At 42.6% G+C, this 144,179-nt stretch overlaps 1 pseudogene across 1 annotated transcript; it reads right to left on the bottom strand.

The window, feature by feature from the left end:
• Window positions 1–887: 887 nt before the first annotated feature.
• LOC308245382 (DNA (cytosine-5)-methyltransferase 3-like) lies at window positions 888–2,110 on the bottom strand (annotated as a pseudogene). Its single transcript has one exon. The product of its transcript is annotated as a DNA (cytosine-5)-methyltransferase 3-like (transcript).
• Window positions 2,111–144,179: the final 142,069 nt, after the last annotated feature.

Genomic DNA, 144,179 nt, shown 5'->3' with positions numbered 1-144,179 from the left:
TGGACAGGCAGAGGGACATTTAGCATATTAACCTTTCATATAGATAGATGTGCATTGAAGACCCAGTGGTTGGTTGTAGAGAGAAGGAGGAGGAGATTGGTGAGTAACACTCAAGGAGCACGGGTCATTTGTGTTGGTCAAGACAATTAATGTAACAAATGTGTGTCCTGTGCCTAGGTGGGTATTGATATGTAATTGGCTCTAGATGCTTTTCTCAGAAAATTCTACAATAATCCCATGAATAGAATTCTCAAAGGAATGGAATATTATTCTTTTTGAGGAAGGGGGCCTTTGTAACCCAACATTAAGAGTAGCTCCTCTGTTTTAGTGCACTGGGTAACTCCAGTCTGATTTTAAAACAGAATACCTGCCTCGTGCCCTAAGACCACGGACAGAGCTTTCTTTCAGAATGGGCTGGTTGTGATCACCTCAGGGAGGGAACAAGAGAAATGCTTTGGGTAAAATTGAAACTGGAGAACCAATGGGTCCAGGCTGCCTGTCACTACTTGAGCCAATTCAGCAGAGACAGGGTTTAATCATATATGAGCGTTTATTCTTTGTTTTTTCCGCGACATAAGTGTATTTTTAATTCCTCAAACAGCACACAGAAACACTTTCAGCAGCACACACGCACTTGAACATCAGGATGTTGTCCCTGGTGAGACACCGGGCACTTCGCCCCCTCCCTTGAGAGGACCTGGGGGGGTGGGGGTGGGGGAGCGCCGTGGCTCCAGACCCGAAGGGCAGAGGAGTGTGAGGCCACCATGGGAAATCCAAAGTCAAGCAAATAAAATAATCATTTGAAGAGGGAAATGGAGACAATATCAGGAAAGTTATCTTAGTTCTAAGGAAAGTCTTTTTTTTTTCTTCACGGTATAATGACTCGCTTATAAAGAGGAAGTGAGTTCAGTTGAAAATACTTGAAATATTCTCTCAGGGGGAGGAAACGCTTCTTCACCAGCGTGGCCGGCCCGCGGCGGCCCGTGCTCTCTGCCTGTCCTGGGCCGGCGGGATAACTCCTCGTGGGGAACCTGGGCGAATGCCCGCTCCTCGCGGCCGGGATGTTGCTCCACACGTGCACGGCGTTCCGGACGGCTCTGCCGCAGGCGTCCAGGATGGTCACGGGGTCTGTCTCCAGGAAGCGCGTGGCAATGGCGTGGTCGTCCTCAGTCAGCATCAGGTTGTCCACGAACATCCAGAAGAAGGGCTGTGAGCTGCTGGGCTGGGGCCGCGAGCACTGCAGGATGCGGTGGGACTGGGGCAGGTACACCGGGGGGCGGCCACAGGCCTGGCGGAGGGGAGCTGTGCAGCCGAACACGAGGAAGAACGGGCCCCACTCTTCCACGTCCTCCTCACTACGTTGGTAACATCGTCCGGGTATTTCAGTCTTCCTGAGCCAGAACCGTTTTCCAAAAAGCCCAAACTCGTCAGCTCTTCCCTGATGTCCCCCAAAGGGACAGCACGCGGACTGGCTCTCTCTTCCACACAGGCACCGTTTTATACATCTCCAGGGGACTCCCCGAATCTGGTCACAGAAGGCCTCCCGCCGCTCCCGCCACTTCCTCCTGCCCTGCAGCAGCCCGTTGCGGGGGGAGGGCAGGCACAGGAAGCACACCCAGTTACTCCTGGCCTGAACTTCCCCGAGGTCCCGGGCCCCACCAGGGTGTCCACGCACTCGAAGCAGTAGCACCGGGTACAGTCGGGGTTTTCGCAGATGAGCAGCGTCTGTCCTGGCAGCAGATGGAGCAGTAGGACTGGTACCCGTCGTCATTGTACAGGAAGAAGTAGTCCCGGAACTTGTCCTTGCAGGGGGAGCACATCCCGCCCTTGAACAGGGGGTGCTGCCTGTGCACCTGGAAGCTTCCACAGCAGATGCACAGCTCTTCTATGGCTCGCTGGTTAACCTTGACTTCAGAGGCAATCCGATCTCTGCGGGGCTCACTGGAGCCCACCAGGATGATGTCCATGCTGCACTCTGCCTCTGGGTCCATGGCTGGGGCAGGGATTTCACAGGGCGGCTGCCACAGCTCCTCTTACAGCTGCCTGGTGGGGTCAGGGTCTGGGCTGTCCAGGCGCTCCAGGCTCAGGATCCCGGGGACGAGAGGGCCATGGGACCAGGGGAAGGGGCCTCCCAGGAACCCGCAGGAAGCAGGTCAGGTGGGAGGCCTGGGGGTCACTGGGTGTGGGGCTGAGGAGCACTAGGGGAGGGGGCGCAGGGTCCCCCAGACGTGCGGGGGAGGGGTGAGCAACCTTCTGTGTGAAGGGGTGTTGGGTGATGAGCGTTTATTCTAATGCTGCTGGCAGTATGGGAGAGAAGCAGGTCAGCCACAAAAATCTGTTCTGCAACCCTTATAAGCCAGCTGCTTATATTGGGTGGGACAAATATTACATGGGGAAGTAGGGATTACAAATATTACATGGGGAAGTAGGCAATGCGGGCTGGGGTGGGGCTCCCAGCAAGGTTGTAAATCTTTCCATAAAAATAGGCAGTTCTTGAGTGAGAATGGGCCACATTCCAAGGTTGACTCCCAGGTCTAAGGTTGACTCTCAGGACCAAGGTTGACTCACCAGGTCCTGGGGTGTACAACTCCCAGCCAGGTTAGAATGTCCTATCTTTAACCAGAACAAGGTAATCACAGTTAACAGAGCTTGATTAATATTTCCCTTAACCATGGCTAGTCCCCAATATTCTATTTTTGCCCCTAACAGGATGAGGCTTTCTGAATGGATGAATGAAAACCAGGTCCCTCTGGTTAGGATAACTGCCAAGTAGCTAAGGAGATTGCTTGTCTATGTGCTGGAAAAAGGCAAGGTTAATGCTTTGTAACAGATAGGTAGAAAGGTCACAAGAGAGAGCTGAGAAAGATGGATGGTGAAATCCTGGGCAGTTTTCTCCCCCAATATTGATTTTTAAAAAGTAAGCTCCCCAGAGTAGGGCACGTGGTGAACCACCGGAAGTAAGTCACAACTTCCCATATCTGCGTGCAGTAAAACTCTGTGACTGCATCCACAGGCACAGTGTAGGGCACTCCAGGCCGCAGTGGGACGAGGCTGCTGAAAGGCAGGCGCTCTGGTGCTGTAACGGCCCAAGCTGGGTTCGGATCTTCCTGAGGGACATCTGATGGAACACGGGATTGGGGGACACAGACCTGGATTGGAATCCTAGCTCTTTAGCTGACTTCCAGCTCAAGCATTTTAATTGCCACTCTCTCACCTGTAAATGAGTAATAACACCTACTTCATAGAGTTGACATTAAGCATTAAGAAACCGGTTTGGCTCAGTGGATAGAGCATCGGCCTGCGGACTGAAGGGTCCCGGGTTCGATTCTGGTCAAGGGCATGTGCCTTGGTTGTGGGCACGTCCCCAGTGGGAGGTGTGCAGGAGGCAGCTGATCGATGTTTCTCTCTCATCTATGTTTCTAGCTCTCTGTCCCTCTCCCTTCCTCTCTGTAAAATATCAATAAAATATATATATATATATAAAAGAAAATTGAAGTATAGCTTTAAGCATTTTGGCACATAGACTGTAGCCCTTATTGTCATTAACTACAGTAGTTTAATGCAGCACTCAGAAATACAACTTCCCCTTATGTCTGTTTGGGAATTTGTTCTTGTTCTAACTGGAAGGCATGTGGACTCTGTTACTGACATCACCACATCTTCCTGCCTCATTTCAACTGATTATCAGAGTTGGGAAATTCCCACTGTTACAGGTTAACCAACGTGGGGCAGCCTGCCTGGGTCTGAATCCCAGATCTGCCTCTCACTGGCTATGGAACCTAAGGGAAGTCACCCAAACTCTGTGGGCCCAGCTTGCTTATCTGTAAAATGGGGATTATAATAGCACTAGAGGCCCGGTGCATAAAATTCGTGTATGGGAGGTTGTCCCTCAGCCTGGCCTGCACCCTCTCCAATCCGGGACCCCTCGGGGGATGTCCGACTGCTACTGGATCAGGCCTAAACTGGCAGTCGGACATCCCTCTCACAAGCCGGGACTGCTGGCTCCTAACCACTCTGCCTGCCTGCCTGATTGCCCCTAACCACCTCTGTCTAGGCCCCATGGCTTTGTCCAGAAGGATGTCTGGAAGATGTTTGGTCTATCTGGTCTAATTAGCATATTACCCTTTTATTAGTATAGATTTGCCTTACTGGGTTATAGTGAGGATTCTGATGTGCTCACCAAATAGCAGGCACTGTTCTAGGTATAAGCGATTCTTAATTGCCTCAAGTCAATCAAAATTCTACTTCCAAGTCTCTGTCCCAGAGAAACAGATGGGCTCCTTCACTGGAGTGGTCCTGTAGGTGGACTGGGCTTGTTTAGATCACAGAAACCCTTTGTCTTCAATCTCTCCTGCTCTCAGTCAATCCCTCTCTCCAGGATATGTAGATATATATGATAGACATATATTATTGGATATACTATTGGTTATAGGGGTTCAGTGACTCCAAGAATGATCAATTATGCCACAGACATTTTGGAGCATCTAATCTACACAAGGCCCTGGGGTTTCAGAGAGGAAAGTCCTTGTCCTCAGTGAGCTGTGTTTGGTTACTTATGTGAAGTGCCAATGAAACAGGAATTTTAGGGGTAAAATAGGACAGGTTTAGGAAATTTTAAAAATGTTAGAAATTAAGGGGACCATGGAGGAAACACAGGGCTTCAGAGCAGCAGAAGGTATATTTCCATAGACTAGGGAAGCTGAAAAGCAGAAACAGGTACATTTCCATAGAATGAGGGAGCTGGGAACAGCAAAGGGTCTATATTTACAAAATAAAGAGAAGGAAGCCCTTCATCCAAGAAGGAGAGGAAGAAAGCCCAAAGGAAATAGAAAAACAATAAGGAAGGAGCAGGGGAGAACCTCACAGGACCCATGTGAGGTTCGACCTTTGAGCCCAGGAGTTACTATAGTAACCAGTCTAAGGGAATAGTGGCCAATCAGAGGGGATATCAAGGCACCAGGATCTGCAGCCTTTATAAGCCTTGGGAAAAGGAACTCAGTGGGACCCTTTCCCCCTCCCCAGGTGCGAGTCCGTTCTGTGGGATTCTTTCCCTCTTCCCACGTGGGAGTCTGCACTTGTTCTTCAATAAGTCTCCACCTTTGCTGTACCACTTTCTGTCCATGGATTCATTCTTTGATTCAGGTGGACAAAGAATCCGGGTTCCAGTCCAAAAATTCTGTATCACCAAGATAGACGTCCCATCTGAATGTGCTCATCACATTCAGAATATTGCCACTGGCTTACAGTAGGCCAGGGGTCCTCAAACTTTTTAAACAGGGGGCCAGTTCACTGTCCCTCAGACCATTGGAGGGCCGGACTATAGTTTAAAAAAAAATTATGAACAAATTCCTATGCGCACTGCGGGCCCGGGACGAGTCAGCTGCTAAGCAGGACAGGCAGCAGCACCCGGCGGGCCGGATAAATGTCCTCAGCGGGCCGCATGTGGCCCGCGGGCCGTAGTTTGAGGAGGCCTGCACTAGGCATTCAAAAAATTGCAGGAGCAGGTATAGTTTGAGCTAAGTTCATGTATAAATCAACTCATTTGGTTTCAAATGACAGAAATCCAGCCCAAATAAGCCTAAGCAAAAAAGAGGAACTTCTTGGCTCATGTAACAGGGAAATTCAGCTGTCGACTTGAGGTGAGATCTAGGAGTCAAGTAATACAATCAAGATGCTCTCTTTAAATGTCAGTTTCTCAGTCCTTCCCCTCTCCGTGTCAGCCTTCCATGGCAGACAGACTTTCTCACTGTGGCCAGGCAGGAGAGCGGCATACAGTCCTCCTGGCTTGGCCTCCCTAGAGGGAGAAAGGAACTGGCTTTTGAAATGTCCACAGGCCAGTTCTGGGAAGGTTATGGTTATCACCTGCTAAACAAATAAGGTGTTTCCCATCGGAGTGAGTGCAGGGCTTCCTCTTTTGTTCAGTGCTGTATGAACTGTACCTGGAACAGTATGCCCTGGACCAGCACACATGTTCCAGAACAGCACACACAAAGTCCTCAATGAATATTTGTTACCTAACTGACCTCACCAGCTACATTTTGGCCATGTGCCCACTCCCTAGCTAGCGAAGTGGGGTTTGCTACCAAAGGGAGATTGGTAGAAAAATGTCATGGGCACCCCCCAAACCATGATGAGTTCTGTGGTCCCGACACATGAGCAAGACGTGGCTGGGAGCAGAAGAGTGGAAGCTTCCCAGGCATAGGGAACAGAATGTGTGAAGGGATGGAGGCAGGTGGATAAAATATTGGACCGCATGACGTAAGCGTGGGAAATGGGCTTAGGACAGGGGAGGGCAAACTTTTTGACTCGAGGGCCACAATGGGTTCTTAAACTGGACCGGAGGGCTGGAACAAAAGCATGGATGGAGTGTTTGTGTGAACTAATATAAATTCAAAGTAAAGGAGCGGAGGGGAGAGCAAGAGAACCCTCTGCTCTTTCGGCTCCACGGGCAGGATAGAACAGCTGAACGGGCTGGATCTGGCCCGCGGGCCATAGTTTGCCCACGGCTGGCTTAGGATCTTGTGCAGGGATCTCTGGTGTTGCTTTTTGTTCCTCCACCTCCTGCACCCTGCTCTCTGCCCTGGGAGGCTAACTGGCAAGTCTCTCTTGCTGCCTGGTTTCTGGCTGGGTTTGTTGGTAGAGGTGGGAGGGAGGGAAGAGAGTAAGGTTGGGGAGTTAATGCCTCTGATGCCCTCCCTGCAGGCTGCCTTGGCCTCATGATGAGATAAGAACAGAAACTGAGAGTAAACCTTTAGAGACGTTGATAGCAATTTGACAGGGAGATGTTTTATCTGTTGAATCTAATACTAAAAAAATTTTGGGGTTTATATTTTATGTTTTGTCATTTCATTTTTTTTCTAATAATTAATTTTAAATTCTATTTTATAAAAGTACTGGTTGAAAAAAGTTAGATTAAAAAAAATTCAAACACAATAAAAACAAAATCCCCAAACCTGATCCTTTAGCACAATTAGGAGGAGAAGCCCTGCTCTGCACAGCTCTCTCCTTTTGGGTTCTAATGCCTGCTCCCCACTCCCACCTTATGGGCCTAAGGGTGGGAACAGCTCAGCGACGGACCCCTAGTGACCACCCTGTGCCTGTGGTTCCCCTGGCCGGGCCACCTTGGTACCTCATCCCACCTTACACAATCCTAACTTGATCATGTTATCTGCTTCCCCTTGGGACCCTGCCTGGCACAAGGTAACCTAGAAGGGATGCAGAGCCATCAAAGGAGCTTACACAGGAACGGCAGGAGACCGGAGCAGTGCAGGTGAAAGGGCGGGGAGAGACCGACTCCATGTTCCCTTTGTTCCATGTCCGCCACCTCGTGGAGTCAGGTTCCCACCCTAGAACCTCTCCAAGAGCCCAACCCACACTTTTGAATTAGCCAATAGAAATGCAAGAGGAAAGTAAGCCGCACCCTGCCTCCATGTGCAACCTGACCCCGACCAATCAGCGGAGGCCACACTACCTCACCCCTCTTACCTCTCCCGGGCCCCCTATAAATCAGCGTGTTTGGGGCCTGGGGCTCTCTCTCTGCCTTCTGCCGCTGCATCGGCGAGTGTGGTGGACGGGGGTGGGGGGGGGGCTCGAGCTAGCTCGAATAAAGGCTCTTTGCTTTTGCATCGGACTCAGTGTTTATAAATAAAGTTTTATTGGAACACAGCCATGCTCCTCTGTTTATGTGTCATTTAGGGCTGCTTTTGCACTATAACGGCAGTTGAGCTGTGTGATAGAGACTGCATGTGGCCCTCGAAGCTGAAAATACTTACTGTCTTGTCCCATACAGAAAAAGTGTATCGCCTGGCCAGTGTGGCTCAGTGGTTCAGTGTCGACCTATGAACTAGGAGGTCACGGTTCGATTCTCAGTCAGGGCACATGCCTGGGTTGTGGGCTCTATCCCCAGTGGGGAGCATGCAGGAGGCAGCTGATTGATGATTCTCTGTCATCATTGATGTTTCTACCTCTCTCTCCCTCTTCTTTCCTCTCTGAAATCAATAAAAAAATACTTAAAAAAAGTGTACTGACTCCTGAAATATTGAGAAGTAGGCACATACAGAACTCCAGAGTTTCTGAAGTTTTCAGGAGATAGAAGGCTGTACAAAATGCAGGAATACTGGCCCCATTGATCTCCACTTCTGCCACATCAGAGCACGTGATTGCCTGCAAGCCGCAGGTCTATAGACATGTGCCTCCCCTGGCCCCTTCTCCCCACCTGCTGCCTGCAGATGAAATGCAACTGCTTGTCTTCTTGATACAAAAGTGAATGTAGAAGGGACACGGATACACAAGCCCAGGGCTTCGGGTTGACTAGTAAGGGGTGAGGGATATGGAGGCTGGGACAACTCCCAGGTATGGGTGACTGTGGTGGATGACAGAGCCACCCATGGAGACGAAGAGGAGCAGAAGAGAAGATTCTGTACAAGAAGAGGAGCGGTACCAGCAGGTTAGATTCCCAAACCCCTGCCACCTGTGGAGTCACAGCCATCTGCCTGAATAAGGTTTTGCTCTAACTCCTTCACGTCAGTGATATTCATGGAGTAAAACCATAAAGTACTTTATATACTATTATATATATATATATATAATTTATATATATTATATATATATATAATTTCAAAGAGAAAGGGAGTGGGAGAGAGAGAGAGAAACATCAGTGATGAGAGTCATCGAAGCCCCCGACTGAGGATCGAGCCTGCAATCTGGGCATGTGCCCTGACCAGAATCGAACCGTGACCTACTGGTTCATAGGTCCACACTCAACCACTGAGCCACGCCGGCTGGGCCAAAAAGTACTTTTGGTATAAAATTGGTGTTCTAAACCTGTGATTAAGAGATCTTTCCACAGATGACGAATGTCCAGCTTTCAGGCTAAGGCCATTACACATCTTCCTTTTGGTAGGTTTAAAGGAGACCTTCCAGGAATTGGAAAACATTGGCAATCTCTTTGGCCCAAGGACCCTGCTGGCACGTGCAGTCCTGTGAATGACTCACGGAGGCCTGAAGCAAAACAATGAAGTGAGATGAGCAGACTGGAGGGAGAGGTGATGAGAGGTGGAGGGGAAAGAAAGGGGGTGTACCTGGGATGGACCTCATTAAAAAGGTGAGAGGACACCTAATCTATGTAGGGGCAATGGGAACATGTGGGAAAAGGGCATTGGTCCAACTGCTGACCAGCTCGAGGCCTCTGCCCCATCTTGTTTATTATTCTGGTGGTCAGCCAGGGCCCAGAGTGGATGCTGTACTGTTGACTGGGGGCCATGCTTTGAAATTTAACAAGATTGTGTCAGAACATTCTTTCCTATAATACTTCTTCCTTATCTGAGCTAATGGAGGCCATGAGAATCAAGGACCTCAATTGTGTGCCTTTATACTCCAGCAAAACTGATTGTATTAGCTTACTTTCTCCAAATATGTAATAGTCCAGCTTGTAAATCCATCCTTAGATCCTACTAATCCACTTTATATAAGACTAATTAGTGGTTGTCTTCTAAATGAGGGATGCCTTCTAATTAATGGTTTTGATGTGCAAATACAATGCTGTAGGTGCTTAAACATCAATAACTGTTTAAAACAAAGGCTAGGGCCCACTAGCTTCAGTAAGTGGGGAAGCGGGCTTGAATTAAGACAGTGTCATTAGGGAAGGAGGGTTGGGGGAAAACAACATGGTAGTGTGAATTATTGTGGTTAAGAAAAAACTTTTCTAGAGTCCAATTCACAACTCTAGAAAAGGGTTGTCATTTGTGACTAGGAACTATATGTTCATTGTCATAAGGCTTGAATGATTTTCAAGGTCACCTAGTCCATGAAAGCAGAACTAAGATTTGGAACAGTGGCTTAGAAAAATTATTGATATCAGGATTATTTTGCAAGGGTTCTCGTAGTTCAGTGCTATTGTATTTCTGCTCAGGAGTGGAAGAAAAAGAAAGGAATTAGTCCAAATTCTCTCATTTTCCAAAGCAATTCATAGGCTTATGTTTCTAGAAGTCTGGGTAGGAAATCAGGTCTGGCTGGATCCAGGGGCTCAATTTCTTCCTCTCTTGTTCTTGCTCTGCCTTTCTGTGTGTTGGTTTTTTCCTGAGGTAAACCAGTTCACATATTGACAAAGTGGCCCCAGGCAGGGTCAAGCTTACCTGCTCCTTAGAGCCTACAGTCCCTCTTTTCTGATTGTTAAAATGTAAAAATCGGGGAAGAGATTTGATGGTCCAAGCTAGGTTTGTGACTTTTCTTGAACCAATCATGTGCCCAACCTTGGGGGAGAGGATTGGGTCAGCCTTGCATGAATGAGCCACATGGACTGAAAAGGGGGTGGTGGTGATTCTCCAATGTGATGCTGGGATTAAAAATATAAAAACTCAAAGATAAGCAGGAGGACACATCTAGTCTTCTCCATTATCACGGTCAATCCTCTTATCATTCATCCTACATATATGTATATAGCAGGCCTGCCAGGCTGCTGGGTTCCCGCCTCGGAGGAGCTCAGCGTCTAAAGGAGCCAGAGAGCTCAGGAAGGGCCCTCTTAGACACTTGCGAGCGTTCTCCTGACTCAGAAGGGGGACTGCAGCTCCTCCAGGACGCCTGCCGACACCAGGGGTTCCTGCCAGGACCTGCCAACGAGGGCCCTTCCAGCTTCACAGGCCCCTCGGTGGACTCTGATAGAACCAGTGATGTGGTGCCTGTGAAGGAGCCGGAGACAGCGTGCCTGGCTGGGTCCTGGAGCCCGGGCTGTGGGCGCCCCCTGCGGGAGCACTGGCGCTCCTGCGTGCCGCGGACACCCGCCGGGTCCTGCTGGGCTCCTCTTCTTCCCGATCTTTTACAAACCGGGCCTAGAAGCGTTTGATTTGAAGTAACGCTAAGCTGTGTATATCACCATCTGTGCCTTGTTAACCAACAGCTCAAGTAAGGGAGACCAAACCCCGCGTCATAGGAAGCCCCCGAGGGTCTCTCCAGCCCCTTCCCTACCAGCCCTCACGGCACAGGCACGGCTCCGCGTTCCCTTACTTCACCATTTCCAGCTGAGGTGAGACGGCTCAGCAAAATCATAATCAAAATAATATTAACTTGCTACAATTTTGAGTACTTTGAAGCAGACACCGGCTAGGCGCTTTGCACCCCATTTCTTATTTAAGCTTCAGGATCACCGCATGGGAGGGCGTTTTACTGTTTTACAGGAGAGAGGCTCAGAAGTAACTTGCCCGGCTAGTGACAAGGTCAGGTCAGAGCCACAAGAGGGCGCTCGTTCCTTTTTTTTCTACATTGTCCTATGGACCTCGCTTTTCCTGGGCGAAAACCCACAGTATATGATGACAAATGTAAAACTCCACATAAACGCCTATGCATGCATGTGTGTTTGTTTATTGGGGATATGGGCTGAAGGTAGGGCGAGCACATTTCTGGAACTGGAAATTACGCCACATCTGGTCTGACAGTAGGCAGAAGTTTTGAATTTAGGAGTCTCATACAATCTGGGATGTTGGTCATCAACACCATATGGGCCGAAACTGTAAAGCTGCCAGAGGCCTTCGTGATTTATGGCTGGCAAGCCACAAGGTAGGTGTATGCATGCAAGCCTGCACACTTACCTGGAGCTCCCTCTCAGGTTAGTCCCGGGTTCTCCCTTGCCTGGTGACACTTAGCACTAACGGTTAGAGCGGCTGCTTTCCTCTGCCTAAGATAAGCCAAAGGCTCCCGTCTCCCTCTTTCTCCATTTCCCTCTTCCAACTTCCCTTGTTCCCAATGGTTGCTCTGGCTGAGGGTTCTGGATGTCCAAAATCTCCTTATTCTTTGCAGAGGAGAGCATGGGTATTGGAAGAGACCATTTCTGAGTGCCGCATTTCAATAGCCCATTTCCGGTTGTAAGTAGCCTCTCTAGTTATCAATTGATTTAAAGTGGTAGTTTTTAAACCTTCATTAAGGAATTTTGTATTCACGGATTCCCCCCACCAGACTTCAGGCTCTAGAGGCCACGTTTCTACTGTACACACTGAAGCCTTACTATGTACCTGTGTTGGGTCTTGATGCTGGGTGCCTATCTGTGGTTCCCAAACCTGCTGGGACAAAAAAAAAAAAAAAAAAAAAAAAAAAAAAAAAAAAAAAAAAAAAAAAAAAAAAAATTATGTCTGAGGATTCTGTCTAGATCGCTTTGGGCCCAAGCCTGGCAATCTGAGTTACATGCACAAGTGGCCCATCCCTATGGCACATACCTCTGATGCTCTCCCCCCCAGCCCCCACCCCACCCCAGCTCATATCATGGCTTCATGGGGTGGGGGATCCCTGTGATACTGGGAACAGAGCGTGGGTCTGCGGTCAGGGATTGAAATGGACTCTGTCACACTACTGACCCACTTAGCAGTGGCCTTAAGGACTTTGGACAGGGCTGTGAGCAGTGCCCTCGTTACTTCATTCTGTGTGGAGGGAGAGGTGGTCTGAGGTAGTTTAGTGGTGAACAATTTGGTTAGGAGTCTGGGAGGAACATGATTGGAGCATTCAAGACTAGGAGTCTGTGGAAGAGACATATAACTGAACCAGGTAGACAAGATGACTCATCTGGTAGCTATCTATCATCCTCTGCCCTTGGTGGCCCCAGTGGGCCCATGATTGGAGGAGCTACAGAAGCAGGGACAGAGGCTCTGCATGAGCTCCCTCTGACCAAAGCTGGTCCAGTTACTGTCACTGCTGATTACCCAAAGGGTTGGTGGCAGAGACCAAAGATGAGCCCTTGATATGGTACCACTTCTCAAGGAGGTAGTCTGGACATTGGCTGGCAAGTTGGTTCCATTCGGCATTTTTCACCTAAAAGGAGACATTTGGAATTGATCCCACCAGATATTCATGTGCCTTTCCTGTGCCTCTGCTAGTATCAGCCAAGGGTTCCCAGAGTGCCTGCTTACTGACATGAGATCCCAGTAACAGCTTTTCAGACCATAAGCCTCATTCTTAATGAAGGAGATATGACTACGGGGATATGAGCACAGAGTCCTCTGGGCCTACCATATGTGACATCATCTGGGAGCCGATAGAAGGTTGGAATGGCTGATGGGGCCTTTTACCCCTCAACTGGAATCAGCTCTGGATGCTGATGTTTCCACAGAGGAGGCCAGGGGCCAGATAAATAGGAGCATGGGTCCGGGAGGGTGTGCTCAGTGGGGCACAGATGTCTAGGAGCAGGGCCAATGGGAGAGCTTAAGGGAAGTGGAAGGGGTGACAAACAAGCAAAAAACCCAGAAACAGCTCTCTAGATGCCCTCTCTGGTGGGTCTGACCAGTGAAACTGAGAGAGGTTTGGGGATCTGTATTTTTAAAAAGCTTTTGGGGGAATTTAGGTCCTCTCCCAGAATTGGGACTCACATGGGAGTGGAAAGAGGATGGAACATGGAGCAGAAAGAGGCAGGTGTGAGTCCTGGCTCCACTGTTTGCCCATGGGAACCTCCCTTCTTCACAGAGCTCCTGGCTTACTGTGTATACTCTTTTCTCATTTATAGAACTTTGATCATGCTATCACATGGGATCCTAGTGTGTGACCCATTATTAAATGGGTTATATACTTGAGACATATAAAACAATGCCTGATAAGCACAAAGGCGCTGTTAAAGCACCAGCTATTTTTTAAATGTAAATTATTGTTATTGTTAACAAAGGTGGGGGCACAGAAAAGGGACTGATAAGGGCCAAAGACATACTTGAATTTTTTCTGTCTGTTGGCTCTTTAAGAACCAAGCAGTAGGGGCCAGGACTGACATTTCTTTCATTTTCTTTCCCCAAATTTTAACTTGGAAGTAATTTAAAACTTACAAAAAGTTGCAAATATAAAATAGTGCAAGTAGCACTTTATAACTTTTACTTAGATTTACCTATTGAAACATTTTATTTATCATTCATGTTCTTTATCTTTCTTCCTCTCTCTCTAAATATATATGGAATATTTGTGTGTACATATTTATAGACACATACATACTTTTATATACATGTATTAATAGAAATATATTTATACATACTATATATGAGTGTATCTGTTTTTTATCTTAATAATTGAAGAGTAAGTTACATTTATCATGGCCTTTAACTCTAAATACTACATTATACTAAATACTAAAGTATATGCTACAATAGGGATAATCTCCTACATAACCATAGTACAGTTATCAACCTCACAAGTTTACACTGATACAATATTTTATCTAATCTACTGTCCATAGTCCAATTGTATCAGTTGAGCCAATGATGTCCTTTATAGCATTTTCTCCTCTAGTAGAGGATCCAGTTTAGGGTCAGGTATTGCATTTGGTTGTCATGTCTCTTTAGATTTCTTTAATCTGGAACATTTCCACAGTCTGCCTTTGTCTTTTGTAACATGGACACTATTTTTAACCTTTATTGAGATATAGTTGACATGTAACATTGTATAAGTTTAAGGTGAACATGTTGTTTTGATACACTTGTATATTGTAATATGATTGCTACCATAGCATTAGCTAACACCTCCATCATGTCACATAACTACCATCTCTTTTTTTGTGCGGTGAGAACATTTAGATCTACTCTCTTAGCAGCTTTCAAGTACACAGGTTAGTATCATTAGCTACAACCAGAATGCTGTGCGTTAGGCCCCCAGAACTTATTCATCTCCTAACAGGAAGGTTGCACTCTTTGGCCAACCTTTCCTCATTTCCCCAACCCCCAGGCTCTGGGAATCACCATTCTACTCTCTGTTTATACAAATTCAGCTTCTTTAGATTCTACATGTGAGATCATATCTGACTTAAATTTTCTTGATTCTTTATTTGTGCCACATTTGGTCACTGTAGATACATTCCTGCAACTTCCACTCAGGAACTAAAGGCCATGAGCAAGTGTGCTGTGTTAAGAATGGTCCACATACAGAGAGAGCATGAGCGAAGGTGCAGAGGCAGAAACCAGGGAGACGTGGAGCTATATATCCAGGGTCACAGATCCTGTTCTCAGGAACATTGAGCTCCATGCTGAGGCCCAGAACACAATCAGCATTTTCCTTTGGACCTTGAGGGATGTCTCTTGGGTCTAGCAAATATTGGGTTTGTGGTGTGTGTGTGTGTGTGTGTGTGTGTGTGTGTGTAATATGCGCGCATATTTGTAAGTTATGAGTACAATCTTGCTTCTCCCCTGGAAAGGTAAAATGTCATTTTTATTATTTACTTAGCCCTACTCTGAGGTCTCTGAACTGCCATTTCTGCATAATAATAACTGTAATAATAATATAAAGCACAGCAACAATAATGATAATTGCCTCTCTCCCTGGAGTACTGTGAGGATAAAATGAGATAATGAACTCAAAAGTGCTTTGTAATCCAAAAAGGTCTATACCGGCAGCATATTGCTAACTACCTGTTATCATCCCTACCCTCATCATGCGGGCCTCTCCCTGGTTCGTTGGAGTGAGAGTGTACATGATGTCAGTCTTTATTTTGGACAGAGTGTGTAGACACAGCCTTAACATTTCCTCCCTCTTTTTGGGGGGAGACAACTAGTTTTTTAAGAAGTTCGACCAGATATCAGAAGGTTTTACATATACCATCTTATGTTAATTAAAAATAAAAACCTTACTATTATATATAGTCATTATTGGTCTTTTTTTCTGAACTACTTAAGAGCAAGCTGGTGATGCCCCTCCACCTCTAAAGTCTCCTACGGGCCTTTCCCCAGAAAGGGCACTTTCCTAAATAACCAGGGCACATTCTTCAAAATAAAAAAATACAACACTGATACATTTCCATCCAGTCCACAGATCCTGTGTAACTGTCCCAACAATGCCGTTTTTTCCTTTCTGGTCTAGGATCCAGCCCGGGATCACATTGTATTTAATTGTCAGATCTCTCCAGCCTCCTTCAGTTGGGAATAGTTATAATTTCTCAGTATTTCCTTGTCTTGTATGACCTTGAAAGATTTTATGACCTCCAACCTGGGTCTGATGTGTCTGGCCATGCATTCTTGGCAAAAATGCCATAGAAATTTGAGATTGAATTAGAAGTGAGATTTCCCCCCTCCTCATGAAGTCTTCCTTGACTGCCCCAGGCCCATTGGTCCATTCCTTCTCTGAGCAAACAAAACTCAGCAGAAAACATGGATTTGTATACCAGATCACATTATGCTAAAGTGACAAAATTATGCTAGGCAGTATAAAGGGCACACGTTTTTGAGATTAAGAGCTAACCTCATCTTTATATTTATTTCCTCTTCTATCTTCTCTTCCCGAACCATATAGTAGATGCTTGATCAGTCTGAATTAAAACATAAAAGTACCCAGTGAAGATGGACGTGAGAGGGGCAATATGGTGGGTTTTCAGGAGTTAGAGAGTTGATTGCAGCAACCCTTCCCATAGTTCTCAATCGTGATCACACGCAATTCCACCTTCTGTAAGTTGGAGTACTCTAAGCAGCCCCTTCTACTAGGGTTTTATTTTATAAATTTCAGAGATGGCAGGTGATTGACTGTTTCACATTACATTTCAAAGTCAACTGCTCTTGACAGATATTTCTGATTGATTTTACCTTCTGGAGAATTCTTGCAACAGATCTTAGAAAAAAAAATCACTGTGTCAGAATTTAATGTTCTTAGCCCAGCGATTTTCAACCCTTTTCATCTCATGGCACACATAAACTAAATACTAAAATTCTGTGGCACATCAAAAAATATGCCATATTTTTTTGTTGATCCGACAAAAAATAGGTATAATTTTGACTCATTCACACCAGACAGCTATTGTTGTGTTGGTTGTTGTCACTTTTTTACTTGACAATTGAAGGCAAAAGAGGTCAGTGCCCCTGAAAATCTCTTTCTTAGCTTAAAGGAGGCAAGGAAGCAAGTAGATAAGCCTATAACCAATCACCCCAGCCTCCTTACTTTTCTGTTTCTTCCATCCCCAGATAAACGTGATACCTGCTAAGTTTAAAGTTTAGGTTAGCTACTTTGTGCCCCGTATAGGTACCAGAGTGATCTCCCAGGTTGTTTCTGCTGGTCCAAGGCTGCCTTTGAAGAGGGCTGTGATGACTTGCACCAATAGTGCTGTAGGTGGCGCTGTGTACTCAGTGCAGGCTGGTCAGCGTGTCTCCCAAGATTTGTGTTTGAGGACATGGCCTCTGGCATCTTTTTAGTTAAACTTGATCTATCTGCTCAGCTTCTTTTGAGCAAGTCTGAGAAACAGATTAGCCGGTTTCTGACCCTAAACGGAAGGTCAGCCATTCCGTGCTCAAACGGAGCGTTCACCATGGGCTCTATGTTGTCGCGGGCTGGGCTTTGGAATTATGCCCAGGGGCTGTGAAAACGACCCTAAGGTGTTTTGTCGGACCCTTTGCCTGGGGAGTCTTTTCTGGGTTTTGTACTTGGAAGCAGAGGCTACATTAGAGTCACACTCTAGGAATGTGAAGGTGGGGGAGTTGGGTTGAACATAACTCATCAGCTTCCTTATAAGCAGCACCTGCTTGGTGTTTTGAGCCGGTGGAGCTCAATGTCTCAACCCAGTATTGCACTTTAAAGTGGGCATCTATTTAAATGAGGCCTTTATTGCCTCCCCTGCGCCCCCCCCCCCCCACCCCCGCCCTGTCTCTGGAGCTCCTTTTTGTTAAAAATCTTCATGACCATTTAGGAAAACCAGGACATTATGGGGGCTCTGAGATTATGTACCTAAGAGTAGGGTGCTGAGTGTGTCACGTCAGCTGAGCTGCAGGATCGCAAACTCCTCAATTCAACTTGGAGGTTTCAGGTTTCATAAAATGAATCCCTGTCTTATTTTTACAGAGTTTGAACGTGCCGAACTGAGAGAATTGAAAAGCATCTTAGAACCGTGTGTAGGTGACCTTCTCGTATATCACAATTCTAATTCCCTAAATGCATGTACTGAAGGCGTGTCTGACTTCAGGTGTCTCTTATGTTTTCTTGCATTGAAGGGAATGAGATGACACTTCCCATCACGTTTCTATAATGAAGTTATTCAAGTCGAATTGGACTATTTTTATTTTTCCTGTTTATTGTCTTCAGATGACTTCTCTTTTTACTTGTGACCAGTAGATGGCTCTATGGTGTTCCTTGATTTGACATGTGTTAGTTTGGTGCTGCTTAATGTATAAGGTTAATTCACTTTTGCCCTGGCTGGTGGGGAATCTTGAGCTGTTTTATTCAGTCCCACAGGTGAGGAGAATGGAGGATGAAGGTTCTCCCCGCTCCCCCTAGTACCCCCTGACCCCCATCACTATCCCCATCCTCTGCATCTGGATCTTCGAGGATCTCAGGTTGTGTGTGAATATGTGTGGAGGGGGGATTGTCCACTGGAGCAATCAGATGATGAAGCAGATATTGAATAAGTCTGGGCACTAGGGCAGCAGTCCTTCTGGGTGATCAGTGGGCACTGTGCTGACTAAAAAATCCTCCCCAGATGGCAGAGGAAAGCATGGCTCCTCAGCTCTGGGGGGTAGAGTGCCTACTTGAATGGAATGGAGACTGGGCCATCTCTGAGCATAAGCTCAGCTTCCATTTGTCTTCCCAGTGCTGAGGGTTGCTGCTTGAATGCAGGCAGAGTATGGGGCACATCTTTGGCTGTGGTGTGTGCTCTGTCCACATGGTCTCTCCAATTCCCCCATCACTTCCTTTTTATCACCCTTCCCTCCTCCTTCCCCCATCACTTACTCTAGGGGTGGGGAAGACTATGTCCAGTTTCATATTTTCCAAATCTTCTTGGTTTACCCTTGTCAGGTAGAGATTTTCTATGCTCACTTATATCTTCAAGATGAGCCCCTCTTGTAGTTAGGTAGGGTCATGTGATTTGTTCTAGCTAATAAATTGTGAATGGAAGTGGCACTTACTGGTTCTAAACAGTAATGGACCAAATTGTGCACCCCTCCAAATTCACATGTTGGAACCCTAATCCACAATGTGTATTTGGAGAGAGGGCCTTTAAGGAGGTAATTAAATTTAGATGATGTTAAAAGTGTGGAGCACTAATCTAATATGATTGATGTCCTTATAAGAAGAGGAAGAGGTGCGGGATGTGTGCACAGAGGAAAGGCCATGTGAGGACATAGAAGGCAACTACCTATAAGACAAGGAGAGAGGCCTCAGGAGAAATTAAACCTGCTGACACCTGGATCTTGGACTTCTGGCTTTCCGAACCAAGAGAAATAAATTTCTGTTGGTTGAGCCACCCGCTCTGTGGTATTTTGTTATGGCAGCCTGAGAAGACTAATGCACAGGCTGAGGAATTTAAAATGAGTGTGAGCTCTCTGTTCTCTCTCTTCCTCTGCTGCACTTCCTTCAGCATTTCAATCGTTGTACTGTTGATATTTGGCTCTGTTGACTAATGTGTTCTAGATGATGTTGCTAAATGATGGAGGAGGAAGGCCCAACCCAAATAAGTGATCTTGTGCCAAGCCACTGGTATTTCTGGTTCAATTTTTGCTGTAGGATAACCTGACATTGATTAGGCAGGCTAATTCAATCTGGACCTTGCCTTGTGAAAACAAAATCCAAGCATCAGATCCTTTGGCTCTGTAGTTCCAGGGGATGAATCCTCCTTGAGGCCACAGATACCTCATATCTGGATACACAAATGGGGCTGGCTCACAGGGTGTCTGGGAATATGGAGGTGAAAAGAATGGGCTAATACATCAAAATATTATACTTCTGCAATTATGTAGAGCCCTAAAGGACCTAAGAGGCTTCCTCTAAGTGTTCAAGCTGTGCCCTCCAGCTCTCAGAGACCTGATAGGTGGTGGTCAAAGGCAAGGTGGGACTTTGGCTTTTCTCTCTTTAATTAGAGAAACTCTACTTTTAATCTGTTTAGGGTTCTGTGTGAGATTTAATTTAAGCGAAGAGTTCTGTTGCTGAAGAAAATTGTTTAAATCACTGTGACATTTCCACAGTCAAATACAGATTTGTTGAGTATAGTTTGATTCAGCCAGAGCTCTACATTGATAGCTTTAAAGTCATAGGCCTCAGTTTAGCCCAGTTCCTTGAACCTCTAGGTCAGTGGCCGGCAAACTGTGGCTCGCGAGCCACATGCGGCTCTTTGGCCCCTTGAGTGTGGCTCTTCCACAAAATACCACGTGTGGGCGCACATATACAGTGTGATTGAAACTTCGTGGTCCATGTGCAGAAGTCGGTTTTTGGCTCTCAAAAGAAATTTCAATCGTTGTACTGTTGATATTTGACTCTGTTGACTAATGAGTTTGCCCACCACTGCTCTAGGTGACTTGAAAAAAAAAAAATCTCTGACTCATGGGAATAGATATGTACAAAGTACAGGATTTACTTATTGTGGGTTTTTATGCATTAACTTAGGTTTAAAAGGTATTTATGGATGACACCAATGGCATACAGTGATGTAGCAGTGATACCTAAGCTATAGCCTGAAAAGGGATGTGTGTGTTTCACTTGCTGTTGCTCCCCATGCTGTGCTCATAGCAGACATTGCTAACTGCAACCAGAACTCATTTTCACAGAGCCCAGATTTAGCCCTATAATTCTTTTCAATATAGTACTCTAGCTAACGACTTCCAACTAATTGGGATTAGCACACAAAATGAGACCTCTTTTATCATCTTTATGCATAATCAGCAACAATGGGGGTTCATTTATCTGTATTTTTGAATGTTGGTTTCAGAGCTGTAGTAAAGGTGGTAACTCAGTGGTCAGTACTTCTGGAAGCCCACATGGCCATGCTATCGACAGGTGTGAAGCAATATCTCATTGTGGTTTAAATTTGCATTTCTCTGATTCAGAGAAAGACAAATCAGAGAAAGACAAATACCGTGTGATTTCACTTATATGTGGAATCTAATGAGTAAAATTAACTAATAAAATAGAAACAGACTCATAGAGACAGAGAACAGACTGGCAGCTATCAGAGGGGAGGGGTGGTGGTGGGCTGGGTGAAAAAGGTGAAGGGATTAAGCAACCCCCCTCCCTAAACTTGTAGACAGACAACAGTATGGTGATTATCAGAGGGAAAGGGGGGTGAGAGGAGATAGGTGAGCGTATAGTGGGGATAAATGGTGATGGAAGGAGACTTGATTTGGGGTGGTGAGTGCACAATACAATATTCAGATGATGTATATAGAATTGTACACCTGAAACCTATGTAATTTTATTAACCAATGTCACCCCAATATAAATTCAATAAATAGAAAATAAAAAAGTTCCTATTACAAGAAAAACAATTTCTAACTATGTAAGATGATGGATGTCAACTAAACTTATTGTGCTAATTATTTTGTAATATATACATTTATCAAATCATCATGTTGTTTACCAAAAACGAATACAATGTTAATTATATCTCAATAAAAAGAGAATTAAAAAAATAGTAGCTCTAGTCTGAAACAGGTCATCTTCTGAGAAATGGTGGGCCAAGGATGATTGGGAGTAAAAATGATTGGTCCAGCTGAGTTGGGGGGGCAGGCCTGCAGCTCAACATTTCACCCCGCATGGGGACCCAGCTATGGTTGAACAGCCTGGATTTTGTAATATCACCTGTTCATATTCCACTTCCATGCTGATTCTCTTACATGTGGGATCACCCAGGTGGGCAGTAGGCAGGTGGGTAGAAAGTCAAGAGCAGCCAAATCCTGGGGTATTAGTAGAAGCAGAGTTCAGTGTATGGGCTTGGAGACCAGCCAGGCCAGAGGGGACTAGTTGAGTAGAGAATGGGACTGAATGTAGACATGAGGGCAAAGAGCAGGCTCAGTGAGAGAGGGCACTGGGGTCCTGGGGGAGAGGGAGCAGTGAGATGGGACTTTCAGAACAATGGCACTTACTTTGATGTTTTGGAGGTAAGACAGGTCCATGCCCACACAGCGCATGAGGGTGCTTGAAGGAGAGGAGTAAGGCCACTGACTGTTTAGGGACCATGGATGATGTTTACATCTCTGATGATATTGGTTACAAGGGTGGTAACAAGGTCGGAAAGTCCCCGAGGAAGGCAGGGAATAGTTCTGAATGTCCGTTCACAGCAGTGATGGGAAAGGGGAGAAGGTGGAAGAATTGATTCAGGAGGATGTGAGTGGAGCTGGTGAAGTAACTAAGGAATATGTGGATCCCTCTTTCTGGATCCTAGACTTGGAGTGAGTAGGGGGAGCAGTGATTTCCCTTTGAGGCCCTGGAGAAGGAGAGTGTTTCAATTAAGACGAAGTGGAAGGGGAGAGACCGTGAAGGATGAGAAGCAGCAGAGGGACTCAAAGAATCTCTTCTGGTTTGAGCATGGTGGAAGAGATGAGAAGGCTTGATTCAGCCTGGGATGGGGGACGAGTAGAGTTGGACAGGGCTGAAAGGAGCCTGAAAGGAGAATGTGCACAGTTATTTGAAGCTAGGAGAGTAAAATGATTGGCTCTGCTAGTGCTGGGGAAGGGAGAGAAACGTGGGGAGTATTGAGAGGGGGTTGTTTCTTTGCCCTGGGATGAGTGAATGTAGTTGATCCCATTCCAAGGTTTTGATATGGATATGACAGATTCTACTTACACTGGTAACACAAGGGCAACTTTTATTTTTATTTTTGTATGGGGAGGTGTGCTACCTGTAGAGGCAGGGAGATGGGCCATTTGCTATTCACTCCCAAGTTTTGATAGATCAGAAATAAAATTACAATAAAAGATGAATAATTACATTTTAGGACGTCAGAGTAATTGGGAAGAATATTGGTTTGAGACTCGGGCACCAAAGAGGTTATTACAGATAGTTGGATTGCTAATACTGCTGTGAAATTACCTTTGATTCCTGGCATATTAGAGAATAGATATAAAATATTCCTGTGAGCTTGGAAAAATTTTCTGGGGCAATAGCTGCTGGCAAGTCGTCTGTAGGTAATTACAACACAAATTCTCACACATCTGCTTAGTGGATGGCCTATCAGTGATGCTTAACGATGATGATTTGTTTCTGGTTGGATGTGTTAAATTGTCAGCTATCAAAAATTTTATGCGTGAGACTGCTGGGAATGATGAGATTGCAAGAGCTTTTTCAACGTACACCCTCCACAGGGATGTTTCAGCGTCCTGTGCATCATCTAGCATCTGTTTTTGTGAAGGAGAAAGAATCTGGACCATCAATTTGAATACCAATTAAATGGCTTAAAATGTTCCTGGTAAATGCATTGATCCTACATAATCTGGCCCCAACCAAAAAGTCGTTGGCTAACAGTGCCTGGCACAGAGTTAGTTCTCCATAACTATTAGCTGGCAATATTGGTGCAGCCCACTAATACCAATGTTCATTGAGAACTTTGTGTCAGGCACTGTTATAAGCATAATGCACATCCTCATTGTCAGAAGGTTCTTTGCCATAAAATAAAAATAATATGGAAGACCTGGTATTACATATAAAGGTATTACATATAAAGATTACGAGAAAAAATTAATTATTAAGTGCTTAGTGAAATAATATTAATTTGCCTGAGAAAACATATACATCTAGGAGTTTGGTGAACCCCCAGAAAAGGAGAGGACTTACAGAATTTAGAGAAATCCAAAGGTTATGAAGGTGACTAATATTACGGGAGGGAAATTTCAGGTTCTAAGAAAACCCTGTACTTCTGGGGGGGGGGGGGGTGCTCAGCTTCCTGTGCCCCTGGAAGTTCCTGGGGATCAATCTCAAAAGTTTCCTGATTAACACTTTGGTCCTTGAAAGAAGAACAGATAGATGATCATCTGAGAAGAGAAATTATTCAAAGTCTGTCCCTTATAACCCCAAACTTGAATACCATCACCTTAAACATACCACATGAATTTTTCTTTCTGAGAAAAATATAGGTAGTCAGGAGAATGAATACCTATAATAGAAACATAATTATAAAGTATAATAAGAGCTCCAGTGTTTTAACCATGTATTATGACAGGTGCCTTAGATAGTATATCTTATTTAATTCTCACAACAAATAGCCAAAAGAGTTATTCCCCCCCTCTCCTCCCCACATTTTACCATGAACACACTGAAACTCAGAAAGTTAAGTAACTTATTAAAAGTCACACATAAGCTAAATGGTATGGTGTTGATTGTATATGATCTATTATTTAAAAAATAGGACCAGCTTCTTTAGAAAACAACTGTTACTTCAAACTATTTATTAATAATGAGATTACTCTATATCCACATTTGAAATTATGTTGTCCCTCACTGACATTTTATAAGAAGCCTGGTACTTCACACCACGATGTGGTCCCACAAAGGATTGAATCAGTGCTTCAGTTTCATTATTAATAAAATTATATCTATTACCCTTCCCCCACCCCACTCCCCTAATAAAAGCCTTTGGCTACTGAGGGGATTTAAGTTTTCTGACAGAGGTGACTGACTGACTGCTGTTCCAGGATGCCTTGTGGCGGGGCGGGTATGTGAAAACAGGCAAATGAGCTCTTTTGACCTTGGACCCCTAAGGGAGGGGTTGTGAGAATTCTCCTTGCAGAGGAGTTGGATGGGGGCCTTTGAAGGAGTTGTATTAGAATCCTATTTTCCTTTTTCTCTTTTTTATTTTGGTAGGCGAGGAGAGATTAAGTAATGTGCCTAAGGTCATACAATTATTTCCAAGGCAACACTTGCACTCAGGTTTCTTGTCAGATATTTAAAGGGCGTTTTTTTTTTTTTTTTTTTTTTTTACCACTTTTGTGAGGTTCATTCTTTTGATATGTTACTCAGTCTGCATTCAAAATAATGAGAAAAATTGTGTGTGTGTGTGTATCTGTGTGCATGTGTGTGTGTCTCTGTGTGTGTTTTCCTGTAGAATTACTCTAAGAGGATGAAGCAGAGACTATCAGGGACTATTACAAAGAGGAAGCAACCCCATGGAAACAAAAGCCCACCTCCTCGGGGATGGGAGTGCTGAGCTGGTGTTTATGGAGTGAGAGTGGGGAGAGCTCAGCCTAAGGCCTGGCCTGATGCTTCTGTTGTACCAAGTCCAGTGACACTGGAGCAGACAGCTTCTGAGTTGGCTCCCAGGGATCCCCAACTCCTGGCATTCAGGCCCTTAGGTAATCCCCCCATCAGCTAATTTAAATCCCCTCAGTAGCCAAAGGCTTTTTAAAAATATATATATTTATTGATTTCAGAGAGGAAGGGAGAAGGGAGAAAGAGATAGAAACATCAATGATGGGAGAGAATCATTGATCGGCTGCCTCCTGCACACCCCCTACTGGAAATTGAGCTCATAACCCAGGCATGTGCCCTTGACTGGAATTGAACCTGGGACCCTTCAGTCTGCAGGCTGATGCTCTATCCACTGAGCCAAATCAGCTAGGGCCAAAGGCTTTTTTTGAGTGTGACCTAGTGACTTGCTTCTAACTAATAGACTATGTGCGGGTGATGGGGTGTCATTTCTGTGATCAGGATACCAGAAGACTGCTTCCAAAGGCCTGGTATGGGGCAGGCCTGGAGGGGGTCAAGAAGGGAGAGAATGGGAGACATCTCTAATACTGTCCATAATAAAATAAAATAAAATTTAAAATGAAAGAAGACTGGCTTCCCCTGCACCCACCTTCTTGCTCTCTTGCTTGCTCACTGCAAGGGAAACAAGCTGCACGCTGGAGAGGCCCACACAGCACAGAGCTGAGGGAGGCTTCCAGTCAGCAGCCGCTGGGGGACTGAGGCCCTCAGTCCAATGACCCTTAAGGAGCTGCATCCTGCCACCACCTGTGTGTGAGCCTGGAAGTGGTCCTCCTCCCGCTGAGCCTTGAGAGCCCCTGAGCCAGGGACACAGCGAAGCCCTCCAGAATTCCAGACCTGCAGAAACTGTGAGGTAATAACTGTGTGTTTCTTAAACTGCTAAATATTGGGGTGACTTGTTATGCTGCAATAGGTAACTAATGCAGACACTCTTACCTTCATTGAAGAGTGGTTGCTGGAAGGCTGTAGGAGAGTGTTCCATCTTGCCTCCCCACATTAGTGTTTTTAGAACTAGAAGCTACTGCCTAGGGCAAGGATATGCTTTGCCCCGGGTGTGAATTAATCTTTGGACAGGTTTATTGTTCGATGTTTAGCGGTTGTGAGGTTCTGAGAGTCAACAACCTTCACAGCATCAGCCATGGCTTTGTGTTGCTGAGTTCTGAGGTGATAAAATGTTTATCTGAAGCACATTGAGAATAACGCTTTTTATCCAACACTTTCAACATTAACAGGTTACTTTCACCATCAAGCCTGGCTTACTTATTTTTTAACTTACAGTTAAGGGTTGGGTCACAAGTTCTCTATGAGATCTCATGAATTTCCACATGGTTCTGGGCTTTTTAGGGCACTCACCAACCCCTGCTATTTGAGACATTGGGAAGCAATTTATCCCAGACTCTCGCCTTTGTTCAGTCATGTGGCGTGCAGGTTCAGACAGGGACAATGTGCTGGGACCCTCAGCCTCAGTGGCCAGGGTTGTTTGTAGCAGTGTCCACATCCAAGCATTGTTTCTGATGTTAGTTCTAAGGAGATATAAATGCTGCACCAGAACTTGTTAATTGCTTGAAAGAGTTGGGAATTATGTAAGAAAAGAGATCTCAAAGTGGTTGCCTTCTTGGAGTCTCTCTGCTAAACAAACATGAGGCATAATGGGAAAAGATAGTAGAAATAGCAAAGACTTGGGAGTTAGATGAAGCTGAGTTCAAATTTAGGCATCCTCTTTTACTAGCATGTGACCTGGGGCACGTCACTTTCTCTCCTTGGCCTCAGTTTTGTCATCTCTAAAACGGGGATAATTATCCTAACTTGTTACAATTTGTTTAGAAAGGCAAAACATATAAAATGCCTAGTCTGTACATGCTATTCAAAAAAGAGCAACTCTGAATGTTACCTATTGAGGTCCTGCTATGTCTTCTAATGGTACCCGACAAAGACACAGAACCCTGTTCTCCAGATGCTGATAGGCCAAAAGAGGAATAAATACTCCCACCGTGAGGCATGTGGGCTTGTTCTAGAGAAGTATGGATTGTTATGTAGTTTTCCTTTCATCTATAGGAATAGTTGGGTGTGTGGATGTGGGAGGGGACCCCTGGGAGGGCCCTACCCCTGGATGCTCTGATTCTGTGGGGTGTGGTTCCAGCTCCTCAGGTCATTCACATGCACAGCGAGGGTGACAATCATTGCATAAAGGGCAGAAACTCGGAATCAATTACCCTTTGGGTGTTCCAAGGTAGTTCTGGTTAAGTATAAAAGAGTTGAATTATTCCGCTTCAAGAAAAATAAATGGCAATCTTTTTCAATTTACAATGGTTTTCTGTGATGCAATGTAATGCCCCTCCGATTACCTATAATCTTTCAGGAGAAATCTATACACAGCTGGCTCTCGTTGGAGATGGTTTGAGGAAAGTAAGGAGAAGGGATTTGTTCAGCATTTGGAGCGCATTGAAGGTTTTTAGGCAGGTGAATGATGTGATCACATTTATATTTTACTGGTACTCTGGAGATGGTATAAAGGATATATTGGAGTAAAGACTGAAAACAGGGGACCAGTTAGGATGCTTATTATAAGGCTCTAGGTGTAGAACAACAGATAAATTGAAATTTAAGAAGATGGATCTTAAGGTTCAACTGCCAAACATATTTAGTTTGTCTAAGTGTGATTGTGCTTATGTGTGGTCTGTGTATCTCTTAGTGCATGTTTGTGTTTCTGTATGTGTGTTTGTGTCTCTATGTGTGAGTGTGTGTGTGTGTGTGTGTGTGTGAGTGTGTGTGTGTGTGTGTGTGTGTGTGTACCTGGAGGGCCATTGCTTCTCAGGGAAGTGCTTCCCCAGCAGCAATGCAGAGCATTCCCCGGTGGGACTGCCCAGGTACTGTATCTGTGAATAGGGTTGCCCTCAGGTTAGAATGTTTTTTCCCAAAGGGCCCTCCTCCTTCTCGAGAGTGTTGGCAGTGCACCTTGATTTCTTTTTCTACTCAGCGCTGAACAGTAATCTTCCCGGCCACTTAAAACCTTTTTATTTTGAAACTAGAGCCCCGGTGCACAAAATTCGTGCTGGGGGGGAGGGTCCCCTCAGCTTAGCCTTAACTCTCTCCAATCCAGGACCCCTTGGGGGATGTCCGACTACCGGTTTAGGCCTGATCCTGGGGACCGGGCCTAAACCGGCAGTCAGACATCCCTCTCACAATCCTGGACCGCTGGCTCCTAATCGCTCACCTGCCTGCTTGCCTGGTTGCCCCTAAATGCCCCCTCTTGCCGGCCTGATTGCCCCTCACTGCCTCTGTGTGCCAGCCTGATTGCCCTTAATTTCCCCCCCTGCCAACCTGGTCACCCTTTACTGCCCCCCCCTGCTGGCCTAGTTGCCCCTCACTGCCACCCCCTGCCAGCCTAATTGTCCCCAACTGCCTCCCTCTGCTGGCCTGGTCACCCCTAACTGTCCCCCCTCCCCACTGGCCTGGTCGCCCCCAAGTACCCCCCCTGACGGCCTGGTCGCCCCATTCAGCCTGCTTGTTCAGTCATTTGGTCGTCCCTCACTAACCCTCCTGCTGGCCTGGTCATAGGCAGCCATGTTGTGAGGGAATGATGGTCAATTTGCATATTACCTCTTTATTATATAGGATAATTAAAAACCTGGAGAAAGACTGCAACACAGAGAACAAAAAGTTGCACAAAGAACTCCTGTATTTACTTTATTCAGTTGTTAGTATTTTGCCACATTCGCTTTCTCTCTCTCCCATCTACCTACCCATATAAAATGATTAGGTTTTTTTTTGGAATCATTGGACAGTAAGCTGCAGACATGATGTCCCTTTTACCTCTAACTATTTCAGTACAAATTTCCCAAGAACAAGGATATTCTTTTATATAACCGTAGCACAATAATCAAATTCATAAAATGTAACATTGCAATAATGTTATAATCTAATACACATCCCATATTCAAATTTCAGCAATTATCCCAGTCATGTCTTTTATGGCTATTGTTTTCTCTGGTTCAGGATTCAACACAGGATCACACATTGAATTTAGTTGTTATGTCTCTTTAATTCTTTAATGTGGGACAGCCCCTCAGCCTTTCTTTGTCTTTTATGACATTGCCATTTTTTAAGATCACAGGCCAATTATTTTGTAGGATGCCCCTCAATTTGGATTTGTCTTACATGTCTTCATAATTAGATTCAGTTCTGCGTTTTGTCAGGAATATAACAGAAGTGCATCATAGCAGGAGGCACTCGATGTCAGATTGTTGGTGATATTAATATTGATGACTTGGTTAAGGTGGCGTCTCTCAGGTTTTTAAACTGTTACTGTTTTTCCCCTTTGTAAATGAATGAGCAATTTTAGGGAGATAGTTCCTGTCATTTTCTGAGCATTTCCTAAGTACTAGGCTGTAGTACTGGGCAAACTTTTTGACTCGAGGGCCACAATGGGTTCTTAAACTGGACCGGAGGGCCGGAACAAAAGCATGGATAGAGTGTTTGTGTGAACTAATATAAATTCAAAGTAAAGGAGCGGAGGGGAGAGCAAGAGAACCCTCCACTCTTTCGGCTCCGCGGGCCGGATAGAACAGCTGAACAGGCCAGATCCGGCCCGCGGGCCGTAGTTTGCCCACGGCTGCTAGTAGGTACTTTACATACTATATCGCATGTAGTCTTCCTAACAAACTATGAAGAAGTTTGCTTTTGTTCTCCCCACTTCCCTTTCCTTTCTCATCTTATGGATGAGAAAACTGAGGCCAGTCTAAGGTCATACAACATGACTGTGACACCAGGTTCATCCTGTTCACTCTATGGTGTTTCCCAGGAACAGTTGAACATCTAGAACTCTCGGTACCCAGACGGAGCACTTTGCCCACCCCAGGTAAACCCGTGTCAATAGCAGGAAGGAACTCAAGGACGATGCCATGAGGGATTGACTTCATGTTTCTTAATGCAAGAGGGGGACAGGTTGAAAGTACACGAAATGTTTCCTCTGCTACCCAGTTAAGAATGGATAGGGGTGGTTAACAGGCTCAGATCTGTCCATAAGTATTGGTCATGTATAATGCTCTGTGGCTTTACAAGCTGAAGCTGACTCTGTGCTCTGCATGGGGGTGGGCACATGCCCTGCTCATTCTCCACATTAGGGGGCTCAGCAAGTCACTACTCAACTGACAATGCTGAGGGTGAGACTTGCTTGTCAGGCAATGGTACTTTTTCTTTTTTATTATTTATTTATTTATTTTTTATTTTTTTAAACTTAATCAATCTCTTTTTTTTTTAGTTTAATAAATCTTTATTGTTCAGATTATTACAATTGTTCCTCTTCCCTGCCCCGCATAGCACCCCTCCACCAGGTTCTTATCCCACCCTCTGCCCTTACCTCCCCTCCACTGTCCTCATCCATAGGTGTACGCTTTTTGTCCAGTCTCTTCCCGCACCCCCCACTCCCCTTTTCCCCCAAGAATTGTCAGTCCACTCCCTTTCTATGCCCCTGATTCTATTATATTCACCAGTTAATACTGTTCATCAGATTTTTTATTCCTTTGATTTTTAGATTCACTTGTTGATAGATACGTATTTGCTGTTCATAATTTTTATCTTTATCTTTTTCTTCCTTTTCCTCTTCTTAAAGAATACCTTTCAGCATTTCATATAATTCTGGTTTGGCGGCGATGAACTCCTTTAGCTTTTTCTTATCCGTGAAGCTCTTTATCTGACCTTCAATTCTGAATGATAGCTTTGCTGGGTAGAGTAATCTTGGTTGTAGGTTCTTGCTATTCATCACTTTGAATATTTCTTGCCACTCCCTTGTGGCCTGCATAGTTTCTGTTGAGAAATCAGCTGACAATCGTATGGGTGCTCCCTTGTAGGTAACTAACTGTTTTTCTCTTGCTGCTTTTAATATTCTCTCTTTGTCTTTTGCCCTTGGCATTTTAATTATGATGTGTCTTGGTGTGGTCCTCTTTGGATTCCTTTTGTTTGGGGTTCTGTGGGCTTCCTGGACTTGTAAGTCTATTTCTTTCACCAGGTGGGTGAAGTTTTCAGTCATTATTTCTTCAAATAGGTTTTCAGTATCTTGCTCTCTCTCTTCTTCTGGCACCCCCATAATTCGGATGTTGGTACATTTGAAGTTGTCCCAGAGGCTTCTTACACTATCATCAACTTTTTGGATTCTTTTTTCTTTTTGCTTTTCCGGTTGAGTGTTTTTTGCTTCTTTGTATTCCAAATCTTTGACTTGGTTCTTGCAATCCTCTAGTCTGCTTTTAGGTCTCTGTATAATATTTTTTATTTCAGTCAGTGTATGCTTAATTTCTAGTTGATCCTTTTTCATATCCTCGAGGGTTTTGTTAAATTTATTGGCCTTTTCTAGGAAATTCTTGAAAAACCTTATAACCGTGGTTTTGAACTCTATATCCAGTCATTTACTTTCCTCCATTTCCTTCATTTGTGACCTGTTTCTTTGTCTCCACATTTTGGCTGCTTCCCTGAGTTGATGGAGTGGCTTTGTGTGCTAGGTTTCCTATATGGCCCAGTGGCTCAGCCTCCCCAGTTACCTGAGGTGGACACTCTTGGTGCACCCCTTTGTGGGCTGTGTGTGCAGTCTTGTTGTAGTTAAGCCTTGATTGTTGTTAGTATCACTGGGAGGAATTGACCTACAGGCCAATTGGCTGTGAGAATCAGCTGTGTCTCTGCTGGGAGAGCTTCTGTGTTCAGCTTGGATGGGGCGGAGTCTCAGGGTGGAGCAGACAGCCTTGGTTTCCCGTCAGTCCCGCCCTAGGAGGCCCCTGTGTCTCAGTGTCTTGCGACAATGGCTGTGCGCACCTCTGAGAGAAAGCTGCCCTTGAGTTTCGCCCACTGCCAGACAGTCCAGTTTCTCCCCAAATGAGTCTGGGTACCCAAAGTCTCACCCGGAACTGGATTTCAGTGCAGTCGGGAGGTTTTGTTTCCCTCCCGAATGAGAAAGCTAGCCATGTGCTTGCTGCCCACCCTCTCCGCTCTGCGAGTAAGCCAGCCGGGTATTCAGCCACCCGCCCTCTCTCCGCACCTCTGTCCTCCACAGCTCCTCTGGGTCTCAGTGTCCTTTTATCTTTCCTTCTAGTTGTGGAATTTCCACTCAGCCCGCTTTCCGGTGGTTCTGGACGATGTCCGCTCTGTCTTCCAGTTGCAGTTTTGAAATTGTTGTGCGAGGCAGCAGTATAGGTGTTTACCTATGCCGCCATCTTGGTTTCTCCCGGTACTTTTTCTTTTTAAAGAGTGGATCCATGACAGCAGATTTTAGAGCAAAGAAAGTTATCAGGGATAAAGAAGGGCATGATCCATCAATGTAAGAATTGCTAAACTGGATTTCATTCAAATAAAAAATTTCTGCTCTGTGAATGACACTGTCAAGAGAATGAAAAAATAGGCCGTAGACAGGTAGAAAATGTTTGCAAAAGACATATCTGATAAAGGATTAGTGTTCAAAATGTACAAAGAACTCTTAAAACTCAGCAATAAGAAAATGAACAATCTAATTAAAAAGGGGCCAAAGACCTGAACAGATACCTCACCGAAGAAGATATGCAGATGACAAATAAGCATAAGGAAATATGCTCCGCATCATATGCTACTAGGAAAATGAAAATTAAAACAAACAATGAGATGCTGCTGCAGACTTATCAGAATGACTGAACTCCAGAACACTGCCAACACCAAATGCTGGCGAGGATGTGGAGCAACAGGAACTCTCATTCATTGCTGGTAGAAATGCAAATTGGTATGGTCACTTTGGAAGACAATTTGGCAGTTTCTTACAAATTAAACACACTTTTACCATACGATTTAGCAATCTGCTTCTTGGTATTTAACCAAAGGCACTAAAAACTTATTCCCACACAAAAACCTGCACACAGATGTTTATAGCAGCTTTATTCATAATTGCCAAAGACTTGGAAGCAACCAAGGTGTCCTTCAGTAGGTGAATGGATAAATGAACCGTGGTACATTCAGACAATGGAATACTATTCAGTGCTAGAAAGAAATGAGCTATCAAGTTATGAAAAAACATGGAGGAAACTTAAATGCATATTACTAAAAGAGAAGCCAATCTGAAAAGTCTACATACTGTATGATTCCAACTATATGATATTCTGAAAAAGGCAAAACTTGTGGAGACAATAAAATGATTCATGGCTGCTAGGGGCTGAAAGGAGGGAGGGATGAATGGGTAGAGCAGAGGATGTTTAGGGCAGTGAAACTACTCTGGATGATACTGTAATGGTAGATACATGTCATACATATTTTTCTAACCTATAGAATGTGTAACACTAAATGTGAATCCTAATGTAAACTGTGGACTTTGGTGGTAATGCTATGCCAATGTAGGTTCATCAATTGGCACAAATCCATGTTTGGGGGAATATTGATAGTGGGGGAATCTGTATGTGTGGGGGCAGGTAAGGGGCATATGGGAACTCTCTGTACCTTTCACTCAATTTTGCTGTGAATTCAAAACTGCTCTAAATATAACATCTATTAAAAAAAGAGTGAACTCCGATAGAGTTAAGTGACCACCACTAATTATCGTAAAGTGTCTCACCAATTACTTACTGAAGATGTATATACTTGAATTTTTTGAAGTCTGAAGGAAGGAGAGATATGGGAAGGAAAAGGAATAGAGGATGCTGAGGAATAAAAATTACAAAGATAGATACAGGGTGGGGCAAAAGTAGGTTTACAGTTGTTCGTATGGAAAATAATACAACAATTAATAAATAATAATACAAGAATAAACTCTGTTTCGTGTACTCACAGCTGTGACCTACTTTTGCCCCTGCCTTATATAGAGAGTGTGTAGATCTGGAATGTGTGTGTGTGTGTTTTGTGAATTAGGAAAAAGGCACAACAGGAAAAACAAGTATCCTTTCTATGGCCTTTCTGATAACATTTTTCATTTTTATTTTTAATTAAATTTATTGGGGTGACATTGGTTAATAGGATCATATAGGTTTCAAGTTTACATTTCTATGATACATGATCTGTATATTGCACTGCGTGTCCACCATCCAAAGTCAAATCCTCTTCCATTACCATATATTTGACTCCCTTTTCCCTTTACTACCCCATCACCCCCTTCCCTCTGACATTTTCACCAGTAGACATAAAAGGGAATGAATCTCTTTAATCCTTTCCCAAGGGCAGTGTGGGCTGACTAGGGATGTACTGCCTCTGAGAGAAAACGGTTCTTGCTGATCCCTTAAATTGCCTGCCATGGCCCAAGCCAGCTCTGAGGTCTGCTCCTTGCAATTGTTTTCAATTTCTGGGTATGACTATCTGACTCCACCTGCAACCAACTTTAAGAGGCAGCCAGGGATGAGGACAGCTCCACAGAGTGACTGCCGGGAAGTGCTGAGAGAGCCCAGATCATCAGCCATCCCCATCATGGCCTCATGAAAATGACAGGTGAGGATGCTGAGGAAAACTGCCTGCCTTTCAAAGACACAAGGTTTAGTTGTAAGAAAGGGATGAGAGGAAGCAGGAAATCTCTAATTATCAAAGGAGATGTAATAAGAGGGCTGGGAATCAATGAGGCTCAGGGAGGAAAGAAAAGCCGACATATAGGTGCTGCAGGGACATTTTTGTGTTGTCTCCTCTGAGGCTCCTGATGACAGGAGAGAAGCGACTGGATTGCCTCGGGAGACGGCTGACCCATCACTTTCAGCAGAGTCACTTAATAGTGGAATCAGCCAGGGAATTGGACTAGATACCCTTAGAAAAGTCCCTCTTAATGGGAATCACTCAGAGAAGATGAAAGAGGAGGGAAAGAAAGCTGAAGCGAGAGAAAAGTAGGGGAGGGAAGAAGAGAAAAAGGAAAAAAAGAGAAAAAGTGAGAACCTGCTGACAAGCTAGAAGACATGTTGCTTTCACAGTCTCCCGGGTGTTTTAAACTAAAGAGCAGAATCGGGCAGTGCACCCACTTAAGAGATCGTTAAGCTTTGGTAAACATCTCTCTGTGAGTAAAGAAGTGGTTAAATTCAAAAAACAAGTCACAGGAATCATTGAGAATGTTGCTGATAAGTTTGGGTTTGTGTCTTACTAAGATGTTCATTGATCACAATGTTTGTCAGGCTGGGGCAGTTTTCAGAGATGAGGTCAAGTATGCCAGCCAGGTGCCTTCCTGACACCAGCCAGCTCGCCTGTGTTTGCTTATACACGTCCCACTTCCCCAGCCGTCTGAATTTGTTCGGCCTGCCGTAACAAAATGCCAAAGACCAGGTGGCTTTTAAACAACAGAAATTTATTTCTCCCAGTTCTGGAGGCTGGGAGTCCAAGACCAAGGCACCAGAGGCTTTGGTGCCTGGGGAGGCCTGGCTCCTGGGGCAGCGCTGCTGGTCTTTTGCTATAACCTCACAGGGCCTGGAGGCAGGAGAGCCTCTGGAGTCCCATATAAGGGTGAGACCCTCATGACCTAATCGTCCCCCAAAGATCTTGCCTCCAAATACCAGCACAAGGGGGATTAGGTTTCAGCATATGAATTTTGGGGTCACAAACATTCAGTCTGTGACAACACCCAGTGTCCCCCAAGTGTGCCTTGATTCTCTCAGGGTCTGAGAACTGCGAGTGATTGAAATGGTGAATTATTAGGCAAGTATGAGGAATGTATTATTGTTCTAATCTTATTTTATAGCATCAACGGCAGGATTATATAGAATTATTTGTTCTGCACAGCCACAAAGCAACATTCAGGGGCATGAGAGATTCACCCAGATCCACATGAGAGGTGAACCAGGCGGTGATCTCAAGGTAACCACCGTTGGCCTTGTCTTCCATTCTTAGCTGTGCTCAAAGGCCCAGCTCAGCTCTTTATGTTATGGCTGCTTCTCCAGCATTGGCTGCACACTGGGGTCCTTGGAGGAAGGTGTACAAAAATGGCCAGGGTTACCCGAATCAGTGGATAGAGCATCGGCCTGTGGACTGAAGTGTCCCAGGTTCAATGCTGGTCAAGGGCATGTACCTGGGTTGGGGGCTCAATCCCTAGTAGGGGGCATACAGGAGGCAGCTGATTGATGTTTCTCTCTCATCGATGTTTCTAACTTTCTATCCCTCTCCCTTCCTCTCTGTAAAACCAATTATACATACGAATTTGTGCACCTTGAAAGGAACTGTGGGGCTGCAAGGCTGCAGTGGGCATGGGGAGGGGGCGAGGAAGGGGGTCTTGGCCCATCCTCCGCGCCCCTGTCCGGCCCCTCCTGCTGTGGCACCCGGTCCCCTGTCTGCTGGCAGCCCCACTGCCGCCGCTCCCATGCACTGACAGTGCCAGCTCTGCTAGCACCCGTTGATGGTGTGGAGTGATTGGGGCCAGTGCCATCAGCAGGTGTGAGCAGTGACTGCTGCCCCTATCGCCCCTCAGGAGCAGGTGGAGGTAGAGAAGCGCTCAGGTGCAGTTGGGGCCAGCAGCCGCCACTCGCACCTGCTGATGGTGCCCAGTGATCGGGACTGGTGCCGGGTGCTGGCAGCAGATGTGAGCGGTGGCTCTGGTCGCTGGCAGAGGGTGCGAGAGGCTACTACCAGCCCTGATTGCCCCTCAGGAGCAGGGGGAGGTGGAGAATCCCTGAGGGGCAATCGGGGCTAGCAGCCACCACTTACACCTGCTGAAGGCGCTGAGCAATCGGGGCTGGTGCTGGGTGCGGGAAGTGGGTGTGAGTGGCAGCTCTGGTGCCGGCAGCAGGTATGAGTACCTGATGGGACTGTGGTGCGCAGGAGCAAAGAATTAACCACCAGAGGCTTGCCCCAATTATAGCGACCAGCACCCTGCCTTGGTCTGGTGCTCTCCTGCTCCACCATCCCGCCATGGCTGATGCCCGCCATGTTTTGTGCTGTGATGCCTGCTGCTGACGCCTGCCATGTTCCATGCGCACCCTGTGGTGGTCAGCGCATGTCATTGCGACTGATTGTTCGATTGTTCTGCCGTTTGGTCTATTTGCATTTAGGGTTTTATATATATATAGATAAAAGCCAGGGTTGGACCTGACCCCAGACTAATTTAACCAGAACTCCAGGGTGGGAGCCCAGCATCAGTTTCAATTAAAATATCCTCAGGTGGCTCTAAGGAACGGAGGTGGAGAGCCTCTGATGTAGGCTGTCCTGAATGTTTGGACTTTGGTTCTATCAAAGGCAATCAAATATCATTCGAGGGAGCTTCGAGACTGCTTTCACGGGGCAGGGCTCCCCTCCCTCTGCCATGGTAACTGGCCCTTGCCAGCAATGCCTGCCCCGCCCCACACTCTGATCATCTGCAGGGCTCAGCAGTTGGATATAGAGCCAGGTAGTACTAAATGGCAGATCTCTGGTGACAGGAAACCCAAGAGAGAAGTGGAACCAATAGGGGCTTCATGTGGCCAAGAACTGGCCCTGTCGCTTGGACAGAGGACTCCTGGTGAGAAGATAGGGCTGTTGGGGGAGGTGGAGCTACAGAGTGAAGCTGGCAAGGTGGAGGGTGTGGGAGAACAGTGTTAAGTGTGTGCACAGAAATATCCTGGTGCGTAGAGGTGAAGAGGTGATGTGGGGCTTGGACCTCAAGCATGAGTGGCCTGAGGGTGAAGGCACAGTGGCTAAAATTATACCACACCAGAGTCAGCTGTGTAGGACTCAAGGCCAGTTTATCAGGTCAGAGTTGGAACCTAACTCTGGGGCAAAGGAGTCACAGCACCGGAGGAGATGCAAGCAGAGACAAACTCACAGGCTTGGAGAAGCAGGCTCCCTCCCACTAGTGCAGGCTGCAAAGGGAAGTGCCTCCCTGTTTGCCCTACTAGTCTGCTCCCAGCCATGTAATTTGTGGGGCTTTGTGCAGAATGAAAATGTGGGGGCCCTTGTTAAAAAGGCAGGAAGAAGTGATGTTAAAAGTACTAAAATATAAAGCTTTTTCCTTTCTCGCATGGTCTCTCTCACATCTTGTCATGGTGATTTTTATTTGCTATGTAATGTTTCTCTAAGTAAAGACAAACTGTAATTTTAGATTATTAGCATGAATTTTACTGTTCAACTTTATATTGTGTCATGCCAATTTTAAAAGCAAATATAAGACCATTCAACGTGTGTGCAGAATCACCGAAATTACACAATTCACATTTCATGCAAAATGTATTTTGTTCTGACCAGGAGAGTGGAAACAAGGCACAAAATGAATCACCTGTTGTAATTTCACTTCTTGATATGTGCATGTTTAGCCAATACTCTCCACCACTGCCTTACTGAGGAAAGGAAGGGAACTATGGCTTGCGCTAGCGTTTCCTTTCCTTTTATGTCATCGTCTTCAATAGAATTGGTTGAAAATACCTGGCAGGAACTCAAGTAACAAGTAAGAAAGGATGTGATAGAGTTCCTTGAGTGTTCTTAGGAAACCATTGCTTTCTTTCTGTGTTCCAAGCAGGTTCTGGTTTGAACGAAGAGCGTGGCCTCTGGGGCTGTCAGAGCCCCGCAGATTCACTTGCAGGTGTAACATGAACCTTGTTGTCACTTTGAATCTTATGGAGGCACGTGGGTCCATGGGAATTCCAGGCTCAAGGGCCAATGAGACCCCTCTATGCCAATAGGGCAGCAAGGAACTATGGGGCAATTTGCGTATGAAGCATATTGCCTCTGCTCACTAACATGCTCCAATGGGCTCTACTTACAAAACACAGTTTCAAAAGTAAAATTAGGAATTTCTGGGCAGGAACAGCAGAACATTGCATGGAGCAGGCAGGGCTGTGTGTGACTGCCCAGGTTGAACTGGCAGGAAGCTGGCCCTGCTTAAAAGGACAAGTTCTGCTGGCAGAAACCTTCACAAGAGTCAGGAACTGGGTTTGTGGTTTGTAACCAAAATTGATTCCTCCTGGTTTTATTTAAATTTAGATTTTTAAATTCGAGGAGCTCATTTTTATTTAGAAATGTTATCACTTCTGTAATTAACCTCACATTACAAGCTAAATCAGCTCCTGCCTAGATTAATCTGAGCAGGGGAATACAGAGCTGGGTGAGAAGCAGGATTAGCAGCTGGGGAAGTCAGAAATCCCTGAAAAGCTGTCAATCAGGCTTGTTGTTGGAGCCCAGGGAGAAGCTAACCGCTTAGTTATCAGATCTGGGATGCCATTGTGAGAATGGGTCAACCTGGAGGCTGGGAGACCCAGCTGGGAGGGACAGGTGAGAAGGAAGGGACAAAACAGACCCTGGAGATTTTCAGCAGGGGCAGCTGGTGGCTGTCCTGGGTGGGGAGCCACGGGAAGGTCATAGCAGGCATCCAGGCTGGCCATATCAGAGAGCCCAAGCTCAGTATTGGCAGTAGGTTTAAAGCATGGGACACTAGTTTCTGGGGAGCAAGCATAGGAGGTCAAACAAGGCTGATTCCATCTCCTTGGAACTAGAGGAGTTGAAGGCAAGCATTCAGGAGCTCTGAGGACAGTTTGGACACTGGGAGAAAAGGCAAATGTTTGTTGTAAGAAGCAAGGCAAGAAGGACTCCCAGCATTGGATTTGGGATCCAAGGTCTGGGCAAGGAGCACGCGCTAGGCTCAAAAAGTGAGTCCCAGGGGTCTAATGGCTCCTGGATTTCTCTGACCCCAGGATTTCCCCAGTGCCTGAGGAAGAGCAGAGAGGTCCCGGCTGGGGGTTTGGAAAGATGCATGAGTGGGGAGCCAGGAGAGTTGTTACTTTATGTGTACCATTTCTGCTGGAATGCATTGGTTGGATCCCTGATTTCTATTTTGTATATTGGAATAAAACAACACATTGGTTACTTCCCTAAAGGGAATATGGTTGCAAATGATTCTGAAACATACATCCACATTAGACCATTAAACAATTCTCAGGGCTCAGAATTCACTTAATTCTGTGCTGGTCCTTTTTCTGTAGGAGTCTTAGTGCTTCAAGCTTTGTGCACATGAAACAGACAAAAATTCACCAGGCAAATTATTTAAAACTAGTGGCCTGGTGCATGGATTCATACACATTGAAAGGAAATTAGGAGAAATATTTTAATATCACTATTTGCCCTTCCTCTATAATAGAAGTGTCAGAGATGAAAGAAAATTAGTAAAATCATCAGACTTACGGCTGGTCACTTAGCCTTTTATATATCTAGATAGATGGGGGTCCTGGAGTGGGAAAGGGCACTCTGTAAAGTTGTTGTTGTACAGGGTGTGGAATGCAAACTCAAGTGTGTAGTAAACCAGATTCAGGGCCGACAGTGTCCCAGCAGCAACATAACACACAGCTGAAGGTGGAATCGCAAGGCCCCATGAGGAATCAGGCTCTCTCCTCTCTGGTTCCAGGGTGTGTCACCTGAGAACCACAGCTGCTGAGTCACGGCAGCTCAGCAGCTCCTACATTGAGTGTCTGCCCCCTGGTGGTCAGTGCACATCATATGTACTGGCCAGTTGGCCAGTCAGCTGGTCAGATGGTCACTTAGCCTTTTATATATACTAGTGGCCCGGTGCACGAAATTCGTACACATTAAAAGGGGATTAGTTAGAACAGTAGTCAGCAAACTGCAGCTCACGAGCCACATGCGGCTCGCAAGCCGCGGTTTGCTGCTCTGTTGACTAATGAGTTAGAGGAAATATTTTAATATTGCCATTTGCCCTTTCTCTATAATAGAAGTGTCAGAGATGAAAGAAAATTAGTATAATGTATATGAAAATCTTCCTCCTATCAGAGTCTGGGACCCAGAGTCAAGTCTCCGCCCACCCACATGTGCCTCAAAATTGCGTGAGACCCAGACCCAGCTGGCCCCCCCATTGGGCTAGATCCAGACCTGGCCGATCCCACCCTTGTCAAGCCCCGCCAGGCGGGGGGCGCAGCCTCAGGTCCCCCGTCAAGTCCTGCTGGGCAAGGGGTGTGGCCTGAGGTCCCCCAGCCCAGCACTGGGGTGGGGGGGGCACACCTTGAGGTCCCGTGTCAAGCCCCGCCAGGCGGGGGGCACGGCCTCAGGTCCCCTGGCCTAGTGCTAGGGCAGGGGGCGTAGCCTGAGGTCCCCCAGCCTGGTGCTGGGGTGTGGGGCATGGCCTGAGGTCCCCGGCCCAGCACTGGGGCGGGGGGCACACCTTGAGGTCCCCCCGTCAAGCCCCACCAGGCAGGGGGCATGTCCTCAGGTCCCCTGGCCCAGTGCCGGGGTGGTGGCCTGAGGTCCCCTGGCCTGGAGCCGTGGTGGGGGGCGTGGCCTGAGGTCCCCTGTCAAGCCCCCTCAGGTGAGGGGTGTGGCCTGAGGTCCCCCAGCCCAGTGCCAGGGTGGGAGGCATGGCCTGAGGTCCCCTGTCAAGCCCACAGGGGGCGGGGGGGGGTGTGTGTGCAGCCTCAGGTCCCTGCTGATTGCTCATTAAGGCTGCTCATTGTGGGAACTCAGCCTCCACTGTGGGTGCAGCCATCTTGTGTTACGGAAACCCCCCCCAGCCTCTGCTGTGGGTGCCGCCATCTTTGTGGCAGAGTGACGGTCAATTTGCATATTCCCTCTTTATTATATAGGATAGATTGACAATGCAAATCAATCAATCATTCAATGGATTGGAATCAGCAAACATGAAATCTTTTTTTTTTTTTTTTTTTTTTTTTGGTAAGAGAACATTTATTCAGTAAATCACAGAAGTAGAAGAAGTAATTCCTAGAAGAAATGGGCTTAGGAAACAAGTTACTAGTATAGAGGTAAAGGAAGGACTCTTGGAGCTTGGGAGTGAGGAAGCTAATGGTAACATGCCTGGGGCAGGGGAGGGGAGGGGAGGGGAGAAGGGAGAGGAGAAGGAAGAGGAGAAGGAAGGGAAAGGAAAGACACAGCATGCTCCTGGGAGGGAGAGTGCACTGGGTCCCCCATCCTAAGGGTTTTAAGGGTGGAGATTTTAGGTGAGGTCCCAGGGGAAGATCTTTTTTTTTTTTTTTTAAAGTATATTTTATTGATTTTAGAGAGGAAGGGAGAGGGAAAGAGAGATAGAAACATAAGAGAATCATTGATTGGCTGCCTCCTGCACACCCCCTTTCTGGGGATCAAGCCTGCAACCCAGGTATGTGCCCTTGGCCGGAATCAAACCTGGGACCCTTCAGTCTGCAGGCCGATGCTCTATACATTGAGCCAAACCAGCTAGGACAGAAGATCTTAATAGAATAAATATTAAGCAGCTTTCCAGGTGTGTCCTTTCAGGGTCGTGGTCTCCACTGATTGCTTGGCTGGCATCAGGGAGGAGGGTGTTATTCAATGCAGCTGGTCCTCAGGCTTGTTTTGTTGCTTGTTTGGACCTGGAGCTGAAATACCGTCAGACTCACTCCCTCTGAGCTCCAGCACTGGGGCAGCAGCTTGAGAGGATCCAGGGACATACAGAGAGGAACTAAATTATCTGGCATCAGGGCAAGACCTGGGGCCAGGTTTCTCCCAGACAAAAGTGCTGGCAGAGGTCATTGTTCCTTGGCTGAGACCTCCCTCGCCACAGAGCCGACATGCAGGAGCCATATCTGAGTCTCCATCAACCTGGCCCACACTCACAAACATTAAATCTTGCAATAATTTCCAAACTATAGCCCGTGGCCAATGCTTGATGTACTCAATCAAATGGCACACGTCTTAGCTGGCTGGGCACAGGTAATGTGACCTGTCACACTTTCAGCAGCTCCAACAGAGGCCAGAGGGTTGATTCCCCATCAATTGAGGCTGTGGTCACTTCAGGATTCATCAGAGTTCTGGAATGCTCCAAGATGCAGATAGTTGTATTTATTCTGAGCCAGGAATCCGAAGGTATTTTGTCACAGGGCACATGGCTGATGTGTGTGGGTTTGTTGGACTGCATCGTTAGGGAGCCTGCATTTGCAAAAATGATCCCTCATTTCCCGACTTTACTAGTGATGTAGTGCATCTTAATTAATTATTAACATATTACCCCTTGGCTTCCAAATCATGACTCCTGCATCTGTTTTTTGCCTCTTCTTTTCCATCAATCCATGAGGTTTTGCACATCTTTGGGAAACCCAAGTAGCAACCCTACTCTGGTATGGGAAAAGGCAAGGACAGGTGGTTTGAATTCTTTGGCATTTCCTTGAAGTGGTCTGTAGATCTGATCTAGTGACTTCGTTTCGCATGTATAATTAATTGGGAGCATGCCCACAGCTCCTACTAAGCTGCTTTATTTGCATTGTGTAATTAGCAGAGGCAAACCTGGTTGTCAGCCAATCAGAATTTCTGAGGACAGACAACACAAGGTCATGAATGAAGATTGTGTCTTGACAAGCCTTGAAGGGAAGTGAAAATAACCAGGTTTTGATTTGCACCTATGGTCATTGCAGACTCAGAAAGATGTCATTTTTAGATATTTCCTGTGTTTTCCTTTAGAGTCACAATACATCAGGCTCAGCTAAATGAAGAACTAAATTAAAACTGTCATTTCAGCTCATAAATAACAGATGTCTAATGCATTTAATTATTTATAGTCTTGAATCTTTCAAAAATGAAAATGACTATACACATTTTTAATGGAGTTCTTGGTAATTTGCCGCCTGACTGATAAGATTTGCCGATAATCTTGGCTTGCAAACATGAAAAATAAAACTGAGACTGACTCATTTATTTCCCGAGACTGCTTCTCTGCTCCCGTGTGGCTTTAACAAAATTTAAATTAAAGTGAAATCTAATCACAACAAAATGATGTTCATATACTCATATTAATAATTGAGTTTTCTGAGATCTTGCGGTAGGTACCTGGGCGCCAGAGATTTTTGCATTGTCTGAAAAATCAATGCTTTATTATTCTCCAAATTCTCTCCTTGCCAGGAGGTTGTGATTGTACCGAGCAGGATTTAACAGAGGAAATGTAAACACATGGCTCTGAGCATGCCTCCTGGATCATATTTACACATTTGGCAAGGACGTCAATGTTGGTTTGCAAACTAGCCCCAGGACACGGAGGGCAGGGAGAGACCAAAGAAAGAGGCAGAGCATTCTAGATCGGTAGGTGGCAGGTTTAATCAGCAAGGGAACTTACATACGAGGCTTACCTTGGGTGCTGAAAGATGAGTACATCTCTGCACCCATCTGACAGAATCTTAAAAGTTTACATAGAGGCCTTAACTGGGTTCAGTCACATAAGCCGTCCAGATGGTCTCAACAACACATTGCTCTCTGAAGGCTGCATCCCTGAAAACGTCTCCCACTGTGGGAACAGAGGGCAGGATGTACATTCCAAGGCCAAGGGAGGGAGGGAAAAGCCCCTGATTACCAGGGTCCAGCTGGTGGGTCAACCATTGGTCATGTCCTCTTGATGACCTTTTCCAACTCTTAAGGATGATTAACAAAACCAACATTGTGACTTCAGCAACACCAGAAGTGCCCTTCTTCTCTAGAGTATTCATCTCTCTTTCATCTGGGTGAAAAATCTTTCAGGTGTTCATTAAGACTCCAAAATGATTTAAATTCACACTAAGCTATAACTGGCCTATGCCAGATCTGGAGAGTAATATTTATTAAGAGGAGAGAGGAAATAGGATGCTTCGATTGTCTGAGTAATTACTTTCTTGGTGGACAAAGATAAACATTTACTTTTGGCTGGTGGTATAATGAAAAGCGAATTAATTTGGGGGTTATAAAAGCCCAAGTTTGAGTCTTCGTTATAACAATTATAAGCTAGTGTCCTAGAGTAAGCTACTTAGAATCTCTAGGGCTCAGTTTCTTCATTTCTAAATTCGACATAATAATACTTGCTTCCCAGGGATGTTGTACAGAGTGAATGAGGCAACATATGTAAAACACCTGTTCTTAGGAGGTATACTAGAAATATTGGGGATGTTTGTATCTGGCTGGGAGAAAAGCAAAGAATTACTCATTAGTGAACATAATTATATTAGTTGTTCCCTATGGTTCTTTTCAGCTAAGAGTACCCGCATCCACTGCTCCCTAGTCTTGTTGTTTTACTTCTTGAGAAATCTTCAGTTCTTAATGCTTCCCTTTGGGGCTCCCCTGGGTCATTTCACTAGCCATTACTGCTCAAGCGTGTGCTTTGGAGCGAGGCTGTCAGTCTCCCCTGCACAGAAAGATGCTTTCCCCAGCTTGTCCACAGTCATGTGTAATCCCCGGTGTCACTGGTCCATCTCAGAATCCCTGGCACATCTCACTCCTGAAGGTCGTAGGGGCCACATGGAGCTCCCAGGAGAATAAGGGGACTGTGGTAAAAGGGAGAGGTCATACCTATGTAAAACGGGGCAACAACTTGTTCTCAGCTCCAGACGGTTGTTGCTAAGCACAAATGAGGGCCCAGTGTTGCAGGTCTTTAAATTTTTCAAGAGAAAACAGATACCAAAGTATTTATGTGAAAATTTCCCAGTTTTAATGGTGACAAGCTATTCACATTATACAAAACAAAACAAAGCCTGTGAGGATCAATGTGGAGCCATCTAAACAAAGCAGGCCTGTGGCTTTCCTGTTCTGACCTGTGGACTTAACGGGTGTTTCATTGGCCAGACTTCTGGGTGCCATTTATCTCTCAGGATCTTCAATCTCCTGGAAACAGCTACAATTTCTCCTTTAGTAGCTATAAAGATTTCTTTCTTTCTTCTCATGGGGTTCATGACATTTTGATATAGCCATCTGGCTGCTATAATGATATTCATATCTATTTTATGACCATTAAAAAAGTGCTATTGAACTTAAAAAAATCAAGTGATGCCTTTAACCCTCACTCCATCTCTGACTTTCAAGCCCCCATCATTCTCCATCCCTGAATCTCACTCCATCCCTGAGACTCCCCAGACGTAAGGAGTTTAGAGATGAGATAAGAATGTCTACAGTGTATAAATCTTATATTTTAATGGTTTAAATTTTAGGCCTTGTGAAATGGCCCAATATTAAAACAAAATATCCTGGTTAAGATCTTGAAGAAATGCGTGTTCTTAGCCCTACTTTCTCCTGACAAAGGCTGTTCCTCAAAGACTGGAATTTAGGTTTGCAATCCCTTTTCTCAGAATTATTGGAATTTTGAAAATGTAAAATATATACTGTGGAACACCTCCAGTATAGTCTGGAGCAGCATATAATGATCAAATATACCAATACTTCTATAGCAATATATGAATATTTATACTAAGTGGGATAAATAGAGACCATAAATAGCCACATTCCAGTTCAGGTCAGGTTTTGATGCCAAATGAATTACAGAAAAGATTCTGGTTTGGATGTCAGAAACTATGGATAAGGGACTATAAACCTATATATGAATCATAGTCCTGTTGCTATTTAGTGGCGTCTTCTTAGCATGGCTTCAATGGAAAATCTCACTTTGATCTTTATACTAATCCATGCCTTCTTATTTTATTACATCATAAGAGTCACATATAACTATTTTAATTTTCTGTGTTTTCTAAATTCCTGCAATGAATATATATTTTATAATTTAAAGTAATGTACTAAAATTTCACTTGAAATTTTATAAAGTTGTGGCAGTAGGATGTATACACCTGGTGTGGGTGTGGATTGACCCACTGAAAACTTAACTTTGGTTTTGCTTTTCACTGCTGTAGCATGAAGTTCTGTCTGCTTGTACCTCATTGGGAAGAGGTATAAGGAATTCCCTTCTTGTCCATCAACCTCCTCTTCCTCTCTCCATCCCTTGACCCTCTCAGGTGTAAACAGGCCTCTGTGTTTCTATAATCTTATTAAGGTAACAGCAGGACTCTGGTTTTAGGGGGTAAAAAGACACCTGGGAGAGGAGGAGCAGTTGCAAGCTCCATAAGGATAGATGGGTGAGTGGTCTCACACTGGCACAATGCCTCTATGGCAGCAGTATCTCAGAGAATGACCTCCTGGGACTCTGACATGGTTGCTAACTAATGGAGGTGGTGTTTAGAGCCCAGATTGCTTATCATGGAAGGGAGTGGAGTTGGGCTGTGCTTTAGCAAAGCTTCATGGACAACCAATGAATGAAATAGGTTAGAAACACCACTGTGAGGCAGAGAAAGCCAAGGGCAGGGACTGACACCAGGGTTCCTCCTCAGATAGGAGGTCAAGGGTCTTTCTTTCTAGACTGTAAATTCTGTAAATTCTGAGGGACCTTGAACCATCCAAGGGAGAATGGGAAGCTTCTAGAAGGTAATGCTGGACTTGGACCAATCTTGAGAAAAGCAAATGTGATATTGCTTGCATCTGAGAAAAGCAAATGTGATATTGCTTGCAACGTCTATAATTACTATAACTGAAAAAAAAAGATATAGAAAACAATTATATCCAAGTTTTAAGAATTTGAGTGACTCTTATATTAGTTTGTAGTATTATCTGACCTATGTAATAATGTGATCCAAAAGGGCAAAAATGAATTGATCAAAGTTCTGATATGGTGGGAGATATTAGACATTTAAAGAAGGGTTGGAGGAGAGATGACAAAAAGGGGTAAAGCCACAGAAACAGAGGATTGGAGGGAACCACTGTACAGGTTTACCAGGGGGTCAACCTGCTTCTAGATAAAATCAGAGTTAGTCAGTTGTTTCCAGTCTAGGATCCTTTGATTTTAGAGGGCAATGCATATTGTATTGATACTCTATGAGCAACTTTCAAAATCTCTAGAAGTCAGATGCATTTCCCTCTGAAATGGCTGTATGAGCTAGCAAGAACACCCATCTCTGCTTTTTTTTTTTTTAAGTGAGACTATTTATTTTAAAATATGTTTTTATTAATTTTAGAAAGAGAGGAAGGGAGAGGGTAGGGAGATAGAAACATCAATGAGAAAGAAACCTCCATTGGCTACCTCCTGCATGCCTCCTACTGGGGATCGAGCCCACAACTAGGGCACATGCCCTGGCTGGGAATTGAACTGGTGACCTCTTGCTTCATAGGTGGACACTCAACCACTGAGCCAAAACAGCCGGGCCTTGTCTCTTTGCTTTTGCATGAGATTCTATTATGTGAGCATGGGAAAGGGTTTATCCAACACTGAGCAGAAGCTGTGTATAGTTTTGAGGTATATCAATGATTAATAGAAAATGGGGGCAGGACAAGTAATGACCCAACAAATATTTGTTTGGTGGTCAAAAATACTGCCAATACCTAGTATTGGAGAGGGAGGACTTTATAAAGAAGTCCTCAGAGAATAGCTGGGAAGGCCAGTGGACATGATTTTGTCTCCCACACTTTCTGAAACTGAGTAGCCAGTCATTCCCTGTGCCTTGCTGCCCAGCTTGAATGGCATCTGTTTCTGGCTGTGCCCATGGGTGGCTGCCCACTGCCTCCTGACAGGCTGTTCCTTATATCACTAAATCAAGAGAGGCTTTGCCATGGCCGGGTAGCTCAGTTGGTTAGAGCGTCGTCCTGATATGCCAAGGTTGTGACTATGCCAAGGTTGAGGGTGTAATCTTCAGTCAGGAGGCAACTAATGAATGCATCAATGGGTGGAACAACAATTTGATCTCTCTCATCACTAAATAAAAATAATCAAAATGAGGGGCTTTGTTTTCAGAAGAGTGGAAGATTTTCATGTTTCATGTTGAACATTTAATCATTCAGGTTCCCACTAAGTGAACTTGGACCCTTCAGTCCTCCTGTAGCTTTGTTGACACAGGACTCTTTGGCTCTCTAACTTTTTTCTTCATCATCTTTATTTACCATCTGCTTCTTTCTCCTGCTCTCTGTGGGTGCCCTCTTCCCTCCATCCACATACATTTCTGTGGCTCCTGTTCCTGCCACTCTGCTCCCTATCTACTCCTGCAGCCCAGGTCCGTCAGCATTTACCAAGGTTCTATCACTGTAAAGCCACTACTATGTTCTAGGGACTGTGCTGGCTCACGTGTCAAGTTCCTTGCGAAGACTAGTTACTAAGTCATATTTATCTCTTTCCCTCTTTCACACCAACTTCTCCTGTGGAATAACTCTCATTTCACCCTTTCTGAGTTAGGTCATGTAATTAGGGCCCAGAAAAATGTCGTAGCTACGCACATCTTCTGCTGCGGTGGGAGCTGGGTGAGGGGGAGGATGCACAGACACTCCTGCAGAGCTATTCTAAGGATCTAAAGGTGTCTGATGGAGGGTTGGAAGGAACAGGGAGGTCAGAGCGGATTGATCTTCCTGGCATTAAAAATGGGAAGTGGTGTTTAAAGGATGAAGAGGAACAAAGGGCACATATGCTAAGAGAGACATCACATACATATAAAATGCAGTTTGAGACCAAAACCAGGGAATCAAAACAGGCTGTAAACAAATGGCATCCCTTTTCAGATGAAAAGAGGACAGCGGGCCCATCAGTCCCCCAAAGCATATTGACTCGGCAAACAGATTTCGCATTGACATTTCCCAGGAATGACAAAGGCAATAAAACACCCAAAAACAATCTGATTCCAGAAGCCGTGGTACTGATTTAACGATGTTTTTGCACCAGTGCCGAATTTCACAGGGCAATGTTGGTGAGACGCTGCCCTTTCCAAACTTCCATGGAAATATTTTCCATCATTTTGACATTTCATTTAAAATGAAATATAGGAGATATTAAAAATTCATGTTCATGACAGGTATTATTTGTTTGACTTTGAAATATACAGTGAACACACTGTTAATGAACAGTGAGGGAAGTGTCAGGATCGCGTGCGCCTGCATATTCATGGACTGCTTCCGACTTCAGAAGAAAACAATTGCGGAATCAAAGAGGGCTGACCTTTTGCGGTTCTAAAATCCATGAGTGTGTGGTCATGAATAATTGAACATGGAATAATAAAAATGACCCTTTTTGGGGGTAATTCAGGTAAAAGCAAAATGCCATGACTTTATCCTAGAAACATGAACCTCAATTATTTCTGAATTTGCATGAATTACATGAATATCTCACTTGAAACATTACCAGGATGCAATCACATTAATTCACCCAACTGCCAGCACGCCATCTGTGTTTCTCTGCATTTGTTTCTCCACCCCAAGGACTGTGCAGTCCTTGGGCTTGGAGGGAAGAGGCTCCCTCCCTTGCATCATCTATTCTCCTCCCATTTAGACTCTAGGCGGAAATTGCTTTTTCCTAAGCTGGGAGACATGTTTTCTACACTGTTCTGGGGGAAGGGAAGGAAAGGGGCTGTTTTGTGTTAATTACGATTGGCACAAGAGAAGGACCCTCAAAGGGAATGGAAAAAAGAGTGGGAAGGAGAACCTAGTTCCTCACTTAGTGAGACCTTCTATATTCTCTTACTCAAAAACATGATCAAATTTATTATTATTACTTTAAAACATTAAGGTGTAGAACTGTTGCATTGTTAAGAATTTTCTACTGTGTAAAATTCTGTGAACACAACCCAGTTTTATCACTGATTTTCTTTATAAGTTAGAGTTTTATTTCAACATTAGAGGCCCAAGTGCACGAAAATTGTGCACAGGTAGGGTCCCTAGTGGCTTCCGGCTGCCAGCTGGGGACGCCCTTCCCTGGCTGCCAGCTGCTGGCTGGGGTCTTCCTTCATTTTGTGCCACCTCCTGGTGGTCAGCACATGTCATAGCGAACGATTGAACTCCCGTCTGTCGAACTCCCAAGGGGACACTTTGCATATTAGGTTTTTATATATATAGATATATAAAAACCCAGCTGCCAACCTGCTGGGTACAGGGAAGAGGCAGGTTCGGGCCTTGTAGACCTGAGTCTAGTGGGGGAAGGCAATCAGGAATTAGGAACTGTGAATGGTGAGCAATGCCAATGGCAGAGGGTGGGTTATTGGAGGTGCGCATGACAGGGGAACCAGCCTGGTCTGCAGGTTCTGAGAGAGGCCTTCTGGTGAGCCTTAAAGGCAGAGTGAGAGATGGCCTTGGAGAAAAAATAGGTGTGAAGGCTCCAGGGGTAGATACCTTTCTAAGATGATCACCCAGCTGCTGCAAAAGTAACAGCAGCATGGACATACCAGAAAAGTTTAGCTCTCAGGGATTCTAGTGCTGGTTCTGCCATTTATTAAAAAACAGAGAGGTTGTGGTATTTGTTTAAGGTCAAGCAATCTGTTTTCTCATTTGTAATTTGTATGTGTGGGGAGTGGGGTGAAAGCCTGAAGGTTGGATTTAGTGGTTTGAAATTCTGTTTTGGAACACTCAACAGTCTCTTCTGTTTAGAATACTGTAAATCTATATTGGTGTTTTTATTCCCCCTCTCTAGGATTTTCTTTTAAAATTATACACACCCTGTGGACTATTGCATTAGAATATAAGTTCTAAGTCTAAGAGAAAAGGAACCTTGTTCTTCTTGTTCACCACTGTGTAGGAGAGTTCCTGGCACATGGTGGGTGTGCAATAAATAAGGCTGAACAAAGAAATGAATATTATTAAAAGTTAACAACTTACCTGTAAATTAACATCATAATGTGGAAAGCCAGTTGGGCATACAATGGAGTCAAGACAGTCTCTTCAATAAATGGTGCTGGGAAAATTGGACAGATACGTGCAAAAAAAAAAAAAAAAAAAAAAAAAAAAAAAAAAGAAAGAGAAACTAGACCACCAACTTACACCATACATAAGAATAAACTCAAAATGGATAAGAGACTTAAATGTAAGTTATGAAACCATAAAAATCCTAGAAGAAACCATAGGCAGTATAATCTCAGACATCTCTCGTAGTAATATGTTTACGATTACATCTCCTAGGGCAAAGAAAACTAGGGAGAAAATAAACAAATGGGACTACATCAAAATAAAAAGCTTCTGCACAGCAAAAGAAATTGTCAACAAAATGAAAAGGGAGCCCACTGTATGGGAGAACATATTTGGCAATGATACATCTGATAAAGGGTTAATGTCCAAAATATATAAGGAACTCATACAACTGTTAATGTAAAAAAGCCATTGAAACCTGTAAAGAATTTTTGTGAGTTTATTTGAGCCAAATTGTCGACATATGCCAGGAAGCAGAACCTCAACGAATTGAGATAATGCTCCGGAGAATGGCGGGTTACATTTGTATTTATACATTGCAATCAAAGGAGGGACATAGGTGGGTTACATGAAATTCATTGGTGATAGATTAAGGAGGTGGGATAAAGCAAAGCAGTGGAAAACCCCTGGGACTGGATAAAAAGTAAAATGATGGACACATACTTTGGTGGGTGCAGGAACAATTAACATGATAATGAAGGAATTTGTGGTATCTATCCTGGCGCCCACCACATTTGGTTGTGCCCCAGGGGCTCCAGAAAAAGGGAAGTTACAAGTTACTCAGACATTTCAAGGGTATGTTATCATAGATGCAAAAAGACAGATAGGCTCAGTTAAGGTAAAGGTTGACCTTGTCAGTGAAGATACTGGTCTAGGATATAACTGCCCACCATAACTGCGTTTAGTTAAAGTTTAATTTCAGACCATCCTTCGTGGTTACTTTAGGTCTCTGAGTTTGCAAGACTGTCATGCAGGCCTCCCCTGAGCTTGTCAGGTCAGCATGTGGCCCCTTTCGTCCACACAACTTAACAGAAGGAAGACAAACAATCCAATTAAAAAACGGGCAAACGATCTAAATAGACACTTCTCTAAGAGGACATACAGTTGGCCAAGAGACATATGAAAAAATGCTCAAAGTCACTGGTCATCAGAGAGATGTAAATTAAAATGACAATGAGGAATCACCTCACATCTGTCAGAATGGCTACCATCAAAAAATCAGCAAATCAACAAATGACAAGTGCTGGTAAAGATGTGGATAAAAGGGAACCCTAGTGCACTGCTGGTGGGAATGCAGACTGGTGCAGCCATTATGGAAAACAGTATGGAGTTTTCTAAAAAAGTTAAAAATGGAACTGTCATTTGACTCTGTGATCCCACTCCTAAGAAACCTGAAATACAAATCAGAAAGAATGTATGCACCCCTATGTTCATAGCAGTACAATTTACAACAGCTAAAATCTGGAAACAGCCCAAGTGCCCTGCAGTAGATGAATGGATAAAAAAACAAAACAAAACTGTGGTACATTTATACCATGGAATACTTTGCATCAGTAAAAATCTTACCCTTTGAGACAGCCTGGAGGGACCTGGAGAGTGTTATGCTAAGTGAAATAAGTCAGTCGTAATATCACATGATCTCTCTCTCTCATATGTGGAATCTAAGTAACAAAATAAACTGATGAACAGAGTGGATCTAGAGACTGGAAGCATGGAACAGGGTGCAGAATCTCAGAGGGAAGGTGGGGGAGGGTGGATGGATGGGGAGTAATCAACCAAGGACCTTGTATGCATATATGCATGGCCCTTGGACACAGACAATGGGGCAGTGAGGTCCTGTGGGTAGGGGTTGGGGATGGGCTGGAGGGGGACAATGGGGGAAAAAAGGAGATATATGTAATACTTTCAACAATAAAGAATTATTAAAAAAAGAAAGAAAAGCCAGTTGGGCACAATATTAGGGACCAGGTGAGGGTACCAGGAAGAAGTATGGGGCAGTGTCAACAAGTAGTGATCTGAGTGAAGTTTTCACTTTTCAGCAGTGAGTATGTTTATGTTTTATGTGAGAAAGTTTAACATACCTTTGTTTTCAACAAAACAAAGACTTTCCTGAGTGGACTCCAAGTAGGAGATAGAGATGAAGAGGAACAGAAAACAAGAAGGTGGGTAGGACATCTGATTCACTATCAGTACAAAGGAAGTCTAATTTTTGCTCCATCTCATCCCTTCCTTGTTGTTGTTTTTTCATATGGAATCCCTATGTTTAGTCAGATAGTTTACATACTTCCATCCTACTGCATATTTCTAGCATACAATCCCATTTTGTTCTGCAATCCCAATAAGACTTTAAGATATCAACTTGGCTTAACACCACAATATCTTTACACTCATTCTGTAGTACATAACCCTTTCGAAGGTGTTGGCATTAAAATCTTACAGAAAAAAAAAAAATCTGCCTAACCTCCATTTAAGGGGAGATTTTCTTCATTCTGTAGATTAGGAAGATGATACATTTGTTGAGAGGACCTCCCTAGGGTCACAGAGTGGCTCAGTGCCAGCACAATCAAAGCAGGATAATTCAAGGAAGGTTTAATGAAGAGATGACATATTTACAAAGGTTTGCACATGGTGTAGGTAAAAGTCATAAGAGGTAGTACAGAGAATCATAGAGCTATAAGCAGTGGGGCTGTTACTACGTCCAAGGCTGAAGGCATGAAGCAATTAGCAGAACCCAGAGATAGAGAGAGATGTACAGAGTGGGCCATTTGAAAGGAGCTAAGGCAGGGGTGGGCAAACTTTTTGACTCGAGGGCCACAATGGGTTCTTAAACTGGACCGGAGGGCCGGAACAAAAGCATGGATGGAGTGTTTGTGTAATATAAATTCAAAGTAAAGGAGCGGAGGGGAGAGCAAGAGAACTGGATAGAACAGCCGGATCCGGCCCGTGGGCCGTAGTTTGCCCAAGGCTGAGCTAAGGCCTTTGTGGAGGGACACAGCCACCCCTTTGCGACAGCACTGGGGGAAACCAAGGAGAACAAGTACCTCGGCTTCCTTCTCCTCCATCCTGCTGACTTGTTGCTAGTGCTCCCTCTCCAGCAAACCCAACTGTAAGCCAGAGGCAAGGCAGTCCATACTGTCCACCTCCTGGCACTGGGCAGGTTGAACGAGTGTGGAGAGTGATCTGGGAAGCAAAGGAAGATGTCTATCACACCCATCAGTCTGAGATGGGACCAGAAGTCATATCTCCAGGTCCCCTTCTCAAAGCTTGTCCACATGCTGTGCTTTACTCCATAGGAGAGAATCTTCATTCACAACACCTGTCCCCAAACCACTTGAGAGCTCTCTGCTCTTTGACCCCTATGTCTCAAGGATTTCTGGGTAAAAAACAAGACTTTGGGTGGATATAGCATTTATCCACCATTACTCCTGCAGGTCCTTAACTTGGGCCATTGAAGTTGGCTGTATATCAAATAACTGATTCCCCTGACCATTAAATATGAGAATTTGTTTCCTTGCCCCAACTGCAAGGTGATTTTTGATACAGAACAACTGATTATGTACTCTAGCTGCACACATCAGCATGCTGATTATGTGAAATCTCATAAGGAATTATAGTCAATGCCAATCATTGTGTAAGTGAAGGTCAGATCTTACATGTTCTATTGATGTCATCAGCATTTTTAGAATAAATCTTTGAAGCACACACATTCATATTGGGATACCTGTCAGCACTGAAGGCATCTGCGAGAAATTAAATGCCTGTGGACTACATAAGAAAAAGTGTAGTAGAGAGAGAAAAACACCAGGGTCCCCAAGCACAAAATTGTTGGTTTAAACAATTTTGATCAGTCAGCTTTATAAAAGTGCTAAATGTAGCTCAGATATTTGAATTAGCCAGAAATACTGCTGCCAGATTTTAAATGTTCAGTGAGCAGCTGTGGAGGCCCACATGCACGTGTGTGCACATGCACACACACATTGCTGGAGCTCCATTTAAAGTCAGAGCTGGCAATGCATTTGTAGAGGCAATATATATAGTATGATGATTAATAGCAATTCCTCTGGATTAAGACAAACCTGGATTCAAATCCTGGCTCTACCACTTACTTAGCTGTGTAATTTTCCTGAACCTCAGTTTCCTTCTGTGTAAACTAGGAATAATAACAGTACTCTTTGCCTCCTCAAGTTTGTATCAGTTCGCTTTTGCCACAACACCTCAGTGGGATAAAACACTTTTTGCTCATGTGTCTGGAGTCACATGAATGATGGCCAGCAGCCCTGCCAACCTTGACTGGGCTTGATCACTTTTCTGGATGTTGAGTGGCTATTGGCTAATCTAAGATGGCCTCCTCTGGGATGGCTTGGATTACTGTGTGCTAGGAGTCTTTCATCCTCTATCAGGCTGGCTTGAGCATAGTCACATGGTGAAGGCAGAGGGCAAGAACAGCAAGCAGAAACACAGAGGCACTTTTCAAGGCTCTGATTGTTTTTTGTGGTTGCTAATACTCTATTGGCCAAGGCACTGCTGCTGTTAAGTCCTGAGTCAGAATGGGCGGGCATTACACAGTTACATGCAAAGAATGTGGATACAAGGAGAGGAAGAATTAGGGCCATTAATGCAGTCAATCGACAGCAGGATAATGAGGTTTAAATGAGGTAATACTCAGCAAGTACTCAGCACAGGGTGATCATTTAATAAATGGTAGTTGTTATTATTATTATTCCCTATTCACATCACAGCTAGTATCTATCAAGGTCTTTTTTCCCCCTTTTCTTTCTAAGCTGGTCTTTGTGTGTTACTTTACAATCTTATAGAAATTGTTGCTTTAAAAGAGAATAAAGAGATTTGGGTTCAAAGCCTGGCTCTGAAACTAACTCTTGATGCACCATCCTGTGTGATGTGGTGGAAAGGAGTGCTTGCTGGGAGCCAGACAGACCCTGGTTAAATACTTTGACAACTTTCTGTTCTTTGATCTTGTACATTTTTCTCCTTATTCTCCTTAGCTTCAAAATGAAGTTAATTATATTTATCCTGCTGGGTTTTTGTGAAGATTAAATAAGAAAAATGTTTTATACATTTTTCTCAATATTTGTCACATAGTTTGTGGTCACTAAATGGTAGCTATGATTATTTAGAACCTTAGTAATCTATGTTTGTAGAAAAATTAGAAAAATAATTACTAAATTTATACTATACAGGATAATAACTATTAACCTATTGATTATTTTACTGTAATTTTCTATGCATATATTTTCAAAATTAGGGTTAGATTACTTACCCCATTCTATAAACCATTTTCCTCAATATTACATTATATGAACAAGTAGAGATCTATAGCAATACTTTAAAAAAAATCCTCACCTGAAATACATTTTTCATTGATTCTAGAAAGAGAAGAAGGGAGAGGGAGAGAGAAACACTGATGTGAGAGATAAACATCCATCCATTGCCTCACGCATGGACCCCGACCAGGGGTAGAACCTGCAACTTGAGTATGTGGCCTGACCAGGAATCCAACCAGTGACTCTTCCATGAATGGGATGAGGTCTTCAGCAACATTTTAAATAGATGTATCATATCAACTGCGTAGATATACTCTAATTTATTGAACCAATACCCTATTGAATTTTTAGATTGTTTTCATTTTTTTACCATATCTAATGACACTGTAATGAATATCTTTTTTTTCTACTTGATTTTTTTGCACTTTTTAAAAAATTTATTTTTAATTTATTTTTATTTTTAAAATTTCTTTATTGATTAAGGTATCACATATTTGTGCTCATCTCCCCATTCCCCTCCCAAACCCTTCCCCACGCATGCCCCCACCCCCCTGTTGTCTGTGACCACTGGTTAGGCTTATATGCATGCATACAAGTCCTTTGGTTGATCTCTCCCCCTTATCCCCACCCTCCCCTACCTTCCCTGAGGTTTGACAGTCTGATCGATGCTTCCCTGTCTCCGGGTCTGTTTTTGTTCATCAGTTTATGTTGTTCATTATTTCCCCTAGATGAGTGAGATCATGTGACGCTAGAAATATACTTATAAGAACCGAAAATGGGACAAGCAATAATGGTTATACTGAGAGGCAAATGAATCAGTCTGTAGTGAGTTTCTTTCTGGGCCAACAGTTCTTTTGAGTCCCAATTTCAATGTCAAACAGTTCCTTATGTGTACATGTCAGCAATGATATTTCAGTTCTGGATGGTGGACAAATGGTGGTAATGCAGGTCCGACCCTCTCTGGTTTGGTCCTGGGCAACCTGCAGCGACGCATAGCTGCTGACTGCTAGTATGGCAAGGCGTCGTCAGTGTCTTCCATCTCTGGACTGTTTCTCTTCTGTCTTCATGGCTGGAGCAATTCCTCTTTGTTGCAGGAATCCACATGGTCTTGGAGTTGTTTTCTGAAAATATACAAACATATTCTCGACCAAAAGTTAATAAAGGAATCTTTTCTATAAATTTGACTTGGGATCCTTTTTCATTTTTTTTGCCCAAACAATTTTCCTTTGGCTTGTTTTGATACCATGTGTGTTTTTCATGGGTGTCTTGCTGTTAGCATTACAAATGAAAGTTAATTTTCTAAAGTAAAAATTTTCTAGATTTAATTTACTTACAGGATATTTTTCCTTACATGATATTCTTCTACTGTCCCCCCTTTTTTTGATTTAAATATTAGGAGGCTTTTGGAAATTTTATAATGTAGTCTTGATAGCTTTTAAATGTTAATTTTTTGCACTAAAATATAACTGCTTTAGGTTCATTACATGTTACGCAATTTTACCATGAGATGAACTACCAATAAAAATTTTAGTTAACACTTTAGGAACAGCTTTTTGTCTAGTACCATTAATTTTTCTAGAATATTCGCTTATTTCAATTAGCCAACTTAAATTAGTCTGAGAACATGACTACTATTTTACTGTCAAATTTAATACTCTATCAACAATCTTATTTTACCCTGTAAATATTAGTGGGAAGGATTATATGCCTTCTTGAGTAGGCCCTGAGCATTCCTGGTGCTAGGCTGGATTTAGATATCAAAAATCCACTTCCCCACACCATGGGTACAAGACAACTCAAATAAGCCTTGTTGCAGTGAGAGGGCAGCTGCTATCGGCCAAGTCTCTGTCTGTTACCTGGGTCCCGATTTGAGCTGGGCATGGGAAGCGAAGCAGCCATGGGGGCAGGAGACCTCCCTCAGAAGGGGTGAGGGTTCAGGCCCCTGCAAAGTTGTGGGGGGGTGAGGGTCTGTGCCCCACCTCTGTTGACTTCCAAGTTCTCTCCTGATGGCCCCTCTGCAACTGTGCCTGTCTTAGGTTGTTCCTTCCCTGAGGAATCTTACCTGTCTCTGGCTAACCAGCCATCCTCCGGGGCCAAGCAGGGTGATGTGAGGTTCAGTTCTGTCTCCTTGGTGGCCTATGCCCCCGTGGCCTCCAAGCCCAGCACCTGCCTTGGGATCCCCTCGCCTGCTGGCAGGTCCCCTGGCATTGATCACATGTTTGGAGAACCCAGGTTTCTTCTCCAGGGAGGGCCCAGCTCACCCCAATGGGTGAGAGACAGATCCATGGTACCAGCCACCACGAGGCTTCAACCTCAGGATGAACAGAAAGGTCAGGCAACAGCTGTGGGCAATTGGATTGTGAAAAGAGGGTCCCTCTTGGCCAAAGGGGCAAGAGGGGCCAATATAGAATGCTCTGGTGCCTTCCCAGGGGGCCCTCTACACAGTGGAAGGGATTAAATCCCTTTGTGTCCTTTTTAAATTGCTGCCAGACATTCAAAGAATTAGTTTGTAAGTTTGTTTGGGATAATTGTACATTATGCTGTTGTAATTCTAAAATATCAAGAAATGTGTTACCTTTGTCTCCAAGCACCAAAAAGATGATTTTTTATTGATTCCCAAGGGTGCGAGGTACTATTATAGGTAATGGGGGTAATACAAATCTGGGAAAAATTATAATGAGATTGTAGAATAATATCATGTAAGGATATTCTTTGTTCTAGGCCATGGCAATTCCATTTCAAACTGGCTGTCAATTTCTTTTTGTATAGACAAGGTCTTAGTTACATTTTCTGCACCTCTCCCAGGAGCAAGTAGTGATAGCCTCTTCCTTTGGTGTCCACGCAAGCCGGAAACCTCTCTTTAATTTTACACACAAAGGAACAGTGGTTTGATTTTGTGTCATACAAAAGGGAAGCTGGGTGGCGACCCCTGTGTAATTATACTTCCTAGCCCCACCCATGGTCCTCCTGGATGACCAAGGTGTTTGGTATTATTGGTGACTACATTAGGCGGGGGATCAGCCCACGTAAGGGCTCTTACCCATGAAGGGTCAGGAACATAAGTCAAAAATACTTCCCCATTTGCCCCAGGTAATATTACTGTACAGCTGATGACTGCTAGCATGGCAAGAAAGACGTACTCAGGCGTTCTTGGGATTCTGGTTACCTCACAATTTCTTTTCTATTTTTTTAATTATTTAATTATTTTATTATTTTTATACATATGTGTCCTTATTCTCCCATTATCCCCCACACCCCACTCATGCTGCACCCACCTGTTGTCTGTGTCCATTGATTAGGCTCATATGCATGCACACAAGTCCCTTGGTTGATCTCTCCCCCTTACTCCCACCGACCCCCTCCTTCGCTGAGGTTTGAGGTTCTGATCGACGTTTCTCAGTCTCTGGTTCTGTTCTTGTTCATCAGTCTATGCCGTTCATTATATTCCACAAATGTGATATTTATCTTTCTCTGCCTGGCTTATTTCACTTAACATAATACTCTCCATCACCATCCATGTTGCTGCAAATGGTAGGAACTCCTTTTTTTGCCGCAGCGTAGTATTCCATTGTGTAGATATACCACAGATTTTTAATCCACTCATCTGCAGATGGGCATTTAGGCTGTTTCCAAATCTTAGCTATGGTGAATTGTGCTGCTGTGAACATAGGGGTGCATATATCCTTTCTGATTCGTGTTTCTAGTTTCTTGGGACATATCCCTAGAAGTGGTATTACTGGATCAAATGGGAGTTCCATTTTTAGTTTTTTGAGGAAACTCCATACTGTTCTCCACAGTGGCTGCACCAATCTGCATTCCCACCAGCAGTGCAAAAGAGTTCCTTTTTCTCCGCATCCTCACCAACACTTGTTGTTTGTTGATTTGTTGATGATAGACATTCTGACAGGTGTGAGATGGTACCGCATTGTTGTTTTGATTTGCATCTCTCTGATGATTAGTGACTTTGAGCATATTTTCATATGTCTCTTGGCCTTCCTTCTGTCTTCTTTTGAAAAGTGTCTATTTAGATCAGTTGCCCATTTTTTGATTGGGTTATCTTCTTTTTGTTAAGTTGTATGAGTTCTCTGTAAATGTTGGAGATTAAACCCTTATCGTTGATATCATTGGCAAATATGTTCTCCCATGCAGTGGGCTTTCTTGTTGTTTTATTGATGGTTTCCGTTGCTGTGCAAAAGCTTTTTATTTTGCTGTAGTCCCATTTGTTTATTTTCTCTTTAGTTTCCATTGCCCTAGGGGCAGTATCAGTGAAGAAGTTCTTCGGCATATGTCTGAGATTTTTCTGCCGGTGGATTCCTCTAGTATTTTTATGGTTTCCTGTCTTATGTTTAAGTCTTTTATCCATTTTGAGTTTATTTTTGTGTAAGGTGAAAGTTGGTGATCTAACTTCATTTTTTTGCATGTATCTGTCCAATTTTCCCAGCACCATTTGTTGAAGAGACTGTCTTGACTCCATTGTATGTTCATGCCTCCTTTGTCAAATATTAATTGGGCATAGTGGTTTGGGTTGATTTCTGGGTTCTCTATTCTATTCCATTGATCTGTATGTCTGTTCTTGTGCCAGTACCAGGCTGTTTTAAGAACCGTGGCTTTGTAATACAGCTTGATATCTGGTATTGAGATCCCCCCTACTTTGTTCTTCTTTCTCAGGATTAGTGCAGCTATTTAGGTTCTCTTTTTATTCCAGATGAATTTTTTGAAGGTTCGTTCTAGGTCTGTGAAATATGCCATTGGTATTTTAATGGGAAGTGCATTGAATTTATAGATTGCTTTGGGTAGTATGGACATTTTGATGATGCTGATTCTACCAATCCATGAACATGGTATATTCTTCCATCTGTTTATGTCTTCCTCTATCTCTTTTTTCAGTGTCGTGTAGTTTTCCACGTATAGGTCTTTTACCTCCTTAGTTAAGTTTATTCCTAGGTATCTTAATTTTTTTGGTGCGATGGTAAATGGGATTGCTTTTTTAGTCTCTCTTCCTGTACATTCACTATTGGTGTATAGAAATGCCATAGATTTCTTGGCATTAATTTTGTATCCTGCTACATTGCCGAATTCATTTATTAAGTCTGTTAGTTTTTTTATGGAGTTTTTCGGGTTTTTTATGTACAATATCATGTCATCTGCAAATAAGGACAGCTTTACTTCTTCTTTTCCAATTTGGATGCCTTTTATTTCTTCTTCTTATCTAATTGCAATGGCTAATACTTCCAGTACTATGTCGAACAGGAGTGGTGAGAGTGGGCATCCCTGTCTCGTTCCTGTTCTTAGGGGAAATGGTTTTAGTTTTTGCCCATTGAGTATGATGTTAGCTGTGGGTTTATCATATATAGCTTTTATTATGTTGAGGTATGATCCTTCTATTTCCACCTTGTTGAGAGTTTTTATGAAGAAAGGGTGTTATATTTTGTCAAATGCTTTTTCTGCATCAATTGATATGACTATGTGATTTTTATCTCTCAATTTGTTTTTGTGATGTATCACATTTATTGATTTGCGGATATTGTACCATCCTTGCATCCCTGGTATAAATCCTGCTTGGTTATGGTGTATGATCTTTCTGATTTACTGCTGGATCCAATTTGCTAGAATTTTGTTGAGGATTTTGGCATCTATGTTCATGAGGGATATTGGCCTATAATTCTCTTTCTTTGTGTTGTCTTTATCTGGTTTTGGTATTAGGGTCATGCTGGCTTCATAGAATGAGCTTGGAAGTGTTCCTTCCTCTTGAATTTTTTTGGAATAGTCTGAGGAGGATAGGTTTTAGTTCTTCCTTGAATGTTTGGTAAAACTCCCCTGTGAAGCCATCTGGCCCTGTGTTTTTGTTTGCTGGAAGCTTTTTGATGACTGCTTCAATTTCTTCCATAGTTATTGGCCTATTGAGATGTTTAGATTCTTCCTGATTGAGTTTTGGAAGGTTATATTTTTCTAGGAATATGTCCATTTCCTCCAGGTTGTCCAGTTTGTTGGAATAGAGTTGTTCATAGTATTTTTTTAACAATCCTTTGTATTTCGGTGGGGTCTGTTGTTATTTCTCCTCTTTCATTTCTGATTTTGTTTATTTGGGTCCTCTCTCTTTGCTTCTTGGTGAGCCTGGCTAGAGGCTCATCAATCTTGTTTATCCTTTCAAAGAACCAGCTCTTGGTTTTGTTGATCTTTTGTATTGTTTTTTTGGTTTCAATTTTGTTTATCTCGGCTCTGATCTTTATTATTTCCTTCCTTCTGCTTACACTGCACTTTTCTTGTTGCTCTCTTTCTAACTCTTTGAGTTGTAGGGTTAGATAATTTATTTTCATTGTTTCTTGTTTTTTGCAGTAGGCTTGTAGAGCTATGAACTTACCTCTCAAGACTGCTTTCGCAGTGTCCCATAGATTTTGGGTTGTTGTGTTTTCATTGTCATTTGTTGCCATGATGTTTTTTATTTCTTCCTTGATCTCTCTGGTAACCCAGTCATTATTTAATAGCATGCTGTTTAGTCTCCATGTGTTTGATTTTTTTGGCTTGTTTTTATTGTAGTTGATTTCCAGTTTTATGCCACTGTGATCTGAGAAGATGCTTGATATGATTTCTATGTTCTTGAATTTGAGGAGACTTTGCTTATGGCCCAACATATGGTCTACCTTTGAAAATGACCCATGTGCACTTGAGAAGAATGTATATTCTGTGGCTTTGGGGTGAAATGTTCTGAAGATGTCAATTAATTCCATCTGGTCTAGTGAGTCATTTAGGATTGATGTTTCTTTGCTGATTTTTTGTTTAGAGGATTTGTCCAATGGTGATAGTGGGGTATTAAAGTCTCCTACTATGATTGTATTGCTGTCAATTTCTCCTTTGATATCCTCCAGGAGTTTTTTTTTTATGTATTTGGGTGCTCCTGTATTGGGTGCATATATGTTTACCAGAGTTATTTCTTCTTGTTGAATTGCTCCCTTTAGTATTATGAAGTGGTCTTCCTTATCTCTTGTTATATCCTTCACTTTGAGATCTAATTTGTCAGATATAAGTATTGCTACCCCAGCTTTTTTTTTCATTTCCATTCGCCTGAAAAATCTTTTTCCATCCCTTCACCCTCAGTCTGTGTGCATCTTTTGTCCTGAGGTGGATTTCTTGTAGACAGCAGATATATGGGTTGTGTTTTCTAATCCAATCCGTTACCCTATATCTTTTGATTGTGGCATTTAATCCATTTACATTTAAAGTTATTATTGATAGGTACTTACTTGTCACCATTTTTATTCTTTACCCCTGTGTTCCTTCTTCGCTTCCTATTTCTTTTTTTTTACAGCAGACCTTTTAGCATTTCTTGCATCGCTGGTTTGGTGGTAATAAATTCCCTTAGTCCTTTTTTGTCTGTGAAGCTCCTGATTTCACCTTCAATTTTGATTGATAGCCTTGCTGGGTACAGTATTCTTGGATTCAGACCCTTCCTTTGCATGACTTTGTATATTTCATTCCATTCCCTTCTGGCCTGATGAGTTTCTGTTGAGAAATCAGTTGCTAGTCTGATGGGGGTTCCTTTGTAGGTAACTTTCTGTCTCTCTCTGGCTGCTTTTAAGATTCTTACTTTGTTGTTGGTGTTTACCAATTTAATTATAATGTGCTTTGGTGTCGGTCTTTTGGGGTTCATTTTGCTTGGGACTCTGTGAGCTTCTTGGATTTGTGTGGGTTTTTTCTTCCCTATATCAGGGAAGTTTTCTTTCATTATTTCTTCAAACAAGTTTTCTATTCCTTGCTCCGTTTCCTCTCCTTCTGGAATGCCTATTATGCGGATGTTGTTTTGCTTCATGTTGTCCCAAAGTTCCCTTAGGCTCTCCTCCTGCTTTTTAATTTTTTTTCTAGAAGCTGCTCTACTTGGCTGTTTTTTCCTACCTTGTATTCTAGCTCACTGATGCAGTCCTCTGCTTCTTCTAGTCTACTCTTGATGCTTTCTATTGAGTTCTTTACAGCAGCAATGTCATTTTTCATTTCTTCTTGGTTCTTCTTCATTTCCTATTGGTTCTTATTCATATTGTCAAATTTGTCTTCCATTCTTTTGAGCCACCTTATGACCATTTCTCTGAATTCTTTCTCTGGCAGGTTGCTTGCCTCCATTTTGTTTACTTCCTTTTTTGGTGATGCCTGCTTTTCTTTCATATGCGGGCTGTTTCTTTGTCTCCCCATGGTCTCTGCTTCTCCAGGTGTCTGGTTATGTAGTTCTCTCTCTCCTGTGTTGATTTAAAGGCACAGAATACAACACAACCAAGTACCACACACAAGGCACTGAAAAGAAATGTATTCACAATATTAATAGCCCCAAATAAAGGTGACCACAAGAAAGGCAAATTAGGGGATAGGAGAGAAAGAAGTAGAGAGGGGGGAAAAAAAAGAACGAAGTGCCAAAATGAATTGGGAAAAGGAAATAAAAGTAAGAGAGAAAAGAAAGAGAATAAGAAGAAAATGGGAATAAACTGTATATATGGTGAAAAACTCCAAAAGAACAGCCACTAATCCCAGCAAATGCGAGCAACAGGTACCTGGGGATGAATACAAACTACAAACCACAATTCATTTTAAGCGAGGTGAGGAAAAACAGATGCAAAAAACAAACAAAAACAAAGCAAACAAGAAAACAAAACAAAAAAGAATAAGCAAAAGAATCTCACAAACAAGCATAAAAAAACAATATAATCAACATTCAAGCAAACAACAACAAAAGGACAGAGAGAAAAACAATTTTTGGATAGTGAAGACAGAGAATAGAGAGGTGTGTATGAACTCGGAGCAGGGGATTGGAAATTAGATATATAAGTAGGGTGAAATTTTAACCAGGAGTAAAAAGAAAGAATAGGGAAAATCTAAGGCAGGAAAAGGGTAAGAGAAACAGGACAACAAAAGGGCAAATTTAGGAAGAGAGTGATGGTATAAAGATAGAGTTGAGATAGCGTAGAATGATGCTAAAGGAAAGATGAAAATAGAATGTAGAACACTAATCTCAAAGTCAAATAAAGAGAAAATAAAATGACCCTTTTTTTAAAAAAAAAGGTAAAAGAGTAGTAGTAATAATACTGATTGAAAATAAAAATGTAATAATTAACAATGTAAAATCAAGTGAGGAAAAAAGAAAAAAATTAGTTTCTTAAGTAAAATATGAAAAAATAAAAAAAATAAAAATAATAATAAAAAAAATATAAAATGTGCAGTAGTGAAGGTCATTCACTTCCTCTATTGTTCTGTCTGGCACACCTGTTTCCCAGTCAGGACAGTATTGCAGTTCCCTGCATTCCCCTGCTCCTCAGTGTTGTAAGCCAGTCCCGATTTTTAAGCAGGTGTTGTGTCTTACTTTCTTGTATTTTTTAATTTGTGATTACACAAGAGTCAATTTGTGATTCAGCCCCTGGGTGGCAGTGTTTCTGGGTTGACTTCCAGTTCTATGGGTCCTTTCTAGCCTCTGCTTTAGATCCTGCTTTCCCTATGGCACTCAATTCTGGTTTGTGGGAGTGGGCTGCCCCAGAGCTGGTTCTCTGACAGTCACTCTCCGCTCTGATCCCCAGTTTCCAGAAACACAACTTTCCCCTGCAGTCTCCTAGGGTGTCCCCAACTGGGTGATCCTGTGTATTGGGCTCAGTCATCAGAAACAATGATTCAAAGAGGAGAAAGCGTGAGTGTGCGAACTCCGGATTTGCTTATAAGCCTGCGCAATCCCTTTTCCCCCCTTGTGTCCAAACAGCTGGCACACTCCCATAGTTTTTTGGCTGTCCTTCTGCGTCAGATCAAAATGGGTTGCTTTTTAGCGATCCCCTCTGTTAGCAGCTCTGAGGACCCACTTCCAGCCCCAACAGCCACGGATTTTTCTAGGCTCAGACTTCCCCCGGTCCTCCGGCTCCTGCAGTGCGCGCGTTTCTCTGTCCCACCGGGACCAGAGACCTCACCTTAACCCAAGCGAAATCTGACCTCTCCGTGGTGGAGTCTCCTCTGAATCCTCATGTTTGCGTGAATTGGGGACTGGTGCTCTGGGGTTCGCAGCTGTTCAGTGGGTGCTGCAGTTGTAGATTTTCAGGTTTCCAATAACATCCACTTTCCCCTTCAAGATGGCACGTTCTCTGCATCCGAGCCGGTGGCTCCGGGAGGGAACCCAGCAGCAGTGGGGGCTGCCCGGTCAGGGTAACCCCGTCAAGCAGTCCCCCACCTTCTCCTGGAGTATAGCTGTCCCTTAACTCTCCAACAGACACTCCTCGTGTGACCCTCAGCTGTTCTTTCTATCTGCTCTGGGACAAGGTTTGGGACATGTCTTTTTATTCCGCCACCATTTTGGTTCTCTCTTTTTTTAATTTCTTTATTGATTAAGGTGTTACATATGTATCCTTATTCCCCCATTACCCCTCCCATCCTCCCCGACTCATGCCCTCACCCCCATGTTCTATGTCCATTGGTTCGGCCCATATGAATGCATACAAGTCCTTTGGTTGATCTCTCCCCCTTACCCCCTACCTTCCCTCCAAGGTTTGATGGTCTGATCGATGTTTCTGTCTCTGGTACTATTTTTGTTCATCAGTTTATGTTGCTCATTATACTCCACAAATGAGTGAGATCATGTGATACTTATCTTTCTCTGACTGGCTTATTTCACTTAGCATGATGCTCTCCAGTTCCATCCATGTTGTTGCAAATGGTAGGAATTTCTTCTTTTTGAGGGCAGCGTAGTATTCCATTGTGTAGATGTATCACAGTTTTTTAATCCACTCATCTGCTGATGGGCACTTAGGCTCTTTCTTAGCTATGGTAAATTGTGCTGCTATGAACATAGGGGTGCATATATCCTTTCTGATTCGTGTTTCTAGTTTCTTGGGATATATTCCTAGAAGTGGTATTACTGGGTCAAATGGGAGTTCCATTTTTAGTTTTTTGAGGAAACTCCATACTGTTCTCCACAGTGGCTGCACCAATCTGCATTCCCACCAGCAGTGCACCAGGGTTCCTTTTTCTCTGCATCCTCGCCAACATTTGTCATTTATTGATTTGTTGATGATAGCCATTCTGACAGGTGTGAGATGGTATCACATTGTCGTTTTGATTTGCATCTCTCAGATAATTAGTGACTTTGAGCGTGTTTTCATATGTCTCTTGGCCTTCCTTCTGTCTTCTTTCGAAAAGTTTCTTTTTAGGTCCATTGCCTATTTCTTGATTGGATTGTTTATCTTCCTTTTGTTAAGTTGTATGAGTTCCCTGTAAATGTTGGAGATTAAACCCTTATCAGTGATAATATTGGCAAATATGTTCTCCTATGTAGTGGTCTTTCTTGTTGTTTTGTTGATGGTTTCTTTTGCTGTGCAAAAGCTTTTTATTTTGATGTAGTCCCATTTGTTTATTTTTTCTTTATTTTCCATTGCCATAGGAGCAGTATCAGTGAAGAAGTTCCTTCAGAATATGTCTGAGATTTTTCTGCCTGTGGGGTCCTCTAGTATTTTTATGGTTTCCTATCTTATGTTTAAGTCCTTTATCCATTTTGAGTTTATTTTTGTGTATGGTGAAAGTTGGTGGTCTAGTTTCATTTTTTTTGCATGTATCTGTCCAATTTGCCCAACACCATTTATTGAAGAGACTGTCTTGATTCCATTGTATGTTCATGCCTCCTTTGTCGAATATTAATTGGGCATAGTGGTTTGGGTTGATTTCTGGGTTCTCTATTCTATTCCATAGTTCTGTATGTCTGTTCTTATGCCAGTACCAGGCTGTTTTGAGAACAATGGCTTTGTAATACAGCTTGATATCTGGTATTGAGATCCCATGTACTTTGTTCTTCTTTATCAGGATTACTGCAGCTAATCGGTTTTTTTTTTTTTTTTTTTTTTTATTCCAGATGAATTTTTGGAGAGTTCTTTCTAGGTCTGTGAAATATGCCATTGCTATTTTAATGGGGATTGCCTTGAATCTATAGATTGTTTTCGGTAGTATGGACATTTTGATGATGTTGATTCTACCAATCCATGAACACGGTATGTTCTTCCATCTGTTTATATCTTCCTCTATCTCTTTTTTCAGTGTCCTGTAGTTTTTTGCATATAGGTCTTTTACCTCTTTAGTTAAGTTTATTCCTAGGTATCTAGGAATTTTTTTGGTACGATGGTAAATGGGATTGCTTTTTTAGTCTCTCTTTCTGTAAGTTGACTATTGGTGTATAGAAATACCATAGATTTCTTGGCGTTAATTTTGTATCCTGCTATTTTGCCGAATGCATTTATTAAGTCTATTAATTTTTTTGATGGAGTCTTTAGGGTTTTCTAAAGTCTTTAGTGTCATGTCATCTGTGAATAAGGACAATTTTACTTCTTCTTTTCCAATTTGGATGCCTTTTATTTCTTCTTTTTGTCTGATAGCAATGGCTAGTACTTCCAGTACTTTGTCAAACAGGAGTGGTGAGAGAGGGCATCCCTGTCTTGTTCCTGTTCTTAGGGGAAATGGTTTTAGTTTTTGTCTATTGAGTGTGATGTTGGCTGTGGGTTTATCATTTATGGCTTTTATGATGTTGAGGTATGATCCTTCTATTCCCACCTTGCTGAGAGTTTTTATGAAGAAAGAGTGTTGGATTTTGTCAAATGCTTTTTCTGCATCAATTGATATGACTATGTGATTTTTATCTCTCAATTTGTTTGGCTACAAAAACGTACCTTTAAATAATAACTTTAAATGTAAACAGACTAAATGCTCCAGTCAAAAGACATCGAGTGGCTGAATGGATAAAAAAACATGACCCATATATATGCTGTCTATAAGAGACCCACCTCAGAACAAGGTACTCACACAGACTGAAAGTAAAGGGATGGAAAAATATCTTTCAGGCAAATGAAAATGAAAAAGAAGTTGGGCTAGCAATACTTATATCTGACAAAATAGACCTCAAAGTAAAGGCTGTGATGTATCACGTTTATTGATTTGTGGATATTGTACCATCCTTGCATCCCTGGGATAAATCCTACTTGGTCATGTTGTATGATCTTTCTGATGTACTGCTGGATCCGATTTGCTAGAATTTTGTTGAGGATTTTGGCATCTATGTTCATGAGGGATATTGGCCTGTAATTCTCTTTCATTGTGTTGTCTTTATCTGGTTTTGGTATTAAGGTGATGCTGGCTTCATAGATTGAGTTTGGAAGTGTTTCTTCCTCTTGAATTTTTTGGTATAGTCTGAGGAGGATAGGTTTTAGTTTTTCCTTGAATGTTTGGTATAACTCTCCTATGAAGCCGTCTGGGCCTGGGCTTTTGTTTGCTGGAAGCTTTTTGATGACTGCTTCAATTTTTTCCATAGTTATTGGCATATTGAGATTTTTAGAATATTCCAGATAGAGTTTTGGAAGGTTTTATTTTTCTAGGAATATGTCCATTTCCTCCAGGTTGTCCAGTTTGTTGGAATACAGTTGTTCATAATATTTTTTAACAGTCCTTTGTATTTCTGTGGGGTCTGTTGTTATTTCGCCTCTATCATTTCTGATTTTATTTATTTGGGTCCTCTCTCTTTGCTTCTTGGTGAGCCTGGGTAGTGGTTCATCAATCTTGTTTATCCTTTCAAAGAACCAGGTCTTGGTTTCATTGATCTTTTGAATTGTGTTTTCTTTGTTGTTGTTTTTTGGCCTCTATGTCATTTATTTCTCCTCTAATCTTTATTATCTCATTCCTTCTGCTCTCTCTGGGCTTTTCTTGTTGCTCTCTTACTAATTCTTTGAGTTGTAGCATTAGATGATTTACTACAATTTTTTCTTGTTTTTTGAGGTAGGCCTGTAGAGCTGTAAACTTCCCTCTCAGGACTGCTTTCATTGTGTTTCATAGGTTTTGGATTGTTGTGTTTTTATTGTCATTAGTTTCCAGAAGGTTTTAAATTTCTTCTTTGATCTCATTGGTAACCCAATCAATATTTAATAACATGGTATTCAGCTTCCAAGTGTTTGAGTGTTTTGGATTGTTTTTATTGTAGTTTATTTCTAATATTATGCCATTGTGGTCTGAAAAGATGCTTTGTATGATTGCAATTTTCTTGAATTTGGGGAGACTTTGCTTGTGACACAGTATGTGGTCTATTTTTGAAAATGTCCCATGTGCACCTGAGAAGAATGTATATTCTGCAGATTTGGGGTGAAATGTTCTGAAGATGTCAATTAAGTCCATCTGATCTAGTGAGTCATTTAGGATTGTTGTTTCTTTGCTGATTTTTTGTCTAGAGGATTTATCCAATGATGTCAGTGGTGTATTAAAGTCCCCTACTATGATTGTATTGTTGTCTATCTCTCTCTTGATATCTTCCAAGAGATTTTTTATGTATTTGGGTGCTCCTGCATTGGGTGCATATATGTTTACCAGGATTATATCTTCTTGTTATATTGATCCCTTTAGTATTATGAAGTGGCCTTCCTTGTCTCTTGTTATGGCCTTTACTTTGAGGTCTATTTTGTCAGATATAAGTATTGCTACCCCAACTTCTTTTTCATTTTCATTTGCCTGAAAGATATTTTTCCATCCCTTCACTTTCAGTCTGTGTGAGTCCCTTGTTCTGAGGTGGGTCTCTTGTAGACAGTATATATATGGGTCATGTTTTTTTATCCATTCAGCCACTTGATATCTTTTGATTGGAGCATTTAGTCTGTTTACATTTAAAGTTATTATTTAAAGGTACTTTTTTGTAGGCATTTTTATTTTTTAGGCTGTGTTCCTTCTTACCTTTTTGTTTCTTCTTCTTACAGCATTCCCTTTAGCATTTCTTGCATTGCTGGTTTGGTGATAAACTCCCTTAGCCTTTTTTTTCTGTGAAATTCCTGAGTTCCCTTCAATTTTGATTGATAGTCTTTCTGGATAGAGTATTCTTGGATTGAGTCCCTTGCTTTGCATCACTTTGTATATCTCCTTCCATTCCCTTCTAGCTTGATGTGTTTCTGTTGAGAAATACTTTGATAATCTGATGGGGGATCCTTTGTAGGTAACTCTCTGTATCTTTCTTGCAGCCTTTAAGATTCTCTCTTTGTCGATAACCTTTGCCATTGTAATTATGGCATGTCTTGGTGTGGGTCTTTTGGGATTCATCTTGCTTGGGACTCTTTGTACTTGAGTAACTTTTTTCTTCCCCATATCAGGGAAGTTTTCTGTCATTATTTCTTCAAATAACTTTTCTAATCCTAGCTGCTCTTCTTGTTCTTCTGGCAGCCCTATTATACGTATGTTATTTCGTTTTGCATTGTCCCAAAGCTCCCTTAGGATCTCCTCCTGCTTTTTAATTTTTTTCTCTAGTTGCTCTTCAGATTGGGCTTGTTTCTGTACCTGATCTTCTAACTCGCTGATTTGGTCCTCTGCTTCTTCTAGTCTACTGTTGAAGCCTTACATGGTGTTTTTGATTGTAGCTATATCATTTTTCATTTCTTCCTGATTTTTGCATAGGTTGTTGATTTTCTCGTCCATCCTGTGTGTATGAACTGTATGACCATTACTCTGAATTCGTTTTCTGTCATGTTGCATGCTTCCGTTTCACTTATTTCCTTACTTGGCAATTCCTCCTTTTCTTTCCTCTGGGGATTGCTTCATTGTCTCCCCATTTTGACTATCACCAGAAGGTTTAGATGTTGAGTTACGGGAGCCTGGACCATGTGCAGTGGGAGTTTTGCACCCCCCAAGTGTCACTGAAGAGCTCTGATACCAAGATGTGTGGTTGCTGTGGGTTGGTGGGAGCCACGCTCGTCCTTGGTCAGAGTCACAGGCACTTAGTTGGCCTCATGTGTGCACCTAGAATCAGGGACCCTGCCTGCGCCACGTTGAAACAGAGAACCCACTGGCGTGTGCCAAAAATCAAAGTCCCCTATTGCGTGTCAGGAGTCAGAGGCTCCCTGTGTCCATGCCGAGAATCGAGTATCAGAGTCTCTGTTTCTTGGTGCTACCTAGCACTGAGAATCAGGTCCCTGTGTGCACATGCAACATGAATTGGAGTCACTGGCTCTTAGTGTGAATGTATTGGAATCAGGGATCTCAGGTGCACGTAATGAGGAACAGAGTCTAGTCACTGGTGGTCAATGCTGCTTCTTGTGTGGAGATTCAGTGTCCCCAATCTGCCCGGGAGACTGGGTTGCTCAGTCGCACTGTGTTGGCAGGAGGTCCACTTATGCCCTGCGGTAAACAGCCTTCTGTGTGCGCTTGCCCTGAATCAAAGTCAGGTGGCACTGCCACTTAGTGTGGGTGTGGTGTCTGGTCACACAGGTGTGCACTGTGGAAAACAAACTCCCTGTGTGCATGTACCCAGGCTCAAATTCAGCGCTGCCTTCCTGTGTGGGCATAGGGTCTGGGTGTGGGGAACAAACTCCCCGAGACCGCACATCCAGATTCAAATTCACCGCAGCCTCTCTGCTAAGGTGCAGGGTCTGGTCATGGGAAACAAACTTCCCAGGTTTGCACCCCCAGGCTCACATTCAGCACTGTCTCCCTGTGTGGGTGTAGGATCGGGTCGCAGAAAACAATCTCCCCAAGGTCGTGCACCTATGCTCAAATTCAGGACTGCCTCCCTGCCTGGGCATGGAGAAGAGTCGTAGGAAACAAATTCCCTGAGTTCACAAGTCCGGGCTCAGGTTCAGCGCTGTCTCCCTGCCCTGCGTGGGTGCGGGATCTGGTCGCAGAAACTGCCTCCCTAGGGATGAGCGGCTAGGCTCAAATTTAGCTCTGTCTCCCTGCCTGGGTGCAGAGACTAGTTGTGGGAAACAAACTTCCCGTGTCCAACACCAAGGCTCAAAATTAGGCGGAGTCACCACTGCTTTGTGTGTGCAGAAAGCCTTATTGTGTGGCTGGGGTCTGGTAGTTTCTATGTTGCTGCCACGGGGGCGGCTGGGGAGGGGGATTGGCTTTGTGACTCACAGAAATCTGCGGCCAGGTGCCTGGAGTCTTGGTGTCCCTGGGTCTGCAGCTGTGGTGGCAGGTCTTCTACCAGAGCGGCTGTAGGGTCCTGGTTTGCTTCTGAGACCAGACTGGGTGGTGGCGAGGCTAGGATCCTAGTCTCAAGCAGTTCTGTTCTTCAAGATGGCGTGGTCTCTGTGCCGCCGGTGTCCTCCCTGGAGTGTTTGCGGCGGCCGTGGGGTTTTGCCGTCTAAGACTGCCTGGATTGGCAACCCCCTGGAAGAACTGCAGGGTCTAACTGTCCCTATTTCACTCACACACACACCCACACACGTCCACACACACCTCTATTACTCTCTCACACACTTTCTCTCTCTACCTTCCTGCCGGTTGCCATCTCGCCTCCCCCCATGAATATCTTTTTATATCTTACATCAACTTGTTTTTTTAGGTTACAATTTAGGAAATAAATTTTCTGGGTTAAATGATATTCACTTAAATTTTTTTTTTATGATCAGGTATGACAAATTATCTATCTATCTATCTATCTATCTATCTATCTATCTATCTATCTATCTATCTAGGAAAGTATACAAAATCTGAGTGTATAGCTTAGCAAATCACCATAAACATTCTTATAATCACCACCCAGATCAGAAAACAGAACAGTGCCAGCCCCCGCAGGCCTTCCTCTTGTGTCCCTCTCAACCATTAACTCTTCCCACCACCTGGACTTTTAATTCCATACTTTAGATCTGCCTGTTTTTGAATTTTATGTGAATGGATTCATAGCATATATATTCTTTTATTTTATTTTATTATTATTTTTTATTTATTTATTTTTAATTGTTTGAAGTATTACAAATAGTAGTACATATGTCTCTTTTTTTCCCCCATTGACCTCCCCCCAGCCTCCCCTTCCCCCCAGTACATGCCTTTACCTGCGCCCCCCCCAGTGTCTTTTATCCATTGGTTATGCTTATATGCATGTGTACAAGTCCTTCAGTTGATCTCTTATAGCCCCCCCACAAAACCTCCTCTGCCTTCCCACTGTAGTTTGACAGTCTGTTCAATGCTTCTTTGCTTCTGTATCTATTTTTTCCCCTTTTCTTTCCTTTAAAAAATCTTGCCTCTGCAGACCAGAAATAAACATATAATAACAAAAAATGTTTGAGTCCCAATTTCAATGTCCAACAGTTCTGAGTCCCCGTTTCAATGTCAAACAGTTTCTTATGTGTACATGTCAGCAATGATATCTGGATGGTGGGCACATGGTGGCAATGCAGGTCCGACCCTCTCTGGTTTGGTCCTAGGCAACCTGCTGCGTCGCACAGCTGCTGACTGCTAGAGTGGCAAGGCGTCATCAGCGTCTCCCATCTCTGGACTGTTTCTCCTCTTGTCTTTGTGGTTGGAGCAGACCTGTCAATTCCTCTCTGTTGCAGGAATCCACATGGTCTTGGAGTTGTTTTCTGAAAATATACAAACATATTCTCGACCAAAAGTTAATAAAGAAACCTTTTCTATATAATTGATTTGGGATCCTTTTTATTTTTGCCCAAACGATTTTCCTTTGTCTTATTTAGACACCATGTGTGTTTTTCATGGGTGTCTTGCTGTTAGCATTACAAATAAAAATTAATTTTGTAAAGTAAAAATTTTCTAGATGTAATTTACTTATAGGATATTTTTCCTTACATGATATTACCCTACTATCCCCCCTTTTTTGATTAATGGAGGCTTTTGTAAATTTTATAATGCAGTCTTGATAACTTTAAATTTTAATTTTTTGCACAAAAATATGACTGCTTTAGTTTTATTGCATGTTCAGGAATTTTACCATGAGATGAACTACCAATAGAAATTTTAGTTAACACTTTAGGAACAGCTTTTTGTCCAGTACAATTAAATTTTCTTGAATATTCACTTATTTGAATTAGCCTATTTAATTTAATCTGAAAACTTGATTATTATTTTACTGTCAAATTTAATACTCTACCAACAATCTTAGTTTACCCTGTAAATATTAGTGGAAAGGATTATTTGCATTCTTGAGTAGGCCCTGAGCATTCCTGGTGCGAGGCTGGATTTAGATATAGGGCAGCTGCTGTCAGCCAAGTCTCTGTCTGTTACCTGGGTCCCAGTCTGAGCTGGGCCAAGTCACACTGTCTGTCACCTGTGTCCCGATCTGAGCTGGGCGTGGGAAACAAAGCAGCCATGGGAGCAGGAGACCTCCCTCAGACGGGGCGAGGGTTCAGGCCCCTGCAAGGTCGGGAGGGTGGGGGTCTGTGCCCCACCTCTGATGATCCAAGTTCTCTCCTGATGGCCCCTCTGCGACTTTGCCTGTCTTAGGTTGTTCCTTCCCTGAGGAATCTTACCCGTCTCTGGCTAACCAGTCATCCTCTGGGGCCAAGCAGGGTGATGTGAGGTTCAGTTCTGCCTCCTTGGTAGCCTATTCCCCCGTGGCCTCCAAGCCCAGCACCTGCCTTGGGATCCCCTGGCCTGCTGGCGGGGCCCCAGAACTGATCACATATCTCGGGGAACTCAGGTTTCTTCTCCAGGGAGAGCCCAGCTCACACAATTGGGCGAGAGACAGATCCATGGTACCAGCCACCACGAGGCTTCAAGCTCAGCATGAACAGAAAGCTCAGGCAACAGCTGAGGGCAATTGGATTGTGAGAAGAGGGTCCCCCTTGGCACAAAAGGCAAGAGGGGCCAATATAGAATGCTCAAGTGCCTTCCCAGTGCCTTAATTCCTTCTGAGAGGGATTAAATCCTTTCATGTCCTCTTTTTTTTTTTTTTAAATTGCTGCCAAACATTCCAAGAATTAGTTTGTAAGTTTGTTTGGGATAATTGTACAATATGCTGTTGTAAAATATCTAAAATTATAATGACATTGTAGAATAATATCATGTAAGGATATTCTTTGCTCTAGGCCATGGCAATTCAATTTCAAACTGGCTGACAATTTCTTTTTGTAACTTTATATAAACTTTGTCAGGGAGGCAAAAACACAAATTAATCCCCCATAATCCAATCCCCCACTTATGCCCCACCCCCTTGTTGTCTGTGTCCATTGATTAGGCTATATGCATGCACACAAGTCCCTTGGTTGATCTCTCCCCCTTATCCCCACCCTCCCCTACCTTCCCTGAGGTATGACGTGCTGTTCGACGTTTCTCAGTCTCTGGATCTGTTCTTTTTCATCAGTCTATGCCGTTCATTATATTCCACAAATGAGTGAGATCATGTGATATTTACCTTTCTCTGCCTAGCTTATTTCACTTAACATAATACTCTCCATCTCCATCCATGTTGTTGCAAATGCTAGGAACTCCTTCTTTTTTACCGCAGCGTAGTATTCCATTGTGTAGGTATACCACAGTTTTTTAATCCACTCATCTGCTGATGGGCATTTAGGCTGTTTCCAAATCTTAGCTATGGTGAATTGTGCTGCTATGAACATAGGGGTGCATATATCCTTTCTGATTCGTGTTTCTAGTTTCTTGGGATATATTCCTAGAAGTGGGATCACTGGGTCAAATGGGAGTTCCATTTTTAGTTTTTTGAGGAAACTCCATACTGTTCTCCACAGTGGCTGCACCAGTCTGCATTCCCACCAGCGGTGCACAAGGGTTCCTTTTTCTCCACATCCTCGCCAGCACTTGTCATTTGTTGATTTGTTGATAATAGCCATTCTGACAGGTGTGAGATGGTACTGCATTGTTGTTTTGATTTGCATCTCTCTGATTAGTGACTTTGAGCAGGTTTGCATATGTCTCTTGGACTTCCTTCTGTCTTATTTCGAAAAGTGTCTATTTAGATCAGTTGCCCATTTTTTGATTGGGTTGTTTATCTTCTTTTTGTTAAGCTGCATGAGTTCCCTGTAAATGTTGGAGATTAAACCCTTATCATTGATATCATTGGCAAATATGTTCTCCCATGCAGTGGGCTTTCTTGTTGTTTTATTGATGGTCTCCTTTGCTGTGCAAAAGCTTTTTATTTTGATGTAGTCCCATTTGTTTATTTTCTCTTTAGTTTCCATTGCCCTAGGGGCAGTATCAGTGAAGAAGTTCCTTCGGCATATGTCTGAGATTTTTCTGCCTGTGGATTCCTCTAGTATTTTTATGGTTTCCTGTCTTATGTTTAAGTCCTTTATCCATTTTGAGTTTATTTTTGTGTATGGTGTAAATTGGTGATCTAGCTTCATTTTTTTGCATCTATCTGTCCAATTTTCCCAACACCATTTGTTGAAGAGACTGTCTTGACTCCATTGTATGTTCGTGCCTCCTGTGTCAAATATTAATTGAGCATAGTGATTTGGGTCAATTTCTGGGTTCTCTATTCTATTCCATTGATCAATATGTCTGTTCTTGTGCCAGTACCAGGCTGTTTTAAGAACAGTGGCTTTGTAATATAGCTTGATATCCGGTATTAAGATCCCACCTACTTTGTTCTTCTTTCTCAGGATTGCTGCAGCTATTCGGGGTCTTTTTTTATTCCAGATAAATTTTTGGTAAGTTCGTTCTAGGTCTGTGAAATATGCCATTGGTATTTTAATGGGAAGTGCATTGAATTTATAGATTGCTTTGGGTAGTATGGACATTTTGATGACGTTGATTCTACTAATCCATGAACATGGTATGTTCTTCCATCTGTTTATGTCTTCCTCTATCTCTTTTGTCAGTGTCGTGTAGTTTTCCACGTATAGGTCTTTTACCTCCTTAGTTAAGTTTATTCCTAGGTATCTTAATTTTTTTGGTGCGATGGTAAATGGGATTGCTTTTTTAGTCTCTCTTCCTGTACATTCACTATTGGTGTATAGAAATGCCATAGATTTCTTGGCATTAATTTTGTATCCTGCTACATTGCCGAATTCATTTATTAAGTCTAGTAATTTTTTGATGGAGTCTTTAGGGTTTTCTATGTATAGTATCATGTCATCTGCAAATAAGGACAGTTTTACTTCTTCTTTTCCAATTTGGATGCCTTTTATTTCTTCTTCTTGTCTGATCGCAATGGCTAATACTTCCAGCACTATATTGAACAGGAGTGGTGAGAGTGGGCATCCCTGTCTTGTTCCTGTTCTTAGGGGAAATGGTTTTAGTTTTTGCCCATTAAGTATGATGTTGGCTGTGGGTTTGTCATATATGGCTTTTATTATGTTCAGGTATGATCCTTCTATTTCCACCTTGCTGAGAGTTTTTATCAAGAAAGGGTGTTGGATTTTGTCAAATGCTTTTTCTGCATCAATTGATATGACTATGTGGTTTTTATCTCTCAATTTGTTTATGTGATGTATCACGTTTATTGATTTGCGAATATTGTACCATCCTTGCATCCCCGGGATAAATCCTACTTGGTCATGGTGTATGATCTTTCTGATGTACTGCTGGATTCGATTTGCTAGAATTTTGTTGAGGATTTTGGCATCTATATTCATGAGGGATATTGGCCTATAATTCTCTTTCATTGTGTTATCTTTATCTGGTTTTGGTATTAGGGTGATGCTGGCTTCATAGAAGGAGCTTGGAAGTGTTCCTTCCTCTTGAATTTTTTTGGAATAGTCTGAGGAGGATAGGTTTTAGTTCTTTTTTGAATGTTTGGTAAAACTCCCCTGTGAAGCCATCTGGCCCTGTGTTTTTGTTTGCTGGAAGCTTTTTGATGACTGCTTCAATTTCTTCCATAGTTATTGGCCTATTGAGATGTTTAGATTCTTCCTGATTGAGTTTTGGAAGATTATATTTTTCTAGGAATATGTCCATTTCCTCCAGGTTGTCCAGTTTGTTGGAATAGAGTTGTTCATAGTATTTTTTTAACAATCCTTTGTATTTCGGTGGGGTCTGTTGTTATTTCTCCTCTTTCATTTCTGATTTTGTTTATTTGGGTCCTCTCTCTTTGCTTCTTGGTGAGCCTGGCTAGAGGCTCATCAATCTTGTTTATCCTTTCAAAGAACCAGCTCTTGGTTTTGTTGATATTTTGTATTGTTTTTTGGTCTCTATGTCATTCATTTCTGCCCTGATCTTTATTATGTCCTCCCTTCTGCTCACTTTGGGCTTTTCTTGTTGTTCTCTTTCTAATTCTTTGAGTTGTTGAGTTAGATCATTTATTAGCATTTTTTCTTGTTTTTTGAGGTAGGCCTGTAGAGCTATAAACTTCCCTTTCAGGACTGCTTTCATTGTGTCCCATAGCAATTGCATTGTTGTGTTTTTATTGTCATTAGTCTCCAGGATGTTTTTAATTTCTTCTTTGATCTCGTTGATTACCCAATCATTGTTTAATAGCATGCTATTCAGCTTCCAAGTGTTTGAATTTTTTGGAATGTTTTTATTATAGTTTATTTGTAATATTATGCCATTGTGGTCTTACAAAATGCTTGATATGATTTCAATCTTTTTGAATTTGGTGAGACTTTGCTTGTGACCCAGTATGTGGTCTATTTTTGAAAATGTCCCATGTGCACTTGAGAAGAACGTATATTCCGTGGCTTTGGGGTGAAATGCTCTGAAGATGTCAATTAGGTCCATTTGATCTAGTGCGTCATTTAGAATTGCTGTTTCTTTGCTGAGTTTTTGTCTAGAGGATTTATCCAGTGATGTCAGTGGTGTATTAAAGTCTCCTGCTATGATTGTATTGTTGTTGATCTCTCCCTTTATATCTTCTAGGAGTTCTTTTATGTATTTGGGTGCTCCTGCATTGGGTGCATATATGTTTACCAGAGTTATCTCTTCTTGTTGAATTGCTCCCTTTAGTACTATGTAGTGGCCTTCCTTATCTCTTGTTATGGCCTGTACTTTGAGGTCTATTTTATCAGAGATAAGTATCGCAACCCCAGCTTTTTTCTCATTTCCATTTGCCTGAAAAATGTTTTTCCATCACTTCACTCTCAGTCTGTGTGAATCCTTTGCTCTGAGATGGGTCTCTTGTAGACAGCAAATATATGGGTCATGTTTTCTTATCCATTCATCTACCCTATGTCTTTTGATTGGTGCATTTAATCCATTTACGTTTAATGTTAATATTGACAAGTACATGTTTGTTGTCATATTTTTCCTTAGTGTTTGTGTTTCTTTTTGCCTTTCTCTTTCTTCCTTTTACAGCAGTCCCTTTAGCATCTCTTGCATTGCTGGCTTGGTAGTGATAAACTCTTTTAGCCCTTTTTTGTCTGTGAAGCTCCTGATTCCACCTTCAATTTTGAATGATAGCCTTGCTGGGTATAGTATTCTTGGATTCAAACCCTTGCTTTGCATCACTTTGTATATTTCATTCAATTCCCTTCTGGCCTGGTGTGTTTCTGTTGAGAAATCAGTTGATATTCTAATAGGAGAGCCCTTGTAGGTAACTTTCTGTCTCTTTTTTGCAGCCTTTAAGATTCTTACTTTGTCATTAGTGTTCGCCAATTTAATTATGATGTGTCTTGGTGTCGGTCTTTTGGGGTTCAACCTGTTTGGGACTCTATGTACTTCTTGGACTTGCATAGTTTTTTTCTTGCCAATATCAGGGAAGTTTTCTGTCATTATTTCTTCAAACAAGTTTTCTATTCCTTGCTTCTCTTCCTCTCCTTCTGGTATCCCTTTTATTCTAATATTGTTTTGTTTTGTGTTGTCCCAAAGCTCCCTTAGGCTCTCCTCTTGCTTTTTAAGTCTTCTTTATAGTTGCTGCTGTGTTTGTGTGTTTTTTTCTACCTTGTCTTCTAATTCGCTGATGCGGTCCTCAGCCTCTTCTAGTCTACTGTTTAAGCCTTCCAATGTGTTCTTTATTGCAGCTATGTCATTCTTCATCTCTTCTTGGTTTCTTTTCATGTTGGTGACATTCTCATTCAGCTCCTTATAGTTCTCATTGAGTTGTGTGTATTTGTCATCCATCCGTTTAAACATCCTTATAACCATTACTCTGAATTCTTTCTCTGTTAAGCTACTAGCCTCACTTTCATTTAACTCCCTCTCTGGTGATTCCTCTTTTTCTTTCCTTTGGGAGTTGCTTTTTTGTCTCCCCATGTTTTCTTGTAATGTTTTAATTGTAGATCCAATTGCTTTGCTACCCAGGTTCTTTTGGTGATGGTGCTACTGGTGTAATCTCTCATTTCTCCTGGGCTTGGTAATCTAGTGTAGCTCCCTACTTGAGCTATTTGGGTTCTCTTGATGTAGGCCTGAGAACTTGAGAGGCATAACTGTGGTGTCTAGAAGTCAGCTGCTGTGGAGGGGAGCATCCCAATTTTTGCTGTCTTGCACCCTTAATTGAAATCACGCGTGCCCAGTGGGGACTCACAGTGGCACCAAGGAACTGTCTGTTGGGGTGATGTGGCTCAGGGAGCCTGCACTCTGGAAAGGTGTGACTGTGATGCCCAGAGTTCTGTAGTTATGGGGTGGGCAGACTCAGCTTTCACTGCTGCACCTGTGGTGGATGGGCGCTTACTCCCAGTGGCAGCTCACAGGAGCACCCACAGTAAGTTTGCCAGCGAGGCACACTGAAGCACTCTGAAGGGCTCTGGCAGTGTAGCTGTGTAATTGAGGTGCTTAACTTCTAAAGATTTCTCTTTAGGGCAGATCCTATGGCCTCAGGGAGTATTGAGATTCCATGGTGTTAATTAGTGTGGGATCTGGGTGTGGCTATATTGGTTGCCTGGAGACTGGAGGGAGGGGCTATCTCTCAGGAGAAAATGGCGATGGGGCCTAGATATGACTCAGCACCAGACTCGCTTCCACCTCTCCTGGACCATCCTCTGCCTACTCTCCCCAGATTCCACAACCCCACTCACTCTTCTGCACCTCAACCACAGGTAAGCGTCTGTTTCCTAAGGGTCCTACGAACCAGGTTCAGTGGAGAAAGGCGCAGGCCCCAGCACGAGGAGGGACCGTGTCTCTGCAAGTTCCTCTCTTGCCGGCACTGCACGGTCCGGCAGCTCTTCAGGGCTGCCTTAGAGCTCAGGTCCCAAATCCAGACTCCAAGGTCTAAAATCCCCTACCTCCCGCAGTCCCGTGGACCCTTTTTTTTTTTTTTTTTTCAGTCAGATGCTTTGCCTGTCCTCAGGGACGCGGCTTGGCGCTGTGTAGTTTCTCCCTGGCTTGGGCTCAGAGGTCCAGCAGATTCTACTGCCTAGATCTTTGACTTTACCTTTATCGGGGGATCTCTGCCCTTCCCGGCTGCAAACTGTCTCACCAGCTGCGCCTCCTATGCCAATTCAGGCTGGATTCCACTCGTTTCAGCTGCTCCCTCTATCTGCTTCGGGACAAGGCTCAGGACACGTCCGTCTATTCTGCCGCCATTTTGTCTCCCCCCCATATATATTCTTTTGGCTTTATTTTTCCCCAATCAATATTGTGTGAGATTCAATTATATTGTTCAACATAGAAATAGTACACTCAATTTCAGTGTATATTATTTCTTCTTTTTTATATATTTTTATTGATTTCAGAGAGGAAGGGAGAGGGAGAGAGAGATTGAAACATCAATGATGAGAATCATTGATCAGCTGCCTCCTTCATGCCCCCTACTAGGGCTTGAGACTGCAACCCCAGGCATGTGCTCTTGGCTGGAATCGAACCCGGGACCCTTCAGTTCATAGGCCAATGCTCTATCCACAGAGACAAATCAGTGAGGGCAATGTACTAGTATATGATTTCTTTATATAAATATATAATTGACTATTTTATTGTTGGACAATTTGGGTCATTACCATTTGGACTTTAAGGAATAACATTGCTATTATCACATGTGAATGTGCCTTCCTGGTGTGCTGTGGGTACATTTCTGTTGGGTACATATATGTCCAGTACTAACTTGTTGGATTATAAAGTATGTGTATCTTCATCTTTAGTAGATAGTGTCAAACTCTTCCAAGATGATTGATTGCATTAATTGACACTCCCACCTTCAGTACATGAGAGTTCCTATTTGCTCCATATTCTCATTTACACCTGGCATTTAACAAAATTAGGTATTCTGATGGCCACATTGGTATTCATTGTGGTTTTACTTTGTATTTCTCCAATAACAATGAAGTTGAAGTTGAACACTACTTCATATGTTTATTTGAGCCATCTGGATATTCTGTGTTCAGATGTGCTTGTTCAAATCTCTTGCTCATTTTGCTGATGATTATCTGACTTTTCAAGAAATTGATTTGTAGGCATTCCTTTTATATTCTGGGTAAAGCACTTCGTTGAAAATGTGTGGCCAATATATTTCCCCACACATTAGTTTGCTTTTATACTCTTTCATACTGTCTTTTTATGAATATAAGTTTCTTAATTCAAAGATAGTCACATATATCACACCCATCTTTCCTCCTTACTATTTCTGAGTTTTAGTGTATTCTGTTTAAGAAAACTTTTCCTGACTTGGTGGACAGTAATCTCCTATACTGTATTCTCCTAAAAAATATTTTTCTGTTGTTGTTTGTCTTTTACATTTGGGCTTACAATTTACCTGGATTTGAGCTTTGTGCAGAATGAGGTAGCAGTCAAAATTTTATTGTTTTCCATGTGGACATTCTATTGTCCCAGGATCCTTTATTTTATTATTATTACTTTAAATTGGTCTTTATTTTTGAATGTATTACAGATGTCTGCTTTTGTTTTTTCCCATTGACCTCCTCCTCCCCACACCTGCCCCTTCCAAGCCTTTGCCATACTATTGTTTGTGTACATGGGCTAAGCATATAAATTCCCCCGGTTAATCTCTTCTCACACTCCCCACCACCACCGTCCCTCTGAAATTCATCAGAACCCTTTATTAAAAAAATTTTTTTTATTGGTTTTTAGAGAGAGAGGAAGGAGAGGGAGACAGAGAGAGAACGAATTTGAGAGATTGATCTGCCACCTCCCATATACCTCCTACTGGGAATCGAATCAGCAACCCCCCAATGCCTGGGAGAACACTCAATCACCTGAGCTACGCCAGCCAGGCTGTCCCAGGACCCTTTATTGACAATATTGTCTTTTCCCCCATTGCTCTGTGGTGCCATCTTTATTTTAAATTAGTGTCCATATATATGTATGTGTATCTGTTTCTGGGTTTTCTATTCTGTTCCATTGATCTGTTTGACTATAAACCGCATTCTCTAGAGGATATTAACTTTTTAAAAAGTTTTTTTTTGTCACATATTTAAGGAAAGCATTTATTTGCTATCTTAAAAAAAAGGTAATAGACTCCTTGAGGCTACTTTTCTTAGAATAAGTCAGACTGATTCTGAAAAGTTTCCTAGTTGTCCCAGCTATAAGTAAAATTGCAGAAACAGAGTCAGTCACTGACAAATTGTATTTTCTTTCTCTATATTCCTTTTCCATTCCTTGTCCTTTCAAACATTTCTCTTGTCTCTGGGGATCTACCATCTGTCTATCCTATTACATTCATCCCTCTCAACTAGATGTCAGAAAACTGTGTAGAGACAAACAAAAACATAATTATAACAACCCTTTCCAGGGACATTTGCATTTTAAAATAGTCTCCATAGAACAAAATGCCTCCCATACCAAAAGGAATGGATCTTTCATGGCAGAATGTTGGAAGTATAAGGAGGTCACAGATGGTTGATTTCTCCATCTGTAATTTTGTGAAGTAGGACTGGGTGATATCTAGTTTTAGAGTCCAGAGAGGTGTCATCATTTGCTCAAGATCACCTAGTTAATGTGTGTGAAACAATAATCAGGATTGGAAAAAATATTTTTTTTTTATTTTTTGGAGGAGTCTTCTTAGTGACCTTAAAATTTTCAAATGAGTTTATTCAGTTTCCTCCAAAGATTAGCACTTTTTAAATTATTATGGAATGCAAGATTAGACTGCAGTCTTTCATTTAAAACTCTTTTAAGCAAAAGGGAAAAGACAGGCCTTAAGGTAGGCCTTCCTTCAGTAAAACAATACTTGTCCCCATCTGGCACCTTTAATGAAATGTTATCTTACCTCCTTCCCACCTGCCAGTTGTGGCCCTGAGGCAATATGTCAGCTGCCTGGGTCATTTTCTACAGAGGAATCTTTCTTGTGAAGACTATGTGTTGTTTTAGAGACACAGCTCCTAGAAACTGGAAAGACCCCAGTTCCTTGACTCTGCTCTTTGCTCTCCTGATTCTCCTCTTCCCCCCCCCCCCCCCCCCTGCCCGTCACCCAAAGGCCCTGGCCCTTGGGAAGTTATTTCCAAGTCACAGTCCCTTCTCAGCACAGTACCTTCACAGTACCAATACTCAGTTACTTGTAGACTTGGGTTTCCCTCAGGTCATATGGATTTTTTTTTTATGAGGTAAAATATATAACATATCATTAACAATTTTTAAAAATCCTCACTCAAGGTTTTGTTGATTTTAGAGAGAGAGGAAGGGGGAGAGAGAGTGAGAGAAACATCAATCTGTTGCTTCCCATATGAGCCCTGAATGGGGATGAAACCCACAATCTAGGTATGTGCCCTGACTGGCAATGGAACCCGCAGTCCTTTGGTGTATGAGATGTTGTTGTACAACCATGACCTCTATCTAATTCCAAAACACTTTTATCACCTCAAAAGAAAACCCCATACCTATTAAACAGTCATTCCTCATCCTTCCTCCCTCCAGCCTTGGGCAACCACTAATCTGCTTTCTGTCTCCATGGATTACCTATTCTAAATATCCTATATGATAAAACCCTAATATGCAAATCAACCAAACAGCAGAACAAGGGGTCCTATGATGCGCACTGACCACTAGCTCAACGCAGGAGCTGCCCCCTGGTGGTCAGTGCGCTCCCACAAGGGGAGCCGTGCTCAGCCGGAAGCCGGGCTCATGGCTGGCAAGCGCAGTGGTGGTAGTGGGAGCCACTCCCGCCTCTGCGGCAGTGCTAAGGACCCCTCCGCGGACATCCCCCGAGGGGTCCTGGACTATGAGAGGGCACAGGCCGGGCTGAGGGTCCCCCCCCCACCCCCCCCAGTGCACGAATGTCATGCATCAGGCGTCTAGTTTCATATAAGTGGAACCATATAATATGGAGTAACTTTTTGTTTCTGTATCTTTTACTTAGCATAATGTTTTTGAGGTTCATTCACATTGTAGCATATATCAGTACTTCATTTTTGTGGTTATATAATATTCACACACACACTACATTTTATTTACCCATTCAACACTGATAGACATTTGGGCTGTTTCTACCTTTTGGCTATAATAAATAGTGGTAATATGACTATTAGTGTACTAGTATTTGTTTGAGTGCCTGTTTTCAATTCTTTTGAGTCATATGGTATTTCTGTGTTTAGCTTTTTGAAGAATTGCAAACCTACTTTCCACAGTGTTAGCATCATTTCACATTTCCACCAGCAATGTAAGAGAGTTCCAATGTCCACAATATGAAAATAAAAGCACAGAAATTTGATGCCCCTGTCACACTGAAGTGCCTCCCCACCTTGGCTGTCATCCCCTTGACCACCCAGATCTAAAATATATGCCTGTCTGCCCCACCTGTTTCTCCTGGGCCAGGCATGTTTCAGCTTGTGTCTTCCATATTGGTCCCACTGTGGGATGTTAAACAGTCCTTCCTCATGGCCTCCAGTAGCCCAGAGGCCAGGGATAGTGACTCACTATTTTCAGTATGTATTCATTAACCACAAACTTGTTCTTAAGGGCAAAATGGAGTCACTAAATGTGAACTTCAGCTTTCTGTTTGAATAAGTAAGTGAATAGACTTGAGACAATATATCTTAAGTACATAGTGAGGCTGTGCTGTTTCCTATGTAAATAAATGTTCTGGCAGGAGGACTAGCCTGTGTGCCTCACTTCCATTGGTGCCAGCCAGCAGCCAGTGAGGGAGTCGGGAAGTGCTTGTGGGAGAGCATACTGAGAATTCAGGGATCAGGATTCTACCTGATCCTGTCATTATTACCATGTAGAGGTGTGGTCATGTAGTAAGCTCTTCATTTATCTTCTCCTTTACAACCTAATCGTTTTGGCAGGCTTTCAGGGCTCCCCTAGGTGCCTTTACTTCCCAAATGTTTCCAGCTGTTCTTAGATGTGAGCTAAATGCATCTCCACAGTGCTGCCTGCCAAGCCTTCCTCATCTGCATAGAAATATCCATTCAAATTGAGAATCTGACACCTCTTCTCTTTGCTTCCTATCCCTGACTGTATCAAAGAAGACAGAGAGTGATAAACAGAAGATTGGGATGAAGTGAACTGGGATAAAGTGACTCTGGGTTTTAGATTGACTAAGGAAGTCTTTTTCATTTCTCTGTCCAGAGGATTAATGAAGGTGACATTTTCTTTCTTTAGAACTGGGAAAACTATGTTAATGGCTACATTGGTTTCAAAATTGGAACCTTTTCTGGTGGCAGGGTGACTGAATAAGAATGACCTAGGAGCCTGGTTAAAACTATAGATTCCAGGGGTTTACCCTCTGAAGTTTGGATTGGGACCTAGGCTGCCACAACCTTTTGCAGTGGGGGTTCAGGATGCACAAATGAAAATGCTATACTAATACAAGAAATATGAATTTAGAAGGCATTGGGGGCCAGGGGTGTCTCTTTCATGAAGAGCACACACCAACTTCTGGCTGGTCTGCTTTTTATTTACTTGAATACACATTTGCCCTTTAGCAATGCATACAGGCATATCAAAGGTAAAGTTTGGTAAACAGTAAAAGGATTACCAAGTTAGGGATTTGCCTTAAGCCATTGAGCCCACAGCAGGGCAATATTATTCTGATTTTCAGCCCTGCTGAATATCTAAGTCCATTGACCTTCCAATGGGTCTTTTTGCATTAATATGCTAACTACTGTTGGTTTTAGCCTCCTGCACTAGGCATCTGTATTTTCAAAAAAAGCTTTGTGCTGTAACTCTAATGCACAGCCAAGTTTGGAAATCTCTGAGTTCTATTGTTTACTTCCTGAATCTACACCATTTACTTACTAATACTGTTCTTTGTGTATGTCTTTTCCTATGTACTTGTAAGATTGAGGGCAGTGGCTATTATTTACTTTTATAACCTCAGTAACATCCAATAGGTATTAAAAAGTTATTCAGTTTAACCAGAACATAGTGTATATTTACTCAGCTCATATGAAGGAGCTGGAATGTCAGCTTCTACACTGACGAACTTCATGGGTGACTTGCTCACTTGTTTTTACTTTCACGATAGGGCTTCTTCCTCTTACTTTCCCCTCTTACCTCTTTCCCTTTGCTACGCCACTTCTTGCTGTAAAGAAATGCATGGCGTGCTCTTTGAACTTAAATTCCTTTAGTTCAAGGGCCACAAGCAACTCCTCATTGTGTGATTGGCTGGTTAGTTATCTCAGCCAAGGAGGATTAGAAAACTCACATCTCTGGACTCTCAGGCCTCAGTCCTTTTAACTAAGCCAACAATCTCATCTCTCTTCCACCCTATGAAAAAGAAAAAGTTTTCTTTTGTCTCCTACTCAGGCACACAGCCCTTCTGTGGCACCCTCTCTTCCCAGGGAGATGGTCTGTTCCAGTCTTTGGGGTTTTACATCACAGAAAGACTGAAGTTGCAGAGATAAAGACAATCAAACAAATGCTATGGAGGCTTTCTCTAAGCTTCTAGTAAACGAATTTACATGCAGCAGCTAGGGAACAAACTGAAACAGTAATTGACCCCGCTGACCACTTCTGATTATTCAAAGTGCAGTAATCTCGAGGGGCCTCATTCATCTCTTTGCAGGAGTCTTAGCTGCCTGCAGAATAAATACAGGGAATTCAAGTTAAGACTTAAAAAGATTTGTCATTGGCTGGTGGGTACCACTGGCTTAGTAAAACCCAACACATTTATAATTAGTATAAGTCAGCTACAAGTAACCTCTCGTTAAAATGCAAATTATTAAACCAGCTATTACCAAATAAGAAAAGTTTTTAAAATATTACAGATTCCAGGGACAGAAGTGGTGAACTTGAAAAGCTGGATGCCAATTATGTGCTTCACTGAATTAAAATGAATTGGTGTTGTTAATACAGACTCCAATGATCTACTCTGCCAGCCCAACCTTTTACCACCTCACATTTCATTAGAAAATGAACTCTTCAATTAAGATCTGTCTTCCCACACTTACCAAATTGAGTTTTCCAGACTTGTGATTCTGTCACAGAAGCTTAAGGTACATGGTGGGGGCTGGGGTGAGAGCAGGGTGGTAGGTCATGCCCAATTTGCCATGGCAGCTTGCCAGTCTCTAATATAACATTTTATCTCCGTTCTGAGTAATATGGCCCCTTGTCTAGGTCCCTGACTTTGAGTGATTTATTCAGTAAAATGGTGCAATTTAAAGAAAAGTGAATGAAGATGTTTACACTTGATGGCAGCTCTCTAAAATAATATTTGTAGTAGAAAATTGCAATGAACTGGTCATTGACTATTTTGTTAAGAAGAGAAGGAATAGATAGGAACAAAAATGTTTAAAGACATATTATTATTCTCAACTTTGTTTGTCCTAGGAAGAGCTTTTCCATGTAAATAAGAAAATATTCAACCTGAAATTCTTCCTGGAAACTAGATTGATTTGCAAGTGTTTGACATATTATTTTATAAGTAAATAGAGATGTAATTTAAGGCATGAGTCAGCATTTCTCAAGAAAAGAGTCTGTAGTACATTTATTCTGATTAAGTGGTCTCTTCAAAGTGGCGTAATTATCTCGGAGGCCCTTCTCCACCTCACCTCCCTCTTTCTTTAACTTTAATTCACCTGTCTTGCCAGGTGACTCAGCGTTATGAAGAAGTGCAATGGCGGAGATGGTTGTTTTGGCCAGTTTATGGATCCATCTCCCTCTCCCTGGCCAGTATCAGCTGGACACACTTTCCATTTTGTTTGGGAGTAGGGGGAAGCTGGGGTGGTATGGATTTATTTGTACCTCTCCTTTTTTCATTATGTGTCCTTTTCATGTCACTACCAGTTTTTCAGTAAGACCTCTGTTTCTACTAAATAGTAGCTGGTGTGGTTCCTGATACTAGTAAGTCCCTTCTCTTGTTCACTGATGTTGCCTGGTGCTGTGAGCAGTGCCTGGCATACAGTGACTGCATAACTACCCCTAGCTGCCATCTTACCTGCCAGTCCCCTGCACAGAGCCTCCACCTGCTCCCCAGCTGTCCTCCCCAGTGCAGTCCACACCCCTCTGCACTTCTGGGCTGTTCTCTGCACTCAGCTTCTTTTCCTCCTCTCTGTCTAACCAAATCCTACCCATCCTACTACACTTGAGATCCAGGTCTTCCCTGGTGATTTCCCCTGGTCCACAAAGGCCTGGTCTTTGTAGTCTGACTGGATCTCACCATCATGTGCTATCCCTGGGTCTTGCTTAGTTCTTTCAAGGTTTCATGAGAGATGATATTTGACCTCATGGAGTTTGGGCCTAGGTGAGCAGCCTAGGTCCCTTGCCTGAAACTTATCTGGCAGGTCTGCTTCTTCCAGAGCCCTGCTTAGCACAGGGGCCACATGAGATTTTAGCAGATGCCCACTGCTGATTGACAGCCCTCTCTCCTCTCCACTGTAGTGAGTGGTGCCTATTTAACCTTGAACCCTATATCTGTTTGGTCATGACTGCAGGTCAGGTCAAAACATGGGTAGCATTTCCTCCCTCCCATTTCCTAAGCTGTTTGTTATCTTTCTGGATAGTTCAGCAGTGTCTACAGAGGGGCTGTGTTCTTAATGTTGCCTTTTCCTGGTGTTCTGTGTTTTAGCCTCAGCCCAGTTGCCTCTCTGCCTCTGGTTGTCTTTCCTTTCTCTCTTTCTTCCCAACCATAATATATCATCAATCTTTCTTAAAGGTACATTTTTTTTTAGTTTGATCTATAACCCTCTTATACATCATAACAGTCACTCTCTATTAAAACATTATTTTATAATTTGTACTTTTCACTGTCAGACTGACCTTCCCTGCATTTAGTTCAAATTACTGAGCTGTTAATGTATTGAGTTACTCTTTCACCTTTAAATTTCAAACATGCTTTGTCTGTCAAATCTTATTTAGGAGGGTTAATAGAAGAATATGACTATATGTAGAATGTTGACACCCAGCAGGCTCCTTCAAATAGATGACCTTGGATATGGGCGTTGAGATAATTAGCAAATGAGAATTGACAGAAACCAACTGCTTTCAAGATAGCACAGGGTCACAATCAAATGAAGGACAGCAGAAATTGAATAGAAAAGCCGATCAAAGACAAAAGCTTACCAAGGGACCTAGATTTTTAAAGAAAGTCATTGGGGTACCTGTTATTTACTTAATAGTAATTCCACAATGTGTATTGAGCAACTACTATATACATGCACCATTTTAGGCATTGGTAATACTATAGAGAAGTGAGATAGGGTCACTGACCCACTCACAGTCAGCAGGGGTGAGTGACTGGGCAGGGGCAACAGTAGAACACATACGAATATACTGTTTTGGAGAGAAATGGTGGTGAATTTAGTTTTGGATTCATTGTATTTGGGATACCTGTAGTATATCCAAGTGGGACTGCCATTAGGGGTTGATTTCCCCATTATAGAGATGTTCAAGCTGTGGTGCATGGATAGCTGTTGGTGATCTTGCAGAAGGGATGGCCCTTTGGACTAGATGAGCTCACAGACCATATGTATGATGCTGTGTTTATTTGCACAATTCCTCTGTGTGATACCTTCCTCTAAATAATGCTCATGGAAGGGAATGGTGAATTCTGTGCACATCTGAACCTTTTTGCCATAACAACCTTCCTCTCAAAAACAGAAATCACAAAGGGGATGTCTCCTTTTTGTAACCAAGGTTAGGAAGGTAATTAAAATGTTCCACGGCTTCTTTCCTGCCATTCAAGACCACTTTGTAGATTGACATCTGAAATGGCCATCAACCTGGCAGCCCTGTTCTAATTATTTAAAATGAAATATAGGGGGAAATGTTTGTATTTCATAGGAAAAGAACACACACCACTCTTCAAGAAATTAAAACTATTGAAGGAAAACAGGTTCACCACTTCCGTAAATTTAAAACAATAACTTTTTGCTTTTTTACCAAAATATAAACTCATGACAGAAAGTTCAGACAATATAGATAGGAAAATTATGCAATAAAAATCCACCATCCTGGCATATCCACTGCTAACACCATCTTGGCTTCCTGACATTTTTTCTGTTAACATGTTGATGTATATTTTATAATACTAAGTGAGTTTATACTAAGCACTAGAGGCCCAGAGCATGAAATTCGTGCACAGGGGCAGGGGGTGTCCCTCAGCCCAGCCTGCACCCTCTCCAATCTGGGACCCCGGTGGGATCGGGCCTAAATGGGCAATCGGACATCCCTCTCACAATCCAGGACTGCTGGCTCCCAACTACTCGCCTGCCTGACTTCCTGATTGCCCCTAACCGCTTCTGCCTGCCAGCCTGATCATCCCCTAACCATTCCCCTGCCAGCCTGATTGATGCCTAACTGCTCCCCTGCCAACCTGTTTTCCCCTACCTGCCCTCCCCTGCAGGCCTGGTCCCCCCCAACTGCTCTCCCCTGCAGGCCTGGGTCCCCCACAACTGCCCCCTAACCACTCCCCTGCCAGCCTGATTGATGCCTAACTGCTCCCCTGCCAACCTGTTTTCCCCTAACTGCCGTTCCCTGCAGGCCTGGTCACCCCCAACTTCCCTCCTCTGCCGGCCTGGTCACCCCTAAGTGCCCTCCCCTGCAGGCTTGATTGCCCCCAACTGCTCTCCCTTGCAGGCCTGGTCCCTCCCTCCCTGCTGGCCTGATCGCCCACAACTGCCTGCCCTTGCAGGCCTGGTCCCTCCCAACTGCCCTCCCCTGCTGGCCATCTTGTGGTGGCCATCTTGTGTCCTCATGGGAGCAGGATCTTTGACCACATGAGGGCAGCCATCTTTTATGTTGGAGTGATGGTCAATCTGCATATTACTCTTTTATTAGATAGGATAGAGGCCTGGTGCATGGGTGAGGGCCAGCTGGTTTGCCCTGAAGGGTGTCCCGGATCAGGGTGGCGGTTCCCTTGGGGCATGGGGCGGCCTGGGCTAGGGGCCTGCGGTGGTTTGCAGGCTGGCCATGCCCCCTGGTGACCCAAGCGGAGGCCCTGATATCTGGGATTTATTTATCTTCTACAGTAGAAACTTTATAGCCTGGAGCAGAGCCAAGCCTTCTGCTTGTTCTGTGGTGGCAGCCATTTCTGTTGGAATTTATTTATCTTCTATAATTGAACTTTGTACCCTGGACTGGAGGCCTGGGCCGGCCAGGGTGTGCAGAAAGCTTGGCTTCCTCCATCGCTGGGGGCAACCATAGCCTTCTGCTCTCTCCAGCTCCATGGCTGCTGCCATTTTTGCTGGGATTTATTTATCTTCTATAATTGAAACTTTGTAGCCTGGGCTGGAGGCCTGGGCCGGCCAGGGTGTGCGGAAAGCTTGGCTTCCTCCATTGCCGGGGAAACCCAAGCCTCCCTCCTGCTCTCTCCGTGGCCGCAGCCATCTTGGTTGGGTTAATTTGCATACTCGCTCCTGATTGGCTTGTGGGCGTGGCTTGTGGGTGTAGCAGAGTGATGGTTAATTTGCATATTACTCTTTTATCAGATAGGATACTATTCTACTAGTATAATCTGCTTTTTTCATTAAATAATTTGTCATTATTCTATGTTTAATCAGTTTAGAGGTACAAAATGAGTTCACATTACTTCAAATATTCAAGTCAAAATAACGTGTGGCTCCAATACACAAGAATATCTTTCTTTTTCTCTCTCTCATCTATTTTATCTATTATAATCGTCATCATCATCTCAGAGTTTTAGCTCACTCAGTAAGTTTAAAATACCTAAGGGTAGCCTTGGTCAGTTTGACTCAGTGGTTAGAGCACTGGCCTGGCCTATGAACTAGGGTTGCAGGTTCGATTCCTGGTCAAGGGTACGTACCTTGGTTGCAGGTTCTATCCCTGGACCCAGTTGGGGCGTGAGCTGGAGGCAGCAAATCAATGTGTCTCTTTCACATCAATGTTTCTCTCTCTTTCTTCCCCTCTTCTCCTCATAATTGGTCTGGGTTTCTAGAGCAAGACCATGCTATCTGTTCTGGAGAATTAGATGCTGTTTGAAAAACAACTCCTGACATGCTATAGGCCCAGAAGAGCTGGAATGCCTCTCAGCCCTGCTCATGCTCATTCCCATATATACCAGTTACATGTTACAATAGATAGGTTGGCCCACTTGGTGTTATGTTTTGATAGGTTTGATAAGACCCAACTCATGGTGGGCAAATCCAGATACAGGCTCTTTGGTGTTTCATGGTAAGGCATTTTTTTTTTTCTGTGCCAGGATTAGGAATGATGGTTCCATGATCATAAAGTCCATTGGTCACAGCCCATTCCACAATAAATAGAGCTGCAGGCCTCATAGAGTGTTGGATAAGCCTACTGAAGGTGCAGAGGAAGTGTCATCTCAGAGCAATCCTTTCACAGAATGATATAGCATCTTCCAAAACACAGTCTAGACATTGAATGAAATAGCATTATGTGGCACTCTATCCCTAGTAAAAAGAATACAGGGATCTGAAAACCAGGGGATTAAGGTGGGAATAACCCCATTTACTATCACTCCCAATGACAACATTCAGAAATATGTGTTCTCTGGGTACCTTGGTTGCAGGTTCTATCCCTGCAAAGAGGTCTTCTGGGTTTCACACTTGATTTTCAATTGCTTGTTAATTTCCTTTAGCATCTAGTTTATTTCTGAGGAGCATCAATGCACCTTGACAATAATTACCTAATTTCAATATTCTTGTAATTATTCTTATCTTCCATATACAGTACTGCACCAATGGGTGGTAAGAGGCAATTTCGTATACTGTCCTTTTTATTAACAAATATATCATGTTAATATTATAATTAGTTTTGTTGATTAGTCTCCCCTGTTTCATGATTTCTTCAAGGGCAAGTCCATATCATATTCAGTTTTGTACATTTGTACAAATGTTTTTGAATAAATGTATGAGACATTTTGAGGGCAGGTGGGTTTTTGAAGATCTCTTAAATTTTATCTGAGGTGACTGTACTCCAACCTTAGGTTACTATCTCTATTATGAGTAGACATAGCTTAAAATCTATTGTAAAAGTCCTATAACTCATTGACTATAAGAATTATTCCTTCACTTTTCACAAATAAAATCAGATGTGGACTGACAATATTATTATTTATTGGACTCTTTTTTTTTTATGTCAGAGAGAGGAAGGGAGAGGGAGAGAGATAGAAACATCAATAATGAGAAAGAAGCATTGAACAACTGTCTCCTGCATGCTCCCTACTGGGGATTGAGCCTGCAACCTGGGACCCTTCAGTCTGCAGGCTGAACTCGGGACCCTTCAGTCTACAGGCTGACGCTCTATTCACTGAGCCAAGCCAGCTAGGGCTATTAGACTCTTTAAAATGAAGAAAGATAATTTCAACCTGATTGAAAACTGAGGTCTTATATGAAACTAGAGGCCCAGTGCATGAAATTTGTGCACAGGTCCCTAGGCCTGTCTGGTGATCGAAGCGTGAGCATCTGGCATGGAAAGGCAGGTCCCAGCTGACCGCTGGGCCCTGGGCAGCACCTGGGCCCCTGGGCCCCCGTGCACCCCCACTCCCCCCCCGCCTGAGTCATGGCATCTGAGTCCCCCACGCAGCGCAGTCGGATGCTGTGGGCTGGGGTGCAGCATGGGCTTCTGGGTCACCCAGCAGCACCGCATGGAAGCTGGGCGGGCAACGTGCGCTCTCCTGGCCGGCCTTGTAGACTGGCTCCTGTGTGAACCCACAGGGAGCCCGACTGGCCCCTGAGTCCCAGTGGCTGTGGCCTGACTCACCTGGAAGAGGCTGCGTGGGTGCAGGGTGGGCTCCTTGTGGGTGCCCTGCACCTGAGCGTGGGGGCTGCCCCGGTGCGTGAGCCCTGGTATCCTGGGGGAGGTTAGCAGGGGGAGTGAGAGCGAGCTTGGCAGACACCACACATTCTCACTGCACCTCTATCCCCATCACCCCTGCCCCCAGGTAGCCAGTGAGAGGTTGCAGCTCCCCCTGCCTGGGTGCCGCCACACCCGCCCCCCCCCCGGCCCACCACCCCGTTCCCCATCCCAGCCCATATCCTGGCCCCGATCAGGTGATCAGGGCCTGCCAGCCACTGATCACCATCTGAGGGGTGATCAGTTGGGGCCGGGTGGCAGCCCTACCCTCCCTCCCCCGCCACCATTGCTGGTCACTGTCTGCGGGGTGATCCGCAGGGTTATCGGCCCCTGCTCTCACCTGCCTTGACCTGGTGCTACCTGCTCACCTGCTCCACTATCCTGCCACAGTCCCGCTCTTGTTGAGGCCCATTGGGGCTGGCAGTGCCTCCACTGCTGCCCGCTGCTAGCACTGCATTGCTGATGCCCACCATGTTTCACGCCGTCCCCTGGTGGTCAGTGCATGTCATAGCAAGCGGTCGAACTCCCAGTTGAGCAACCGCCCGAGCGGACAATTTGCATATTAGGCTTTTATTATATAGGATGCTCCAAGAAATAAAAGAGATAATGCTTTTTAATGGGAAGATTAAAATAGATTTTGAGATATTGATGCCTTGTAATTTCTCTGGAGTATGACTTTTAAATAATAATAGCAATTGCTAATATTAGAAAAGTGTCTATTGTGTGCCAGGAACTTTAAGTGTATTCACTCATATGTTGTCCTCATAAAAACCCATAAAGGCTCTATTAGTCTCATTTTTTAGATGAGGAATCTGAGGCACAAAGTGGTAATAGTTTCCTAAAAGGTTGCACCACTAATGTTAAATAGACTTTAAACTCAGTTGCTTTGGCTCCAGTGTTGTAACATATCTATTCTATATTTCAAGCAAAAGTACTCAATATTTAAAATACATATTTTATTTTTATTTAAAAAAATTTAAAGCCTATTAAGAAATATTTATCAACTGACATTGATTTTAAAAAGTCTATATTGTTTGTGGAATTTTTTTTGCTAACAGTGTAAAATCCAGATGGAAAACAAACCCTACACAACATAGAAAAGGTACCTGTGACATTTTGTGCTCCATGTGGTAGTAGAACTGTTTAAGCATCCTTTCAGTTGAAGGCATATCCCTTGTGTCATTGGTTTCTTAATTTACAGACTGAAAGTGATGTGCAGCACCGAGGAGGGATGTCAGCCACGTCCCCTTCCTTTCATTAAAGTCCAAGCCCACCCTCATTGCGTTAGGCCTTCTTGTGCCAGCTCTTTAACATAATCACAGTATCACTTGATGCCACACTGATCTGGGGCCTGCTAACAGGCATTGGGGAATGGTAATTAGGACTTAGTGCATGGCCCTTATGTGAAGAGGACTGACCCAGCTATAACATACAATAAATACAGCCCTGACAGAAGCCTGAAAATTGGTTCTGCTTGGTTGCCTTTACACAGGGCTGTGACTCATTGCTTAATTTCTTCCTGATGCTTTTGCCATAAAGGTTCTGTAGCCTATAATTTTTGTAAAAAATATATCTTATTTATGGTGTTAAAGAAGGTTTCAGGTAACTAATCACATTTATGGGACATCTTAATCCTAGGACAATATTTATACTAACTATACGTTTTTTTGTTTTTGTTTTTATTTTTTAAAAACAAGTGTAATAGGTTTAGTTTGCTTATTTGCTGTTTTTTTTCAATATGAAATGTATTGAACACCTATTATGTGAGAGGTCCATAAATTTAATCCTGTCTGCCTTAACCTCTCCAGATATCATATACTCATTCTGTAAGCATCTCTATTATAAAGTTGATCTCCCTGTTAACCATACTGTGATCAGATGTAACACTACTGGTATGGATCCCAGAACAGCAATAACTCTGACAATATTTCCAATCCTTACGTTTTTTTGCAACATGAGGCAGTCTCAGCACACACTCCAGACAGCTGCTCCCAGCCTTTATCTGATTCTGTTTATATCTCTGTGAGGTTTATAGACACCACAAACACTGATAACTTGCATTGAATGCCATTGTGGACAGCCATAGCCACTGTTCTTCCCCTCCCAATTTTATACTTCCGAAGGTTCACAATCTTCTGTCGCTCAGTCCCTAGGACCTGGAATAGTGAGTGCCTGGCAAGTGGCAAAGAGTCAATAATTGCTTGTTGATGCAAATATAGTGCATCCATTAAAACATGCTTTTTCATAGGGGTGTTGGTTCTTATAATTGTCTATAGGTTTATTAGCTGAAATATCTTTTCAGTTAATTACATCGTTTTGTCAGATGACAAAAATAATATGCATTACTTAGTGATATTTTGGAAAACAGAAAAATTAAAAATAAATAAATAAAACAACCGCACACATTAACATGGTGTTTTGTTTTTTTTATAATTTGGTATAATTTCTAGTGTTTTCCACTTACCATAGTATTGGGAACCTTCCCCTTACCATTAAATATTCTTTAAAATAATTTTAAATGAATGTTGGCAGAAGATTTTATCTTATGGAATATACTATCTTCCATTTGCCCTTCTAGATCCACTGTCTCCCCTTCTCTACCCTTCTCCAGCTTTCTCTCTGCCTCTGGAGACTACCTCATGGACCATACATATCAAAGGGTTCCTGTGCCCTTGGCTCCTAGTAGGTTTGGTCAATGGGAAGCTCGAGCAGAAACTGGAAGAGAAGGGAATGAAGGAGGAGATAAAGGGCAGGTATTTTATTCCCTTGAGTCTCTCCCTGGCAGCTCACCTCAGTTTGGCTGTGTCCTCCTACCAAAGGCTAACTCTACAGGGGTCTCTCCTTCTGAGGTCCAATAACTATTCTCTCCCTTCACCTTGTTACTACACTATCTGTTGTGGTTTCCTACGTGCACTTTTGTAAATAGGCACTTGAATATCCTATCTTGAATGCACTATCTTTTCCTGATATATGTAACAGTTTAATAATTTCATGGGATTACATAATATAAATTCTATTTCAGTGGAACATTCTGGTCTCTAGATCCTGGTGCTAATTTCTGATGTTGTACACCTAAAACTGATATAATAATCTATTACAACTGTACTTAAATGGTAAATGAAAGGATAACTTCTAAAATATTATTACTTGATCAAAAATTAAAAGAAAATAATGTAAGACTATTGATATGCATCCAAATTACCTTCCAATGTGAAATATCTACTGTGGGTAGTCATTTGTTATTTGTCTATTTGTTTATTTATTTTTTTGCTATTTGTTTTTGAAATCCCAGCATCTGAATCTCTTTTTCTTGTGGTTGTCCCTTAAAGTCTGAGTCTTGGTGATAAGTAGGGCTCTGCCTCTCACTTTAGAAATGAAGGAACCAGATATTTCCTCTTTACTCCATGGCAACAAATGCTTGGGTATATGAAACAGGTTTTGCAATGGGATGTTCTTGCCCTGAACTTGAATCTGAGAGAGATATGGATCTGAAGAGAAGAGTGACAATTAGAGATTATGCACAGTAGGGTGGGGTGGCAGAATTGCTAGTGTACTGGTTACCATGGGAGCAGAAACAGTGGCACTAGTGAGTAAACCAATAGGTGGCCCCCCTGTTGCCATAGCTGATGATGTCTTTGTTCTCTGCTACCAAGACTCTCTTGGTTCCTGGCTATGATCTAAGCCTGGTTCTTCAGCCTCCCTGTCATTCCTTTGTGAATTGACTCTTTTTATCATTATAAAATGTCTCTATTTCTTGAAATATTCTTTGTTTTGAAGTCTACTTTGTCTGATATTAATATAGTCAATTTAGCTTTTTTGGGGGGTTGATAGAAATATTTGTTATCTTTATTGTGGTGATGATTTCTTGGAAGGATTCATATGTTGAAAACTGCCAAGTTTTCCACTTAAAATATGTTTGTTTCAATAAAATTACAAAAAAAAAATGGCACAAGTTGGTCTTTTCAAGCATTTTTGAACACACAAAGAGAAATACCACCAGAAGTGCTACAAAGCAATAGAAAGAATATTAAAATACCCATCCCTCTAATTATATGTACAAGACTTATGCAGAATGGCTTTTATGATTTGCAAGTAGCCTTCATGAACATGTGCCTCCATGGATATGCTGGCTTTGTAGACAGGTTTCATGGATGTGTGATCTGTGCAGTCACAGATGATTCTATGTTTGATTTAATGTTCTGCTGTTACCACCTTAATTTTTTTTTTTTTTTTTTTTTTTTTTTGCTTAAGCAACAGAAATTTATTTTCTCACAGTTCTGGAGGCTGGAAGTCCAAGATCAAGGTGTTGGGAGGTTTGGTTTGATGCCTCTCTTCTTGGCTAATTTATAGCCATCTACTTGCTGTATCCTCACATGCTCTAGCTTTTTTATGCTTACTGTTTGCATGGCATATATTTTCCATCTCTTACTTTAACTTATCTGTATCTTTATATTTAGAGTAGATTTCTTATTACTATAAGAAATAGTATGGCTGGAAGCAGAAGTTGCATCTCTGTTATTTTTCTGAACTAATTTGTTCCTTCCTATAAATTTCTTTTCTGTTCCATCAGCTAGAGTTCAATTCTGTGGTTTGCAATCAAGAATCTTGGTGGTACAATATTGGTACTGGGAGCAGATTGTAAGCAACAGATCCTTAGGAAAATGGAGAAATCCAGGCTTGCTAGTTGGGGCAAAAGGTGATAAAGTCCCTTTATATTAAGGGATGGTCTTCCAGCAGCTTAGGCCATGCAGTGGTGAAAAATATCCCTATTATCACCTGGAATGAAGAGCTCATTGAATACAAAGTTTAAAGAAATAAAGTGGTTCTTGGTACTGAAGAGTATGAAGGAGGTGAAAATTTAAAATACTGTAGGATGGTCTGACCTAGCCAGACCTCACAGAAAGGGAGAAAAGGGGTAAATATAGCCTTCCTCTCCTGCCTCTTCCTCACACAGTGACTGCCACGTTAAGGCTCCCATTTTCCTGATTTTGAGTAATTTTGGATTGTATCATGCACATTATGAATGTCATGTTTTAGAGCCTGAATTCTATTAATTTCCTCTGGTGAATCATTTCGTTTGTTTGTTTTGCTTCTTCTTTTCCTACCTGTGCCACTGTGCAATTAAAGCGGGGATCACTTTATAAAGCATATGATTGTCTAACCACTATGCCATACGCCTGAAACCAGTATAAAACAATATTGAATGTCAACTGCAATTGAAAAAACAAAAGAAAAAACCAGAGATCCTTTCAAATCATTCTTTTTCTATCATAGGGGAAGCAACACACCACCTGCCTACTCCTGTGCCTTTGAGGTTCCCAATTATCATGCCGCTCTTTCCAGTTTAGACTGTGAAAGGTTAAAGGTAAATGATGTTGCCCTCCCCTGCATGATCTCTTTCTTTTGCAAGGAAGCAATAACCGAGACTTAGCCATGAGGAAGGAAGTACCACTTCCCTGTTACAGTTTGATGATGCCTTTCTTTGTGGCTTGTTCAGTGCGCTTGTTCTAATTTATGATTTTTTTTTGCCATTTGGTTTATTTTTCTTGCTGTTTTGTATTGTTGTTTTTTTTGTTTAATTTAAACTTTTTTTCAGTTACAGTTTACATTCAATATTATTTTGTATTAGTTTCAGTCAGGTGTATAGCTAGTGGCTAGACAGTCATATACTTTAGAAAGCCCCCTGCCCCCGTATTTCCAGTACTCATGTGGCACCATACATAGTTATTGCAATATTATTGACTATATTCCCTATGCTGTATTTTACATTCCTGTGACTATTTTGTAACTACCAATCTGTACTTCTCAATCCTTTCATCGTTTTCATCCAGTCCCCAATTCAACCACCCCTCTGGCAACCACCAGTCTACTCTCTGTATCTGTTTTGTTAGTTTCTGTTTTGTTTGTTCATTTATTTTGTTCTTTAGAGTCCACATATAAGTTACATCATATGGTACTTGTCTTTCTCTGACTGACTTATTTTACTTAGCATTATACTTTCTAGGTCCATCCATGCTGTAACAAACGGGTAAGATTTCATCTTTTTTTAATGGCGACAAGTCATGTCTTTTTCATGTTAGCAAACTTGGTTAGATATGAGCTCCAAACTCTTTTTTCCTCCACTTCCAACTCAGTTTGGTTCAGACCTTTTACTTTTAGGTGAGGTGTTTTGAGTCTGCTCCGTGCATGCACAGTTCAGGAGTCAGCCAGACATGGGGCAGGCAGAATTTGGGGTAATCCCTTTCTGTCTCTTTTCCTACCAAAATTTTTCTTTTCTTTAGTGACCACAGTTGCCCTAGCTCAGTGGTCGGCAAACTCATTAGTCAACAGAGCCAAATATCAACAGTACAATGATTGAAATTTCTTTTGAGAGCGGAAAACCGACTTCTGTGCATGGGCCACGAAGTTTCAATCGCACTGTACGTGCACGCCCACACGTAGTATTTTGTGGAAGAGCCACACTCAAGGGGCCAAAGAGCCGCATGTGGCTTGCGAGCCGCAGTTTGCCAACCACTGCCCTAGCTTAATGCTCTGTGTATGATAACGGAGCCTGCCCTCAGGCTAGAAGAGAAGCAGGCAATTGGAGTACTTACTCCATATAATAATTCCCTTCCTCATGTAGGCTCCTCCCTGGAACTCAACTGTTCTTCACCCTCTTGTACCTCCATCGAGTCCTTCTTGTATCTGTCCATATTTCATATACAAACTGTGCAGAGTTTATTCTATGTATCCTGTGAGGATTATTGTAGAGAGTTTATCCTATGTGAAGTAAGTTCTTGGCTATTATTGGAAGCTTGATCCATGTTTTAAACTACCTTTGTTTTTTCTTTTCATGTTTCTAGATGTCCTTCTTCCCACCATTATAAATACAACATGCCCTTCAACATGATTTCATGTTTGCTATAAAGTTTGTGTTTCTAAATGTTGCACATTGAAGGGGCATTAAAGATGATTTAGCTGAACATCTTCCATGCAGATGAGAAAACTGAGTTCTTGAAGCAAGTAATTTACCTACAGTAAGGGGTGGCATTGCTAGGGAAGATGAGTGAGAGTGATCTGGGAGAGATGACAGAGTTTGCTTGGGAGAGATGCATCTTCTGAAGAATGAAATGTAACTTGTGAAGTTTGTTGGGAAGAAACGTTCCCTTTGGTGCCTCTTTGCAGCCGTGATATGAGCATTCTAGATTTAGAGGCTTGAAATGAAGAGAAAGGATGTCTTTGGAAATCTTGTCTGAAACTGCCTCAGATTTTAGAAACATCAAGTTGGAAAACACATTAAACATATCTTTTCTCAAGCGAGTTGTCACATTGCATCGCTGTGGCTGGTGCTCTGTTTCAGTCCCCATCACCTAAGCAGCTGTGCTTGTGCTGAAACGGAGCTTGGAGTTAGAGGCAGAGGATGACGTATTGCCTCAAGTGAGAAGCCTTTACCAAAAGATTTATCTCTCATTTGTTGTTTTCCTGTCTGTTTAAATAAGAATATACAGATTCCTCCCCAATGTCCTCCTTTCCCCCATGTCTTCCTTCTGTTCTACTCTATCAAAACCAATATTTGAAAAGTTTGACCTCCGTCTAGTCTCTTACTAGAGTTTACTCTTTTTTAAAAAAAATATATTTTATTGATATTTTACAGAGAGGAAGGGAGAGGGATAGAGAGCTAGAAACATCGATGAGAGAGAAACATCGATCAGCTGCCTCCTGCACACCTCCCACTGGGGATGTGCCTGCAACCAATGTATGTGCCCTTGACCGGAATCGAACCCGGGACCCTTGAGTCCGCAGGCCGACGCTCTATCCACTGAGCCAAACCGGTTTTGGCTGGTGTTTACTCTTTATGCGAAAGCTGAATCTAGACACCTTCTTCAAGATTCCTTGGTTCATTGGATGGTTAAAACATCTTAAATTTATGCTTTCTGAGTTTTTATTGTTGCTATTGTTTGGATTCCAGAGTCATAGGAGTAAGTTAACAGAGTATGGAGGGAGTGGGGGGGGGGAAGCCAAGTCAATAAAAAAACTTGAGGAGGGGGATATTTGAATATAATAGTAAACACAGTGCCTGGAAGTAGAAGAGAAGGATAGTAAGGTATAAAATACTTTGTCCCTAAATTAGACATATTGTTGTAATTTGTGGATAATTGTGACTTAAAATAGAAAGGTGGATTTTAAGAAAGGGAATTCATTTAATTTTGACAACTTTATATTTCGTGTTACTCCCCCAATACCATGAGCTAAACTGTGAGGGGCAAGATGCTGTCTTGTTAGTATTCCTGGGACTTGTGAGCCATCTGTTCATCCAAAGGACTGCAGGTTTAAACAAAAGCAACCAAACAAACCAACCAACTCTTTATTAAGTGAGTAAAGAGAGGGGTTGATTTATAGACCGGGAAAGATGCATTTCCTCACATGTAATCACCACAACTCATGAAACTATGAGATCTCTTCCTGCTCAGGGTATAAAGGCCCTCTTAGTAAGGTGGGTGGGATTTTTCAGGTTCAACATGTTAGTTGAATTCAGCATGTTTAGAAGGACTTTACTGCAGGGGTAGCACCTGGTGGGCACACCTATGTATTTGTGGGATGGATGAGTGGTTGGGTGACTATACAATTCAGTGTCAGCGGTAATAGCATCTAGTGACTCTTCTCTTGGGTGGGTTCATGCCAGTAATTCCATAGGTACAAGGCTTTTTATTTGGAGATCAGGAAGTAGCAATTGGACACAAAATGTTTCTCTCTGAAATCAGTTATTAAAAATAAGCTGTTGCCATCACTAACTTTCTCACTTTAAATGGAACTGACACTATGACCAAATAATTGGTGGTAATTGTAGGCCTGGTGTCAGATTTAATAAACCACTCAAACCTCAAACTCTGTAAAGATGTAGTTAGTTCTTCTCTATCACAAGATAGGACTTTCATATCCTTTAGTACTAGGTTGCTGGTGCTTATAATGTTCTTCAATATAACATTTCCTGCTTTTTAATAAAAGAACTGTCATTTCTAATAAAAATTAAAAAAATCGCTCAGGAAAATAACACAATTGATAGCTATCACAAGCTGAACACACCAAATAAGTACACATCTTCAAAAACTTGCAGTAGAATCATGACCCTATTTAACCTGGGCCTTATGTTGGGATTGTAACTCACCATGGGACATGGGAGAGTTCCTCATTTCTGAGGTTCCTCAGTCTGATCCCCTTGTGTGCAGAAGGCCTTTTCCTTGAAATGAGTAGTGAACTTGCTTGATCTTTTTTTTTTTTTTTTTCAAATTTTTATTAACGTATTATATGTGTACATATCTTACCATTGCCCCCCACCCCCACCCCACTCCCATACATGCCCTCACCCCCCAATGTTTTGCATCCGTTGGTTACTCTTATATACATGCATATAAGTCCTTCAGTTGATCTCTTATTTCCCCCACCTCTCCCTAACCTTACCACTGTAATTTGACAGTCTGTTTGATGCTTTACTGCCTCTGTAACTATCTTTTTGTTCATCAGTTTATAATGTTTTTCATTATCCCCAAATGAGTGGGATCATGTGGTATTTTTCTTTCATTGACTGGCTTATTTCACTTAGCATAATGTTCTCTAATTCCATCCAAGTGCCTACAAATGGTAGTAATTCCTTCTTTTTTACGGCAGCATAGTATTCCATTGTGTAGATGTACCATAGTTTTCTGATCCAGTCATCTGCTGATGGGCACCTAGGCTGTTTCCAAATCTTAGCTATTGTAAATTGTGCTGCTATGAACATAGGGGTGCATATATCCTTTCTGATTGGTGTTTCTGGTTTCTTAGGATATATTCCTAGGAGTGGGATTACTGGGTCAAATGGGAGTTCCATTTTCAGTTTTTTGAGGAAACTCCATACTGTTCTCCACAGTGGCTGCACCAGTCTGCATTCCCACCAGCAGTGCACGAGGGTTCCTTTTTCTCCGCATCCTCGCCAACACTTGTCGTTTGTTGATTTGTTGATGATAGCCATTCTGACAGGTGTGAGATGGTATCGCATTGTTGTTTTGATTTGCATCTCTCGGATAATTAGTGACTTTGAGCATGTTTTCATGTGTCTCTTGGCCTTCCTTCTGTCTTCTTTCGAAAAGCTTCTATTTAGGTCCGTTGCCCATTTTTTTATTGGATCATTTATCTTCCTTTTATTAAGTTGTATAAGCTGCCTGTAGATGTTGGAAATTAAACCTTTATCAGTGATACCATTTGCAAATATGTTCTCCCATACAGTGGGGTTTCTTGTTGTTTTGTTGATGGTTTCTTTTGCTGTGCAAAAGCTTTTTATTTTGATGTAGTCCCATTTGTTTATTTTCTGTTTGGCTTCCATTGCCCTAGGGGCAGTATCACTGAAAAAGTTCTTTTGGCATATGTCTGAGATTTTGCTGCCTGTGGATTCCTCTAGTATTTTTATGGTTTCCCGTCTTATATTTAAGTCCTGTACCCATTTTGAGTTTATTTTTGTGTATGGTGTAAGTTGGTGATCTAGTTTCATTTTTTTGCATGTATCTGTCCAATTTTCCCAACACCATTTATTAAAGAGACTGTCTTGACTCCATTGTATGCTCATGCCTCCTTTGTCAAATATTAAATGCGCATATTGGTTTGGGTCGATATCTGGATTCTCTATTCTGTTCCATTGATCTATATGTCTGTTCTTGTGCCAGTACCAGGCTGTTTTGATGACAGTGGCTTTGTAATACAGCTTGAAATCTGGTATTGAGATCCCTCCTACTTTATTCTTCTTTCTCAGGATTGCTGTGGCTATTCGGGGTCTTTTTTTATTCCAGATGAATTTTTGGAGAGTTCTTTCTAGGTCTGTGAAATACGCCGTTGGTATTTTAATGGGGAGTGCATTGAATCTATAGATTGCTTTGGGTAGTATGGACATTTTAATGATGTTGATTCTACCAATCCATGAACATGGTATGTTCTTCCATCTGTTTACATCTTCCTCTATCTCTTTTTTCAGTGTCCTGTAGTTTTCCGCATATAGGTCTTTTACCTCCTTTGGTTAGGTTTATTCCTAAGTATCTTAATTTTTTTGGTGCGATGGAAAATGGGATTGCTTTTTTAGTCTCTCTTTCTGTAAGTTCATTGTTGGTGTATAGAAATGCCATAGATTTCTTGGTGTTAATTTTGTATCCTGCTACATTGCCGAATTCATTTATTAAGTCTGTTAGTTTTTTGATGGAGTCTTTCGGGTTTTTTATGTACAATATCATGTCATCTGCAAATAAGGACAGCTTTACTTCTTCTTTTCCAATTTGGATGCCTTTTATTTCTTCTTCTTGTCTAATTGCAGTGGCTAATACTTCCAGTACTATGTCAAACAGGAGTGGTGAGAGTGGGCATCCCTGTCTTGTTCCTGTTCTTAGGGGAAATGGTTTTAGTTTTTGCCCATTGAGTATGATGTTAGCTGTAGGTTTATCATATATAGCTTTTATGATGTTGAGGTATGATCCTTCTATTCCCACCTTGTTGAGAGTTTTTATCAAGAAAGGGTGTTGGAATTTGTCAAATGCTTTTTCTGCATCAATTGATATGACTATGTGATTTTTATCTCTCAATTTGTTTATGTGATGTATCACATTTATTGATTTGCGGATATTGAACCATCCTTGCATTCCTGGGATAAACCCTACTTGGTCATGGTGTATGATCTTTCTGATGTACTGCTGGATCCTATTTGCTAGAATTTTGTTGAGGATTTTGGCATCTACATTCATGAGGGATATTGGCCTGTAATTCTCTTTCATTGTGTTGTCTTTATCTGGTTTTGGTATTAGGGTGATGCTGGCTTCATAGAATGAGCTTGGAAGTGTTCCTTCCTCTTGAATTTTTTGGAATAGTCTGAGGAGGATAGGTTTTAGTTCTTCCTTGAATGTTTGGTAGAACTCTCCTGTGAAGCCGTCTGGCCCCGGGCTTTTGTTTGCCGGAAGCTCTTTGATGACTGCTTCAATTTCTTCCATAGTTACTGGCATGTTGAGCTGTTTAGATTCTTCCTGATTGAGTTTTGGAAGGTTATATTTTTCTAGGAATATGTCCATTTCCTCCAGGTTGTCCAGTTTGTTGGAATAGAGTTGTTCGTAGTATTTTTTAACAATCCTTTGTATTTCGGCGGGATCTGTTGTTATTTCACCTCTTTCATTTCTGATCTTGTTTATTTGGGTCCTCTCCCTTTGCTTCTTGGTGAGCCTGGCTAGAGGTTCATCAATCTTGTTTATCCTTTCAAAGAACCAGCTCTTGGTTTTGTTGATCTTTTGTATTGTTTCTTTGGTCTCTATGTCGTTTATCTGTGCTCTGATCTTTATTATTTCCTTCCTTCTGCTTACACTGGGCTTTTCTTGTTGCTCTTTTTCTAACTCTTTGAGTTGTTGGGTTAGGTAATTTATTACCCCTGTTTCTTGTTTTTTGCAGTAGGCTTGTAGAGCTATGAACTTCCCTCTCAAGACTGCTTTCGCTGTGTCCCATAGATTTTGGATTGTAGTGTTTTCATTGTCATTTGTTGTCATGATGTTTTTTATTTCTTCTTTGATCTCTCTGGTAACCCAGTCATGGTTTAATAGCATGCTGTTTAGTCTCCATGTGTTTGATTTCTTTGGGTTGTTTTTATTGTAGTTGATTTCCAGTTTTATGCCACTGTGGTCTGAGAAGATGCTTGATATGATTTCTATCTTCTTGAATTTGAAGAGACTTTGCCTATGTCCCAACATATGGTCTATCTTTGAAAATGACCCATGTGCGCTTGAGAAGAATGTATATTCTGTGGCTTTGGGGTGAAATGTTCTGAAGATGTCAATTAATTCCATCTGGTCTAGTGAGTCATTTAGGATTGATGTTTCTTTGCTGATGTTTTGTTTAGAGGATTTGTCCAATGGTGATAGTGGGGTATTAAAGTCTCCTACTATGATTGTATTGCTGTCAATGTCTCCCTTGATATCTTCCAGGAGTTTTTTTATGTATTTGGGTGCTCCTGTATTGGGTGCATATATGTTTACCAGAGTTATTTCTTCTTGTTGGATTGCTCCCTTTAGTATTATGAAATGGCCTTCCTTATCTCTTGTTATGTCCTTCAGTTTGAGATCTAATTTGTCAGAAATAAGTATTGCTACCCCAGCTTTTTTTTCAGTTCCATTTGCCTGGAAAACCTTTTTCCATCCCTTCACCCTCAGTCTGTGTGCGTCTTTTTTTCTGAGGTGGGTTTCTTGTAGACAGCAGATATATGGGTCGTGTTTTCTTATCCAATCTGTTACCCTATGTCTTTTGATTGGGGCATTTAATCCATTTACATTTAAAGTTATTATTGATAGGTACTTATTTGTCGCCATTCCTATTCTTTACCCCTGTGTTACTTCTTCGCTTCCTGTTTCTTTCTTTCTTTCTTTTTTTTTTTTTTTTTTTTTTTTTTACAGTAGACCCTTTAGCATTTCTTGCATTGCTGGTTTGGTGGTAATAAATTCCCTTAGTCCTTTTTTGTCTGTGAAGCTCCTGATTTCACCTTCAATTTTGATTGACAGCCTTGCTGGGTACAGTATTCTTGGATTCAGACCCTTCCTTTGCATGACTTTGTATATTTCATTCCATTCCCTTCTGGCCTGATGAGTTTCTGTTGAGAAATCAGTTGCTAGTCTGATGGGGGTTCCTTTGTATGTAACTTTCTGTCTCTCTCTTGCTGCTTTTAAGATTCTTACTTTGTCGTTGGTGTTTGCCAATTTAATTATAATGTGCCTTGGCGTCGGTCTTTTGGGGTTCATTTTGCTTGGGACTCTGTGAGCTTCTTGGATTTGTGTGGGTTTTTTCTTCCCTATATCTGGGAAATTTTCTGTCATTATTTCTTCAAAGAGGTTTTCTATTCCTTGCTCAGCTTCCTTTCCTTCTGGAACCCCTATTATGCGGATGTTGTTTTGTTTTGTGTTGTCCCAAAGTTCCCTTAGACTCTCCTCCTGCCTTTTAATTTTTTTTTCTAGAAGTTGCTTTTCTTGGGTATTTTTTTCCATCTTGTCTTCTAGCTCACTGATGCGGTCCTCTGCTTCTTCTAGTCTACTCTTGATGCTTTCTATTGAGTTCTTTACAGCAGCGATGTCATTTTTCATTTCTTCTTGGTTCTTCTTCATTTCCTCTTGGTTCTTGCTCATATTGTCGAATTTGTCTTCCATTCTTTTCAGCCACCTTATGACCATTTCTCTGAATTCTTTTTCTGGAAGGTTGCTTGCCTCCATTTCGTTTACTTCCTTTTCTGGTGATGCCTGCTTTTCTTTCATATGCGGGCTGCTTCTTTGTCTCCCCATGGTCTCTCTTCTCTGGGTGTCTGGTTATGTAGTTCTCTCTCTCCTGGGTTGATTTAAAGGCACAAAATACAGCACTACCAGGTACAACTCACAAGGCACTGAACAGGAATGTATTCACGATATTAATAACCTCCAATAAAGGTGACCACCAGAGAAAGGCAAATTAGGTGATAGAAGAGAAAGAAGAAGAGGAAAAAAGAAAGAAAGAAAAAAAAAAAGAAAAAAGGAGTGTGAAAATGAAATTGGGAAAAGGGAAAGTAAAGAGAAAAAAAAAAGTAAGTGAGACAAGAAATTGACTAAGAGAGAAAGGGGAACAGACTATATATATTGGGGATAAAACTCCAATAGAACAATCACTAATCCCAGCAAATGCCAGCAACAAGTGCCTGGGGATTAGTACAAACTACAACACCAACTAATATGGAGTGAGGCAAGGGAAAGCTGAAGCACAAAACAAACAAAAAAATAAATAAAAGAAGAATAAGCAAAACAATCTCACAAAAAAAGCATAAAAATTGGATATAATCTACATTCAAGCAAACAACAACAAAAGGACAGAGATAAGGACAAGTTTATGGATAACTCAGACAGCGAAGGGAAAGGTGTATGTGGACTTGGAGCAGGGGATTGGAGATTAGATATGTAAGTAGGGTGAAATTTTAACAAGGGGTAAACAGAAAGAATAGGGAAAATCTAAAGCAGTAAAAGGGTAATACAAACAGGACACTGAAAAGGGGGAGGTTAGGAAGAGAGTGATGGCCTAAAGGTAGAGTTGAGATAGAGTAAAACGATGCTAAAGGAAAGATAAAAAATAGAATGTAGAACCCTAATCCCAAAATAAAATGAAGAGAAAATAAAATGACACTTTAAAAAAAAAAAAAAAAAAAAAAAAAGATAAAATAGCAGTAGTAATAATACGGATTGAAAATAAAAATGTAATCATTAAAAAGGTAAAATCAAGTGATGAAAAAAGAAAAAAAAAGTTTCTTGATTAAAAGATGCAAAAAATGAAAATTTAAAAAAAATAAAAAAATAAAAAAAATAAAAGGTAAAAATAAAATGTGGAGTAGTGAAGGTCATTCACTTCCTCTGTTTTTCTGTTTGGCACGCCTGTTTCTCAGTCCAGACAGTATTGCAGTTCCCTGCGATCCACTGCTCTTCGGTGTTGTAAGCCAGTCCTGATTTTAAGCAGGCGGTGTGTCTTAATTTCTCGTATTCCTTTATTTTTGATTACACAAGAGTCAATTTGTGATTCAGCCCCTGGGTGGCAGTGTTTCTGGATTGACTTCCGGGTCTATCTATGGCCTCTCTAGGCAGTGTTAGAGCCTTCTTTCCCTGTGGCACTCGCCACGGGCCTGTGGGAGTGGGCTGCCTCAGAGCTGGCTCTCTGATGGTCACTCCCCGCTCCGATCCCCAGGTTCCAGAAAAACAACCTTCCCCTGCAGTCTCCCAGGGTGTCCCCAACTGGGTGATCCTATGTATTGGGCTTAGTAATCAGAAGCAAGGATTTGAAGAGGAAAAAGCCCAAGTGTGCGAACTCCGGGACTGCGAGTAAGCCCGGGCACCCAGGGAGCGCACGGGCTGCGCGTAAGTCTGGACTGCCTGAAATTCTTAGGGTGTCCTTGCACTTCAGATCAAAATGGGTTGCTTTTTAGAGTGCCCTTCTCTTAGCAGCTCTGAGGACCCCTTTCCACAGTCACAGATCACGCCAGCCCCTACAGCCACGGATTTTTCTAGGCACAGACTTCCCTGGTCCTCCAGCTCCCGCAAAACGCGCGTTCCTCTCTCCCGCCGGGACCAGAGACCTCACCTTATCCCAGGCGAAATCTGACCTTTCCGTGGTGGAGTGTAGAGCTTCTCTGAACCCGTGCGCTTGCGCCAGTTGGGGAGCGTTGTTCTGGGGCTCGCAGCTGTTCCTGGGGTGCCGCCGTTGTGGATTCTCAGGCTTCAGATAAGCTCCACTTTCCGGATCAAGATGGCGCAGACTCCGCGTCCAAGCCCGCAGCTCCGGGAGGGGACCCAGCCGCAGTTCTTGCTGCCAGGTCAGGGGAACCCCGTTCAGCAGTCCCCCACCTCCTTCTGGAATTCAGCTGTCTCCCAACCAGCCAACAAACACTCCTTGCGCGACCCTCAGCTGTTCTTTCTTTCTGCTCCGGGACAAGGCTCGGAACACGTCTGTCTATTCCGCCGCCATTATTCCCTCCTCCAACTTGCTTGATCTTGAATAGAAGCTGAACACCCTTTTCACCTTTTGGGGAATGCAAATACATTTATTCTTTTGGGCCCATATGACAGAGTAAATTTACAATGTGCTACACCCTTCCACATTAGAATTGTATACATCTGTGTCATATGATTGGTAGTCTCTCCCATTATAGAGAAGAGAGTGTATTTCTTTATTGATGTTGAGATTGGTCATATGACTTGCTTTGGCCAATGAAATATAAGTGAAAGTGGCAGTACCATGCTAGTTTTAAGCCAGAGCTTTAAGAAGAATCATGTATTTCAGCTTATGCTCTTGCACTGATGACACTGCGGAGGAGAAAAACACACCCCTTATAGCTTCTGGTGCAAGGAAGATGAGAGACTCATGGAGCAGACCTGATCCTGGTCTTGAGATTTGGGGTGGTTTGTTATGCAGCATTATTGTGACAAGAATGGACCATCTTGATCTCTAGCAAGATATGGAATGAGTCTGTAATGTAAGTGTGGCCAGTGAACTGCTTTTGACTGAGTCTTTGGTCCTTGACAGAAAAGCAAAAGATGGGGGAGGTCATAAAGACCTTATTCCTGGTGGATGTGACTGAGTTAGAGTTGGGCAACATGGCAGGGAGCATCTGTGGAGCCATGGTCAATGGCTGGAGTCAATAGTGTTGGTGGTGGGTCCTGAGTGGACTATTCTTATGACAGTGTCTTCACTATGCCTCACTACCCTCAGAGTTCACTCAAGTTTTCTTTGCCAGGCTTTCTGTATTTCTGAGTCACTTGATAGCCTTAGTGTAAATTTCCTTTCTCCTTAGATTTACCAGAAATATGTTGCTTATTTGCAATAAAAAATCCTGACTAGTATACCGTGAATTGGGAATGACCTGTTTTTCCTTCGATTATATCCCCTTTGAATGGTTTTATAATATGCTAGAGGCCCGGTGCATGAAAATTCTTGCACTGGAGGGGGGTCCCTCAGCCTGGACTGCCCTCTCTCACAGTCCGGGAGCCCTCAGGGGTGGGAGGCGACCAGGCGATCAGGGGAAGGTGACGCCCCCATCACACCTCTGATGCTGCCACTACCAGCAGTGCAAGCCTCGGCTGGCCCTGGTTACCTGAGCCTCAGGCAGTCCTGGGTGGCTGGGCAGCCACCATCCAAGGCTTGCCTGTGCCTCGGGCTGGCCCTGGGTGGCTGGGGGGCTGAGGGTGGGTCTGGACACACTGTGCACCTGCCATCCGCTCCCCCCCGCCCCCCCTGCCCCACACTGGGGCTGAGGGGACTGCGCGCCGCCAGCTTGTGGCTATGGGCACTGCCTTCTTTGTGATGACATGATGGTCAATTTGCATATTCCCTCTTTATTAGATAGGATGTAGCAATCCAAGATGGTCTCCTATAACCCTCCCAATACATCTATGCACAGTAGAACAGAGTGGTGAGGAGCTCTTACTCCATGCTATGGGGTTTGTCTCTGTGCCTTCAACTGCCTATATTGTTGGACAAGCCATTTACCTCTCTGTGCCTTCGTTTTCTCATATGAAACTAGGGATTAAAAATAATACTACAAACAGTTTGTGTGCAGCTGGAGAAGACTTACTACCTGTTCCATGATACATTCTCAATAGGTATTAGTTATAAATAGTAATAGTAGCGATGATGAAATGCAGTTGCTAATATAATATTATCCTGTGAGATAATTGTTTGTGATGCTTGTTCTAACTTGTACAGATATACATGGTAGAAGTGGGATCTACTCTGTTCTTCTAGGTTCCATGGTTCCAAAGCCTTTTATGAGTTAACATAATGCAGTGGCTTGTGAACCTTTTGTTCCACAAGGCTCATATGTCCAAGCACTCTAATGGCCACACCCAGATTTTGAAGAGGCTCTTATTGTTCTGGGATGATTATATTCAACCCTACATTCATTTGGGTAAACATAAGAAGCTCATACTTCACCTCTCTCCTAACATTCTATTTAGATCCCTACATTTCCTCACTCCTACCTCCTCATCTGAGAATTTCTTCAGAGTGATCTGCTCTCTTTCTGATGGAAGTTGTGCTTTGGGTGTTATATCTCTTAGAAATATTTGGGTGGGAGAAGACTGATGATAATTATTAGATAATATAGTTGCTACTACAGGGTGGTGTTTTGATTGTGGTAGTGAAAGGTGTGTCTTGAGCAAGCATCCAGGAAGATGCAGTCCAGGGGCCAGGAGGCAGCAGAGGGAACAGTTGGGGGGGGGGGAACCAGCATTTCAGCATGGAAAAGTCTAGAGAAATCTTCACTTCTTTTATGTAAGACTCTCCATGTTTCAAGAATGTTGCTGGTACCAAAAGAAGTATAACAGGTTTGAAGCTCAGCCCCAAACTCAGGTGTGTGAAATATCAGTTGCTTTATATTCTACTAGGGGCCCAGTGCACGAATTCATGCACCTTGAAAGGAACTGTGGCCATGAGGCTGCAGTAGGCACAGGAGTGGGTCTCAGCCCATCCTCCATGCCCCCACCCAGCCACTCCCACCACAGCCCTGGTCTCCTGTATGCTGGTGGCCCTGCTCCCACTGCCGCTGCTCCCATGCGCTGATGGTGTGGACCGATTGGGGCCAGCACCAGCAGTGGGTGCGAGAGGTGGCTGTTGGCCCCGATTGCCCCTTAGGAGCAGGGGGAGGTGGAGAAGCCCTATTAGGACCAGAGCAGGTGCGAGCGGCAGCTCCGGCGTTGGCAGTGGGTGTGAGCGGGTCTGGCGCTGGCAGCAGGTGCAAGTGCCAGGTGGGACTGCGGCATGTGGGAGCAAAGAATTTTCAGTAACCACCGGAAGCTCATCCTGATGACAGTCACCAGTGCCCTGCCTTGGTCTGGCACGCCTGCTCACCTGCTCTACCATTCTGCCACGGCTAACGCCCACTATGTTCCGCACTCTGCCGCCTGCTGCCAATGCCTGCCATGTTCCGTGCATGCCCCCTGGTGGTCAGCGCATGTCATAGCTACTGGTTGTTCGGTTGTTCCACTCTTAGGTCTATTTGCATGTTAGGGTTTTATACGTATATATATAGATAATTCAGAGTCACTACTCCACTGATAGATAATTAATACACAGCCATCATGAGGAATCCCCCTTTACACTGCCTCTACCAAAAGGACATGAGTCAATGTTTCAGGTATCAATGCCATGTTTGGGGCATGAAGAGCATTTGGGGGACCTCTGGCGACTGGTCCTCTGTCTCTAAGCTGAGACATCCTATGTTTTTGTCCTTATGGTCTTCTGATGTTGGGACACTATTACTTTCTGAACATGCTGGGGCTCTGAAAATCTTTGCTGAGCCCAGGGTCTATATCTAGGGTGTCACATACCCACAGCACTCCCTCTCAGGGTCTTTTCCCCTACCTGGCTGCAATGCCAGGAAGTGGGAATATGGATCCTTGCTGATTTGGGACACAGCTCTCTCTTTCCACTCTTCCTGAATCTCAGCCTATTTTAGGCTAGGGGATGTCTTCTCCTTCCATGTTTCTCCATTCTCTATGTCTTCTGCACCTTTCCAACACTCCATCTTCCTACTTCCAGAAACTTGTGGAATTCTCCAGGGCTCAGTATATTTTTGCCTTTCCTGGGGCACTGAGCTGAAAACTCTATACAAGCTTGAATAAAGGGAAGAGGAACTATGGGGAGATCTCTATGCTCATTGATCAATATTCCAAAAGGTTTTCTAACCACATGAGCAAAATTGAAAGCGATCCTCTGCAGATCAGTGGGAATCATCTCTATCACTGTCAATTCCTGGAAAACAATTTGCTATTCCATGCCTCAGTTTCCTCATTTGCAAATAAACAGTGTTTCTACCAATTTTCTAAACTCAAGGCATTGATATAAGGATGAATGGTTTAAGAGATATAAAAGTGTTTTGAGAAAAGAAAAAATTACTACTACAGATATCTGGCATTAATAAATGAAACCCCAGGACTCAGATGAATGCTGGAGTATTTTGTAAAGGCTATAGTGTTTTGATGTTGAATTTGTGGAAAAATATAATCACTGAGGAGAAGGCGAGGGAAGTGAAGAATGAAAACAAAACCTCATACAGAAAGATAATAATGATGTTTCTCATCTCAAAATCATCTCCAAACTGCCTGTTTTCCTCCCATCAAACAATTGATGGGCAATGAGATTGTGCTTAGTTGCAGTTAAAGCTATTGCAATATTGACAATTAAATGTGCTTGTGGAACAGAATAATGGGGCAGTCTCATTTTATCACCATGTTAGCCAATTTCTCCACAGGGCATAAAAACATGTGAGAGAGCTCTGTGCTCTCTCTGCATGATTTGCATGTAAAATGCATCCTCTGCAGCCTGAAGTGGGGTCAGTAGGTTGGGTTGGGTCATAGTGCATCTGCTGGTCACTGCAGAGTCCCTCACTGTTAACTGCTCTGGTCTTGGCTTCATTCCTCTCCTCATTCCTTTGGTTTGTTGAAGAAATTACTGACCTGGAAGAGTCCATGGCTGCTATCAATCTCAGGCTGAGAGTATTTTCCACCTTCACAACAATTGGGTTCAGGGATTTCTTTACCAATGACCTTAATGATAGCCCTTCAGCTTAGTGATTAATAATGGCCACAAAAGCAGGAACAATAAGGAATAGAAAATATGGCAGATACTTTTGATGTCCAGCCCTTAGTTCTTAGATGACCTGGGTTCATCAACTGCTTGAGAGACTTTAGCTTCCTACCTCTAAGCACCTGTTTCTCTTTTGCTCTGCCTGAAAGCTTGCTTTGGTGCTGTTCAAACTTGCTTATCAGTGAGGGACAACCAGGAAATGTGTGTGTGTGAGTTAATAACCCAGGACAATCCTTGAACAATGAAATATCTCAATCAGTAGGACACTAGTCAATGGCTAGATGCCCCAGCCTCCCATCGTTTAGTAGGGCTGTTCTCAAAGTGTGGCCCTTGGACCAGCAGCACCAGCATTACCTGGAGCTTGTTATCAATGCAAATTCTTGGTCCCCACCCTGACCTACTGAATGGGAAATTCTGGGGTAGAGCACAGCAATTTGTTAACAGGCCCTGCGGGTGATTCTGCTGTGTGGTCAAGTTTGAGAGCTACTGCTTTAATGGGATGAAAATGAGCTGGTTTCCACACATTTTCTCAGATGGTCTAGATCAGTGGTCGGTAAACTCATTAGTCAACAGAGCCAAATATCAACAGTACAACGACTGAAATTTCTTTTGAGAGCCGAAAACTGACTTCTGCGCATGGGCCACGAAGTTTCAATTGCACTGTACGTGTGCGCCCGCACGTGGTATTTTGTGGAAGAGCCACACTCAAGGGGCCAAAGAGCCGCATGTGGCTCGCGAGCCGCAGTTTGCTGACCACTGGTCTAGATGGGTTTGAGCCTCATTGCTCACAGTGATTACCTGGCCTCTAACATATCCTTTATTGACTCTTCTCCCTTCCCTGTCTCACTTGTCCTATTTCCTCATTTATACTTCTCAGGATCACTTTCCAAATCCACACAAATCCTTTTCTCAGGGTATGCTTTAGGGACATAAACTCAGCCAGGATGAAGACCATCTGCTGAAGGCTGACCACGTGTTAGGTGATTTACATACATAATCTCATTTAATCCTCACAGATGAGGAAACCAAGGCCCAGCAAAATTAGTTAAGTTTTCTATAGTCACCATTGGTAAGTAGTAGGGTCAGATTTTAAATTTCTTCTCTGACTCCAAAGCCCACACACATTGAGGATTGCAAAAACAAACAATTTATAAATATACTGGTTCAGAGGATGTGTTTTAGAGTCAAATATTTGTGTTTAAAAACCAGTTTTATCATGTCCTAATTATGTAACCCTGGGGGATTTTCTTCACCTCCCTGAACTTAGTTTTTTTTTCTGTGCAAAGATAATCATGGCCACCTCCCAGTAGTATCCTGTGGTAGCTAAATTTGACTTCATTTGATCTTAAAACACCCAGATAGATATTCTTTCCATCTTTGTTTTAAAGGGAAGGAAAGTGAGTAGCTTGCATTTGCTTTCCCAACTCTCTTATACCTGGTAAGTTCTTGAAAACCTTCAAACAATTCTTGCTTAGTAAAAGTGTTAGTGTGTATAAAAGTGATTTTACATTTAATTGAGAATATTTTAGTGAGATGAGTGTTGAGTTCTTGTTACCAGGAGAAAAATCAGTAGTTAGGAGCATCATGTGAGGTTAACAGGTAGGAGGCAGGATCCCCCTCAACAGGGGACTTGGCACTGCTGTTTACAGCCCAGGAGAGGGATAGGAGCTGGGAGCTGGAAGGGATCTTCAAGAGAACTTAATCTAACTGCCCAGTGATAGGAGGACGTAGGGGAGATAAGGAATTTGTCCAAGGTTATATTCTAATTTAATGGGGCTCAGAGCAAGCGCCAGCAGGACTAAGGGGACAGTAGACCAGGAGAGCAGCAGATCTTTTTTCCTTGTTCTGTATCTAGGTCATGAGATCTGCCTGTGCTGTGTTGGCAAAAATTATAATAAAATCCTAACACAAGGAGCAGTTTTTTTACTGTTGCAAAACTATGTGTACTACTCCCATTTCTCCCAAATTATCCCAACAAATAACTCCTGGAATTCAAATGACCAAAGAACCCTTCCAATGGGCACTTCAGTGTTTCCTGGTGTAGACTAGACACTCTGATATTGACTCTTCCCTGGGTGCCCAGTTCTTTTTCCTTAAAAAGCCAGTGAGTCTGGTGGCTTCTGGATACCTTTTCCAAGCCACTCAGAGATTTGGTAAATTATCCAGAATTTTCTCAAATTAAAGAGAAGAAACTGACCCTGAAGCCCAGCAGAGCCCTTCCTCTCATCATTTAGAGACTTTCTGAGAGGATATCCCATGCCCATCTCTGGCTGAAGAGTACCTGGTTCCCAGAACTGTCACACTGCCCATTGATGGGTGACCTCCAGAGTGGTGTTAGAAGTTGGTTCTCTGCAAACACTGACCATGTATTGCCCCTTTTTCTGGTGGGCAAGATCCTAGGATAGAGCGGGACCAGCTTCTGTAGAAAACAATAGAGCTTCAACCTACCCTTGCCTATGCAAAGTGCTGCTCAAGCTTACTCCAACCCCAGTTACCTTCCTTGTTCTCTTTTGGTCCTTGAGCAATAAGAAGTTGCCAAAATGTTCCCAGGGCCAAGTTTACTTTAGTTGAGTTGGCAAAGCATAATTAATTTGTTCTAAAGCAGGGTATAATTTGGGACTGCAGACTTAGAATTATTAATTTAGTTTTGTGTGATATGGTGTTATAAAATATACTGAAAATGTAAAGACTGCACCTTATCTGTATTTAAACAAAGCCACTAAAATTGGAAATATATTTATACTAACGAAGAGTGAAAATATAGTATTTCTATATACACTGAGTGGCCAGATTGTTATGATCTCTGAACGCATAATAATCTGGCCACTAGTGTGTGTGTGTGTGTGTGTGTGTGTGTATGTGTGTATATATATATATATATATATATATATATATATATATATATATATATATATATATATTAGAGGCCCAGTGCATGAATTTCGTGCATGGGTGGGGTCCGGCCAGCCTGGCCAGGGGGAGGGGATATGGGCGGTTGGCCGGCCTGCCTGCTGATTGAACTCCTGGTTGAGGGGACAATTTGCATATTAGCCTTTTATTATATAGATATACATTGAGTTGCCAGATTATTACGTGTTCAGAGATCATAATAATCTGGCCACTCAGTGTATAAATAAATAAGTAGGTATATATCAAATATTATATATAATCAGACATTTTACTGGAGAAAGAGGTAAAGAGCTACAAGGATGCACTTGAGGACAGCAGGTAAGGGGTGGGGTTGATCACGGTATAAAATATTATTAAATGCAAACAAAATAAGACCCATTTAGGTTCTCAGCATTTATGATTTTGATCAATGTTTTTGAATCCATTTCTATTTCCTGCCTGCACCTTCTTTTGGGAGTAATGAATTCCACAAATTTATTACCTGCTGTGTGAAGTAATACTTCCATCAAGCACACTGGGAAACCAGCTTTTCCAGCTGGGAAGGTGAATAAACTCTATGCCAGTTATTTCTGCTTATTAAGTGTGGCAGGGCCATTTGTGTGGTGGAAGGATCTTCTGACCAATTGTGTCATTGTGATGCATCATTTTCATAAATTATGTTACCATGCAGATTTAGGAAGCTTGAGCAATTGGTATACTTTTATCTTATGGACACTGAATTGTATTTCCATCTTTGGAATGACTGCTAGAAAGTGTAGAGACAATTTATGGCACCCATAGCTTGTGAGTAGAGATTCATAGTATGCCTCTTTGTATTAGTCTCATTTCTGACCCTATTTTGCATCTTTCTTTTGTTTTTCTATTACTTTCTCATCTACTTTGAATCTGCATTATCTTGGTATATTGTATACATATTTGTGAGATGGCAATAAATCCTTTTTGAACATGCAAGGAGGAATGGACAAAGCAGAAACAGACAGATGGAGACAGCCCCACATGACAGAGGGAGACATAGACATGGAGAAGAGACTAGAAAAAGACAGAGAGAGACAGAGATAGGGATGAAGAGGAATCCAGGAGGTGAGATTTGGAAAAGATAGTGACTTCCATGTGGGACTTAGGGAATTTCTATCACTACTCACCTCATAAACCTCATAATTATAGCATTCTTTGTTGATTTTTCTGTAGTTTCATGTTTTAGTAAATCACTCTCTGAATAATGGTCAAAAAGCAATATGATACATTAATTACTCAACCAAATGACAAGGCTCATTGATAGTCCAATAGAAGCAGAATACATGCCCCGTATCCATTGAACTTTCCTTTTAAAAAATTAAGTCAGATTTACCTAGGTCTTGATTTAAAAAAAATTAAACATTTTTAAAATTTAGCTGTAGCAAATGATGTCTCACGCAAAGCTTTGGAACTACAAACCTTCACAAAGAGCAGAAAAGAAAAGGAAGTATGGGCAGATAAGATGCAGGGTAGGAAGTGGAATTCTAAACAGTAGGACTGTTTAGATTAAGCTTTTTAGATGAAGTATTTCTGTGCCATTTCACGTTCCTTTGCCCTTTGTCTTGTTGCTCATTGGACTTTTCTCCTGGTCCCTTTCTTTCATAGACTCCTCTGCTCTACTCCTCAGATTCTTCTCTCTTCTTAAGATTGCACCCCAGGCCACATCCCCTTGGATACCCCCAGAAAATCAATTCTGTTCACTTAATTATGCAGCTAAAGTTGGCTCTCTGTGCCCTACTAGACTCTAGTCCTTCCTTTCCATATTTAAAGAGTCATCAATGTGCAACAAAGCTCATCTTACTGGTCATGATTCTTGGCTGTGAACAACAGAAAAGGACTCTGGCTAATTAAAGCAAAAAAGGAATTTAGTGGAAGGTCATAGTAACTCTCAGAATCAAAGGAGAGCCAATAGAAGCAGGCTCAAAAAATGGGAAGGAGCCAAAGAAAGCTCAGCAAGCAAGAATGCCACCAGGGTCATGCACAAGAATGATCTCATTGGGATGCTCCTATGGACACCACTGGAGATGAACAACTTGCTGTTGGTGGTACTGCTGCCACCATATACAACATGACAGCCACTGCATTCTTGATTTCATTATTACAAACAGCTTCTGTCTTTGAATCTTGTGGGAGTGATACAAAAATGTATACTGAACTTTTCTAGCCTTGGTCATGTAATTGTTGTCATGGTTAGAGAGTGGGAACAGGAAATAGTTCTTCCACTGCTGTAGGCCCTGCTTCCTACTAAGAACCATATCATGGCTGGGGGTGGGGGGGTGGGGGGGAGAGGGAGGGGCGGTATTTACCCCAACCTGGAAGGAATTACAGATGTTGAGAAGTCCAAAAAGGGGGAAATGTCCCATAGGCCTTCTGCTCTGGTCCTTACCATTTAGCATCACATGGGCAATTACTCTGAGTGAGGCCAGAAGACACTGAAATGTTTAGAAGAGATGAGGGGCATGATCTGACTTGTGTTTTAAAAAATTACCTGGATTCTGTATTGAGAATAGATTGTAGGGGTATAAGGGCAAAAGAAGGTAGACTAGCTGGATTAAAAATTTTTTTTTGAGAGAAAGGCATCTGTTATTTTGTTGGCATTTTTTTTTTATTTTTTATTTTTTATTTTTTATTTTTTTATTTTTTTTAAATAAATCTTTATTCAGATTATTACAACTATTTCTCCTTTTCCCCCCCATAGCTCCCCTCCACCCATTTCCCACCCCACCTTCTGCCCTTACCTCCCCCCCCACTGTCCTCATCCATAGGTGTATGATTTTTGTCCAGTCTCTTCATGAACCCCCCATACCCCTTTCCCCCTGAGAAGAATTATCAGTCCACTCCCTTTCTATGCCCCTGATTCTATTATATTCACCAGATTATTCTGTCCCTCAGGTTTTTAATTCACTTGATTTTTAGGTTCACTTGTTGATAGATATGTATTTGTTGTTCATAATTTTTATCTTTACTTTTTTCTTCTTCCTCTTCTTTAAGAATACCTTTCAGCATTTCATATAATACTGGTTTGGTGGTGATGAACTCCTTTAGCTTTTTCTTGTCTGTGAAACTCTTTATCTGCCCTTCAGTTCTGAATGATAGCTTTGCTGGATAGAGTAATCTTGGTTGTAGGTTCTTGCTATTCATCACATTGAAAATTTCTTGCCACTCCCGTCTGGCCTGCATAGTTTCTGTTGAGAAGTCAGCTGACAGTCGTATGGGTGCTCCCTTGTAGGTAACTAACTGTTTTTCTCTTGCTGCTTTTAATATTCTCTCTTTGTCTTTTGCTCTTGGCATTTTAATTATGATGTGTCTTGGTGTGGTCCTCTTTGGATTCCTTTTGTTTGGGGTTCTGTGGGCTTCCTGGACTTGTAAGTCTATTTCTTTCACCAGGTGGGGGAAGTTTTCTGTCATTATTTCTTCAAATAGATTTTCAGTATCTTGCTCCCTCTCTTCTTCTGGCACCCCCATAATTCTGATGTTGGTACGCTTGAAGTTGTCCCAGAGTCTTCTTACATTCTCTTCAACTTTTTGGATTTTTTTTTTTTTGCTTTTTGCTTTTTCGGTTGAGTGTTTTTTGCTTCTTTGTAATTCAATTCTTTGACTTGATTTTTGTGTTCCTCTTGTCTGTTTTTGGGTCTCTGTATAATATTTTTTATTTCAGTCAGTGTATGTTTAATTTCTAGTTGGTCCTTTTTCATATCTTCGAGGGTCTCGTTATATTTATCGGCCTTTTCTAGGATATTCTTAAAAAGCCTTATAACCGTGGTTTTGAATTCTATATCCAGTCGTTTGTTTTCCTCCATTTCTTTCATTTGTGATCTGATTCTTTGACGCCACATTTTCAGTGCTTCCCTGAGTTGGTAAGGTAGATTTGTGTGCTAGGTTTCCAATATGGCCCAGTGGGTCTGCCTCCCCAGTTAACCTGAGGTGGACACTCTTGGTGCACCCCTTTGTGGACTGTGTGTACAGCCTTGTTGTAATTAAGTCTTGATTGTTGTTGGTATCACTGGGAAGAATTGACTTCCAGGCCAGTTGGCTGTAGGGATTAGCTGTGTCTATGCTGGGAGAAGTTCGGTGCTGGAGACAGCCTTATAGGATTAGACTTGCCAAATTGCAATAGCCTCTGTGCTCAGCTTGGATGGGGTGGAGTCTCAGTCTTGGCTTCCCGTCAGCCTTGCCCTTGCGCGCACGTGCGTGCCTTCAGACCTCTGCCTTCCCGGCTCCCGAGTCTCCGCCCGAGAGTCCAGACTCCCCCCGTAAGAGCGTGGGTCCCCAGGGGCTCGCCCGGAACTGGGGTTCAGTGCAGTCAGAACTGGGGTTCAGTGCGGTCGGGGGCTTCCTTCCCCCTTCCACCAGAGAAAGTCAGCCAGGCTCTCAGCCGCCCTTCCTCTCTGCGTGCACAAAGACCCTTTGCCGTACCTCCAATTCTCTGTGAGCTTTTCTCTTTCCTTCTAGTTGTAGAATTTTCACTCAGCCAGCTTCCCTGTGGTTCTGGATGGTGTCCGTTCTGTCTTTTAGTTGTAGTTTTGAAATTGTTGTGCGAGGCAGCAGTTTAGGTATTTACCTATGCCGCCATCTTGGTTTCCTCTTGTTGGCATTTTTAATGGCACAATCCTCTGCACTCCTACTCTTCTTTCCTAATCTGATTTTTTTTCTTGGCCTTCAAAAATGATGTGGCACATTTAAAAATAGCCATTTTGAATATGATTTCAATTTAGATTTGATAATTTTCTTGTACTTTTGGCTAGTTTCCAATCTGACCCTAGGACTGGTTCAATAGCCTCTCCTTTGATTCTGAGAATTACTATGACTTTCCAATAAATTCTTTTCTGCTTAGCTTAGAACAGAGTCCTTTTCTGTTGTTTACAACCAACAGGGCCTGCCATGTTGAGTATTGACCAAATGGATGAAACAGATCTTCAACATTAAGCCAGCCAAGAAGAAGATCATATTCTACACATAAACATGAAGGATGATCCTTTTGGAGACATGCAGTCTCCCCTCACCCTGTCCCCCACTTATATGTTTATAGATTTAGCATATAGAATTCCTAGCTCAGCACTGGATTTGAGAAACTTCTAGTTCAGATATTTTTAAACAGCCAAATACTTGTGAATTATTGCCATATAACATTTAACACAAAGTATACATTTTAACCTTGAGTCCCTTGGCTGGCTTCCCAACTCCTAGTCTTCATCCATACATTGACTGAACAAATGAAAATGGACTTGAATTCTCTCAAACTCTGTCCTATCTCTCAGTGCTGGCTCTGCTTGATTTTTCCATTGTGTCATTCCTCCTATTTGCTGAATTTGCCTGTTCTATCGATGGTAAAAAATATGACCTGCCTAAGGTAGTCATTAGCTTCCACATTAGCTTAGTGTTCCCTATATTGATACATTCAACAAATGTTAATTCTCTTGAGTTTTTATCTCAGCCCGAGAGAAGTGGACAGGGAGCCAGTAGTCCTTAAGTTTGGGTGACTTTCTTTATTTCTCTCTGACTATAGCTCTCCCACACTCTATTTAAAAAACTATTTACTTCCTTAGGCAGCTCAATTCTACATGTACTTTATTTTTTTTATTTATTTTTTTTAAAATATATTTTATTGATTTTTTACAGAGAGGAAGGAAGAGTGATAGATAGTCAGAAACATCGATGAGAGAGAAACATCCATCAGTTGCCTCTTGCACACCTCCTACTGGGGATGTGCCCACAACCAAGTTACATGCCCTTGACCGGAATCAAACCTGGGACCTTTCAGTCCGCAGGCTGACGCTCTTCCACTGAGCCAAACCGGTTTTGGCCATGTACTTTATTTTTAGTAGGGATGAAATAATGGAGTTTGAAAGTGAACTATATAGAGAAGGGAGTTCAAGTATTTAGTTATTAGATAAATACATGTTCATTTGATTTGATTATTTTTCTTGCACTTGAAATGTTTTTGTAATACTATTCTTAGATAGAACCTACTTTTTCAGTGACAAGAGAGATTATGAGAGAGAAAGCTTCAATTATTTGGGAGCAGAAAAGAGAAGATACTAAATGATGTTTTTATTTTATTATTATTTTTCATATTCTGCATGATTCCATTTATATGAATCTCAAAAACAGAGGATTCAATTCCATGGTGTTTGAATAGTGATCACTGATGATGGTGGTGGTAATGGTGGTGGTGGTGGTTGTGGTAATGTTGTTGTTATTGTGGTGGTAGTGTGTATGTGAGGGGTGTTGACAGGGAAGGAAGATAAGGGAACTTTTTGGTATGCTGAAAATGTTTTATATCTTGATCCAGGTGGTGGTCACATAGGTGTTTATGTAAGTGAAAATTCCTCACTTAAGATTTCCAATTTGAATGTGTGTGTATTATACCACAATCATCATCATCATCATCATCATTGCATATGTGAATATTTGCAGTCTAATCATATCCTAAGCTTGGCTCACTCATAGAAAATTCTATTCCTAAACCAAGTTGTTTGGAATAGAACTAAACTCTCTTCTCTATTTTCTTTCTTTTTTAATTTATTTTATTTAAAAAAATATTTTATTGATTTTTTACAGAGAGGAAGGGAGAGGGACAGAGAGTTAGAAACATCGATGAGAGAGAAACATCGATCAGCTGCCTCCTGCACACCTACTGGGGATGTGCCTGAAACCAAGGTACATGCCCTTGACCAGAATCAAACCTGGGACCTTTCAGTCCACAGGCTGACGCTCTATCCACTGAGCTAAACTGGCCAGGGCTATTTTCTTTCTTTTTTTAAAAATTGAATTTATTGGGGTGACATTAGTTACTAAAATTATATAGGTTTCAGATGTATAATTCTATAATATAGCAATGTATTGTGTGTTCATCAACCCAAGTCAAGTCTTCTTCAATCACCATTTATCTCCCCTATACCCTCTTTTACCTCCCACCTCTTTCCCCTCTGGTAATCACCAGGCTGTTGTCTGTGTCTATAAGTTTTTTTAAAAATTAATTCCTTCAGTCTTTTTACCCATCCTAGTAACCCACCTCCCCTCTAACACTTGTTAGTCTGTTCTTCATCTATAAGTTGTTTCTATTTGATTTGTTAGTTTATTTTGGTCATTAGAGTCCACATATAAGAGAAATCAGATGGTACTTGTCCTTCTCTGACTGGCTTATTTCACTTAGCATAATGCTCTCCAGGTCCATCCATGCTGTTGCAAAAGGTAAGATTTTCTTCTTTTTTATGACTGAGTAGTATTTCATTATATAAATGTACCACAGCTTTTTTATCTACTCATTGGGACTATATCAAAATAAAAAGTTTTTCTTTTAAAAATATATTTTTATTGATTTCAGAGAGGAAGGGAGAGGGAGAGAGATAGAAACATTAATGATGAGAAAGAATCATTGATTAGCTGCCTCCTGCGTGCCCCCTATTGGGAATTTAGCCCAAAACTCGGCCATATGCTCTGAACGGGAACCCAATGGTGACCTCGTGGTTCATAGATCAATGCTTAATCACTGAGTAACACTGGCCAGGCTGAACTAAAAAGTTTTTGCATAGCAAAGAAAACCATCAACAATATGAAAAGACAACTCACTGAAAGTGAGAACATATTTGCCAATGATATATCTGATAAGGGGTTAATATCCAAAATTTATAAAGAACTTTAAAACTCAACACCAGAGAGAACCAAGATGGTGGCCTAGGTAAATGCCAATACTTGCTGCCTCCCACAGCCACATCAACATTACAACTAAACTACAGACTAACCATCATTCAGAACTGCCTGAGATCTGGCTGAATGGAATTCCTACAACTAGAGAAGTAAAAAAGAAAGCACATTGAGACTGGTAGGAGGGGTAGAGGTACAGAACAGGCTGGTCCAACACCCATGTGTGGTGTTTTTTTTAAAATTGGGAGGCATATCTAGGCTGCAGAGGCCTCCCATGAGGAGCAAAGGGTCCCAACCCCACACCAGCCCAGAGTTCCAGAACTGGGGAGATAAGTCTCTGTAATTTAAGGCTGTTAAAATGAGTGGGGAGAATGGCTGAGTGACACAGAGGCTGCTGGAGTCTCAGGCAATTCCTCTTAAAAGGCTAGCACATGGACTTACCCAGAATCACTCCCTCTGAGCTGAAGACAAGGGTGCTCACAGGGTTCATTGTGCCTATGTTGAGACCTCCCCCATTGCAGAGCTTACTAGTAGCCATATCTGAGTCTCCATCAGCCTGGCTCATACTGTTTGCTCTGTCCTGCTGATTCCCTGAGACCCTTCCCCACCCAATTTGCAACCCCACCCAAGCTGTTTGAAGTGGCTTTTCCCTATGAATGGTTGTCCTGGCTCAGGCTTCAGACTCCTAAAATCTTTCAAACAAACAGCAGCTTATGTCAGTGTGCCCATACCTATCAATAAAAGGCCCAAGACCCCAGCATTATCAGCCTGCCTTACTTCACAGCTTGGCCTCACCTGGGCACTTCCAAGCCCAACACAAGTAGTAGCCATATGCAAATTGATCTGTAGCCCCTGCTGGGTGGCACTAGGCGATGGCTGACTTTGCACCTCCTGGGCAGCCCCAGAACCAATGCACCTGGTGGAAAGCTTCAGACAATACCAGATTATAACTGTACATATTCATGAATAACACACTCAAGGGGCTGACTCAGTGAGCACCAAATCCCCACTGAAGAAGTCCTGCTCCATAGGGGTGTCTCCTGCACAGCAGCTCTTCCACTGTAGTCGCAGCTGGTCCTCACAGCCAATTGACCTAGAGGCCAATTCCTCCCTGTGACATCAACAACAGTCCAGGCTCAACTACAAGACTGTGCACACAGCCCACACAGGGGTGCACCTGGCATGCCCAGCTCAGGTGGCTGGGGTGGCTGAGCCATTGGGTCCTACGGGACACCTACTGCACAAGGCCACTCTACCAATTCCAGGAGACAAAGCAGCTCTAATTAATACATAGAAACAAACACAGGGAAGCAGCCAAAATGTGGAGATAAAGAAACATGTCACAAATGAAAGAACAGAAGAATGGGTATAAGGATGCTCAAGGATCTTAATGAGAGATTCAAGGGACTTAGTGATACTTTCAAGGATCTTAGTGAGAATGTCAAAGACATGAAAAAGGACCAGTCAGAAATTAAGCATACACTAACTGAAATAAAGAATAATTTATAGGGATTCAACTGTAGAGCAGAGGATTCTGAGAATCAAATCAACAATTTGGAATATGAGGAAGCAAAAACAAACAACAAAAACAACAACCCCAAAACAAAAACAAAACACCCAATCAGAAGAGCAAAAGGAAAAAAGAACAAAAAAATATGACAAGAGTATAAGGAGCTTTTGGGAAAATTTCAAGCATACCAACATTCACATTATGGGGGTGCCAGAAGGAGAAGAGAGAGGGCAAGATATGGAAAACCGGTTTGAAAAAATAATGACAGAAAACTTTCCCTACCTGGTGAAAGAAATAGACTTACAAGTCCATGAAGCACAGAGAGTCTCAAACAAGAGAACCCAAAGAGGCCTATATCAAGATGCATCCTAATTAAAAAGCCAAAGGTTAAAGACAAAGAGGGAATCTTAAAAGCAGCAAGAGAAAAGCAGTTGCCTACAAAGGAGTTCCCACTTAACTGTCAGCTGATTTCTCAACAGAAACTTTGCAGGCTAGAAGAGATTGGCAAGAAATATTCAAAGTGGTGAATAGCAAGGACCTACAACCTAGATTACTCAGAAAAGCTATCATTTAAAATTGAAGGTCAGAAGAAGAAGAAATAAAAATATGAACAATAAAATGGCAATAAATACATATCTATCAATAATTGAATATAAAAATAAAAATAATGAACAAGGAATCTAATGAACAAAATAAACTGATGAATAAAATAGAACCAGAGGCATGGAAACATGGAACAGGCTGATGAATCTCAGAGGGAAGTGGGGGAGGGGGAGCGGGAAGAGACTAATCAAAGAATTTATATGTATATATGCATTACCTATGGTCACAAACAATAGGGTGTTGAAGGCCTGGGGCTGGGAGGGAACTGGGTGGGGGGTAAATAGGGGGATATCTGTAATACTCTCAACAATAAAGATGAAAAAAAAACAACACCCACAACTCAACACCAAAAAACCACACAAATGATTCAGTTATAAATGAGCAAATGACCTGAATAAACACTTCTTCAACGAGGGTATACAGATGGCCATTAGGCATATGAAAAGATGTTCAACATTACTAATCATCAGAGAAATGCAAATTAAAACCACATTGAGATATCCCCTCACACCTGTCAGAATGGCTATCATCAATAAATGAACAAACAAGTGTTGGTGAGGATGCAGAGAAAAGGGAACCCTTGTGTACTGTTGGTGGGAATGTAGATTGGTGCAGCCACAGCAGAAAGTAGTACAGAGTTACTTCAAAAAGTAAAAAAAATGGAACTGCCTTGTGACTAGTGATTCCACTTTTGGGAATATACCTGGAGGAACCTAAAGCACTAATTTGAAAGAATATATGTACCCCTATGTTCACTGCAATTTTATTTACAATAGCCAAGATTTGGAAGCAGCCCATGTGTCTATCTGTAAATGATGATTTTAAAAGCTCTGCTATGTGTGACTCAGCCAGAAAAAGTAAATAGAGACCACAGGCAGGCTCTCCTTTTGCCAGAAGGGTTTCTAAAACCTCTCACAAAGGAAGTTTAATTTCTCTCTTTGGGGCTACATTCTTGACTAAGATATAACATAAAAAACAGTCATGTATATGGTCATCAATATTCACAAAAGAAAATATTATAAAATCAATCTAATAATTTAAAATAAAGTTATATTACAATTTCTAGAAAATATTAATAAATATACTGTGTAAATTTACTACAGAAGGGCCCATAGAGTACTATAAAACACACATAAACTATCAAATATAAATCTACTGCTCTATAAATGACCTGAAACATGTTAATTAATTCTTGCATGATTATTACAGCTACTACCTATTTTTTTTGCTTTTTTATTATTTGGGAGATTTATAAAAATAATTTTGATGACCTAAAAGAAACAGTGGGTACAGGGACACAAATCAGGAAAAATAGAAGGTATCTATGTATCTGTCCTGGAACAAAAAGTCATCTCTACCAACCCCAGAGCCATAGGGGCTCTCAGTAAATCATTGCTTTCTGTTGTGAGCAATAGTGATGTTGTGTTTTCCATGGAAAACCATGTTTACAAATAAAGGCCTCTCTCCCTTTCAGGCTATAGCAGGGAGCTTAATTTACCTTCTCTTAACCTTTAATGCTTCAGCCAGCTCTGCCCTGATGCACAGACATTGCATTTTCTCTGTAGATAACACTCTAAACCACTGATTCATTAGATCTCCACTGCCACCCCCTAGTGCCAGCCACCATCATCTCTATCCTGGATGACTGCTGGAGCCTCTTAATTATCTTCCTGTTTCTATTCTTGCTTACCTTTCAATCCATTAGTCAGAGTAATCATAAAACAGGTAGATTAGATAATATCACTCCCTTATTTAAATTCTCCAGTGGCTTTCCATTTAACATAGAAGGAAATAGAAATTTCCTACTGCAGCCCATCAGCTCCACACAGTCTAATTTTCCCTCTCTCCTCCCCTGCCGTTCTGCGCCTGGCTCACTCTGCTTCAGCTCACCAGTATTCTTCAGTATTAGCATTCACCAAACTCCTTTCTGTCTCAGGGACACTGCACTGCTATTCCTTCCTTCCCCTGCCAGGAATTTTCTGCTCCAGCTATCTGTGTGGCTGGCTCCTTCTCAACCTTCAGGTCTTAGCTTAAATGACCTCCTCGGAGAGTCTTCTCTGGTTCTGTCTAAAATACTCACTCTCATGGCTCCTGTTATTCTGTGTTACGCTCTGCATTAATTTTCTTCATAGCACTTACTGCAAATAGTAATTATTTGGCTTGTCTGTTTATTTTGCTTATCTCCCACTAGACTATAATAATAGAGTACTTGCTATGTGCCAGGCAGTAATGTTTAACATTAATTAACTTGTTTATTATAACAATGCTATAAAGGAGGTACTATATTATCACTGGCTTACAGATGGAGAAACTGAGGCATAGAGAGGTTAGAGTTCTTTGCTCAAGGTCATGCAGACTAGAAAATGGGAGAGTCAGGTTGTGAACCCAGGTGATTTAGCTCCAGTGTCCCCACCTTTCACCTTCATGCCCTCTTGCCTCTATGATGACATGTCTGCCTTTTTGACCATTTGTGCTCGGTGCCAGCACAGTGTGATGCATGGGGTAGTGAGGACAGTTGTCCCTGTTTGGTATAGATGAGAATCAACCGCAGCCAGTGAACCACTGGGGAAGACAGAGGGCAAGAGGAGCTAGGTGCGCTTCCTCTGTAAGGAATGCTGCAATTGTTGGAAAGGAAAGTGACTGAGTCCGCTCAGTGTTCATCACTTAGATTTACCTCATGGGATCTGGGGCCCCATGCAGAGCAGGGCGTACAAATCAATGGCAAAAAGATATCCACAGGTGTGTAATACAATTGTGGCACAAGCTGTATTGTTTTGGGGCACTTTAATGGATGAGATAGTCTTTCTCTGCTTACTTCCACCTCTCCTCCTTTGCCAAGGACCACCATCATAGAGGCTTTAGGGTATCAGTGGAGGTGCCAGGAAGGAATATCAGTGACTATTGGAGACCATGGTGAGGTCAGGAACAGGGTGCTCCTACAGGCCGAATAAATCATGTGTAAACAATTACCTAAGCACTTTCACTGCATGTATGTGTGTGTGCATGCGTGTTTGCATTTGTAGAGTCTAAGCTCTAACATGAAAAAATGGAGCCCAGATTTATTGGCCTTTGAGTTACTATTATTAATAGCTGGTGAGGTCTGGGGAAGCTTTGCAATTCACTCTACAAACATTTATTTAACATACACTTATTGAATATACTACTATATTTCAGTTCTGTGATAGGTACTGTTGATACTGAATATCAGTGATCTCTGGCCTGGGGAGCATACAATATAGCTGAAAATGTAGAGGATATGAACATGTAAAGAAGTAATTACAAAAGTGTGATAAATTCTAGGGTAATGGGAAGTACAGAGTGCTTTGGGATTCCCAAGAAAGCAGCACCTGCCTGGCTGGTGTGGCTCAGTGGTTGAGCATTGACCCATGAACAAGGAGGTCATGGTTTGATTCCCAGTCAGGGTACATGCCCGGGTTGTAGGCTTGATCCCCAGTAGGGGACATACAGGAGGCAGCTGATCCATGATTCTCTCTAATAATTGATGTTTATATCCCCATCTCCCTCTACCTTTCTTTCTGTGAAATAAGAATATATATATATAAGAAAGCAGCACCTAATTCAGACTGAGGATTTAAGGGGAAGGGCAGAAAAATATTCTGGAGGCAATGACAGTTCATCTGAGTCTGGAAATGTGAGCAAACCTAGGTAGACAAGCAAAATGGTGAAAAAGGTCTGGGTAGAGGTACAGTGTGTACAGAGTCATTGAGGAATGAGGGAGCATGGGAGACCACAGGCACTGAACACAGGCAGGAGAGTGAGTGTTGAGATATAATACTGGATAGGTAGGTGGGAGCCAGATCATTGGTACTTTAATGGGTTTGGATTTTAACCTGGGGCAGTGAAATCCACTGAATATTTTTTAGACAGAGAAATGCTCTTATTAGATTGTGTTTGAAGAGAACAGTGTGCAGAATGGCTTGACAGGGACTGAGACTAAAATTGGAGACCAGTGAAGAGCCTGTTGCAATAATTCAGATGAGGAGGGATGAAGCAGGAACTGGGGCAGGGCCAATGGACTAGAGAGGAAGAGAGTGATTCTAGAGAATTTAGGAGGTAGAAACCATAGGACATTGTAGCTATTTAAATTTGGGAGTGGATGAAAAGCAATTTTAAGATTATTATTAAGTTTTTTACTTGGTAGTTTATAATTTGATAGATGGGTGGTGTGATTTTCTTAAATGGGAAATAGAGGAGGAGGAATAATGAGAGAGAGAGAGAGGGAGGGAGGGAGGGAGGGAGGGAGAGAGAGAGAGAGAGAGAGAGAGAGAGAGAGAGAGAGAGAGAGAGAGAGAGAGAGAGTTAGTTTAGGAGGATACTTTCAGTTTTGGATATGCCTGTAGATCATTCCAATAGAGATGGCCAGTGGGCAGGACTATAGAACTGGCACATAGTGGGAACTCATTTTGTATTTGTCAAATGAATGAAAATGGTAGACCTCTGGGATACAAGTTTAGACGGGTTAGTCATCACTGCACCACATCACATTTATGATCACATAGATACCATAGATAGTAGTTGCTTTTATGGGAGTTGATAGAGTATACAGCCGAAAGATGAAGACTAGAAGTGGTCCTAATTTAGGGCAGAGGTGGATAGGAGCCTAAAAAGGTAAATAAAGAGTAGTCAGAGGCAGTAAAACTCCAGGAGAGAGAAGTAACGTGGAAGCCAATGGTAATGATTTCCGAGAAGAAGGCATCACTGATGGAGAAAGTCAAGTGAAGGAAGAATTGGAGAGGTCCTGTCTAGGTTACCAACTGGGGGGAGGTTGGCCGGAGTTTATTATTGAGATTTCACCATATGCCAGGCACCATGTGATGAACTGAACATACAATTAGGGTTCAGTGATGTGGTGGAGGCTGAATCCAGATTGCACTGAGTTGATGGCAAGGAAATGGAGACACAAGTAGAGAGCACACTCTTATGGGTGGCTTGTGTGGGAGGAAAGAGGTTGAATGAAAAAAATCAGAGGTATGTTGTTTGGGGGAGCATACAATATAGCTTCCCTTCCCTTCCCTTCCCTTCCCTTCCCTTCCCTTCCCTTCCCTTCCCTTCCCTTCCCTTCCCTTCCCTTCCCTTCCCTTCCCTTCCCTTCCCTTCCCTTCCCTTCCCTTCCCTTCCCTTCCCTTCCTTTCCCCTTTGCATTTTTCTTACCCCCACCCCTCTGTCTCTGTCTTTCTCTCTCCCTCTGACAAGGTTAGGTCTCTGAGAAAGTGGAAAAGGTTGGGATGGAAGCTCAGGTGGAAAGATGGATAAGAGCAGGGATGTCTGACAGTGGCAGAGGTGTGATTAAGAGTGGAGACAAAAAGGTGATGGAGGCCAGGAAATGAAAGTTCATTTCTCATGCCCCCTTTCCTCTCCATGCAGAAGGAGGAGAGTTGGTGAGACTGGGGACTTAGGAAGGAAGATAAAGTTTAGAAATTGCTAGTTATGAGGAATGAGAAGGGGCACATAGAAGGACTGCAAAGCACCATGGAAGACTTTTAATTTTATACCTCCCACCCCACAAAAGTGTGTGTGTGTGTGATTCTTTCTCAATGGTCCCGATGTGGGATGGAAAGGTGGTGGGCAGCACTGGGCCAAGCTGGGGATTCACTGAGCATGTGTGATAGACTCTTCAAAGCCCAATCTTTTCTTTTTTTTTTTTTTTTAAATCTTGAAAGCACATTTTTTTTTACATTAATGAATGATTATGCTTGAAACTGCATGTGCCTGTATAGTCTTCATCTTTATGTGGGTTGATTTTCCCTTACAGAAAGCAACGATTCGTTTCTTTTCCCTCACTCAAGCTTTATATACAAATACAGAAAGGCCTACTTCAAGTATCAAATGAACAATGTAATTACAAATGATGTATGCACGCTGACAGTAAGTTCACTGGTACATTCCATACAAAATGATGCTGAAGACTTTACAAACAGTTAATATAAAACAGTGGTTTCCAAGGAACAAACTTAATCAGACCTATAAAGAGCCCTAGAAAACTTTAGTTTAACAAGGGCCCCAATGAGTCTAGGTTTTTATTAAAAGTATGGTTTGGGGAAGCACTTTAAAAAATATATTTTTATTGATTTCAGAGAGGAAGGGAGAGGGAGAGAGAGATAGAAACATCAAGGATGAGAGCAAATCATTGATTGGTTGCCTACTGCATGCCCCACACTGGGGAGCTAGCCTGCAACCCAGGCATGTGCCCTGACCAGAATCAAACTGCAACCTCCTGGTTCACAGGTGAACACTCAACCACTGAGCCACGTCAGCCAGGCATAGGGAAACACTTTTAACCTTCATCACGTCAGATGACATATACAATAAAATTAAATTACAGATCATGTAATTGAACAAAAATAATTTCTTTATATAAACTATTAATACCTAAATACAATATGATTTTTAAAATGAAATCATGTGTATGTAGTTGTATTCATAAAGATAAGTACACTAATCAAAGGCTATACAATATTAACAGCAAGCCCAAATTGGAGCAAAGATATTCTTCTGAATTCCATATTTCATTGAGCATCAAAAACTACCAATCTCTTAGTCCCTTTTTTGTACATTATTCTGTATCCACATTCTCTGCATCTGATTGGATTCCTGGATTTTATTTCATTTTCTGCGTGACATGTTCCACAGATATTTATCAGTGGTTGTTGCTTTGGGGGGTTGGGCATGCTCTGGGTGTCTATTGTTAATCTGTACACTGACAAACTCTTCATCCTGCTCAATGTCTAATCTTAAGTAAAGCTCCCTAAGATGAGTTTAAAAAGTTATGAGCATACTGCCAATTTGTAGTACTAAAACTTTGTGGAATAATAGAGTACTTCACTCTTTTGAAAATCCATAAACCTAGCTACTGGGTTATTGCACTCTACCACAGCCAGATGGTAGAATTCAACACAGATGGCTGGAAAAACCAACAAATGAAAGGGTGAAAGTGTGAGTGGTGAGGTGACTCTTAATTGGGCAGAAAGAATGAAATACAAAGCAATAAAAGGTGTGGAATATGGCAATCGTATAGTTACTTTTTTAGTAACTATACGATATATGTTAACTTTTTTTTTGTGGAGGCACTGAGATATTTTTCCCCAAACCCTGAGTTTTCAGTTGTATTATAAAGAGGATATGATGAGAAAAGTAACACAGACAGTAAGATGGTATAGACTCATGGGCACAGCTGCTGAAGAAGAAACTCCTCCAGCCTTTTGAGTGGGTGATAGGTAGGAATTCACGAAGGAGTAAGAAAGGCTGTGACTCTGTTTTTTTTTTTTTTTTTTTTTTTTTTACCACCAGTTTTACTAAGGTATAAATGACAAATGAAATTATATATATTTAAAGTGTACAATGTGATGATTTGATGTATGTGCATTAATTGTGAAAATATTCCCACTATCAAGTTAGCACATCTATTACCTCCATTGTTACCTCCTGTGTGTGTGTGAGAATGCTTAAGATCTAGTTTCTTAGCCAATTTCAAGTACATAAACAACACAATGTTTTTAACTATAGTCACCACTCTGTACATTAGATGCTCAGAACTTATTATCTTACTAGAGGCCCGGTGCATGAATTTGTGCACAGGTGGGGTCCTTAGCCATGCTGGTGACCGGGGCCCATTGGGGCTGCGGGAGGTGGAGGCCAGGGAGAGGGGCTACGGGAGGTTGGCTGGCAGGGGGGAGGGGCCGTGGGAGGTTGGCTGGCTGGGGGGAGAGGGCCACGGGAGGTTGGCTGGCAGCAGGAGGTTGGCTGTGGGAGCCCACTGACCACCCGGGAGGAGTTCCTGCATTGAACATCTGCCCCCGGCTGGTCAGTGTGCACCATAGTAATCAGTGGATCAGTCGACTGGTCTACCAATCGACCAGTCATTCAGTTGTTTGGTTGCTTAGGCTTTTATATATATAGACTAGAGGCCTGGTGCATGAAAATTCAGCCCGGCCTACACCCTCTCACAGTCCGGGACCCCTTGGAGGTTGTCCACCTGCTAGCTTAGGCCTGCTCCCCAGGGGATGAGGCCTAAGCTGGCAGTCAGACATCCCTCTGGCAGCCCGGGAGCCCTCGGGGATGTCTGACTGACGGCTTAGGCCCACTCCATGGGCAGTGGGCCTAGGCCACAGTTGGACATCCTTAGCACTGCAGAGGAGGCAGAAGAGGCTCCCACCACCACCACTGTGCTTGTAGCCATCAGCCCTGTGGGAACACAGTGACCACTGGGGGGAAGCTCCTGCATTGAGTGTCTGCCCCCTAGTGGTCAGTGTGCATCATAGTGACCAGTCATTCCCAGTCATTATGCTGTTAGGGTCAATTTGCATATTACCCTTTTATTATATAGGACTAGAGGCCTGGTGCATGAAATTCGTGCACTGTGGGGGGATCCCCTCAGCCCAGCCTGCACCCTCTTCAATCTGGAACCCCTTGGGGGATGTCCGACTGCCGGTTTAGGCATGATCCTGGGGATTGGGCCTAAACCGGCAGTCAGACATCCCTCTCACAATCCTGGACTGCTGGCTCCTACTTGCTCACCTGCCTGCCTGTCTGGTCACCTCTAACTCCCCCCCCCGCCCCCCACCGCCAGCCTGATCGCCCCTCACTGCCTCTGCGTGCCAGCCTGATCGCCCCTAACTGCCCCCCCTGCCAGCCTGGTTGCCACTAACTGCCCCCCACTGCTGGCCAGGTCACCCCCAACTGCCTGCTCCCTGCTGGCCTTGTCACTCCTAACTGCCGCCCCCATGGCCTGGTCACCCCTTACTGCCCCCCCTGCCCACCTGGTCACCCCAACTTCCCCCCCCACCAGTCTAGTTGTCCCTCACTGCCCCCCCCCTGCCAGCCTAATTGCCCTCAACTGCCCCCCCCCCCCCCCCGCTGGCCCTGTGCAGCCTGCTTGTTCTGTTGTTTGGTCATCCCTCACTAACCCCCCTGCTGGCCTGGTCATAGGCAGCCATCTTGTGAGGGTGTGATGGTCAATTTGCATATTACCTCTTTATTATATATGATGATAAGTTTGTACCCTTTGAACAAACTATCTCATTCCCCTTCCCACCCCCAGTTTCTGGCAACCATTATTCTACTTTCTGTTTCTATGAGTTTGACTTTTTTTCAAGAGTCTACATCTAAGTCAGGCGTCCTCAAACTACGGCCCACAGGCTACATGCGGTCCGCCGAGGACATTTATCTGGCCCGCCGGGTGCCGCTGCCTGTCCTGCTTAGCAGCCGACTCGTCCCGGGCCCGCAGTGTGCATAGGAATTTGTTCATAGTTTTTTTTTTAAACTATAGTCTGGCCCTCCAACGGTCTGAGGGACAGTGAACTGGCCCCCTGTTTAAAAAGTTTGAGGACCCCTGATCTAAGTGATATATAATATTTGTCTTTTTTCTGTCTGACTTCACTTAACATAAAGTCCTCCAGGTTCATTTTGTGTTGTCATAAATGGCAGGATTTCCTTATTTTTTAAAGCTGAATAATTAATTGTGTATATATATCACACTTTAAAAATCCATTCACTCACTGATGGATACTTAAGTTTGTTTCCATATCTTGGCTGTTGTAACTAATGCTGCAATGAACATGGGAGTGTAGGTATCTCTTTGAGATAGTGACTTCATTTCCTTTAAATTACATACCCACAAGTGGGATTGCCAAATCATATGGTAGATTTATTTATTTATTTGAGGAAACTCCACAGTGGCTGTACAAATTTACATTGCCACCAATAATGCACAAGGGTTTCTCTTTCTCCACATTCTTGCCAACGTTGGTTATTTCTTATCTTTTATTATTTTTTTTATAACAGCCATCTTAACAGGTGTGAGGTGACATCTCATTGTGGGTTTGACTGTATTGCAGAAGACTCTGGTTTTATAGTTTAACTAGAGGCTTGGTGCATGAATTTGTGCATGGGTGGGGTCTGGCCAGCCTGCCCCGATTGATCGGGCTGGGCCGGCCGAGGGGAGGGGCTGTGGATGGTTGGCCAGACAACCATGCCCCCGGTCAGCGTGGGGAGGCTGATCGGAGGTGGGGCTGGCTGGGGAAGGGGCCGTGGGCGGTTGGACGGCTGGCTCCACCCCCTGGTTGAACTTCCGGTTGAACTCCAGCTTGAACTCCAAGTTGAGGGGACAATTTGCATATTAGCCTTTTATTATATAGGATGTGGGTGTAAGTTGCCATAGAATTTTAGAGCTGACAGGTGCATTTGCATGCCAATCAGGATTTCAGTCACAGCCGAAATAATTTGTATTTCATCTCATAGGAAACTGACTGCTGGTCCCTTTTGAAGCATTCTGTCAACCGTTGGTGGAACCTTCTGTGATCCTGCTTGACCCACCAACACCCATTGCTTGCCTACTCTCTAAGCTTAAGCCTGTTATTCTGCCCTGCTTGAGCTTTTTGCAGAATATAGGATCATGATAGGTGTAGTTGCGATGCCTCCTCCTATCTCTTCACCTGAACATGAGTTTCCATTTCAGTAAAAGATGAAAGTAGTACTTGGGTATTCTCTCTAGGGGTGTAGGTAAGGGTGTCAGGAAGTAGTGGCTCCTGTTAAGGACCAAAAGGCTTATAGCTGTCTCTACTACTTTTAGATCCTCGGTACTCCTCACCAGAAAATTAGGCTGATGATGACATTTCTCATATAAACTCCATGAAACTGACACTTGTATCAGACAGCCTAGTAAAATGACTTCCATCAATCATTATCCTTGCCTAATAGCATTACCATGTTAATAACAAAGAGTTCGCCTCAAAGACTTGGGGTTTTTAATATAGTTAAGTGTTGGTCTGTGGCCATAGGTTCCCTTTTCTCCAACCCCCAGCTGAAATCCTGTTAAGTCTCACAAGCTAGTCTGAATTGGAAAAATCAAGTAGAAAGCCTTCGGGGGAAAAAGCCCACTGTGAACTGTTAGATTTGAATAGCAGTGCAGTAGATAGCACTCTTTCCTCTGAATCCAAGCCAACTTACTATTCTGAAGTTGGACAAGGAATGTGTCTCGCTCCAGGTAGGTAGCAACATTCAGAAGGAGATGAAACAAGGACCTTCCTGCTAATCCACCAAAAGCCGTATTTTCACCCCAAGCCTCAGCGTGTGAATATTTGAGTTTCAATCAATGATGAGCTATGTGGGTAGATAAATAAAATAACTTAGCAAGTATTAATGCATATAACTTCAAGCTTTGATTTTGGCAAAGGTGCAGGCTTAGCTTTCTCTTTCTTGTAGCATTCTAGACCATCAGCGATGCACTATCATTGCTGTCTTTTGAAATACAAAATTTATTTCTACATATATGAAACCTGAGATACAAAACTTAGGTTTCACGAGACTTCTTATTGCTTTTCACAGGCCTCGCTATCAGCTCTACAACCTGCCATGCTCTACCTGGGAGGTTATGTTTTATAGAGCTTAACCAAGGCTACATACTGAGTGGGGCAAAAGTAGGTGTACAATCGTTCCTATGGAAAATAATACAATAATTAATAAATAATAATAAAAGGATAAACTGTGTTTCAGGTACTCACAACTGAAAAGCTACTTTTGCCCCACCCTGTGTAACCCTATAGATAAAAATTCACTATTTAGAAACCATTGTTCAACACCTGGTTTTAATTTCCCCCTTTCTTCTTCTTTTTTATCCAGCTACATCACTGATTTGTGTCTCTAGCTCTAATATCAGGCAGGGAGTCTGGGTTAAGGATGATATCAGTCAGTCTAGTGAGGAATGAGTTGATTAAGAATCCATATTTTTTATAGACTCAGCATTATTAAAAATTGATTTTTTGCATCATCGTACTTCATGTTCACTGTAGATGAATTAGAAAATATAGTTAGTAAAAACAAAACAAAAATAACCCAAATCACTAAAATAGTATCCTTTTGTATATTTACTTCTAGTCTGCCTCTGTCTGTCTTTTTCTCCCCGTCTCTCCTTTCCACTTCTAACTCACACACACCCTCTCCTGTCAGTAAAGGCTGTCAGCTTCTGGCAAGAAGCAGTGCTGCCTATTTAAGTGCCTAGGAACTATTGACAAAGGTGGGGCAAGTTGGGAAAACTGCTGAAGTACCCTGGGGCTCCAGACGGGAGTTGTTACTACTCCTTTACCTGAAAGCACTGCAATGGGAAGGCTAATGGGTGGTTTGCCTCTTCCCTTGCCCTTCAGCTTCCAGTAGCGTTTCATCAATGGGAGGCATTAGAGGAAGCTCCAAGGGCTGAGTAGAGTGAGGTCCAGGTGTTCATTCTGAGGCTCCCTCTCTTCTAATTTACCAGGGGTTGGCTGCATTCCTCCACTGGAGGCACAGTTAACTGTTCTGTGCCTTCCTAGCTCTTTCTCTGAGTTATGGTATCTTCTCCCTCCCTTTATCCTTTCAGACTCCTTGCTCTATCTCTTGTTATTTTCTCTATCTCTTGTTAATTTCCCTGAACCCCATTATCACCTTTGTAAATTGTCACTTTATTAAACGTTTCTCAATTAACTACTTTCAGAATGCTATCTCTTTTCTGCCAAGACCCTGACTGATACCCATATCTGCCATCAATTCTCAAAGTTTCCCAGGCGTTCTATTTTGTTTATTGTTTCTAACTCATTCTCAAATTTCTCTCCTTCTGGAATTCCAATAGGTGTATTTTTAATTTCACCCTTAACCTCTCTCTCACATTTTCCATCTCTGTCTCACTGCATTTTGGATGATTCCCTCACACCTGTGTTCTCATCAGCCACCACCTGTTGGCAAATGACTGCTGAATCTTACTAATGGTGACTCCTTTTCTGCTGCGTTTTGTATTTTTTTTTATTGTGAGCTCATCAGCCAGAATATATTTATTCAGATGTGTGTTTGTGGGTCTTAGGATGTTCTGTATATTTTGGGGTTTTAGAAGGCTTGTTTCAAATCAATTTTGTGTTTGCTTTTGTTGGAAGCCCAGAGGTTTCACTTATTTGGGGTTCATTTTGCATTAATTTCTTGGCTGGATATTCCTGCACCATATGGATTGTATGAATTCTTGTACATGTATGGAAACAGGCTTTGGCTTTATATTTTTAATGGGAGACCTTTTCCCCAGATATAGGGCACATACTAGCTTTCTTATACCTTCCCTGCATTGATGAGTGGAACTCATTCCTAGTCCCACTTTACCAAGGGATAGCCCTTCAAGAATCCTGGCTCTATTGCCGGAAGGGGGGGGGTGTCAATTCATACTCCCCTAGCTTGTGCATTCTGAGAATAAGCTTCTTGCTTCTTTGTGAATGTTAAACCCCAGCCCTTGCTCACAAGCTTATCACTTTGATTTGATATTTCCTCTTCATTTTTGGCAGTTGGGGATTTTCTTCTCTTTTAGGCTCAGATAGGTTTTTATTTCGTTTACTTCTTTACCTCACATTTCCACGAAATTTTACTGAAGTGATGTTCCATGTTCACTTACTAAACTACCTCTACATTACTTCTGTAATTTGCTTTCCTACACAATCATGTTTTGATATGGAAAGATATCTGCTCTCTACATAGTTATCTTCTTTAATGACTACATAGTAGAAAAAGTCTGAAAGAAAGGTTATTAGAGCTGTCTTTAGAATTACATTTCCTGGGTTAACATACTGTCTCCACTATTTACTAGTTCTGAACCATGAACACGTTACTTTAACTCTTCATGCCTCCATTTCCTTGCCTGGCAAGTGAAGATCATAATACATCTACTTTGCAAGTGTTGTAGGGTTGCTGTTACAAATCACCCCAAATTTGGTGGCCTAAAACAACACAAAATTCTCACAGTTGGGAAGCCCTAGGGGAGAAGCTGTTCTTTGTCTCTTTTAGCTGGTGGTGGCAGTAGGCATTTCCGTGGCTGCATTACTCCAATCCCCGCTTCCACCTTCACGTTGCCTTCTCCTCTGTGTATCTACTTGGAACTCCCTCTACCTGTCTGTTATGTATCTTGATTCCCATGTAAATCATAACTGGTGCCAGGCTCAGGGGAACTGTCCTTACTCTGTGGCTGTTGGTGATTGTCTCAAGCAGGCACTGGTCCTTGGCTCCCACCAACATCAATACATTTACTCATTTGTTCAATCCTATAATACATTTAAAATACTTTCAGAATTGTTTTCACAAAATATGTACAAGGAACAAATGTATTAAGAGTTCAGGATTCATTTGCAGCTCTTGTCATCTCTCAATCTTATCCAAGACTAGTGACC

This window comes from Plecotus auritus (assembly GCF_963455305.1).
Source record: "Plecotus auritus genome assembly, chromosome: 1".
Classification (NCBI taxonomy): domain Eukaryota; kingdom Metazoa; phylum Chordata; class Mammalia; order Chiroptera; family Vespertilionidae; genus Plecotus; species Plecotus auritus.
Note: the sequence above shows the minus strand (reverse complement) of the source record. Positions and strands in the feature narration are given on the sequence as shown.